Raw genomic sequence first — 144,179 nt, 5'->3', positions numbered from 1 at the left:
CGGGAGCGCCAACTTTCCGACGCAGCGTAAGTAGGGAGCTGTCGGACATCTGGAGGCGGCCCCACTCAATGAGGGGCAACGACAACAGCGAATCCCTCCCCGTGGGGGCGTCCTCTCCCGGGGTGTCAGTGGCGGCGAGCGCAACTCCCGGGGCGCCGGCGACCGGGGGTTTGCACCGCGCTGATCCCAACAAACATGTGCAGTCCGTGCACGGCGGCAACCGCGACAAGGCGTCCGCGTTTGAGTGCCGCAACCCTTTTCGGTAAATCGTCGTGAATTGGTAGTCTTGAAGGACCTCCAACCATCGGGACAATTGGCCCGATGGCTGCGCCACGCGCATAGCATATTGTAGAGCCGCATGGTCCGTCCGGACCGTAAAATGACGGCCGTAAAGATACGGCCTGAATTGCTGTGTAAAAAACACAATGGCTAACAATTCACGACGAGTTACGCAATAGCGTTGTTCTGCGGGGGAAAGAACCCTACTACCGTAGGCGACCACCCGTTCAACCCCCCCGACCAACTGTGAGAGCACCCCCCCGATACCCGTATTGCTGGCGTCCGTGTCAAGCAAAAACGGTTGTGTGAAATCGGGGTAACACAAGGGGGGAGCCTGCACCAAAGCGTCACGGAGGGAGCAGAACGCATCCTCCTCCTCTGCCCCCCAGTGAAACCTCACACCCTTAGCCGTCAAAGCGTGCAGGGGCTTGGCTATGGTGGCAAATTGCTTGACAAAACGACGGTAATAGGAGGCAAAACCAATGAAACTACGAACCTCCGTGACCGAGGTTGGCGTTGGCCATGAGCTGACGCAATGCGTCTTAGCAGGGTCCGTCGAGATCCCTGAACGACTCACGATATGGCCCAAATACCTGACAGATTCCCGAAGCAGAAAACATTTAGCCGGTTTAAATTTCAGCTTAGCGGAACGCATCCTGAGGAACACCGCTCTCAGTCGCTGGAGGTGCTCCTCGAAAGTCCGACTAAAGACGATAATATCGTCAAGATAAATCAAACAGGTATCCCATTGGAGGCCTGACAAAACCAATTCCATGAGTCTCTGGAACGTGGCGGGGGCGGAATGTAAGCCCATGGGCAAACGGTTGAATTCAAAAAGGCCCCCAGGTGTGCGGAAAGCAGTTTTAGGTTTAGACTCGTTATCGAGTGGCAATTGCCAAAATCCAGAAAGCAGATCGAGTGTGGAAAAAAACTGCGCTCCCGCCAAGGCATCCAGCGACTCATCCATCCTGGGGAGCGGATACGCATCCGCCATCGAGATTTTGTTTAAGCGGCGGAAATCGACACAAAACCGCAAGGACCCGTCCTGTTTCTTTACTAGGACAATAGGAGCACCCCACGGACTAGAAGAGGGCGAAATGATATCGGCCACCAACATATCATTAACCGCCGATTGCACATGTTCCTTCTCGGCCGGGCTGAGCCGGAAAGGATTCTGACGAATAGGGGCCGCGTCCCCTGTAGCTATGTGGTGGCGCAACAGGTCAGTGCAGCCGATATCGTACTTATGTTTGCTGAACACGTCAGCAAACTCGATGAGCAAACCCCTCAATGCTCCCAATTGCACCCCGGACAAGTTAGCAGAACCCGCACACAGCGAGTCCAACCACTCAGTCCCCTCATCACTTTGAGGATGCGACTCGACAGTAAAATCTGCTTGAGCCACGAGCCGTTCCTCAACGGGCAGCGGCGCGGCGTGAGCCAGCACCGTTCCCTGCGCAATTACGGCCGGCCGCGGCCCCGTATTCAGGACCATTACGAACGGCTCACTGTCCCCTCTCACCATGGTTTGAGCAACAGCTAAGTCGAAGCCCTTACTGGCTCTGTTTGACGGCCCCAACAGCACCCCCTGTGCCTCCGCACCCACCTCGAGTGGCTTCCTGAACCGAAGGGGTACTAACATTTGCGATCCCGGGGGTACCCGTACAGTGTGAGTCGCCAGCGCCTGCACCGTCGCACAAACCGTGCGCACTTTGATACGGCTCGACAAGAAGGCAACCCGCCGACCTGACGGAAGCTCTATGCAGGCCTGATCAATAAGAATTTTGATGGGCATTTTTGACAAAAAGTCCGTACCTAGCAAACAGGGAACGGCCAGCGATGATGATACAAAAATAGGGCCCGCTAATTTAATGTCCCCAATGCAAATAGTCGCCCGAATCTGGCCGATGATCCCCAGGGATCCCCCATTCGCCGCATAAAATGGCACGTCTACCGGCAGAAGGGGTCTACTTTGGACGGGAAGGATGTTATAAATAAGGTCCGAGATGATGGTGGCCGACGCACCCGTGTCAACAAGCACCCGGACCTCAACCCCGTCAATGAACCCCGTTACCACGGACGACCCGGCTGACGCAGCCACGATCCTGTGGGCCAATTCGGACCACTCGACTGCTTGCGGGCCGCGTACGGACCCCCCCCCGCCGAATTGAACCCCCGGCACCCAGCCGCGAACCCCCCACCGCGAAGCGGCGACCCGAATGTGCCGTGTTTGTGGACCGAACGTGTGAGGTGCCGCGACTTGCCGGGTTTTGTTGGAATGACTTGTGGCCCTGGTCGTCGTCCCGACGTGGTCCTGCGGTGCGCGGACGCGGGGCCCGGCACCCGGCTGCGACGTGACCCCGAAGGCCGCAGTTGTAGCAGACGACGGACGTCGTAGGTTTCGGTTGCTCCAGCTTGCGGGGCGAACGTGTGGGCAAACGACCTCCCGTTCTCCACTCCCCCGGACACGGTGCAGCGAAGGCCCGCTCCTGCACCGCAGCTGGCTGAGGTTCGGCGATCGTGGCGGCCAGTGCCGCATTCCCCGGCCATTTGCAGACGACCCCCGGCTTGCGTTTGAGGACCTCGTACGCGTGAATGCTCGTGGCGATCGCCAGGGAGCAGATCTCCATCTCGTCTGCCACGTTGATGGGGACCCCCAACTCGTGGGCCAACACCAGCAGCTGCTCCGTCACCATGGCGTCCTTCCCCTCCTTATCCATGCGGGGAAAAGCCGCGTCCGCCAAGGCGAGCAGTGCCGTGCGGTAGGCTAGCGTCGTTTCCCCAGCCACCTTCCGCCGATCGTAGAACTGGTGGCGGCACGTGGAGGGCGGCCCGAACACCTTCGCCATCAGGTGTAGTGCGGCCTGGAGCGTAGAGCGGGACGACCTTGCAGCAGATGTGAAGGCTGCAAGCGCGTCGTCGTCAAGCATCGCTGGCAACGCACGCAGGGCAGTGGTGTCGGACCACCCCGACATCTCCTGATGAGCGAGGAACCTTCGTTGGAAGGCTCCCCAGTCGCCCCCATCCGCCTTGAACGCCGACAGCGCGGGCAATCTTTGCTGGAGGACCCGATCGTCGTCGACGTCGGAGAGATTTTCCCGCGCTCCGCTGGAGTTGTGTAAAATGTCGGCTCGGTTGTCAGGCGCAAAATGGAGGGCTCCGGCGCGCGCCGATGACGTGGGCTGCGCTGCGCGGAGGTGTCCGGCCACGTGGCGTCCGTCTTTCCCGCCAATCGGTGGCGGCCCCCCAAAAACGGCGGCAACTTCCAGGCTTTTGGCGCGAAGCGCCCTTTGGCGGGAATCCTCCACCGTCGCTTCCTCCACGACCCCCGCAGCCGTTTTTCCGCTCGCCGGAACGGAGATGTCGGCCAAGACAGCGGCGGCGGCGAGTAGCAACTCCGCCAAGCGGGCGTGCGCGTCCTGGAGGCCGGTGTCGGAGGCAAGCGGAGCGTCGGCCATCACCGCGAAGTGCTGCATCGGCGGCAACTCCTCGTCCTCTACTCCCGAGGTCGGTGTCCCCGGTACGCCGTCGTCATCCCGACCTCGCTCGTGGGTACGGGTAGTCTTCCTTGTGTCCATACTTCTTGAAGACAGGTTTACTTCTGACGCCAGTTGTAATGTAGTAACTCCACGGGAGACGACTTCACGGGTAACACACTCTTTATTTTATCAAACTTGGTTACAGGTGACTAACACCTACTTTGTATCTCGGGTGACAAACACCCACTTAGCTACTTGGCGACTAACGCCCACTGAGCTACTCGGATGACCAACATCCACTTAGTACTCGGGTGACAAACACCCACTTAGCTACTTGGCGACTAACGCCCACTGAGTTACTCGGATGACCAACATCCACTTAGTACTCGGGTGACAAACACCCACTTAGCTACTTGGCGACTAACGCCCACTGAGCTACTCGGATGACCAACATCCTCTTAGCTACTTGGCGACTAACGCCACTGAGCTACTCGGATGACCAACATCCACTTAGTACTCGGGTGACAAACACCCACTTAGCTACTTGGCGACTAACGCCCACTGAGCTACTCGGATGACCAACATCCACTTAGCTACTCGGCGACTAACGCCACTGAGCTACTCGGCTTCACTAGGTCTTCAGCTCCGTCTTCGGGTCTTCAACTGGGTAACTCTCCCCGAGTGCTCTCGCGCGTCCCCCTTTATACCCCACCTGCGGACGTCGCTGCGAGCACCCACTTATTCGACCAATCGCCGGGTACTGGCTACGATCCTCTTTTCCCACATCTCATCGTGCCTCACCACTCACTCCGCGCCGCCTCGTCATCTGTCACTCCCGGCGCGCGCGTCCACACCACGCCCACAACGCGTGCCCAACCCCGCACCCCGCGCCGCCCCGTGATCCATCACTGTCACAGTCGGCGCACGTCAATACCACCACTACACAGACACCAAGCCAGCACGGCTCCTACCGGCTGCTGCTAGTACGAGGTATCAGCTTGCCCACTCCGAGTTCCCCCCATCTCAGTCGACGTACAGAGGCAGCGTGGAGATGAGGGCCTTCACTGTGGAGAGGCTTGTGTGGAGGGAAGGGCGGTGTGAGGTGTGGCTCAGGGGGCTGGAGTCTTCCCCTGGTGACGTCTCGTCTCTCACTACAGACGCGCTTAGGGGAGGAGACGCGAGCGGTGGAGGAGAAGAGGAAGAAGGCGGAGAAGTCAGTGAAGCGGATGGAGGCCGCTCGCAAGGAGGCGCAGGTACCGTGTCCTGGTCTGGCTCTTTGACCCCCGTGACACCACAGCGAGGTAGAGACGATGTAGAGAGTGCCACGGATTGTCGAGGTAGAGCTGTGGTGGAGCTGTGGTGCAGCTGTTGCGCTGCACGGGAGGTCACGCACCGGCACGGACGCAGAGGCACGAACACCGCACAGCTGCACCTCATGCCGTCCATAATCACGTCACCGGAGTTTATTTAAACTACAACCATTTTTATTTTACCAGGTAAGGCATCACTGAGCTGTGTAAATTGTTCCATAAGCGACCCTGGCTGTCACAAACAATAGCAGTTCAGCAAAGTGGCTGGCATCATCATCATCACGTGATGTATAGCAACAGACCCATAGAGATACATAGAGACCCATAGAGATACATAGGGACAAAGAGAGGTACATAGAGATCCAAATAATTACCTAGAGACCCAGAGATATATTGGGATACATAGAGATATATGGAGACCCATAGATATACATAGGGACAAATAGTGATATATAGGGACACGTAGAGATGCATAGAGACCCATATAGATATATAGAGACCCATAGAGATACTTTGGGACAAATAGTTATACATAGGGACACATAGAGATACATGGAGACCCATAGCCTAAACTATTTTCATTTTCTTGACATAAATCTTTTATGACTGCAGGAATTCTTATTCTTTGGGTCTTTCGGTAAAGTCATGTAGATAATATATATTTTAATAACAATAAAATAATGCAAATAAAAAGAAAACATGAAAATAAAGTGAGTAATAAACTCCTTTAAAACATTTTTGAAAAACAACGGTTTTATTTTACAGTGCAAAAAAAAGTGGCGCCTGCTTCTTGGGCGAGGCGATTCCAGAGTTTAGGGACCGCGGCGTTTTTGACCTACCCACGTAGATATTTAATTAATAAACCGTCAATACAAAATGTGAATTGCGTTAAAAGAGCCAAATATATGATTACCGTATTTTCCCGCATGTAACCCGCGGGGTAGACCACTTTTTACAAGCAAAACAAGACCCTGCGGGGTATATGGAGGTGCGGGCTAGCCCAAAAAATATTTTACACGTGTGACGTCATAACTCGTTTAAATTTTTTCATAGTAGGACTATCCACTATGCAACACTTAACTTTGACTAAAGCACTGCTGAATAAACAACTCACACTAAAATTGCACATGTTATCACGTTTTCAATGAATTGTTTATACAATTAAACGACAATGTTTGAAGTGCGTGCACTGGTTTACCGGTGACGGGAGAGCTGATGGAGGAGAGAGGTGGGGGTTGGGGTGGGGCAGCTGGGGGAGAGAGAGGTGGGGGTTGGAGGGTGGGGCAGCTGGGGAAGAGAGAGGTGGGGGTTAGGGGTGGTGCAGGTGGGGGGAGAGAGAGGTGGGGGTTAGGGGTGGTGCAGGTGGGGGGAGAGAGAGGTGGGGGTTAGGGGGTGGGGCAGCTGGGGGAGAGAGAGGTGGGGGTTGGGGGGTGGGGCAGCTGGGGGAGAGAGAGGTGGGGGTTAGGGGTGGTGCAGGTGGGGGGAGAGAGAGGTGGGGGGGGCGACGGAGTTACCTTAATGCTGTATTGTCTGCGCAGTGCGCAACCAGTGCTAAAACTGTATAGTACTTATCTACCAGTTATGTGTTACTTATTGTATATTTACTTTTCTTACTTATGTACTGTTTAAAGTTCACTCATTTCCGGTTAGTGTGTTTTCTTTGTGCACGTTATGATTTTAATGTTAACAATTGATAGTGGAATGTATCACAAATGTAAACTTCGTATTAATATGATGGAATTAAGCTGCGGTAACAACGTTAACTATATGAATGCATGCAGGGTATATGGAGGTGCGGGCAATCTGAGATATGTTTCACACAAAACGCTATTTTGCGGGGTATATGCGTCTGCGGGTTATATGCGGGAAAATACGGTAATTGATACCGATTTTGATACAGGCATGCATTGTCACCGGATCTGAGTACCGTGTGCAAAATTTTAAATTGATTGGACAACAGGAAGTAGGCAAAATTTTGATTACAATATTTGACCACGACAAACAAAGGAGTCAAGTTAAGTAAAACGGTTGAGAAAATATTTAAAATATCACGACGTTTCGATCGCAACACAAGCAATCATCATCAGCTAAGGCCCCACTGTGCCATGTAGCTCTTTTCCAAAAGGAACCTGAATATCATAAATGATAGCTCAATGAAATAGCTTATCAGGTGGAAATTAATAGCAGCCAAATACTCTAAATACGGTACTCTAAACGCTTGCTTGAACATGGAGATATTCTTGGGCTCTGCGAGTTGTTCACAACAGATAAGGAATGCCTTGGATTATAAACCCGAGTCGGACGTATGGGAAAACCTGAACTGGATTACTCTGATTTTAAATGTGGAGGGAAAAGCTGGAGGACTCGGAGAAAAATCCACGCAGGCATCAGGGTCATGGTCGAACCCAGGACACCCTGTACACCAGGCGAGGTAGTTAACATCTTGCCACATCTCGTCGGACCCACGAGGGGGTCCTCACTGGACTCCGAGTGCCCGAGTCTCAACATCCACGACCCCAGCGCCCTCTAGGGGAGAAACAAGAAGAGAGCGGCACCCCTCTTGCCCCCTTGGCATGGATCGACTCAGACCCATGGGTGCCTCGTCACTGGGGCATGATTCACCACTAGGGAATATTATTTTATTATTTTGCCAGACAAGGCCCACTGAGATGTGTAGCTCTTTTTCAGAAGCGACCTGGCAATCACAAATTACAGATCAACCAAATTGCTGATATCATCATCATCACGTGGAAATGTATAGCAGCAGCAAAATATACCTAGAGACCCATATCGATCCATAGACACTCATATAAATACTAGACCCATAGAAATACCTAGACACCATAGAGACACACAGATATACAGAGATATATAGAGACCCCGAGAGAGGCTTATATGTCCGTAGAGACCCATAGACTAAACTAATTTTAATTTTACCAGGAATGGCTCCACTGAGCTACGTAGTTCTTTTTTCAGAAGCGACCTGGCTATTACAAATTATAGCGCAACAACGTGGATAATTGAAACGTGGAATTTGATAGTAGCCAAATACTCTAAACGCGCGACGTTGACCCTAAATGTGGAGGCATAAACAGGGGGACCCGGAGAAAATCAAAAAAACTACAGAGAGAACAAGCTCCAAATATACAGGTGCCAGCGTCAGGATCGAACCCCGACCTGCTGTATACCAGGCGAGGGAGTCAACATCTCGTAGCCACCACGGCGCCAACACGCACACACGGAGTGACTCATGGCTCAAGGAGCCAACCGTGGTGCCCGCGTCTCCGCAGGAATCGGTGGCAGGGATCAGGGGTCGCATCACGGGCAAGTTCGCCCGCCTAAGGAAGGCTCTGGACGAGGACGAGAAGGAGACTCTCCAACGCGTGGCCGTGAAGGAGCGCGAGCTGCTGTCCCGGATAGACAAGGACATCGCTCGTCACAAGTGGGAGATCGGCGAGCTCCAGGCGGCGGCCGCTCGCCTGCGCGCTCTGCAGCACGAGAGGGACTCGCTCGCCTTCCTGCAGGTGGGGAGCGCCTCTGTGGAGACGCCGTTTGGGTGTCAAGAACAACAGAGCGGGCAGTGGCAGGGGGACTCGTGATGCAAGGTTAGATATGTCACTCATGATCTATCTCTGTCTTCTCTCTCTTCCACAGGGGCACCTGAAGGAGACGCGCAGGTACAGATCCTTAACGTCTCACGGTTAAACACTCACAACTCATGATGTGTTTGTTAGACACACGTGCTGTGTGTGCAAGACACAGGGTATGTTTGTTCCTGTATTAGACATACAGGCTGTCTTAGACACTGACTGTGTGTGAGACACGGGCTGTGTATGCTATGGGTGTTGAGTGTTCCAATGCTGTGGTTAAACAAGGCTGTGTGTGATGCTGTTGGTGCTTGTCCCAGGAGAGAGATCCCAAAGGAATCTGCACCTCCACCTCCCACTTCACTGGACGCCACCACGATCCTCTCTCTTGAAAGGGTCGTGAACAGATTCCTGCCTTTCGCTTGTGAGTTCCTCAGTCTTGCACCCACGTGTCCGCTGTGTTGCACTGCACTTCTGTGCTCCCCACCTTCATCAACTTTTCATTATATTTTACCAGGTAAGGAACCCTCTGAACCATGTCGCTCTTATGTGACAAGCGACCTGACTATCACAATGACAGCTCTACGAAGTGGCTCATCACGTAGATATTTACAGCAGCAGCCAAATCCTCAGAATGCAGATGGATTCTAAACGTGGAGGGAAATACGCGAGGAACCACAGAAAAATCCACGCCACCACCGGGAAAGAGACGCAGACTCTGGAAGAGAGCGACATGGATCAGTGGGCCCTACCTGGTGAAATAAAATTAGTTTAACAGTTTCAATATTCTACTGGACCCTGCTGCTGGGTAATGGGGCAAGTGCTGTTAGCGAGCAGCAGCACCTATGAAGGCCGGCACGGCACATGAGGGAGTGGGTGGCCAGCACCACGCCCGGCCGCTTTTGTCTCCCTCGTGTCAAATGTTTACACATCACACCAGCAGAGGGCAGTGCAGCATGAATCATTGTTTTGCTGCACCTCTACGCTTCCACCTATCGGAGAGAGAGTGTCTGAATTAACTGAATGTCTTTCCGACAGCCCTGTTTTTCACCTGCTTGCGTTGTGGCCGAAACGTCGTGAGAATTGTATTTTATTATGTTTTATTTTTATTATTTCCCTTCTACGTGATTTTACCGAAAGAACCAAGAAGATGAATCCCTGCAGTCACGAAAGCTTTAAATCGAAATGTTGTATTAGTATGTGTACACTAATACTCACTAATATTAGTATGTATACACTAATACTAACGAATATTAGTATGTGTACACTAATACTAACTAATATTAGTATGTGTACACTAATACTAACTAATATCAGTATGTGTACACTAATTCTAACTAATATTCGTGTGTGTACACTAATACTAACTAATATTAGTATGTGTACACTTACTAACTAATATAAGTATGTGTACTCTAATACTAATATTAGTATGTGTACCCTAATACTAACTAATATTAGTATGTGTACACTAATACTAACTAATATTAGTATGTGTACACTAATACTAATATTAGTGTGTGTACACTAATACTAATATTAGTATGTGTACACTAATACTAACTAATATTAGTATGTGTACACTGATACTAACTAATATTAGTATGTGTACACTATTACTAACTAATATTAGTATGTGTACTCTAATACTAATATTAGTATGTGTACACTAATACCACAGATGGACGCTCACTGACTCTGGACACAAACTCAGCCAGCAACGACCTCCAGATTTCCTCGGATCTCAGGACGATGACGCTGAGCCGTGTCCCCCAGGGTCGCCCCCATCACCCACACCGCTTTGAGTGCTGGGGCCAAGCGCTGTGCTCTGAGAGCTTCTCGTCGGGTCAGCACTACTGGGAGGTGGACGTGGGGAGCGCGGAGTGGTGTCGGGTTGGAGTCGCTTACGGGACGATCCCACGGAGAGGGCGTGGTGCTGAGGGCGCCCTGGGAGAGAGTCACTTCTCCTGGTGTCTAGAGAAATATGGCGACAGCTTCTCAGTGCTGCCTAACGGGAGAGCGACGTCACTGTCGGTTCCCCAGCCTCCGCGGAGAGTCGGGGTCCACCTGGACTGGGACGAGGGGCTGCTGTCGTTTTACAGCACCGACTCCATGGTGCTGTTACACTCGTTTACTAAAACTTTCACTCAGCCCCTACACCCTGGGCTGGGGGTGTGGAGTGGCTCAGTGAGGATTGTGGATCTGAGTGGTGCTTCCTGAGAGAGGTGAACGTGAACAGCACAGAGGGCAGACGCCACCACGACGCACGGCGCTCTCCACCCTCGTCACCGCCACGCGCAGCGCCACGCCCGTGACTGGCTGGTGGCTGTCGGTGGCTCGGGGCTGCGTGGCTCTCCATCATAACGGGGGGCTAAGCGTAAACAATCCTCACAATCTTCATGGGCGGGGGAGGGGGTGATAAAATAAGTACCGCTCTGTGTGTGTGTGAAGCCAACGTGGATGTATTCACCCTGCCAGAGGAGTGTGGCTGTGGTGTAGGGGTGCAGTGAGTAGCAATGGTGAACTGGGATGTGTTTATACTCTGGTGGTGTCATGGGTTGTGGTAGAGATACAACAATAATATTATATTATAAAAAGAAAGAAAAATATGAAAAATTGAATAATAAACATTAAATACTAATTTAAAATGAAAACCAAAAATTCATGGCGTTTTGATCGCAACACATGCGGTCGTCATCAGTCAAGAAAAGTTTTAAGTAAAAACAATATTATTATTGATTTAATAATAATATTGTTTTTACATTTAAAGTATAAATGTACGCGTACGACTGTGGCAATGTAACGCTTGTATCGTCGATTCTACAATAAAAATACAAACAACAACAATGTAGTTGTGTACAGCGTCATTCGTGCTCACTGCATCCCGCAACGCCGTTTATTAATTAAACACGAGGAGCAAATCCTCTACACAGCCACTGCCAAGCAAATTAAATCTACAAATGAATAAACAAATAAAGAGACGGCGCCAAACACAAAAGGCGCCAACAATGTCCGAACTGTTCAAGTTGTCTGCAGCTGCTGCGTCATGGACGTGGTGACGTCATTACGCACGCTCCCCCAGCGCGCTGACGTCACCAGGCACGCTTCCCCAACGCGGTGACGTCACCATGCACGCTCCCCCAACGCGGTGACGTCACCACGCACGCTCCCTCAACGCGCTGACGTCACCACGTCACCTCTCCCCCTACCCCCCACGCGCTCACCCCTCACCACTGCACCATCTGTGAACACAAAGAGCTTCACAGCTCATCGGATTCCTCCTGCACCACAAACACAGATTCTGACGTTCTGGATTCCCGCCACTGGGGGAGTCCCTCGCTGTGACGTCACCACGTCACCGCGATGGCGACAACAAAAACAAACAGAGGCCCTGAGGGGCACCCTGCAGCCTCGCTGCTGTGACCCAGCACTGTGGGGGGGGGGGGGGTTGGTGACGTCACCTCGCTGCTGTGACCCAGCACTGTGGGGGGGGGGGTTGGTGACGTCACCTCGCTGCTGTGACCCAGCACTGTGGGGGGGGGGGGTTGGTGACGTCACCACTGACGCTGCTGGGAACTCCCACACACACACAGGTGACTCTCTCCCCTGTAATCACTCGATACACAGTCTACTCCCTGCACACAGAGACAAACACATACTCGAAACGCAGAGAAACATCGACATTACTATACACAGACTAGAGAGACACACACACTACACCGATATACACACAAACTAGAGACACAGATACACATCCTACACAGAGATTCACAGACTAGAGACACGCAGAATTACGTACAGTACTACACACAAAGACACACAGACGACACAAGAGGCATGCACTGTACTACACACACCGACACAGACTGGAGACACACAGAATCATATACAGGGCTACACTCAGAGGCTGTACATACACAGAGAGACTTATATGCAAACAGATTACACACAAATATTCCCCCGTATAGCCTCAGTAGATGGTGTGGACAAGTCCCGCTAGCGAGTGGCAGCAGTGCCTAGGGAGGCCGTGACGACTCACGAGTTGGTGGCTGTCAGCACCACAGCCGCCTGGCTTCGCCTCTGCCAAGCAGCGATGTTCACCGCACAGCGCACCAGGCAGGATGCATTTAGTGCTGAGTCGACCTAGGGGAGGCCCAGGGCCGCTTCAGGTCATTGCCAACACTGCTGCTGCTGCTGGTGGTGGCCGTGTACAGTGGTCATGTACAGACAGGACACAGAGGGCTTTATACAGAGACACAGAATTATATATATAGTGTACAGTACTCAGTTGGTGGGCATGGAGCGGGGTGGTGGTGATAGTGGTGTTGGTGGTGTTAGTGGTGCTGGTCTGTGGCCGTTTGGGTCGATGCGGTGTCTCTTGGCCAGCGGGGACGGTGCGAGAAGTTCACTTTCAGCGTGGGCCCAGTTTGGGTGGGGAGGGGGGAGAGGAGGGGGCACGGGGGGACAACGCCCCCCCCTAAAAAAACTGGACACCTTTATTAATTTATTTTCATGATTCACAAATAAAAATAAATTAAATACTCCCGCGATTCCTAATGTGAGGGACAAATATGAAAGTCAAACTCCGCCAATGATTTAAAGTCTTCAACGTTGCCTCATTCGCCGCTTCATTTTTTGGCGCCAAAAGTGTAAATACAAAATGGCGTCGCAGACTCCATTTTGTTGCATTTACTTATTTATTTGCAATTAACGCGCTTTGATAACTTTGTTATGGAAATTCTGAGGTAAATTAATGCGCATATAGCTATCGGAATGCGGTTACAACGTTCTGAATGGTACGGAAATATAAATAGAGGCAGTTGTTTGTGTAGATTGTTCAATTTAACGTGTTTTTTTAAAGTGTTAATGGTTAAAACGTACAAAATGGCTGCCTTCGGGTTGAGCGTTTGTCGCGAGGCGAGTTGGTTCTGCGTCTTGGTCGAGATGACTGCAGTGGCTGATTCGGATAGGAGAAGCGTTTTTGTTTTAAATATTCACGATTAGCACGGTATGATGAGATATTAAGATGTATTTATTCATCCAAACCGCACCGGGATTGTCCACTCGACGCTGGGGGGAGGAGCCGTCTCGAGCACGCCCTGCCCACAGGACGTCCACAACGCACCCAGTGTCTCTCAACTCCGTGCTCTGTACAAGACGCAGCTACTCACACTCGCCTGCCCCGAGCAGTCACCATTTAACAAGGCGGAGGGGGGGACCAGTGTTTTATTATTCTTTTAAATTGCTTGTTGTTTATTGTATTATTCATGTATTATTCATGCATAATTTATTTAATTTAAATGATTACATATCTCATAAATATTATTTTCTAATATTATTTATCTAAATTATTACGTTCATTGAAATTATTCATTCCATTATTAATTTATTATTCATACATGATTAGCTTCATTAAAATTATGAAAACTAAAATGTCTTTTTTTGTTATTTTATTTAAATTTGATGCAGCTAATTCGGCTGTGACGTTCCCACCTGATGACGGAGACTTGTGTTGCCTCCGAAACGTCATGATTTTTGTTTTATTTTATTTTATTTTCATTAATTTTGATGTTTTACCTACGTGACTTTACCGAAAAAACCTAAGAATATGAATCCCCATCTCCCCCACCCCCTAGGGGTCCCTCCTCTCACGTGACAACCTCCAAGCCCCCCCACACCCAGACAATCCCCCCACCTCACGCCTCCTTCCCGAGCACCCCGCACCCCCTCCCCCTACCACCCCACCCCCTACCCCCTCCCCACCTCTCCCGCTCCCCCTACGCCTCCCCCTACCCCTCCCCCTAACCCAGGGCGCCTCCCCCCCTCCTCGCACCCCACTTAATGTGCTGGTCTCTGATTGGCGTGGGCTGGGCCAGGCCTCGTGCTCGTCACGTGGTAGATGACAGTCAGCTGCTCGCTCAGCGGATCCCTCCGTGCGCTCCATCACTGCCGCTCAGCCAGGCCGCTCGCTCGCTCAACGCAACGCGTCGTGTTAGAGGCATCCTGGACCACGGCAACGGTGTGAAGGAGTGACGTCAGCGGCGCGAGTTCACGTTGAGACGTCTCCACGTGGGTCTCCTCGTGATGGGAGCCCCACGGTGTCCGCGTCTCTGCCGCTCGCGGCTGCGCTGCCACCGGGCGTGGGGAGCGGTGGCGCAGCGGTTAGCGGCGCACTGCGCTACGAACCAGGGCCAACCGAGTTGGATTCCCGCTCACGGCTGCCAACACTGGTGAAGAATGATCTGAACAACCGGACCTGGGCCTCTCCGAGGTCGACTCGGCCTCAAATGTGTGTAGTGGTGATACGCGCTGGGATAGGGATCGTGTGCCAGCGCGTAGTGATTGGCTGTGTGCCGGTGACGCGCTTGAGAGGGAGTGATCGGGTGGCAGCGCGGCGTGATTGGTTGTGTGATGGAAACACGCGCTGGGGGAAAAGGGATCGTAGGAACAGCGCGTCGTGATTGGTTAACTAAGGAGCAAGGCTCACGTCGAAGTCCGCATCCGCTCCGTCTCCCGGGAGCCGGGACTATATAAGGGGATGCACACAGGCGAACGGGGAGAGATGTAACCAGCGAAGACTGAAGACGGAGAGGAAGAGATAGGGCCTGCGGTACCTAGTCCCGCTGTCCTATAGGGACCGGGACTCTGTGTAGCCCGAGGCGTAGTGCAGTGTGAGCATGCGGTGTGAGCATGCAGAGTGTGTAGCCAGGGACATAGGGTCTACACGAGCTAAGTGAAGAGTGTGTAGCCAGAGACATAGGGTCTACACGAGCTAAGTGAAGAGTGTGTAGCCAGAGGCATAGGGTCTACACGAGCTAAGTGAAGAGTGTGTAGCCAGAGGCATAGGGTCTACACGAGCTAAGTGAAGAGTGTGTAGCCAGAGGCATAGGGTCTACACGAGCTAAGTGAAGTGTGTGTAGCCAGAGGCATAGTGTCTACACGAGCTAAGCGAAGTGTGTGTGTAGCCAGAGGCATAGCGTCTACACGAGTTAAGAGAAGTGCGTAGTCAAAAGAATAGAGACCACACGTTGTGTCGAGACCGTAGTCGGAAGAAGAGAGACCACACGTTGTATCGTGACAAGTCAAGATTTAATAAGAAGTGTGTTACCCGTCAAGAAGTTTCCTGCCGTCATTTCCCATACTTCAACTGGCGTCAGAAGTGAAACAGTCTTCCAAGCATGGATACAAGGAGGACTCATCGGACCCACGGGATTGACCGCGGGGATAACCTTGACGACTCGGGCCAGCTGGCATTGGGGGGTGAGGACGAAGAATTGCCTACGCTGCAAGATCCGCCGACGGCGCTGGGCGAGCGACTGGGGACCGATGCCGTGCTCCGTGAGGCACACTCCCGTCTGGCGGAGCTGCTGCTCGCCGCCGCGTCCATCCTGGCGGAAATCAGCTCATCGGGAGGAGCGGGGACGGCGGCGGACATTCTACAGGGTCGCCCCGCAGATTCCCGCCAAAATGACTTGGCGATTCCCGCCATTTCATCTGCGCCGACTTTTGGCGGGAACGGTGACCACCACGTGGCGGAGGTTCTCCAAGCGCGCCCGCTTACGTCATCAACGCGCGCTGCGGACCGCCATCAGACACCCGCCACTGGGGCCGCCATTTTACACACTGACGGGGCGGCGGGAAGGAACCACGAGGCAGAAGACGACTTCATCTTTCAACAGCGCCTGCCTACATTGTCAACCTTCAAGGCGGAAGGCGGGGATTGGGGCCAATTTCAGCGCAGGTTTTTGGCGCATCAGGAGATGTCCGCCTGGTCCGACGCTACAGCGCTGCGGGCACTGCCTGCCATGTTGGACGACAACGCGCTCGCGGCCTTCACGTCCGCACGGAAGTCGGACCGCTCCACGCTTAAGGCTGCGCTGGGTCTCATGGCCAAGGTCTACGGACCTCCCTCGGCGTGTCGCCATCATTTTTATGCAAGGCGGAAGGCGGACATGGAGACCACGCTCGCCTATCGCACGGCGTTGCTGGCTCTCGCCGACGCCGCGTTCCCTCGTATGGACGAGGAGGGCCAAGATGCGATGGTTTTGGAGCAACTGCTCAAGTTGGCGCAGGACCTGGGGGTCTCTATCAACACGGCCGACGAGATCGATATTTCTTCCCTGCGGGTCGCTACAAGTATACAAGCGCACGAGGTTCTTCAACGTAAACAGGGGGTCGTCTGCAACGCTGCCGTGGCCCCAGCTCCGGGCCCGGTAGTCACCGAACCCAAAGTCGTCAGCCCACGAGAGGAGGCGTTCACCGCGGGACGACCAGGGGACTGGAGGTCGGGGGGTCGTTCGCCTCTGCGATCGGCCCGCAAGCTGGAGCAACCGAGATCTCCGACGACCCTCATCACGTGTTATAACTGCGGCCTCCGGGGCCACGTGGCGTCCGGTTGCCGCGCCCCACGTCAACGCGCCATGGGACCTCGGCTGGACGACGACCACGGCCCCAAGTCATCCCTACTTACCCCAGCAAGTCGCGGCACCTCACACGCTCGGCTCGCATGCTCGACACACAGGGGCCGTCGCGTTATGGCGGAGGAGAGCCGAGTAGGGTTCGGGGATTCAGTTCGGCGAGGGGGGTTCGGCCGGGACCGGGGAGACATTGAATGGTCGGAGTTGGGGCACAGAATAGTGGCTGCCTCAGCGGGTTCATCCGTTGTTACGGGATCTATTGATGGGGTCGAGGTCAGGGTGTTAGTGGACACGGGGGCGTCGGCGACTATTATATCGGACCTAATTTACAACATCCTACCAGTCCAATGTCGTCCGCTGCTTCCTGTGGATGTGCCATTTTACGCCGCTAATGGGGGATCGTTGGGCATTATCAGTCAGATTAGGGCGTCCATTTGCATTGGAGACATCAAATTGTCGGGACCCGTTTTCGTTTCGTCCTCTTTGGCGGTTCCTTGTCTATTGGGCACTGATTTTTTGGCAAAAATGCCCATTAAAATTCTCATTGACCAGCGCTGCATTGAACTACCATCGGGTCGCCGCATTTCATTTTTGACGAACCCTACTGAAATTCGGACGGCGTGCGCTACGATACAAGCGTTGGCGACACAGACCGTGCACGTACCCCCGGGTTCACAGATGTTAATTCCCCTCCGGTTGCGGAAACCGTGGGTAGGGGAGACCTCGGAACAAGGCATGCTGTTGGGTCCTTCTAATAGGGCTGTCGGAGGTCTCGATTTGTCGGTGGCGCACACTTTGGTTAGGGCTGACAAGGATCCGTTTGTGATGGTTTTAAACGCGGGGTCGCGGCCGGCCGTCATTCAGCAGGGCACCGTGCTAGCTCACGCGGCACGGGTCCCTGCGGAAGAGCGGCTGGTTGTGCAGGTTGATCCGAGCCCCACGCAGAACATCAAACCAAAGGAGGACCTTGAATGGGTCGATTCGCTGTGCGCCGAATCGGACGATTTGTCAGGGGTGCAGTTGGGTGCGCTGCACGAGTTGCTGATAGAATTTTCTGATGTATTCAGTAAACATAAGTATGACATTGGGTGCACGGACCTGTTGCGCCACCACATTGAAACGGGCGATGCGGCACTGGTCAGGCAAAACCCCTTCCGACTGAGTCCTGCTGAGAAGGAACATGTTCAGTCGGCCGTCAACGATATGCTAGAAGCTGACATTATTTCGCCTTCTTCCAGTCCTTGGGGAGCACCTATTGTGCTGGTTAAAAAGCAGGACGGGTCCCTGCGATTTTGCGTTGATTTCCGTCGCCTAAATTGTTGAAGCCATGGCGGGGACCCGTGGAGGTCGTGCGGGTTGCACGCCCCCAGTGCGTTCAGATAAAGTGGGGAAAGCGCCGTTGGTACGTCCACCCCTCCCGACTGAAACCGTTCTCGCCTCCATATGGCCTCCCCTTGTGTTATGAGGGCCGAGCATGTGACGTGTCCGACGACCTGGAGGGGGAAATGTCTCTGCCTGATCCTCACATGTCTCCGCCTGATCCGCTCCCAGGTGTCACGGAACTGACAGCTGCCGACCACCGGCGGCCGGATCTTCGCGGCGGGGCCGGTCCTTCCAGGCCCGATCCGCGCCGTCTAGAGCAGTCGGAGCCACCGGACGGTCGTCAGCGTCCCGTCCCATACGACGGACCGGCCAGACGGACTCGCGCTAGGTCGCGCTACTTTTTATGACCTACCACGTGAGGAGTCGAGGCAGCCGGAGCGCCTCGTCACTGCGTTTAGTCGCAGAGACACTTGGCGCGTTCGTTTTCTGGAATTCGCTTTGACCGTGTTGTTCGTCGGGCTGTACATAGCTTCTTATGTAGGTGGTGTGTGTTGTTGTTGATTTTTATTGTGTTAGTTGTCGATTGTACATAGGTTGTTGTTGTTGTTGTGTTATTGTTGCGTTACGGGGCACACTGGGGGGGGGGGGGGGGGGGTTTGCTGTGTTAATGTTGTGTTGTGTTGTTGTTTAGCAGCCGAGCCGGCTGCGAGCTATGTGGGAGGGGATGATGTAGTGGTGATACGCGCTGGGATAGGGATCGTGTGCCAGCGCGTAGTGATTGGCTGTGTGCCGGTGACGCGCTTGAGAGGGAGTGATCGGGTGGCAGCGCGGCGTGATTGGTTGTGTGATGGAAACACGCGCTGGGGGAAAAGGGATCGTAGGAACAGCGCGTCGTGATTGGTTAGCTAAGGAGCAAGGCTCACGTCGAAGTCCGCATCCGCTCCGTCTCCCGGGAGCCGGGACTATATAAGGGGATGCACACAGGCGAACGGGGAGAGATGTAACCAGCGAAGACTGAAGACGGAGAGGAAGAGATAGGGCCTGCGGTACCTAGTCCCGCTGTCCTATAGGGACCGGGACTCTGTGTAGCCCGAGGCGTAGTGCAGTGTGAGCATGCGGTGTGAGCATGCAGAGTGTGTAGCCAGGGACATAGGGTCTACACGAGCTAAGTGAAGAGTGTGTAGCCAGAGACATAGGGTCTACACGAGCTAAGTGAAGAGTGTGTAGCCAGAGGCATAGGGTCTACACGAGCTAAGTGAAGAGTGTGTAGCCAGAGGCATAGGGTCTACACGAGCTAAGTGAAGAGTGTGTAGCCAGAGGCATAGGGTCTACACGAGCTAAGTGAAGTGTGTGTAGCCAGAGGCATAGTGTCTACACGAGCTAAGCGAAGTGTGTGTAGCCAGAGGCATAGCGTCTACACGAGTTAAGAGAAGTGCGTAGTCAGAAGAATAGAGACCACACGTTGTGTCGAGACCGTAGTCGGAAGAAGAGAGACCACACGTTGTATCGTGACAAGTCAAGATTTAATAAAAAGTGTGTTACCCGTCAAGAAGTTTCCTGCCGTCATTTCCCATACTTCATGTGTACCTGGTGTGGTGTGTAGTAAACATCGCCACTGGGGAGACCAAGGCGGTCGGGCGTTGTGCTGGCCACCCACTCCCTCACAAGTGCTGCTACTCGCTAACAGCACTTGCCCCAAGAGTCTGCTAAGGCTACACGGGGGATATTTGTCCTTGTCTTCGCTCGTCAGGGCTGCCATCGAATGATACAAAAAGAACGATGTAAGATATTTTTATCACCTTAAATACAAACAGCTGATTAATACAGAGGCCGGTTGCTATGGAGACGCACGCCACAGTCACTATGCATGGGGACGTGCGTGGTGACGTCACCACGCACAACACGTGACAATCAGTGACGACTTCAGCACCAACCGGCTGTGTGCTGGAGAGTGAACCCGCTACAACGTTGACGATTTGAGTTCCGTGACGTCTCGCTGGTGACTACAACAACAAGCACCTTGATGTGGAATAATGCTCTGAGCATCGTGTCAGTGTCTCGTGAACCAAGATTCTTCTCATATACTATTATCACCTTTTAGTTGGATATCGATATCCTGAACAGAAAAAAAATCGCTTGTTAACTTATGAAGATCATAAAAAATGAAGGAGGAGGAGGGAGAAGGGGGAGGACGGGGAGGGGGGGAAGAGGAGTAGGGGGGAGGAGGGGGAGGGACGAGAAGGGGGTGAGACGCTCCGTAAGCATAGCGATGGCAGTCGATTGCAATCACTGAGCACGCATCACGACCATCTTGATGAACACCGCGCGATGGAACCCGCCTTGTGACGACGCCTTTTGAAGGCGAGGGTCACGCCAGGGGCTGCGAGGTGGCCAGATGGCGCCGCGTGGAGCAGGTTCGTGAAGCCCTCCTTGACGCGCCTCGCCTTCGTCTCCGTGACGCTCCCTGCGGTCGCGACGCTGAGACGACGTCGTGGGCAGCAGGGGGCAGTGCAGCGACATCCGTGGCTGTCCCTGCGCTGTGACTGGCTCCCGGCGTCTGTCCACGTGACCCGTCTTCACGACCCGCGCTTGGCAGCGTGTCGAAGTACGGTCAGAGAACTCCCATAACCCGCACGACATCGAGTGGCCTCTGTCTGTGTACGGAGGTAAGCGTGTTGAACTTCTTTCGCACCGTACGTAGCCAACTGTGCTAATTAGAGGTGCTGGAGTCCAGGGGTGGGTTGACAAGAAGAATAACAACAACAATAATATCAACTTGTAGCACGCCGCACGGTCAGTCGCTCGCTCTCGTGCAGAGAGGACGACCTCAGAGACGCCAGTAGCGAGGATCTTTATATTCTCAGGTTTTTTTTTTTTCGGTAAAGTCACGTAGGTAAAACATTAAAAGTAATGAAAGTAAAATAAAACAAAACAAAAATAAAATTCACGACGTTTCGGAGGCAACACAAGTCTCCGTCATCAGGTGGGACCGTCACAGCCAGATTAGCTGCATCAAGTGAAGCAATGATTCAAGATGTAATCCCTTATAAGCAAGTTGAAGGGGGGGAGGAGAGGGGGGGGGGGGAGTTCATCAGAATGTGGTAGCCAATGAGTGGAACGTATCGGGAGGGAGGGGGGTGGGAGGGGGAGGGAGCCAACAAAAAATTTGGCGACGGCTTGGACGCGGCTGCTGCGCACGCCAACACAATGGACAGGGAGGGGGAGGGGAGGTCTGATACACATGATAGAACAAAGGAACGAAAATGCCCATGTTTATACCAATGCAGGCTGAAAAAATGAAGAGAGTACTGTTAAAAATAACTGGGGATGTTAACACTCGGTGAAGTAAATTAAAATAGTGCCTGTCAGATAAGATGGTCCAAAAAGTGTAATTAAGTCTTTTTTGCGTGGTTAATAACATCTTTCCAGTGATTACTGAGTTTGTACCCATCATCACGGTTGAAATTATGTCTGTGTTTGTATATTTGTATGGCTTCGTGTACAAACCTTTGATGGTAGCCAGGAGGCTTGCAGAGAACCTTGGTCTCGGAAAAGACAATTTCATGAGAGCCCGCCGAGTTGTAGCAATGATCGGCAACGGCCGAAGAATCAGTTCTGCCGTGTTTCAGATCTGACTTGTGCTCGCGGACACGATCAGCAACATGACGTTTTGTTTCTCCAATGTAGCAATCACCACAAATGCAACTCAATTTGTAGACTCCAGGATACTGTAAGTCAGGAACGACATCCTTCACAGATGGAATCAGATCACGGATTTTATGCACTGTGCTGAATCGGACTTGGATCTTATGTTTGTTTAGAATTTTGGAGATCTTTTTGGTCACGCCTGCTATGTATGGTAACGTGATAGTTTTGGTCGGAGTTTCATGTGGTTGTTTCTGTGTGGTGGGAGAGACAGCTTGGCGGATAGTACGGTCAGAGTATCCGTTCATCCTGAGGGCCCGATGTACATGTCTTAATTCATCAGTCAGGTGGTGTTGGTCAGAAATGCCATGGGCTCTGTGGTATAGCGTTTTGATGAGAGAATTCTTTTGAGATGGGTGGTGGTGGGAATCCGGTTTCAAGTAGGAATCTGTGTGGGTGGCTTTCCTGTAGACAGAATGTCCCAAGGATCCGTCAAGCCTCCTCTTAAACAGAATATCCAAGAATGGTAGTTTACCGTCTTTCTCCACTTCCATGGTGAATCTGATAGATGGGTGTCTAGAATGGATGTGGTCCAAGAAGTGGTTCAATGCTGGGAGGCCATGTGGCCAGATGACGAAAGTGTCATCCACATATCTCTTCCACAGGGAAGGACGCAGGGTGGATGTCTGGATGGCGTCTGATTCAAACTTTTCCATGAAAATGTTGGCTATAACTGGTGACAAGGGGGAGCCCACAGGGGTACCCTCATTCTGTTTGTAGAAGGTGCCATTCCAGGTAAAATAGGTGTTGGTGAGGCAATGCCTAACCAGCGCAGGTACATCAGAATTCAATCCCTGTTGGACTAAGTCCTCAATTATTGTTAGGGTGTCCGGTACTGGGACTTTGGTAAACAAAGATACTACATCAAAGCTGACGAGAATGTCATCAGGAGATAGTACCATGTCCTTAACCATAGAGACTAATTGGGTTGAGTTGAGTACTGCCGAAGAGGTCTTGCCTGTGAAGGGGAGCAGAGTATCTGCTAGAAAACGGGCTAGTTTGTACGTCGGAGAGTTTATCGTCGACACGATGGGTCGTAGCGGGGTGCCTTCTTTATGGATTTTAGGAAGACCATAGAGTCTGGGAGGTCTTGCCGCCGATGGTTTTAGAGAGGGACGTTTGCTAGGTTCGATTAGGGAAGTCGAACTCGTGATGATACTGTTGGTTTTTGTCGTTAGGCTTTTAGTGGGATCGTTTTTAATTTTGGAGTAACTCCCATCATTAAGAAGGTCCAGGATTTTGTTGTTGTATGAATCTTTATCCATGATGACCGTGGCATTGCCCTTGTCTGCCGAGAGGATGACTATATCATCTCTCTTTTTTAAATTCGCGAGTTCAGAGCGTTCGTTTTTGCTGATGTTACTAGTGGGTTTCTTAGCATTCTTAAGAATAGTAGCTATTTCAGCTCTTGCTACATCAGCATGGATGTGTCCTATGCCTCTGAGGGCTACATCAATCTGAGAAATCATATCCTCTACTGGTATATATTTAGGGGTGACGGCGAAATTTAGTCCTTTGGCCAGTACCGTTTATAGATTGTCAGAGATTGGAATGTTACTCTGATTAATCACGGTCTTGTTAACATCCAGCTTTGCGATGTGTGGCTCTGGTTTCTTTTTAGATAGGAGGTTGAATTTAGAAATCAGGTTAGCTTTGCATTTGGCTGACATTGAGTCAGCAGAAGCTGACTCAAGACCGTGATTAATCAGAGTAACATTCCAATCTCTGACAATCTCTGACAATCTAAAAACGGTACTGGCCAAAGGACTAAATTTCGCCGTCACCCCTAAATATATACCAGTAGAGAGTATGATTTCTCAGATTGATGTAGCCCTCAGAGGCATAGGACACATCCATGCTGATGTAGCAAGAGCTGAAATAGCTACTATTCTTAAGAATGCTAAGAAACCCACTAGTAACATCAGCAAAAACGAACGCTCTGAACTCGCGAATGTAAAAAAGAGAGATGATATAGTCATCCTCTCGGCAGACAAGGGCAATGCCACGGTCATCATGGATAAAGATTCATACAACAACAAAATCCTGGACCTTCTTAATGATGGGAGTTACTCCAAAATTAAAAACGATCCCACTAAAAGCCTAACGACAAAAACCAACAGTATCATCACGAGTTCGACTTCCCTAATCGAACCTAGCAAACGTCCCTCTCTAAAACCATCGGCGGCAAGACCTCCCAGACTCTATGGTCTTCCTAAAATCCATAAAGAAGGCACCCCGCTACGACCCATCGTGTCGACGATAAACTCTCCGACGTACAAACTAGCCCGTTTTCTATCAGATACTCTGCTCCCCTTCACAGGCAAGACCTCTTCGGCAGTACTCAACTCAACCCAATTAGTCTCTATGGTTAAGGACATGGTACTATCTCCTGATGACATTCTCGTCAGCTTTGATGTAGTATCTTTGTTTACCAAAGTCCCAGTACCGGACACCCTAACAATAATTGAGGACTTAGTCCAACAGGGATTGAATTCTGATGTACCTGCGCTGGTTAGGCATTGCCTCACCAACACCTATTTTACCTGGAATGGCACCTTCTACAAACAGAATGAGGGTACCCCTGTGGGCTCCCCCTTGTCACCAGTTATAGCCAACATTTTCATGGAAAAGTTTGAATCAGACGCCATCCAGACATCCACCCTGCGTCCTTCCCTGTGGAAGAGATATGTGGATGACACTTTCGTCATCTGGCCACATGGCCTCCCAGCATTGAACCACTTCTTGGACCACATCAATTCTAGACACCCATCTATCAGATTCACCATGGAAGTGGAGAAAGACGGTAAACTACCATTCTTGGATATTCTGTTTAAGAGGAGGCTTGACGGATCCTTGGGACATTCTGTCTACAGGAAAGCCACCCACACAGATTCCTACCTGAAACCGGATTCCCACCACCACCCATCTCAAAAGAATTCTCTCATCAAAACGCTATACCACAGAGCCCATGGCATTTCTGACCAACACCACCTGACTGATGAATTAAGACATGTACATCGGGCCCTCAGGATGAACGGATACTCTGACCGTACTATCCGCCAAGCTGTCTCTCCCACCACACAGAAACAACCACATGAAACTCCGACCAAAACTATCACGTTACCATACATAGCAGGCGTGACCAAAAAGATCTCCAAAATTCTAAAGAAACATAAGATCCAAGTCCGATTCAGCACAGTGCATAAAATCCGTGATCTGATTCCATCTGTGAAGGATGTTGTTCCTGACTTACAGTATCCTGGAGTCTACAAATTGAGTTGCATTTGTGGTGATTGCTACATTGGAGAAACAAAACGTCATGTTGCTGATCGTGTCCGCGAGCACAAGTCAGATCTGAAACACGGCAGAACTGATTCTTCGGCCGTTGCCGATCATTGCTACAACTCGGCGGGCTCTCATGAAATTGTCTTTTCCGAGACCAAGGTTCTCTGCAAGCCTCCTGGCTACCATCAAAGGTTTGTACACGAAGCCATACAAATATACAAACACAGACATAATTTCAACCGTGATGGGTACAAACTCAGTAATCACTGGAAAGATGTTATTAACCACGCAAAAAAGACTTAATTACACTTTTTGGACCATCTTATCTGACAGGCACTATTTTAATTTACTTCACCGAGTGTTAACATCCCCAGTTATTTTTAACAGTACTCTCTTCATTTTTTCAGCCTGCATTGGTATAAACATGGGCATTTTCGTTCCTTTGTTCTATCATGTGTATCAGACCTCCCCTCCCCCCTCCCTGTCCATTGTGTTGGCGTGCGCAGCAGCCGCGTCCAAGCCGTCGCCAAATTTTTTGTTGGCTCCCTCCCCCTCCCACCCCCCTCCCTCCCGATACGTTCCATTCATTGGCTACCACATTCTGATGAACTCCCCCCCCTCTCCTCCCCCCCTTCAACTTGCTTATAAGGGATTACATTTTGAATCATTGCTTCACTTGATGCAGCTAATCTGGCTGTGACGGTCCCACCTGATGACGGAGACTTGTGTTGCCTCCGAAACGTCGTGAATTTTATTTTTGTTTTGTTTTATTTTACTTTTATTACTTTTAATGTTTTACCTACGTGACTTTACCGAAAAAAAAAAAAAACCTGAGAATATGAATCATTGCAGTCACGAAAGCTTCAAATCTAGAATTAGCGAGGATCTGTTTGTTTTTGTTGTCGCCAGCGCTCGGTGACGTGGTGACGTCACAGCGCGGTGACGTGGTGACGTCACAGCGCGGTGACGTGGTGACGTCACAGCGAGGGACTCCCCCAGTGGCGGGAATCCAGAACGCCAGAATCTGTGTTTGTGGTGCAGGAGGAATCCGATGAGCTGTGAAGCTCTATGTGTTCACAGATGGTGCAGTGGTGAGGGGCGGGCGTGGGGGGAGCGAGTGGAGCGGTGGGGGGAGAGGTGACCTGGTGACGTCACCGCGTTGGGGGAGCGTGCGTGGTGACGTCACCACGTTTGGGGAGCGTGCGTGGTGATGTCACCACGGGGGAGCGTGCATGGTGACGTCACCGCGTTTGGGGGGGAGCGTGCGTGGAAACGTCACCACGTTGGTGGGGAACGTGTGTGGTGACGTCACCGCGTTGGGGGAGCGTGCATGGTGACGTCACCACGTCCATGACTCAGCAGCAGCAGACAACTTGAACAGCTCGGACATTGTTGGCGCCTTTTGTGTTTGGCGCCGTCTCTTTATTTGCTTATTAATTTGTAGATTTAATTAGCTTGGCAGTGGCTGTGTAGAGGATTCGGTCCTCGTGTTTAATTAATGAACGGCGTTGCTGGATGCAGTGAGCACGAATGACGCTGTACACAACTACATTGTTGTTGTTGTTTGTGTTCTGTATTTTTATTGTAGAATCGATGATACAAGCGTTACATTGCCACAGTCGTACACGGACATTTATACTTTTAAAAATCAATAATATTATTGTTTTGACGTAAAACTTTTCTTGACTGATGACGACCGCTTGTGTCGCAATCAAAACGTCATTTAAAATCTTTATTTAATGTTTATTATTAAACATTTTCTTTTTTTATCTACGTGACTTTATCCGAAGGAACGTAAAGAATATAATATTTTTGTTGTTGTATCTCTCCCACAACCCATGACACCAGTGTATAAACACATCCCAGTTCACCATTGCTAATCACTGCACCCCTACACTACAGTCACACTCCTCTGGCAGGGTGAATACATCCACGTTGGCTTCACACACACACAGAGCGGTACTTATTTTATCACCCCCCCCCCCCCCATGAATGTTGTGAGGATTGTTTACGCTCAGCTCCCCCGTTGTGATGGAGAGCCAAGCAGCCCCTAGCCACCGACAGCCACCAGCCAGCCACGGGCGTGGCGCTGCGCGTGGCGGTGACGAGGGTGGCGAGCGCCGTGCGTCGTGGTGGCGTCTGCCCTCTGCACTGTTCACGTTCACCTCTCTCAGGACGCACCACTCAGATCCACAACCCTCACTGAGTCACCAACATCACCCAACACCCACAGCCCAGGGTGTAGGGGCTGAGTGAAAGTTTTATTAAACGAGTGTAACAGCGCCATGGAGTCGGCGCTGTAAAACGACAGCAGCCCCGCGTCCCAGTCCAGGTGGACCCCGACTCTCCGCGGAGGCTGCGGCACCGACAGTGACGTCTCTACCCCGCCATGCCACACTGAGAAGCTGTCGTCATGTTTCCGTAGACACCAGGAGACGTCACTCCCTCCCAGGACGCACTCATCACCACGCCCTCTCCGTGGGATCGTCCCGTACGCGACTCCAACCCGATACCACTTCGCGCTCCCCACGTCCACCTCCCAGTAGTGCTGACCCGACGAGAAGCTCTCAGAGCACAGGGCTTGGTACCAGACATCAAAGCGGTGTGGGTGATGGGGGCGACCCTGGGAGACACCGCTCCGAGTCGCCGTCCTGAGATCCGAGTAAATCTGGAGGTAGTCATGGGCTGAGTTTGTGTCCAGAGTCGGTGAGCGTCCATCTGTGGTGAGTATTAGTGTACACATACTAATATTAGTTAGTGTTAGTGTACACATACTACTATTAGTTAGTGTTAGTTTACACACACTAATATTAGTTAGTGTTAGTGTACACATACTAATATTAGTTATTAACAGTGTACACATACTAATATTAGTTAGTATTAGTGTACACATACTAATATTAGTATTAGTATACATATACTAATATTAGTTAGTATTAGTGTACACATACTAATATTAGTTAGTATTAGTGTACACACACTAATATTAGTTAGTATTAGTGTACACATACTAATATTAGTTAGTATTAGTGTACACATACTAATATTCGTTAGTATTAGTGTACACATGTAGGGGTTATTACGGGAGAAGCGGCGGACGAGAAACACAGGGGTGTCTGCACTCACACACACGGGTGGTCACACCGACGTCCGCATCCGTTATCCCCCACGCCCCCGGCCCTCTGAGGGGATCCCTATAAAAGGCGGGGAGCCAGAGAGCTCGAGGCCAGTTCGACACGAAGCTGACCAGTGAAGATCGAAGACTCGGAGATTAGGCCCTGGGACTCCCCTGTCTCGCTGCCCTTGTCAGGGCCGAGCTGGGTAAGCCAGCGGCGCGGACCAAGAGCTCCCGGACCTCTGCCCTTGTCAGGGCAAGGCCGGCTTAGCTGGTGCCGAGATCTGTGCTTGCCAGGGCCAGATCAGTAAGCCTCCCGTAGCCCACTAGAGGAGGACCAGGGAACAGGACAGAGGGCTTAGTACTAGTGTAATGCGGGCGAAAGCGACCTTCCGGATGTGACGTCACGAGGAGGCGGAGCCAGGTGACGTGGGTGAAAGGTAGGGGGTCCTTAAGCGGGTAAACCGGAAGGAGAAGGCAGTCGGGGTGTGAATGGAAAGGTGTGGGGCCACGCGGGCGTACGAGCCGAGGGGGCACCGTCAGAAGCGGGAGCCAACCCTGGGAACAGTAGGGAGCTACTGGGAGGTGTAAAGCTGCAGATAGAGATAGGCAGTAAGGCTGTGTGTGAGGGGCAGCGGGGTGGCTGCCAAGAGTCGCAGGAGCGACGAGAAGGCGAGACAGCACGAGGCTGTCAGAGCTGCAGCAGGAACAGCCAAGGGAGCTGTGTGAGAGTACAGCAGCGGAGCTGCTGTGGGGCTGCAAGAGCGACAAGAACAGCAGCGGGGCTGCTGATGTGGACTGGAGTGACATCGGAACCAGCACAGAGAGAATAAGAGAGACAGCCGTGTGGGAACGCAGTACGGACCGAATAAAGGACACTGAGCCAGAGATCGTGGTCAAGTCTTTTATTACACTGGGGTCAGAAGTGAAACGGCATGTCTAAGCAAGTAAGGAAGAAAATTCCCCCGGCGCCAGCATCGGCTTCTTCGTCCGACGACGACGAATTCCCTCCGACCACGGATTCTGCTGGGGTGGTGGAGGAGAGCCCTGCTGAGGCGAGCACGGGGACGGGCGTGGAAGATGTCGGCGCGATGGCGGGTCCGTCAACAACATCGGACGCTGACCAAAGATGGCAACAGGTGGCAGAACAACTGGAGACACTCAAGGACGTCCTGGCGCATCTATGTCACCTCGTTACGCCAAGGACGACGATGGAACGAGAAGGTGCTCCACGGGCCGCCACGTTGCCTGCCCTGCCGCCGCCATTGGCCACGCGGCAAGAAGACGCCATCTTGCGCGCTCCGCGGCGCCAAACCGCCATCTTGGCCACGCCGCGGGCCGACGCCATTTTGAATTTGCCTCCAGAACAACCATCATTGGAAGACGGCGTAAAGAGGAGTCGGAGTCGCCACCTTACTACAGTTAAGGAATTCTCTATCGGGGGCGATTGGAGCGCTTTCGCCTGCCGATTTTTGGCGGCGGTTCGTTCAGCAAGATGGACCGATGCGGAGGCCTTGGAAGTGTTGCCGACTCTACTGGACGACGAATCTGTTCGATTTTTCCGTTCCATAATGGCCGATAAGAAGAAGACTTTATGTGGAGTTTTTGAGGAAATGGCCGACGCCTATGAGCCACCTGACGACGCGCATCGGCGATTCGCTCAACGACAACGAGCACCCGAAGAATCGCCCGTGGCGTTCAGGGGTGCGGTGTTGGAGCTGGCCATGGCAGCATATCCTGACACGCCACAGGATCTGCTCGAGCCTCTCATATTGTCTCGGGATCTGGGGATCCCCATGCCTGTGTGTGGGCATGAGAAGCTCACGTCCCGGGCGGCAGCAAAGTGTCTGGATGCGCAGTTTAATCTCCGTCGCTGGAAGCAAGTGGCGGCATGGACGGGTGGGCCCGTCAAGGAAGGAGGCGCGATGGGGTGGGACCCCACAAGGGCGATCTATGTGCCGGATGAGCGGGGTCCACAGGAGCTGACGGCTGCCTCCTCTCCATGGTCGGGACGCGGAAGGCCGGGGCCGCGCGCTACGCCATCGGGACGGGGCCGCCGGGATGCAAGACCTGCGCTTCGGCGCAACGAGGCCGATTGCTTCCGCTGCGGCCGTAGGGGCCATTACGCCAAAGATTGCTGGGCCCGCTTCCCGGGTCCGCCGCAGCAGGAGCCCACAACACCGGACAAGCCGACCAAGGAACCTCCGAAACAGGCATGTCGGCACGCACCAGACACTCGGCAAGGCTTTACACCTCACCCACCACCTTTGTTGCGCGATCCTATTGTTGTTGTTAAAGAAAGGCCATCGACGGGGCCTTGTCATTCAGTTACGCAGTGGCGCAAATTGGCACGGAGAGTTGTCGCGGCCGCTACGGGTTCGTCCACTGTACCGGGGTCCATACAAGGTGTGGACGTGCGCATTTTGGTCGACTCGGGAGCGTCTGCGACTATTATATCGGATGTCATTTTCCATCTGTTGGGCATTCCGCCGGGGGCTGTGCGTCCGGTTTATGGGTCTTGCGTCGCTGCGAACGGGGGTAGTATGGGTATCGTGGGCCAGGTGGATGCTAAGATATCTATAGGGGATGTGTCGGCTTCGGGCGTTGTGTTAATATCGAGATCTTTGGCGGTTCCTTGCTTACTAGGCACGGATTTTTTGGCTAAGATGCCCATTTTGATTAAAATCAATGAGAATTGTATTGAATTGCCGGGGGGCCGTCGAATCTCGTTTCTGCCGTCGCCCTGGGGGCGACCTGCTTCGGCCGTACAGGTGCAGGCGCTGTCCGTCGCATCTGTGGACATCCCACCTGGTTCACAGATGCTTATACCCTTGCGGTATCGGAAGCCCCTGCCCAATCGGCTAGGAGCATTAGGGGTCTTGTTGTCACCATCCGCCACGATAACAACGGGATTGGCGTTAGTTGGGGCACAGACCATCGTCCGGCCGGATCAATTACCGGTTTTACAGGTGCTTAATGCGGGGGTGGAAAACATCCGTGTTCCGGCCGGTACGGTTGTGGCACATGCCACTACGGCGTTTGCGACGCACGATTGTCCGCATCGCCGGGGAGTGGTCGCTGGTGTTTCCGAGCCAAGGGGTTCGGATAATCGTTGGATCGCTACCTTATGTGACGAAAATTCTTCCCTGTCCGTGGGGCAACGTGATGCGCTGCGTAAATTGTTGCTGACGTATTCGGATGTGTTCAGCTCCGACGATTTGGATTTGGGACGCACATCGTTGCTTTCCCATCACATTGAGACGGGCGACGCTGCCCCTATTCGGTTAAATTCGCATCGGATGAGTCCAGCGGAGCGAGAACACGTTCGGGGGGCGGTGGAAGACATGTTGGCTGCGGACATTATATCGCCATCTAACAGCCCATGGGGCGCTCCTGTGGTCTTGGTTAAGAAAAAGGATGGCAACTTGCGATTTTGTGTCGATTTCCGGAAATTGAATAAGATATCGGTGGCAGATGCGTACCCCCTGCCGCGTATGGACGACTCCCTTGACGCATTGTCGGGGGCTAAGTTCTTTTCCACACTGGACCTCTCTTCGGGATTTTGGCAGCTTCCCCTTGACGAGTCCTCACGGGAGAAAACCGCATTCCGTACGCCGCAGGGGTTATTTCAATTCAACTGCCTCCCGATGGGATTGAATGCGGCCCCTGCTACATTTCAAAGATTGATGGAGCTCGTTTTGACGGGGTTGCAGTGGGAGACGTGTCTTATATATTTGGACGATATTATTGTGTTCAGCCGCACATTTGAGGAACATTTAACGCGGCTGGAGACAGTGTTCACGAGGATGCGCTCTGCCAATTTGAAATTCAAACCAAAGAAATGCCACCTACTGCAACGGTCCGTCCGTTATTTGGGGCACATTGTGAGTGCAGAGGGGGTGTCCACGGATCCGGAAAAGACGGCGTGTGTCCGGGATTGGCCGACTCCGGCCTCTGTGGGGGATGTTCGGCGGTTTTTGGGATTTGCCTCGTATTACCGAAGATTTGTGCCGGGGTTTGCGACGATTGCGAGGCCCTTGCATCTCCTTACGGGTAAAGGACGGAAATTTGTTTGGGGAGAGCCGGAAGAGGCGGCCTTTCGGAGTCTGCGTGATCTATTGGCTACGGCCCCGACATTGGATTATCCCGATTTTGATCGCCCTTTCATTCTTGATACGGACGCGAGTGACACAGGTATTGGGGCGGTATTATCACAGTCTAAAGGGGGCGTAGAGCGCGTCGTGGCGTATGGTAGCCGAGTCTTGTCGCCTGCGGAAACACGCTACTGTGTCACTCGTAGAGAACTTTTGGCGGTTGTTTTTTTCCTACGGCAATTTCGACCGTACCTTTACGGTCGTTCTTTTATTGTGCGTACGGATCATGCGGCCTTGCAATATGCACTTAAAATGGACCAGCCATCGGGACAGTGGGCACGTTGGTTGGACACGCTGCAGGAATTTTCCTTCCAAATTCAACATCGGAAGGGAGTGCGCCATGCGAACGCTGACGCACTTTCCAGATTACCAGGGCGCGCCCCTTGTAAATGTGCGTCGGGGACGCATAGGTGTTCGCCGATTCTGAACCCCCCTCAGCCGCTTACGTTGGCCGTCGGGAAGTCGGATACTCCGATGGAACCGGGACCGACTGATGGGGTTTTGAATCTGCCGCGGTCTGTCTGGATTCGGGAACAGATGATGGACGAGTCGTTGTTGTCCATGCGGAAGCGGTCTATGAGGGACAATGGGAGTCCGAGTTCGGCTGTGGGGCCGCGAACCGCTCTCCGAGATGGTCTGCTTATGTGGCAAGAAAGGTTCCAGGAAAGCTGGCGTGTGGTGGTACCAACGTCCTTGCGATTTGAGTTGATTAGAACTCTCCATTGTGACACACTATTGCATTTAGGGGTGCAGAAGACCTTGTTGACGTTACAACGTCATTATTTTTGGCACGGCATGGCGACAGATGTCGTAGGGCACGTGCGCGCGTGCCCTGAATGCGCCCGGCGTAAGCCGCCTAAACATCCTTACGTGCCGCCTCTCCAGTCGATTCAGGTGTCTCGAGTCAATGAATTGGTGGCACTGGACATATTGGGACCCTTCCCACCATCGGCGAGGGGAAATAAATATTTGCTGGTAGGGGTTGAGTATCTCTCCCGTTGGCCGATGGCCTGGCCGTTGCCCGATCAGTCGGCCGCGGCCATCACCGACGCCTTTTTGTTTGGGTACATTATGGACAAGGGGGCGCCGGAGAGACTCCTCACGGACCAGGGCCGAAATTTCTCTTCTAAATTATTGGCTGAAGTGTGCGCAGGCCTTGGGACTAAGAAGATACGGACATCTCCATACCATCCGCAGACGGATGGTATGGTTGAGCGGCTGAACAGGACATTGTCTGCCATGCTTTGCCATACTGTGAGTGAACAGCAATCGGATTGGGATCTGCACATCCCCGGAGTGCTTTCGGCGTACAGGATGACGCCCCATGCGGCTACAGGGTATTCGCCGTTTTACCTTATGTATGGTCGGGAAAACGTGCCTCCGGTGGATGTGCAATTGGGTACTGGGGTGAAGGGACCTCGTAAACCACTCCCTGAATACATTCAGGACACGGTTCGCCGGGTTACGGAGGCGCGGGAAAACGCCCGCGTGGCTACGGCCAAAGCCCAGGCCCGGAACGAGCGGTATGCTCGGCGGTCTGAGGGGGAGTGCCCCTGGAAGGTGGGAGACCTGGCCTGGCTCCATTGCCCGCAGGTGCGGCCGGGGACCTCTCCTAAATTGCACAAACCTTGGCATGGTCCTGTGCGCCTCATTGAGGTTCCCAATCCACAGTCGGCGCGCGTTCAGTTTGGTTCTCGCCGTTGGTTTGTTCATACGTCGCGGTTGAAACCATATGTTGCTCCCCTACGTGATGCGTCATCTCCCAATGTTGCCTTGCCGGGGTCTGTTGCTGCTGACTCTGACTCTTCCCCGCCTGCGTCCATTGATCTTGCTAGAGCGCCTGTCGTACCTGTTCCAGACAGGCCGACCGTGACACCGCGGGGGAGGAGTGGGCCTGTTCGGAGGGCGCCTGCCAGGGCTGCGGTACCTTCAAGCCCGGCGACCCTTCCGACCCCGCTGCAGGCGCATTCGCGGAATACGACCAAGACTGATTCGTCAGGGACACGAGATGTCGGTGGACTTCCAATCGCAGCAGGGGAATTACCCCCTGTCATTTCTCGTGTTCCATCGCGTCCCCGTTCTACAAGTGGGCCGCCGACCGTCCGGGACGGGCCGGCGACCCGCACTCGTTCCAAATCGCTTACGTTTCGTTGATTGTATGTTGTTATTGTTCTTGTTCTTGCCGTCGTATTTATCGCATGCTTTCGTACGTTCGTCGATGTTACTTGTGTGTTGTTCTTGTTGTTATATTGCATGCTTAGTGTCCTTTAAGGGGGAAGGTCGGTTCACCGCATTACGCTTTGGTGTTGTTCAGCCGAGGTCGGCTGGGTTTTTTCTATGGGGGAGGGTGGTGTAATGCGGGCGAAAGCGACCTTCCGGATGTGACGTCACGAGGAGGCGGAGCCAGGTGACGTGGGTGAAAGGTAGGGGGTCCTTAAGCGGGTAAACCGGAAGGAGAAGGCAGTCGGGGTGTGAATGGAAAGGTGTGGGGCCACGCGGGCGTACGAGCCGAGGGGGCACCGTCAGAAGCGGGAGCCAACCCTGGGAACAGTAGGGAGCTACTGGGAGGTGTAAAGCTGCAGATAGAGATAGGCAGTAAGGCTGTGTGTGAGGGGCAGCGGGGTGGCTGCCAAGAGTCGCAGGAGCGACGAGAAGGCGAGACAGCACGAGGCTGTCAGAGCTGCAGCAGGAACAGCCAAGGGAGCTGTGTGAGAGTACAGCAGCGGAGCTGCTGTGGGGCTGCAAGAGCGACAAGAACAGCAGCGGGGCTGCTGATGTGGACTGGAGTGACATCGGAACCAGCACAGAGAGAATAAGAGAGACAGCCGTGTGGGAACGCAGTACGGACCGAATAAAGGACACTGAGCCAGAGATCGTGGTCAAGTCTTTTATTACACTAGGGTGGGTTTCCCATAGTACGGGTGAAGGGGACGTTACCCCTTCAACAATTGTGCCTGTCACTGAGTTAATAAACAGTGTGCCTCAACTCCGACCTCGTCTCCTCGAACTTACTACACACATACTAATATTAGTTAGTGTTAGTGTACACATACTAATATTAGTTAGTATTAGTGTACACATACTATTATTAGTTCGTGTTAGTGTACACACACTAATTTTAGTTAGTATTCGTGTACACATACTAATATTAGTTAGTGTTAGTGTACACATACTAATATTAGTTAGTATTAGTGTACACATACTATTATTAGTTCGTGTTAGTGTACACACACTAATTTTAGTTAGTATTCGTGTACACATACTAATATTAGTTAGTGTTAGTGTACACATACTAATATTAGTTAGTATTAGTGTACACACACTAATATTAGTTAGCATTAGTGTGCACATACTAATATTAGTTAGTATTAGTGTACACACACTAATATTAGTTAGTATTAGTGTACACATACTAATGTTAGTTCGTGTTAGTGTACACACACTAATTTTAGTAAGTATTCGTGTACACATACTAATATTAGTTAGTGTTAGTGTACACATACTAATATTAGTTAGTATTAGTGTACACACACTAATATTAGTTAATATTAGTGTACACATACTAATATTAGTTAGTATTAGTGTACACATACTAATATTAGTTAGCATTAGTGTGCACATACTAATATTAGTTAGTGTTAGTGTACACATACTAATATTAGTTAGTGTTAGTGTACACATATTAATATTAGTGTACACACTAATATAGTTAGTATTAGTGTACACATACTAATATTAGTTAGTGTTAGTGTACACATAACAATGTTAGTTAGTATTAGTGTACACATACTAATTTTAGTTAGTATTAGTGTACACACACTAATATTCGTTAGTATTAGTGTACACACACTAATATTAGTTAGTTTTAGTGTACACATACTAATATTCGTTAGTATTAGTGTACACTTACTAATATTCGTTAGTATTCGTGTACATATTCTAATATTCGTTTGTATTAGAGTACACATACTAATATTAGTTAGTATTAGTGTACACATACTAATATTCGTTATTATAAATGTACACATACTAATATTAGAATAAATGTACCCACAGACATTGTGTGTCACAGCCTCGCACACTCTCACATCCACGCACAGACATTGTGTGTCACAGCCTCGCACACTCTCACACACGCACACACACATTGTGTGTCACAGCCTCGCACACTCTCTCATCCACACACAGACATTGTGTGTCAAAGCCTCGCACACTCCCACACCCACACACAGACATTGTGTGTCACAGCCTAGCACACTCTCACACCCACACACAGACATTGTGTGTCACAGTCTCGCACACTCTCACACCCATACACAGACATTGTGTGTCACAGCCTCGCACGCTGCGCTGCCCTCTGCTGGTATGATGTGTAAACATTCGCCACGAGGGAGACAAAGGCGGCCGGACGTGGTGCTGGCCACCCACTCCCTCGTGTGCCGTGCCGGCCTTCATAGGTGCTGCTGCTGCTCCATAACAGCACTTGCTTCAGTACCCAGCAGTAGGATTCAGTAGAATATTGAAACTGTTAAACTAATTTTATTTCACCAGGGAGAGCCCACTGATCCATGTCGCTCTCTTCCAGAGTCTGCGTCTCTCTCCCCGTGGTGGCGTGGATTTCTCCCTGGTTCCTCGCGTTTTTCCATTCAAGTTTAGAATCAATTTGCATTCAGAGGATTTGGCTGCTGCTATAAATATCCACGTGATGAGCCGCTTCGTCGAGCTGTCATTTGTGATAGTCAGGTCGCTTCCGAAAAAAGAGTGACATGGTTCAGTGCGTTCCTTACCTGGTAAAATAAATGAAATGTTGACGAAGGTGGGGAGCACAGAAGTGCAGTGCAACAGAGCGGGACACGCGGGTGCAAGACTGAGGAACTCACAGACGAGAGGCAGGAGTCTGCGCATTGCCCTTTCAAGGGAGAGGATCGTGATGGCGTCCAGTGAAGTGGGAGGTGGGGGTGCAGATTCCTTTGGGATCTCTCTCCTGGGACAACCACCAACAACATCACACACAGCCTCGTTTAACCACAGCATTGTAACACTCAGCATCCATAGCACACGCAGCACGTGTCTGACGCAGCCCATGTCTCACACACAGCCCGTGTCTCACAGCCCGTGTCTCACAGCCCGTGTCTCACACACAGCCAGTGTCTCACACACAGCCCGTGTCTCACATAACCCGTGTCTCACACACAGCCCGTGTCTCACACACAGTCAGTGTCTCACACACAGCCTGTGTCTCACACACAGCCCGTGTCTCACGCAACAGCCCATGTCTCACACAAAGTCAGTGTCTAACACACACACAAACATACCGTGTGTCTAACACACACATCATGAGTTGTGAGTGTTTAACCGTGAGATGTTAAGGATATGTACCTGCGCGTCTCCTCCAGGTGCCCCTGTGGAAGAGAGAAAGGAGACAGAGAGGGATCATGAGTGACGTCTCTAACCTTGCACCACGAGCCCCTCTGCCACTGCCCGCTCTGTTGTTCTGGACACCCAAACGGCGTCTCCACAGAGGCGCTCCCCACCTGCAGGAAGGCGAGTGAGTCCCTCTCGTGCTGCAGGGCGCTCAGGCGAGCGGCCGCTGCCTGGAGCTCGTCGATCTCCCGCTTGTGACGAGCGATGTCCTCGTCTATCCGGGACAGCAGCTCGCGCTCCTTCACGGCCACGCGTTGGAGAGCCTCACTCTCGTCCTCGTCCAGAGCTTTCTTTAGGCGGGCGAACTTGCCCGTGATGCGACCCCTGATCCCGGCCACCGATTCCTGCGGAGACGCGGGCACCACGGTTGGCTCCTTGAGCCATGAGTCACTCCGTGTGTGCGTGTGGGTGCCGTGGTGGCTAGGAGATGCTCACTCCCTCGCCTGGTATACAGCAGGTCGGGGTTCGATCCTGACCCTGACGCCTGTATATTTAGAGTTTGTTCTCTCTGTAGTCTTTTGGATTTTTCTCCGGGTCCCCCTGTTTATGCCTCCACATTTAGGGTCAACGTCGCGCGTTTAGAGTATTTGGCTGCTATCAAATTCCACGTTACAATTAGCCACTTTGTTGAGCTATAATTTGTAATAGCCAGGTCGCTTCTGAAAAAAGAACTACGTAGCTCAGTGGAGTCATTCCTGGTAAAATAAAAATTAGTTTAGTCTATGGGTCTCTACGGGTCTCTACGGGTCTCTAAGCCTCTCTCGGGGTCTCTATATATCTCTGTTTATCTGTGTGTCTCTAGGGTGTCTAGGTATCTCTATGGGTGTAGTATATATATGGGTATATATTTATCGATATGGGTCTCTATCTATATTTTGCTGCTACTATACATTTCTACGTGATAATGATGATATCAGCAATTTGGTTGATCTGTAATTTGTGATTGCCAGGTCGCTTCTGAAAAAGAGCCACACATCTCAGTGGGCCTTGCCTGGTAAAATAATAAATAATATTCCCTAGTGGTGAATCATGCCCCAGTGACGAGGCGCCCATGGGACTGAGTCGATCCATGCCAAGGGGGCAAGAGGGGTGCCGCTCTCTTCGTGTTTCTCCCCTAGAGGGCGCTGGGGTCCGGTGGGGGCCCCCTCGTGGGTCCGACGAGATGTGGCGAGATGTTAACTACCTCGCCTGGTGTACAGGGGGTCGTGGGTTCGACCACGACCCTGATGCCTGTGTGGATTTTTCTCCGAGTCCTCCGGCTTTTCCCACCACATTTAGAATCGGAGTATCCAGGTCAGGTTTTTCCACAAGTCCGACTCGGGTTAAGGATCCAAGGCATTCCTAATCTGCTGTGAACAACCCGCAGGGCCCAAGAGTGTCTTCGGGTTTCGTTTAGAGTGCAGTATTTAAAGTATGTTGCTGCTATCAATTTCCACCTGTTAAGCCATTTCATTGAGCTTTCATTTCTGATATTCAGGTTCCTTCTGGAAAAGAGCTACAAGGCTCAGTGGGGCCTTACCTGGTAAATAACAATTGTTTAGTCTATGGATCTCCATGCATGACTATTTGTCCCTATGTATCACAATTTGTCCATACGTATCTCTATGCGTCTCTATATATCTCTATGTATCCCTATGTATCTCTATGGGTTTCTAGGTATTTATTTGGGTCTCTTTATACCTCTCTTTGTCACTATGTATCTCTATGGGTGTCTATGCATCTCTATGGGTCTGCTCTATATATTTCTACGTGATGATGATGATGATCATGTCAGCCACTTTGTTGAGCTGCTATCATGTGTGACAGCCAGGGTAGCTTCTGAAAAAATCTACACAGCTCAGTGGGGCCTTACCTGATTAAATAAATAATTGTAGTTTAAATAGACTCAAGGATGGCGTGAGGTTCAGCTGTGCGATATTCAAGCCTCTACGTCCGTGCCGGTGCAGTGCACCAGCTGCACCACAGCTCCACCCCGACAATCCTGGTCACTTTATGTAATTTTTTTGTGCCACAGTAGTGGAAGACGCAATAATGAGTAACCCGACCTTTTGGCAGACTTGCCGATGCAGCTTCGTTTGAATGCATTTTGACATCCACGACTTCCACACTGGGTGGAGGTAACAGGGGTCAAAGAGCCTGGTCCGGTCACGGTACCTGCGCCTCCTTGCGAGCGGCCTCCATCCGCGTCACGGACTCCTCCGCCTTCTTCCTCTTCTCCTCCACCGCTCGCGTCTCCTCCCCTACGCGCGTCTGTAGTGAGAGACGAGACGTCACCTGGGGGAGATTCCAGCCCCCTGAGCCACCCCTCACACCGCCCTTCCTTCCACACCGACCCCTACACAGCGAAGTCCCTCATCTCCAGGCTGCCTCCCTACGGCGACTGAGATGGGAGAAACGGGGAGTGGGCAAGCTGATGCCTCGTTGCAGCAGCAGCCGGTGGGAGCCGTGCTGGCTTGGTGTCCCTATCGACTCATATCCAAGGGCCCATGTGCCCACAGCTGTCTAGTTTAGAAGATAATGTGGTGCCAGGACTGCGGAGCAACTCCGCAAGCACCGCGATTCCCTCCCGGCCCCTGCACTAAAAACACACCCGCACGCAGCACACCCACGTAGTGTCCTGGCAGGGGATTAGGGATCAATCACCCAGCGGTGCGCGCGTGGTTACGTATGTGGGAAATACACGCCTGCAAGGGCGCACGTGTGCATGCCACCGCGGTCGCTTTTGTGGTGGTTCACGTGGGCGTGTGCGAGATAACCCCGGGCGGTGGTTAGCCAGCAAATTAGCTATGTCCCTCCGAGAGGGCCCTGGCGCGGGGGGGGGGGGGTCGATCACCCTATCGGCGGGGGCCCGGCAAGAGGTGGCCGACGAGGAGGAGGGGGGTGTGGCTTGGGTGGACATCGCACCCCGCCCGCTCACAGGGATTGGTTAGGCAGGTGTCGGCCCCCACAATAACTCTAGTAGAATTGTCTATTAGGTGGCTGTGATATTGGTGTCAAATATTTATCCACTTAATTTCTTTATACGGCATTTAAGTTAAGTGAGAGCCTGGCATGCAATACATCCTAAGGCAGTTTCCTAAAACGCTAACCAGGAGATGAGGTATACAAGGCAGAGATTCAACAGGGAGAACATGAACACACAATTGTGTTTTTATCATCAGATGTTTGTTAGCCGAGTGACAGATTGGTCAGATTGTGTTGCGTTGTCTCACTCTGAGGGTCTCACCTTCCGTGTCTCGTGCTCCTTTTTCAGCGTCAGGACCTTGTGTCCTGTGTGGTCACCTGCGATGGTGCAATGGTGCAAGTCGAGCAGACCAGGCTGCTGTCTACTGAGCAGTAGAATTCCAGCTCCCTGCTGTGCTCCCGGCACCGCCGCTCCTCCAGGTTTGCGATGGGAGCCACCAGGACGTGGTCACTCAGCCTGGGATTCTCCAAGTGAGGCCTCGCGTGCATCGCACAGTAGGACATCTCACATCTCAGGCAGGTCCTCACTGCAGGGGTCGGGTCGTCAGTGCAGATGTCACACACGACAACCGCGGCCATCTCGTCTCCAACTCTGAGCTGCTCCGCCAGGTTGGCGAGGGCCACGTTCCTCCTCAGCTGGGGTCGCACAGGGAAGGTCGCTCGGCACTGCGGGCAGCTGAAGCTGCTCGCCGTCTCCCAGGCGGCCTCCAGGCACCGCAGGCAGAACGAGTGTCCGCAGCTCAGCGTGGAGGGGCAGACGAACGTGCCCAGGCAGATGGAGCAGCGCAGCTCACTATCCACACTCTCACTGGGAGTCGCGCTCGCCATAACCCATGGTTTCGCTGGGATCGCTCGCTGTGTGGCTCAGAGAGACGTTCGACCAGGACCTCTCTCTTATAACAACGGTGGAGAAGGAAGTAAAATACTTGAAATATTTTCATTGTTGTCACTGACATCACGAGACACTGCCTGGAATGTGAACCCGCGGACTGAGGTGCGCAAACAGCAGCCTCAAGGTGAACACGGCTACTGTACACACCTTGAAATTTAAAGAAATGAGAACTGTTGTTAATATAAATCGGTGAGGCTCAGCTGCGTTGGCTCATTCGTGAGATGAGTGTCGAGAGATAAACTCATCCTTCTACAGCAAGTTGGTGGAAATATGTTATCTCCCTCGCCCGGTATACAGGTGGTGGATTTGATCCCAATCCTGACGCCTGCTTTATATTTAAAGTTTGCGTCTCTCTCTTTTTGTGGTCGAGTGAATTTTTCTCCGGGTCCTCCGGGTTTTCCCTCTGCATTTACAATCAATATCACGCGTTTAGAGTAGTTGGCTGCAATACATTTCCACGTGATTAGCCACCATTTGTGGCCAGGTCGTTTCTGAAAAATAGCTACACAGCTCAGTGAGCCTTACCTGCTAAAATTAAAATAAATAGTTGTAGATATCTCATAATGTCCTGTAACTCCATCTCCGTGTCATCGTGGCATCAGAAAAATAAGTAATATTAATTTTTTTTTTTATTAAAAACACGCTTTTATGAAATGTACTAGTAATGGCAGAACTCCACAACTCCAGGAAGTGGCCCCGAAGCTTGCCATGACGTAAGGACCGTGGCCAATTAGAGCCAATGTCAGTTGACCGTGGACAATTAGACCCAAACCGAAACATAACATATAAAAAAGAATGTTTAAAAAAATATATATTTTTATTTTTCATGATAGAATATAGCATTGTCATCAGTGTGACATAAGTATACCAAGTTTGCAGTCGATACCACATTGGTAAGTGGGTTAAATTTGAGTTACAAGATTTGAGGATACAACAACGACAACGACAACAGAGTGAGTTAAAAGAAAGCGCGTATTAATAATAAAAAATTGCGTGTAGCCTCCCGTGACAGATCCTGGAATCTTGAGCCTCTTGCTAGCAGTGTGAATCTATCACCAACTCTACCTGCCTCCATCACCCACTGCTGGCGATGTCACCGTCTCTCACTCTCACCTTGTCCGAGACTGCAGATCCCCGTGCCGGCCATTCACAGCCGCACCCACCGCTTGCTTCACCTGCGTTGTTGTTTCACATTCACACGCACGGCTACTCAACACGCATGCACACGCAGCAACACAAATGGCCATCGGCGTTCACCATGATTGCAAATTTTTTTACCAATAAAACGAAACTATGTTTTTATTTTACCAGGTGTAATGCCCCACTGAGCTATTAGCTTATTTTTCAGAAGCGACCTGCCCATCACAAATGACAGCTCAACAAAGTGGCTCATCATGTTGTAAATGCATAGCAGCCAAATAATCTAAATGCTGCACTCTAAACGCGGCTTGAACCCGGAGACGCTCTCTTGGACTCTGCGGGTTGTTCACAGCAGATAACGAATGCCTTGGACTCAACACCCCAGTCGGACTCGTGGGAAAACGCGAACTGGATTTCACTGAACACACGGCCTGGACTCATCCGCTTAGCTTACTAACGGATAAAAACGCGCACTGTATTTGAAAGCTTCCTTCTACCAGGTCACCAATGCGAGCGAAAGGGGTTCCCACGATGTCCACGGCTCATTCCTCGGTGCAGCAGCAGCAGCGACGGCTCAGTGCTCAGTGAGGCGCAGTGGCTCCAGGCCAGGCAGGCAGCGCGATCCGCTGCGGGTTTTGCAGCCAAAAAAATCTTCGCAGCGTCCCGGGAGAGCCGGTTCGGTGACAGCTCAGCACCCCTCGGGTGCCGCGCAGCCCACACCCGGCTACGCATTCGGTTACACTCACTAACTCACTCACACACTCACTCACTTACACACTCACACACTCACTTACACACTCGCACACTCACTCACTCACACACTCACACACACTCACACACAATCACTCACTCGCACACTCACACACGGACCTACGGTCTGTCTCTCTCCTTCTCACTCACCGCTTGTATAAAGCCGTCTCTGTCCCGTCTGTATGCTCCCGTACATGAATCTGTGTCTCCCTCGAGCCCGCGCGTCTCCGTCGAGCCCGCGCGTCTCCCTCGAGCCTGCGCATATATCTATAAAAAGTCATCTGTTTCCCGTCCGTGTTGTATATTTGCCTTTTCCAAAAATGTATATTAAGAGTGATATTGCCTATTTTTAACGTATCAGATTTTTTTCTATGGATTTAGTACGTTCTTAAAAGACACATCATACGAATTATGTAAATTCTCCACGTCCAGAATAACATGTATCCCAAGGGTATATCCAGAGCCTGCCCAACCGCCTTTGTCTTCCCAGTGGCTGTCATTGCATGCTGCAGCAGGAATTCATATTAAGGATGAGTCGACATAAAGAGGGGGGAAGGCCGCTTCACAATAAACAAGACGACAGACACACACCACACCAGGGGCAATTAAGAACATCTGCGCTCACACAATCTTGGGATGACCTCCGGAGGCAGGGAGGGGAGTTTTTAGAGTTTTAGAGGGGTTATGACATCAGGTGTCAGCATGGCCAAAATATAACTTTTTTTGTTTATTTAAATTAGTACATTTATATATCTTAGTAATTTTATTTGCATGTATTTTATTAATTTTATTATTCATTCACATTATTAATTGTATTACTCATTTGCTTTACTTATTATTCACTTCATTTGCTACGTAATGCTCTTCTGCTATTCTTTGCGCTCATTTGCAAGTTCACTTTGCTCAGTAGATGGTTGCTGCTGAGGTCGTGACGGGTTTCTTTTGTTCCATTCCCGTTGCTCTGTGGCCCCGGTACCGTCCCCGTGCTGCCGCGATGTGCACCGATGCCCACTTTAGTGAGGGCGACGTTGGCACGCAGACTGAAGATCGATTGAAGAGGACAAAAGCGAGTCCTTAATGTCCAGTCAATGTCTCTTTACTTGAAGAAATATGCAAAACATTACCCCATTGTCTTCTTGGTTCTTTCGGTAAAGTCACGTAGAAGGAAAATAATAAAATTATAAAAATAAAACATAATAAAATAATTTTCACGACGTTTCGGCCACAACGCAAGCAGCCGTCTTCAGGTGGAGAACAGTTCTGTCGAGAAGGCAGGCTCTGCCTTCTAAACAGTCAGACTCTGCCTTCTCGACAGACCTGTTCTCCACCTGAAGACGGCTGCTTGCATTGTGGCCGAAACGTCGTGAGAATTATTTTATTATGTTTTATTTTTATTATTTTATTATTTTTCTTGACTTTACCGAAAGAACCAAGAAGATGAATCCCTGCAGTCACGAAAGCTTTAAATCGAAATTACCCCATTGCTCGAGGAGTATCCTGAAGTTCATTAAATAACTTAACAATTATGATTGGAATCTCAGCTCCACCGTAACGAAGAATGAAAGCTGTCAATGCTCCCCACGTTTCCGCTTTCAACTGAAGAATCTTCAAATCTTGACGATGCTCCCAGCACGTGGAGGGAACGTCACAGACATCGCGCTGATCAACAAGGGGCAGAACCTGAAAGCGCATCGGAGAGAGACACAACGCGCAATCTGCACACCGCACTCCGACGTGCACGCCGCTCACCAATCCCAGCGCCACAGTCCAGGCTCAACCTTGCGGAGCTTCCGAGATCTGGAAAAAAAGAAAATCGGTGACATTCCGGGTTGATTTGACCACAGCCTCTTGTGAAATCTCCCGTGCACTTTCATTGCTCAGCGCGCCCCGCGAATCCCTGCGGTGGAGTGGCAGCGCCCTCGCGTGGCGCGCACCAACACCGCTCCAGGATGCGCAGGGACCCAAACGGCGTCTGGGAATCGGTCGCGATTCGTGACTCGGTCCGCAACTCTGGAGCAGTGCCGGCAGTGAATCAATGAGCCCCACGTGACCCCCAACATCCCCATCTCCCCCACCCCCTCGGGGTTCCTCCTCTCACGTGACAACCCCCAAGCCCCCCCCCCCAGACAACCCCCCCCACCTCTACCCCTCCCCCTGGTGGCTGTTGTTGTGGTGGTGATTGTGGTGGTGGTTATTGTTGTACTGGTAATTGTTATGGTTGTTGTGGTGGTGGTTGTTGTGGTGGTTGTTGTTGTGGTGGTTGTCCTAGTGGTGGTTAATTCTAGATTTGAAGCTTTCGTGACTGCAATGATTCATATTCTCAGGTTTTTTCGGTAAAGTCACGTAGGTAAAACATTAAAAGTAATGAAAGTAAAATAAAACAAAACAAAAATAAAATTCACGACGTTTCGGAGGCAACACAAGTCTCCGTCATCAGGTGGGACCGTCACAGCCAGATTAGCTGCATCAAGTGAAGCAATGATTCAAGATGTAATCCCTTATAAGCAAGTTGAAGGGGGGGAGGAGAGGGGGGGGGGAGTTCATCAGAATGTGGTAGCCAATGAATGGAAACGTATCGGGAGGGAGGGGGGTGGGAGGGGGAGGGAGCCAACAAAAAAAAAATTTGGCGACGGCTTGGACGCGGCTGCTGCGCACGCCAACACAATGGACAGAGAGGGGGGAGGGGAGGTCTGATACACATGATAGAACAAAGGAACGAAAATGCCCATGTTTATACCAATGCAGGCTGAAAAATGAAGAGAGTACTGTTAAAAATAACTGGGGATGTTAACACTCGGTGAAGTAAATTAAAATAGTGCCTGTCAGATAAGATGGTCCAAAAAGTGTAATTAAGTCTTTTTTGCGTGGTTAATAACATCTTTCCAGTGATTACTGAGTTTGTACCCATCATCACGGTTGAAATTATGTCTGTGTTTGTATATTTGTATGGCTTCGTGTACAAACCTTTGATGGTAGCCAGGAGGCTTGCAGAGAACCTTGGTCTCGGAAAAGACAATTTCATGAGAGCCCGCCGAGTTGTAGCAATGATCGGCAACGGCCGAAGAATCAGTTCTGCCGTGTTTCAGATCTGACTTGTGCTCGCGGACACGATCAGCAACATGACGTTTTGTTTCTCCAATGTAGCAATCACCACAAATGCAACTCAATTTGTAGACTCCAGGATACTGTAAGTCAGGAACGACATCCTTCACAGATGGAATCAGATCACGGATTTTATGCACTGTGCTGAATCGGACTTGGATCTTATGTTTGTTTAGAATTTTGGAGATCTTTTTGGTCACGCCTGCTATGTATGGTAACGTGATAGTTTTGGTCGGAGTTTCATGTGGTTGTTTCTGTGTGGTGGGAGAGACAGCTTGGCGGATAGTACGGTCAGAGTATCCGTTCATCCTGAGGGCCCGATGTACATGTCTTAATTCATCAGTCAGGTGGTGTTGGTCAGAAATGCCATGGGCTCTGTGGTATAGCGTTTTGATGAGAGAATTCTTTTGAGATGGGTGGTGGTGGGAATCCGGTTTCAGGTAGGAATCTGTGTGGGTGGCTTTCCTGTAGACAGAATGTCCCAAGGATCCGTCAAGCCTCCTCTTAAACAGAATATCCAAGAATGGTAGTTTACCGTCTTTCTCCACTTCCATGGTGAATCTGATAGATGGGTGTCTAGAATTGATGTGGTCCAAGAAGTGGTTCAATGCTGGGAGGCCATGTGGCCAGATGACGAAAGTGTCATCCACATATCTCTTCCACAGGGAAGGACGCAGGGTGGATGTCTGGATGGCGTCTGATTCAAACTTTTCCATGAAAATGTTGGCTATAACTGGTGACAAGGGGGAGCCCATAGGGGTACCCTCATTCTGTTTGTAGAAGGTGCCATTCCAGGTAAAATAGGTGTTGGTGAGGCAATGCCTAACCAGCGCAGGTACATCAGAATTCAATCCCTGTTGGACTAAGTCCTCAATTATTGTTAGGGTGTCCGGTACTGGGACTTTGGTAAACAAAGATACTACATCAAAGCTGACGAGAATGTCATCAGGAGATAGTACCATGTCCTTAACCATAGAGACTAATTGGGTTGAGTTGAGTACTGCCGAAGAGGTCTTGCCTGTGAAGGGGAGCAGAGTATCTGATAGAAAACGGGCTAGTTTGTACGTCGGAGAGTTTATCGTCGACACGATGGGTCGTAGCGGGGTGCTTTCTTTATGGATTTTAGGAAGACCATAGAGTCTGGGAGGTCTTGCCGCCGATGGTTTTAGAGAGGGACGTTTGCTTGGTTCGATTAGGGAAGTCGAACTCGTGATGATACTGTTGGTTTTTGTCGTTAGGCTTTTAGTGGGATCGTTTTTAATTTTGGAGTAACTCCCATCATTAAGAAGGTCCAGGATTTTGTTGTTGTATGAATCTTTATCCATGATGACCGTGGCATTGCCCTTGTCTGCCGAGAGGATGACTATATCATCTCTCTTTTTTAAATTCGCGAGTTCAGAGCGTTCGTTTTTGCTGATGTTACTAGTGGGTTTCTTAGCATTCTTAAGAATAGTAGCTATTTCAGCTCTTGCTACATCAGCATGGATGTGTCCTATGCCTCTGAGGGCTACATCAATCTGAGAAATCATATCCTCTACTGGTATATATTTAGGGGTGACGGCGAAATTTAGTCCTTTGGCCAGTACCGTTTTTAGATTGTCAGAGATTGGAATGTTACTCTGATTAATCACGGTCTTGTTAACATCCAGCTTTGCGATGTGTGGCTCTGGTTTCTTTTTAGATAGGAGGTTGAATTTAGAAATCAGGTTAGCTTTGCATTTGGCTGACATTGAGTCAGCAGAAGCAGAAGTCATGTTATCAACGTGGTTCCAATCAGAAGGTGACATTTTTTGTGTTAACATTAGATGTGTTTGTAAGAGAGTCTTGTCTAAATTATCGAGTTCAGATCGGAGTAACCTTATTCTCTCCGAGATTAGTGATAGGCTAGCTTTAAATAAGATCTGTTTGGAGTTCGGTGAGGACACAGCAGCGGATGTGAGTGTGAAAGCGATGGGTATTACCTTGTTATCGCGGCATCTCTTGAGGAAGGTCAGCGTCTCGAGAAGCTGTGACTTCTTGTCTCGTTGTCTGTTAAAAACTCTAACAGATAGGTGGAATTCCTCCCCGTAGAGGGCATTAATTCTAGATTTGAAGCTTTCGTGACTGCAATGATTCATATTCTCAGGTTTTTTCGGTAAAGTCACGTAGGTAAAACATTAAAAGTAATGAAAGTAAAATAAAACAAAACAAAAATAAAATTCACGACGTTTCGGAGGCAACACAAGTCTCCGTCATCAGGTGGGACCGTCACAGCCAGATTAGCTGCATCAAGTGAAGCAATGATTCAAGATGTAATCCCTTATAAGCAAGTTGAAGGGGGGGAGGAGAGGGGGGGGGGGAGTTCATCAGAATGTGGTAGCCAATGAATGGAAACGTATTTTAATGTTTTACCTACGTGACTTTACCGAAAAAACCTGAGAATACTAGTGGTGGTTGTTGCTCTACCACTTTCTCTTGACGAGCACCAGGGTCACGTGGCGCCCTCGCGGGGAGTTCCCAGCAGCGTCAGCGGTGACGTCACCCCCCCACAGTGCTGGGTCACAGCAGCGAGGTGACGTCACCCCCCCCCCCCACAGTGCTGGGTCACAGCAGCGAGGTAACGTCACCCCCCCCCCCCCCACAGTGCTGGGTCACAGCAGCGAGGTGACGTCACCCCCCCCCCCACAGTGCTGGGTCACAGCAGCGAGGTGACGTCACCCCCCCCCCCCCACAGTGCTGGGTCACAGCAGCGAGGTGACGTCACCCCCCCCCCTACAGTGCTGGGTCACAGCAGCGAGGTGACGTCACCCCCCCCCCCCCACAGTGCTGGGTCACAGCAGCGAGGTGACGTCACCCCCCCCCCCCCCACAGCGCTGGGTCACAGCAGCGAGGTGACGTCACCCCCCCCCCCCCCCCCCACAGCGCTGGGTCACAGCAGCGAGGCTGCAGGGTGCCCCTCAGCGCCTCTGTTTGTTTTTGTTGTCGCCAACGCGGTGACGTGGTGACGTCACAGCGCGGGACTCCCCGAGTGGCGGGAATCCAGAACGTCAGAATCTGTGTTTGTGGTTCCGGGTGGAATCCGATGAGCTGTGAAGCTCTTTGTGTTGGAGGGGTTGGGGTCGGGGGTGACATGGTGACGTCACCGCGTTGGGGGAGCGTGCGTGGTGACATCACCACGTTGTGGGAGGCGTGCGTGGTGACGTCATCACGTTGGGGGAGCGTGCGTGGTGACGTCACCACGTCGGAGGCCCGTGCGTGGTGACGTCACCACGTCCATGATGCAGCAGCAGACAACTTGAACAGCTCGGACATTGTTGGCGCCTTTTGTGTTTGGCGCCGTCTCTTTATTTGTTTATTAATTTGTAGATTTAATTTGCTTGGCAGTGGCTGTGTGGAGGATTTGCTCCTCGTGTGTAATTAATGAACGGCGTTGCGGGATGCAGTGAGCACGAAAGACAACTAAATTGTTGTTGTTAGTGTTCTGTATTTTTATTGTAGAATCGACGATACAAGAGTTACAATGCCACAGTCGTACGCGTACTTTTATACTTTTTAAAATCAATAATATTGTTGTTTTGACGTAAAACTTTTCTTGACTGATGACGACCGCTTGTGATGCGATCAAAACGTCATGAGTTTTTGGTTTTTCATTTAAAATCTTTATTTAATGTTAATTATTTAAAAAAAATGTTCTACGTGACTTTACCGAAAGAACGTAAAGAATATAATATTTTTGTTGTATCTCTCCCACAACCCATGACACCACCAGTGTATAAACACATCCCAGTTCACAATTGCTAATCACTGCACCCCGACACTACAGTCACACTCCTCTGGCAGGGTGAATACATCCACGCTGGCTTCACACACACACAGAGCGGTACCTATTTTATCACCCCTCTCCCGCCTATAAAGATTGTGAGGATTGTTTATGCTCAGCCGCCCCGTTGTGATGGAGAGCCACGCAGCCCCTAGCCACCGACAGCCACCAGCCAGTCACGGGCGTGGCGCTGCGCGTGGCGGTGACGAGGGTGGCGAGCGCCGTGCGTCGTGGTGGCGTCTGCCCTCTGCGCTGTTCACGTTCACCTCTCTCAGGAGGCGCCACTCAGATCCACAATCCTCACTGAGCCAATCCACAACCCCAGCCCAGCGTGTAGGGGCTGAGTGAAAGTTTTATTAAACGAGTGCAACAGCGCCATGGAGTCGGCGCTGTAAAACGACAGCAGACCCGCGTCCCAGTCCAGGTGGACCCCGACTCTCTGCGGAGGCTGCGGCACCGACAGTGACGTCTCTACCCCGCCATGCCGCACTGAGAAGCTGTCGCCATCTTTCCGTAGACACCAGGAGACGTCGCTCTCTCCCAGGCCGCACTCAGCACCACGCCCTCTCCGTGGGATCGTCTCGTACTCGACTCCAACTCGACACCGCCTCGCGCTCCCCACGTCCACCTCCCAGTAGTGCTGACCCGACGAGAAGCTCTCAGAGCACAGCGCTTGTGGCCAGCGCTCAAAGCGGTGTGGGTGATGGGGGCGATCCTGGGGGACACGGCTCCACGTCACCGTCCTGAGATCCGAGGAAATCTGGAGGATGACGTGGGCTGAGTTTGTGTCCAGAGTCGGTGAGCGTCCATCTGTGGTGAGTATTAGTGTACACATACTAATATTAGTTAGTATTAGTGTACACATACTAATATTAGTTAGTGTTAGTGTACACATACTAATATTAGTTCGTGTTAGTGTACACATACTAATATTAGTTAGTATTAGTGTACACATACTACTATTAGTTAGTATTAGTGTACACATACTACTATTAGTTAGTGTTAGTGTACACATACTAATATTATTTAGTATTAGTGTACACATACTAATATTAGTTAGTATTAGTGTACACATACTTATATTAGTATTAGTGTACACACACTAATATTAGTCAGTATTAGTGTACACACACTAATATTAGTTAGTATTAGTGTTCACACACTAATATTAGTATTAGTGTACACATACTAATATTAGTTCGTATTAGTGTACACATACTAATATTAGTTAGTGTTAGTGTACACACACTAATATTAGTTAGTGTTAGTGTACCCATACTAATATTAGTTAGTGTTAGTGTACACATACTAATATTAGTATTAGTGTACACATACTAATATTAGTTAGTATTAGTGTACACACACTAATATTAGTTAGTATTAGTGTACATATACTAATATTAGTATTAGTGTACACATACTAATATTAGTTAGTATTAGTGTACACACACTAATATTAGTTAGTATTAGTGTACACATACTAATATTAGTTAGTTTAAATGTACACATACTGCTAATCACTTGTGAATAATAATTAGTGAATTATAATAAATAATAACAATAGTGCTACACTAACATGAGCATGTGTGTGTACAGTGGCAGTGAACAGTGGTGATGATGCTAGCAACACGATGTTGACGCCACTCTCACAGCGTCTCTCTAGAAACACGACGCTTGTACCACAGCCACCACAGCCTCGTACACTCTCACATCCACACACAGACATTGTGTGTCACAGCCTCGCACCCTCCCACATCCACAGACATTGTGTGTCACAGCCTCGCACACTCTCACATCCACACACAGACATTGTGTGTCACTCCGCTGCTGGATGAGCGCCTCCCCACGCCGTGTGCATCCTAGGGGGGGGGGGTTATTTGACCATACTTCACCGCTCTCGTCAGTGCTCGTTGGCGATGGTGGGGATCGTGAACGTGGAAGCGTAGAGGTGCAGTACAACAATGGTTCACGGTGCACTGCCCTCTGCTTGTGTGATGTATAAACATTTGACACGAGGGAGACAAAGGCGGCCGGGCGTGGTGCCTCTATTTCTCACTGGGCTGACTCTCAATCTGCCTGATGTCATCTCCCTCACCTGGTATGCAGGAGCTTGTAGGTTTGATCCCGACCCTTACCATGACTGCCGCTGCTGTATATTTGGAGTCTGTGTCTCTCATCATCATTACAGTGGTCAGTGAGATGTTAACAACCTCGCCAGGTATACAGTGCCTGCTGATACATATTTAGAGTCTGTGTATCTCTGTCATCATCAGCACAGTGGCTAGGAGATGTTTTCTCCCTCGCCTGCTATGCAGGAGGTCGTGGGTTCGTTCCCGACCTTGACGATGCCTGCTGTTGCTGCTGCATATTTGGAGTGTTTGTGTCTATCTCCCAGTGGTGGTCGCGTGGAATTTTCTCCGCATCCTCCAATTATTCGCTTCACATTTAGACTCAACGTCATGCGTTAATATCATTTAGCTGCTACTATAAATTTCCACGTGATAATCCACTTAGTTGAGTTGTCATTTGCGGCCAGTTACCTTGTGAAAAAGAGCCACATAGCTCAGTGGACTTTACCTGCTATTTTTTTTAAGATTCACGCCCCAAGGACACGTCACCTGTCTTGAACAAAGGGCAGCAGCCGACCGAGCGGTGCCGGTCTGCATCGTTGTGTTTCTAATGAACGATGTTGACAGATCAGTGCAGAGTGCAGAGAGAGACTCACACACGAGAGCCACGCGCTTCGTATTCACTCCTCCTAGCGAGATGACCTCTGTAAGCTCTTGGGGACTGAATGTGGGAGGAGGCGCATCCTGGATCCCCTGCGAGTCCGAGCTCCTGCACTCAGCACGGGACACGCAGAGTCTATGGAGGGTGCAGTCCCTCCACTCACACAGCACGGGACACGCAGAGTCTATGGAGGTGCAGTCCCTCCACTCACACAGCACGGGACACGCAGAGTCTATGGAGGGTGCAGTCCCTCCACTCACTCAGCACGGGACACGCAGAGTCTATGGAGGTCCATGTCTCTTGACACATGGACAATATGGGATACAACTCCATACAAATGGGTTTATTAGGAATCCCATCATGACCGTTCACTGATTTGTCCACCAGGTGGCAGACAGAGCTCGAGTTTGAGTCTGGGTTTGTACTGACCTGAGATTCTCATGCAGGGGATCCTGAAAAACACAAACCCGCATTACACATTAACATTGACATTCTAAACAGATGCCCCAACTCCACACAGTCACCTGCCGCTTACAGTGGAGCGCAACATCAAGGAATTAATAAATACCTGCAACCAGAGAATGATGAAAAACAGTTATCTATGGGACCTATTTGCCAATATTGATATGATGAAAAAAGTAGGAAGTTACTTTATAATGTATGGCAATTAAAAGAGGAGGTGTTAAGATGTTCTTGTTCTTAACACCTAACAGATTCCTATTGCAAGGTATCACTGCTCAACCAGAGCTATTAATACTTTTGAAGTATTGGAAAATGACGGCAGGAAACTCCTTGACGGGAACACACTTCTTTTATTAAATCTTGACTTGTAACGATACAACGCGTGGCCTCCCTTCTTCACAATGCGGTCACCATACAACGGTACAACTCGTGACCTCTTCTCTCCGCCCTACGCTTCTCTCGACTCTCGTAGATTCTGTGCTGCTGGCTCTCTGTGCCTCGTGTAGACTCCGCGCCTCGGCTACACTCTTCTCTCGTCTCGTGTAGACTCTGCGCCTCTGCTACACTCTTCACTCGTCTCGTGTAGACCTTACGCCTCTGCTACACTCTTCACTCGTCTCGTGTAGACTTTGCACCTCTGGCTACACACTCTTCGGTACCCGTCTCGTGTAGACCTTACATCTCCGGCTACACACTCTTCAGTACCTATCTCGTGTAGACCTTACACTCTCCCTCTGGCTACACCGTATGCATACTCGGCTCGTGTAGACCTTACACTCTCTCTCTGGCTACACCGTATGCATACTCGGCTCGTGTAGACCTTCCACTCTCTCTCTGGCTACACACTATACATTACTCAGCTCGTGTAGACCTTTCTCTCTCTCTGGCTACACACTATACATTACTCAGCTCGTGTAGACCTTTCTCTCTCTCTGGCTACACACTATACATTACTCAGCTCGTGTAGACCTTTCTCTCTCTCTGGCTACACCTTATCCGTTACTCTCCATACTCTCCTCTCCGGGCTCTATCTCTGCACCTTCGTCTTCATTCCTAGATGGTTCCACTTCCCCCCTCTACTCCTCTGTGCATCACCTTATATATCTCTTCCTCCCGGGAGACGGAGCGGATGCGGACCTCAACGTCGGCACCGCTCCTCAGTTACCCAATCACCACGCGCTATCTCTACGATCCGTTTCCGCCCAGCGCGTGTTTCCACTACCCGACCAATCACACCGCGCTGCCACCCGCTCACTCCCTCTCAGCGCGTCACCGGCACACAGCCAATCAGCAGCACTACCCCCACCCGCGCACTGACGCCTGCTCCTCCCCGTCAGCGCGCGTCACCACACACACACCCGTACATACGCGCTGGCACACGACGTATACACCCAGCGCGTATCACCACTACATCACCCCCTCCCACATAGCTCGCAGCCGGCCCGGCTGCTAACAACAACCAACCGCAACGATAAGACGACAACCAAACAAAAAAAACCCCGTAACCCCCCAGTGTGCCCCGTAACATAACAACAACAACAACTATGTACAGATTGACAATGAACACGAAAAGTCAACAATAACACAATACAAGCAAATTCCAAAAAACGAACGCGCCCCACGTCCCTGCGACTACACGCAGTGACGAGGCGCTCCAACTGCCCCGACTCCTCACGAGGCAGGTCACGCAAAGTAGCACGACCTGGCGCGAGTCCATCTGGCTGGTCCGTCGTATCGGACGGGACACTGACGACCGTCCGGCGGTTCCGGCTGCTCCAGACGGCGCGGAACGGGCCTGAAAGGGCCGGCCCCGCCGCGGAGATCCGGCCGCCGGTGATCGGCAGCTGTCAGTTCCGAGACACCTGGGAGCAGATCAGGCGAAAATACGTGTGGATCAGGCAGAGACATTTCCCCCTCTGGGTCGCCGGTCACGTCACACGCCCGGCCATCACGACACAAGGGGAGGCCATATGGAGGCGAGAACGGTTTCAGTCGGGAGGGGTGAACGTACCAACGGCGCTTTCCCCACTTTATCTGAACGCACTGGGGCCGTGCAACGCGCACGACCTCCACGGGTCCCCTCCACGGTTTCAACAATTTAGGCGACGTAGCCAAGGGTGCCTGAGGGCAATGCAGCCAGGCCCTGTCACCTGGTTTCCATTCGTGCATGGACACCTTCCGTGCCCGCAACCGTTCATTAGCAATTTGGCGAGCCCGCAAATTAAGCCGTGCGGCCTCCCTCGCCTCTGTCAGCTTGTGAATATTAAACTTAATATGTTCTGCCAATTTAGAATTAGTTCGTGGAGCGGACAGGCCAAGTTGCGTTTCCATTGGCGGGTCAGCTTCCCGACCGTACATCAAATAGAATGGGGAAAACCCCGTAGCTGCATGGGGGGCCATTCTATAAGCGGCAAAGACCCCCGGGACCTGCAGGTCCCAATCTACATGTGCCTCACACACCTGCTGGCACAGCATGGAAGTCAAAGTTTTGTGGAGTCTCTCCACCATCCCGTCTGTCTGCGGGTGGTACGGGGAGGTACGCACCTTCTTGGTACCCAACAGATCGCACACCTCTTGCAACAATTTACTCGAAAATTTTTTACCTTGGTCGGTCAGCAGGCGTTCGGGAGCCCCCTTGTCCAGGACATAGCCCTGGACGAAGGCGTCCGTCACAGCCGCTGCCGACTGGTTAGCGAGAGGCCACGCCATAGGCCATCGGGTAAAGTATTCGACCCCCACTAACAAATATTTATTCCCTCTCGGCGTGACTGGGAAGGGCCCCAAAATATCGAGTGCAACGACCTCGTTAGTACGCGAGACCTGAATAGATTGCAGCGGTGGATTAGCTGCCACGGGCGGTGGTTTACGCCTGGCGCACTCAACGCACCCCTTCAGAATATTTACCACATCACTTCCCATTCCCGGCCAGTAATAGTCACGCTGAAGCAGGGCAAGCGTCTTGTTAACTCCCAAATGCAAGAGGCGTTCGTGTGCCGCCAAGACAACCCTCCCCCTTACAGCGGAAGGCACCACGAGTGCGTTCCGCCGGGACAAACTGTCCCATCTCAATAACATGCCCTGCTTAAGTACATAGGAGCCGGTACGCTCCTGGTCCCCCTCGGGACCCCCAACCTTGCGGCGCAATGCTAGCAGCGAGCTGTCCGCCATCTGGAGACGGCCATCATTCGCTGAGCGACAACGAGAGCAGCGAGTCCCGACCCTGAGAGGCAGTGGAATCATCCACGATCGGTGCGCCCGCTGTCGCAGCCAGTGCCCCCATCTCCCCCGCAAGCGTCGGTTTACAGCGCGCCGATCCCGACAAACACGCGCATCCATCACAAGGCAACAACCGCGACAAGCAATCGGCATTTGTGTGTCGCAACCCCTTACGGTACGTAGTCGTAAACTGATAGTCCTGGAGGACTTCCAACCACCGCGACAACTGGCCCGAGGGTTGGGCGACCCTCAATGAATACTGTAGCGCCGCGTGGTCCGTTCGGACCGTAAAGTGACGACCATAGAGATATGGCCTAAACTGCTGCACAAAAAAGACAATGGCAAGCAGCTCGCGACGGGTGACGCAGTAGCGCTGCTCCGCCGGAGACAACACCCTACTACCGTAGGCGACAACTCTTTCGACACCCCCAACGACTTGGGATAGCACCCCCCCAATGCCCGTGTTACTAGCATCCGTGTCCAGCAAAAAGGGACTCGCAAAATCGGGATAACACAAGGGTGGGGCACCCACCAAGGCGTCCCGGAGGGAGCGAAACGCGGCCTCCTCCTCCGGTCCCCATTTGAACTTCACTCCCTTCGCTGTTAGAGCGTGCAAGGGTTTAGCAATAGTGGCGAAGTGCTCAACGAACCGCCGATAATAAGAAGCAAACCCGATGAAACTACGCACGTCGGAAACGGACGTAGGTGTCGGCCACGAACCGACACAATCCGTCTTCGCGGGATCGGTGGAGATCCCCGAAGAATCGACAATGTGACCCAAGTATCTAACCGACTTACGAAGGAGGTGACATTTGGCCGGTTTAAATTTCAGCTTAGCCGATCGCATTCGCAAGAACACCCCTCTCAATCGCTGGAGGTGTTCTTCAAACGTTTTACTGAAAACAATGACATCGTCCATATAAATCAAGCATGTATCCCACTGCAAGCCCGACAAAACCAACTCCATAAGTCGCTGAAACGTCGCTGGAGAGGAGTGAAGTCCCATGGGTAACCGGTTAAACTGGAACAGCCCCCCTGGAGTCCGAAATGCTGTCTTAGGTTTCGACTCTTCGTCGAGCGGCAACTGCCAAAACCCCGATAACAAATCAAGAGTCGAAAAATATCGCGCACCAGACAATGCATCGAGGGACTCATCCATCCTGGGGAGCGGATACGTGTCAGCCACAGAGATCTTATTCAGGCGACGGAAATTAACGCAGAATCGCAGGGACCCGTCCTGCTTCTTAACCAGCACAATAGGCGCTCCCCACGGGCTAGAGGAGGGCGAAATAATATCGGCTTCTAGCATTTCGTTAACAGCCGACTGAACGTGTTCCTTCTCCACGGGACTCAGTCGGAAGGGATTTAGCTTGACCGGCGCCGCATCGCCCGTTTCAATGTGGTGGTGCAACAAATCCGTGCACCCAATGTCATACTTATGTTTACTGAACACATCAGAGAATTCTATGAGCAACTCGCGCAGCGCACTCAACTGCGCCGCCGACAAATCGTCCGAGGCGGCGAATAGCGAATGGACCCACTCAAGGTCTTCCCTTGGCTCAACGTTCCGCGCGGGGCTCGAGCCCACCTGCGCAACCAACCCATCATCCACAGGGACCCGCGCCGCGTGAGCCAGCACGGTGCCCTGCGGAATGACAGCTGGCCGCGACCCCGCGTTCAAAACCATCACAAACGGATCCCTGTCAGCCCGCACCAAAGTGTGAGCCACCGATAAATCAAGACCCCCGACAGCCTTGTTAGAAGGACCCAAAAGCATACTTTGTTCCGAAGCCTCCCTCACCCATGGTTTCCGCAACCGGAGGGGAATCAACATCTGTGAACCCGGGGGCACTTGCACGGTCTGTGTCGCCACCGCTTGTATCGTAGCGCACGCCGTCCGAATGTCAGTACGGCTCGTCAAAAATGAAATCCGGCGACCCGATGGCAGTTCAATGCATCGTTGATCGATAAGAATTTTAATGGGCATTTTAGCCAAAAAATCAGTCGCCAAAAGACACGGAACTGCCAATGAAGACGAAACGAAAACGGGTCCCGACAATTTGATATCTCCAATGCAAATGGACGCCCTAACCTGACCGATAATGCCCAACGATCCCCCATTAGCGGCGTAAAATGGCACATCCACTGGAAGCAGCGGACGACATTGGACTGGAAGAATATTATAAATGAGGTCCGATATAATAGTTGCCGATGCCCCCGTGTCCACTAACACCCTAATCTCGACCCCATCAATAGATCCCGTAACAACGGACGAACCCGCCGAAGCAGCCACAATTCTATGTCCCAATTCCGCCCATTCAATGTCTCCCTGGTCCCGGCCGAACCCCCCTCGCCGAACCGAATTCCCGAACCTTAACCGGCCCTCCTCCGCCGCAACGCGGCGTCCCATGTGTGCCGAATAAACAGGCCGAGCGTGTGAGGTGCCGCGACTTGCCGGGGATTGTAGAGATGACTTGGGCTCTCGGTCGTCGTCCAGCCGAGCTCCCATGGCGCGCTGACGCGGAGCGCGGCACCCGGACGCCACGTGGCCCCGGAGGCCGCAGTTATAGCACGTGACGAGGGTCGGAGTAGATCTTGGTTGCTCCGACTTTCGGCCCGATCGCAGAGGCGACCGGGCCCCCGGCCTCCAGTCCCCTGGTCGTCCCGTGGCGAACGCCTCCTCTCGTGGGCTGACGACTTGGGGTTCGGTGACCACCGAACCCGGGGCTGCGACGACAGCAGCGTTGCAACCAACTCCTTGTTTCCGTTGTAGGGCCTCGTGCGCTTGAATACTCGTGGCGACTCTCAAAGAAGAAATATCAATCTCGTCAGCTGTGTTGATAGGGACCCCCAGGTCCTGCGCCAACTTAAGCAGCTGCTCCAAAACCATCGCGTCTTGGCCCTCCTCGTCCATCCGAGGGAACGCAGCATCGGCAAGAGCCAGCAACGCCGTGCGATAGGCCAGCGCGGTCTCCGTGGCCGCTTTCCGTCTTGCGTAGAAATGATGGCGGCACGCCGAGGGAGGTCCGTAGACCCTGGCCAACAGACCCAGCGCATCCTTCAGCGTGGAGCGGTCCGACTTCCGTGCGGACCTGAAGGCCGCGAGCGCGTCGTCGTCCAGCAAGGCAGGCAACGCCCGCAGCGCCGTAGCATCGGACCACGCTGACATCTCTTGATGCGCCAAAAACCTTCGCTGAAATTGGCCCCAGTCTCCGCCTTCCGCCTTGAAGGCTGACAACGTGGGCAGACGCTGCTGAAAAATTAAGTCATCCGCCTCGTGGTTCCTCTCCGCCTCTCCGTCGGTGTGTAAGATGGCGGCTCCAGCAGCAGACGTAAAATCGCGGACCCCATCGCGCGCTGATGACGTCGATGCGCGCGCTTGGGAACCCACCACCACGTGGCGCTCGCCGTTCCCGCCAAAAGTAGGCCCAGGCGCAATGGCGGGAATCCCCCATTCGTTTTGGCGGGAATCTGCGGGACGACCTTGCAAAATGTCCCCCACCGTCCCCGCTCCTCCCGACGAGCTGATCTCCGCCAAGATGGACGCGGCGGCGAGCAGCAGCTCCGCCAGTCGGGAGTGCGCCTCACGAAGCACGGCCTCGGTCCCCGGTCGTTCGCCCGGCGCCGTCGACGGATCCTGTAGCGTGGGCAAGTCTTCCTCCTCGCCCCCCGCCACCAGCGGCCCCGAGTCGTCCAGGTTTTCCTCGCGGTCAATCCCGTGGGTCCTACGGGTCTTCCTTGTCTCCATGCTTGGAAGCCCGTTTCACTTCTGACGCCAGATGAAGTATTGGAAAATGACGGCAGGAAACTCCTTGACGGGAACACACTTCTTTTATTAAATCTTGACTTGTAACGATACAACGCGTGGCCTCCCTTCTTCACAATGCGGTCACCATACAACGGTACAACTCGTGACCTCTTCTCTCCGCCCTACGCTTCTCTCGACTCTCGTAGATTCTGTGCTGCTGGCTCTCTGTGCCTCGTGTAGACTCCGCGCCTCGGCTACACTCTTCTCTCGTCTCGTGTAGACTCTGCGCCTCTGCTACACTCTTCACTCGTCTCGTGTAGACCTTACGCCTCTGCTACACTCTTCACTCGTCTCGTGTAGACTTTGCACCTCTGGCTACACACTCTTCGGTACCCGTCTCGTGTAGACCTTACATCTCCGGCTACACACTCTTCAGTACCTATCTCGTGTAGACCTTACACTCTCCCTCTGGCTACACCGTATGCATACTCGACTCGTGTAGGCCTTACACTCTCTCTCTGGCTACACCGTATGCATACTCGGCTCGTGTAGACCTTCCACTCTCTCTCTCTGGCTACACACTATACATTACTCAGCTCGTGTAGACCTTTTTCTCTCTCTGGCTACACACTATACATTACTCAGCTCGTGTAGACCTTTCTCTCTCTCTGGCTACACACTATACATTACTCAGCTCGTGTAGACCTTTCTCTCTCTCTGGCTACACCTTATCCGTTACTCTCCATACTCTCCTCTCCGGGCTCTATCTCTGCACCTTCGTCTTCATTCCTAGATGGTTCCACTTCCCCCCTCTACTCCTCTGTGCATCACCTTATATATCTCTTCCTCCCGGGAGACGGAGCGGATGCGGACCTCAACGTCGGCACCGCTCCTCAGTTACCCAATCACCACGCGCTATCTCTACGATCCGTTTCCGCCCAGCGCGTGTTTCCACTCCCCGACCAATCACACCGCGCTGCCACCCGCTCACTCCCTCTCAGCGCGTCACCGGCACACAGCCAATCAGCAGCACTACCCCCACCCGCGCACTGACGCCTGCTCCTTTCCGTCAGCGCGCGTCACCACACACACACCCGTACATACGCGCTGGCACACGACGTATACACCCAGCGCGTATCACCACTACACTTTGATACTTGCATTGCCTTTGTACTGTTAAGCCTCATCATGGCACCTCCTTTGCCAGTACCAAAATATGAGAATAGGATTTCTCCTTTTTTCTGGCAACAAAACAGGTGTTAAGATGTTAAAACACCAAACTGAAACCTTTACAAGGAATCATGTCTGCATTAACCACAATGCCTGTGGTCAGAATGCAAACAAAAAACACACTCTGATAATATATGTGGCATTGTCCTTGAAACTGATTGGTCCACACCAGAGAAAGCTTTCTTTTGGGCCTCGTCTCAAACATTGTTAGACCAGAGGACGCCAAAAGGCGTATGCCAAAAGAAAACTGGTGTGGACCAATCAGTTTCAAGGACAATGCATACAGTATATTATCAGAGAATGTTATTTTGTATGCATTCTAACCATACATATTGTGGTTAATGCAGACATGATTCCTTGTAAAGGTTTCAGTTTGGTCTTTAACATCTTAACACCTGTTTTGTTGCCAGAAAAAAGGGGAAAAACCTATGATCTAATCGAAGCAAATTTCCCTAAACACCTGATGTTGATTTTAAATGTGGAGGGAAAACCCAGAGGACCACGCATGCACGAGGAGAGAGAGAGGCACAAACTCCGAATATACAGCAGACGTCTGGGTTGTTATTGAATCCACAACCTCCTGCATACGAGGCGAGGTAGTTAACATCTCCTAGCCACCACAGCGAGTGAATGGAGGTGGTGCCACCTGCAGGAAGGAGAGCGGATCCTGCACGGCGAGGGCGGCGAGCAGCTGGTTGATCTCCTGCTCCAGGCCGCGTGCTCTGCTCTCGTAGCGAGCGATGTCCGCCTGGATGCGGGACAGCACGGAGCGGCCCTCCTCGTCCACGCGCTCCAGCGCCTCCCTCTCCTCCTCCCTCAGCTGCTCCCTCCGGCGCTCAAACTCTCGGCTGATCCGCGCCTTGATCCCACGCACAGACTCCTGCAGAGACAGTGCCGAGTTGTTGAGTCACTTGTTAGGAAACGATGCAATGTAGTGTTGTACAGGTAATGATTGTTACCATACCTCTTATGTACACGGAGGTGAGCGACGTGTGCATTGGGAGCTCGTGAACATATAAAGCACAGGGAGAATGAGAATGGGATAAGGGGAAAATATAGGCAAGGGTAGTATAGGAATATTTCCGTCTGTAGCTACACGTTGCTGAGTGTCAATCTGGGGGAAATTAAATACATCTCTATGGGTATCATTCGCTTCTGTCTGTCTGTCCGTCCAACTCTGGATTTACCAAACGATGCGTCGCAGGAAAACGCGAATTAAATCAAAACCAAGTCTCTTGCCGAGGACATTCCCAGGAAATTGTGGCAAAGGTCTGCGAATATACAGAACAAATATACGTGACATCGCTCGATGGTTTAAAATTAAAATGTGCTGAAATAGACAAACAATGCTGATTTCGAAGGTAATACTCACGTCCACTCTCTCTTGCACTCAGGCTAAGCTGGTGCTGTCCAGATGTTGGGGGTCAGAAGGGAGGAATCGCAAGCTTCCATGGCTAGCATCGTGGTTATGAGCAATAAAGGAATCGACAGGGCAAGTCGCCAATGCATCATCTAGCGCGGATCGATTTCTACCCCCCTAAACCAAAACTGCTGTCATGTTGCAAGTTGCGTCGTCAATTAAGTTTCTGTGTGATTCCGTGGTAGCCTTATAATCACGCCGTAAAAGTGTGTTGCAAATGGGGCCATCCTAAGCCAGTTGTAATGTTTCCACTTTTTTTTCCTAATGTGTAAACCTACACAAAAGCAATATGTTGCATTGAAGATTTAAGTTTCAGAAAGATGATATGCTCAAAAAGTGGGCTTTAAAAAAAAATTCGGACAGACAAACACAGTTACGAACTAACACTTTTCTTCGTTACAGTTTGATGTCGTTGATTTTGTATATTTAAAGTAGGCAGCCAACGAGTTGTCATTGGGAAACTATTCGCTTCAAATCCACACCGCTTGCAATTCACCGAAGTTATATCCCGTCCCGACGCGTGGGGGCAGTGCTCGTCAATAGTAAGAGTTACTTCAGCAGTTTCTTCTTGCTGTGGTTGTCCCACCTTATGACGATTGCTTGTGTTGCGATCGAAACGTCGTGATCTATCATTTTTTCTACTTACGTGACTTTACCGAAAGAACCAAAGAGTATAATAAGAGTTTGGTTTAATTAAATACGATTCTTAGGCAAACCAGAAGAGGGAATTGCGCGGCTGGCATCTCTCTCTGTACCTCCACGTGTCGGTAGTCGTCCCTGAGTGTCCGTGCCCGTGACGCCGCCGTGTTCCTCTTCTCCTCTCTCCCCTCCTTCTTGACTCTGAGATCCTCCTGCGTTGTGGTAAATAAATCAATAAATACGCGGTGCTCACCATTACCATTGGTGGATCACTGATTGATCATCCCGCATCTCTGATTAGCACGGTTGACTATGAAAGAAGTTCAACACACATACACACATCTATTGTCATTATATTCCTGCATACGTCTCCATTTATATTTTTACTTTTCCCACGATTGTATCCCGACTACACTGTCCGTGTCATCTATTGAGATGAAGAATCCAATCGTAACTACTGCAGAACAATGCAATATCCTGTTCGACAACATCATTGACAAATATCACGTACATTCTAAAATATGTTTTTAACCTCTACCAGCGATGGATGTAGTTGCTTATCACATGCCTTATTATACATCGCATCGTTTCTCACTTAGTCAAACTAAGATTTTGAATTCTCACGCAAAATATTGTTTAACATGCTGTCAAATGTTGACTCGGCTTAGACCATCAACTCACTAAACTTGAGAATCCGGTTTAAACCATGGGCGGCCGACAAGATTCCAACTCAGAATTACAGCGTTACCGTCTCAGCGTTCTGACGTCTGAGCCACCCTGCCACCTCTACCTGGGACTCTCTGTAGAGGGGCGTTTGGTCTCAACAGGAGCTCACCTGGTCGAGGTGAGGGGTCACGATCTACTGATGTGAATCTCTCAACCTCCTGTAACAATGTGGATTACAAAGGAACATGACACTTCACCTGTCTTGTCTGTTGCGCATTTTCCACTGTGATGACCCTGTGTCCGGAGTGGTCTCCAGCGATGGTGCAGCCTGTGCAAACCGGGCTCTCATCCTGTTCACAGAAGTACTTCAGCTCCTCTCTGTGCTCACGGCACCGTCGCTCATCCAAGCTCGCAGTGGGATCCACCACGGCGTGATCTCTCAACCTGCGATTCTCCAGGTGAGGCCTAAAGTGAGAAAAACAGTAGGACATCTCGCATCTCAGGCAGGTTTTCACTGCACGGGTCTGGCTATCACCGCAGATGTCACAAACGACGGCCGCGGCCATCCCGTCTCCAACTCTGAGCTGCTCCGCCAGGTTGGCGAGGGCCACGTTCCTCCTCAGCTGGGGTCGCACAGGGAAGGTCGCTCGGCACTGCGGGCAGCTGAAGCTGCTCGCCGTTTCCCAGGCGGCCTCCAGGCACCGCAGGCAGAACGAGTGTCCGCAGCTCAGCGTGGAGGGGCAGACGAACGTGCCCAGGCAGATTGAGCAGCGCAGCTCACTGTCCACACTCTCACTGGGAGTCGCGCTCGCCATGACCCATGGCTTCGCTGGGATCGCTCGCTGTGTGGCTCAGAGAGACGCTTGACCAGGACCTCTCTCTTATAGCGACGGTGAAGAAGGAAGTAAAATACTTGAAATGCTTTCATTGTCGTCACTGACATCACGAGACACCGCCTGGAATGTGAACCCACGCCCTGAGGTGCGCAAACAGCAGCCTCAAGGTGAACACGGCTACTGTACACACCTTGACATCTATAGAAATGAGTGCTGCTGTTGGTGAGCCACAGCTGCGGTGGCTCATTCATGAGATGAGTCTCGAGAGATAAACTCATCCTTCTACAGCAAGTTGGTGGCAAGATGTTATCTCCCTCGCCCGGTATACAGGAGGTCGTGGGTTTGATCCCGACCCTGACGCCTGCTTTATATTTCAAGTTACGTCTCTCTCTCTTCGTGGTCGCGTGAATTTTTCTCCGGGTCCTACGGTTTTTCCTCCACATTTACAATCAACATCACGCGTTTAGAGTAGTTGGCTGCAATACATTTCCACGTGATAAGCCATCATTTGTGGTCAGGTCGTTTCTGAAACATAGCTACACAGCTCAGTGAGCCTTACCTGCTAAAATTTAAATAATTAGTTGGCATAGTTGTAGATATCTAATAATGTCCTGTAACTCCATCTCCGTGTAATTACCCCAACGCGACAAGTTGCTTGAATATCATCGTGGCATCAGAAAAATAAGTAATAGTAAAACATCTTTTTTTAAACACGCTTTTATGAAATGTACTAGTAATGGCAGAACAACACGACTCCAGGAAGTGGCCCCGAAGCTTGCCATGACGTAAGGACCGTGGGCAATTACAGCCAATGTCAGTTGACCCTGGACAATTAGACCCAAACCGAAACATAAAATATAAAAAGAATGTTTCAAAATATATATTTTAAAATTTTTATGATAGAATATAGCATTGTCATCAGTGTGACATAAGTATACCAAGTTTACTGTCGATGCCACATTGGGAAGTGGGTTAAAATTGAGTCACAAGATTTGAGGATACAACGACGACAGACAGAGTGAGTTAAAAGAAAGCGCGTAATGATAATAAAAAATGTGCGTGTAGCCTCCAGTGACAGATCCTGGAATCTTGAGCCTTTTGCTAGCAGTGTGAATCTATCACCAACTCTACCTGCCTCCATCACCCACTGCTGGCGATGTCACCGTCTCTCACTCTCACCTTGTCCGAGACTGCAGATCCCCGTGCCGGCCATTCACAGCCGCACCCACCGCTTACTTCACCTGCGTTGTTGTTTCACATTCACACGCACGGCTACTCAACACGCATGCACACGCAGCAACACAGATGCCCATTGGCGTTCATCGTTATTGTAAAAAATGAATAAATAAAAATAAACTATTTTTACGCTAAAAGGTGTAATGCCCCACAAAGCTATTGGAATATTATCTTTCAGAAGCGACCTTCCCATCACAAATGACAGCTCAACAAAGTGGCTCATCATGTTGTAAATGCATAGCAGCCAAAAAATCTAAATCCTGCACTCTAAACGCTGCTTGAACCCGGAGACGCTCTCTTGGGCTCTGCGGGTTGTTCACAGCAGATAACGAATGCCTTGGACTCTACACCCCAGTCGGACTCGTGGGAAAACCCAACTTGCGAGAAAAGGGGGTTCCCACGATGTCCACGGCTCATTATTCGGTGCAGCAGCAGCGACGGCTCAGTGGTCAGTGAGGCGCAGTGGCTCCAGACCAGGCAGGCAGCGCGATCCGCCGCGGGTTTTGCAGCCAAAAAAATCCTCGCAGCTTCCTGGGAGAGCCGGTTACGTGACAGCTCAGCACCCCTCGGGTGCCGCGCAACCCACACCCGGCTACGCATTCGGTTACACTCACTAACTCACTCACACACACTCACTCACTTACACACTCACACACTCACTCACACACTCACTCACACACTCACTCACTTACACCCTCACTCACACACTCACTCATACGCTCACACACACTCACACACAACCACTCACTCGCACACACTTACACACTCACTCACATACGCACTCACTCACTTACACACTCACACACTCACTCACACACACTCACACACAATCACTCACTCGCACACACTTACACACTCACTCACTTACACCCTCACTCACACACTCACTCATACGCTCACACACACTTACTCACACACAATCACTCACTCACTCGCACACATTTACACACTCACTCACGTACACACTCACTCACTTACATACTCACACACTCACTCACTCACACACACTTACTCACACACAATCACTCACTCACTCGCACACTCACACACGGACCTACGGTCTGTCTCTCTCTTTCTCACTCACCGCTTGTATAAAGCCGTCTCTGTCCCGTCTGTATGCTCCCGTACATGAATCTGTGTCTCCCTCGAGCCCGCGCGTCTCCCTCGAGCCCGCGCGTCTCCCTCGAGCCCGCGCGTCTCCCTCGAGCCCCCGCGTCTCCCTCGAGCCCGCGCGTCTCCCTCGAGCCTGCGCATATATCTATAAAAAGTCATCTGTTTCCCGTCCGTGTTGTATATTTGCCTTTTCCAAAAATGTATATTAAGAGTGATATTGCCTATTTTTAACGTATCAGTTTTTTTTTCTCTGGATTTAGTACGTTCTAAAAAAAACATCATACGAATTATGTAAATTCTCCACGTCCAGAATAACATGTATCCCAAGGGTATATCCAGAGCCTGCCCAACCGCCTTTGTCTTCCCAGTGGCTGTCATTGCATGCTGCAGAATGAATTCATATTAAAGATGAGTCGACCTAAAGAGGGGGGAAGGCCGCTTCACAATCAACAAGACGACAGACACACACCACACCAGGGGCAATTAAGAACATCTGCGCTCACACAATCTTGGGGTGACCTCCGGAGGCAGGGAGGGGAGTTTTTAGAGTTTTAGAGGGGTTATGACATCAGGTGTCAGCATGGCCAGAATCTAACTTTTTTGTTTATTTAAATTAGTAAATTTATATATCTTAGTAATTTTATTTACATGTATTTTATTCATTTTTTTTATTAATTTACATTATTAATTGTATTATTCATTTGCTTTACTTATTATTCACTTTATTTGCTACGTAATGTTCTTCTGCTATTCTTTGCGCTCATTTGCAAGTTCACTTTGCTCAGTAGATGGTTGCTGCTGAGGTCGTGACGGGTTTCTTTAATTCCATTCCCGTTGCTCTGTGGCCCCGGCACCATTCCCGTGCTGCTGCGATGCGCACCGATTCCCACTTTAGTGAGGGCGACGTTGGCACGCAGACTGAAGATCGATTGAAGAGGACAAAAGCGAGTCCCTTCATGTCCAGTCAATGTCTCTTTACTTGAACAAATATGCACAACATTACCCCATTGCTCGAGGAGTATCCTGAAGCTCATTAAATAACTTAACAATTATTATTGGAATCTCAGCTCCACCGTAACGAAGAATGAAAGCTGTCAATGCTCCCCACGTTTCAGCTTTCAACTGAAGAAGCTTCAAATCTTGACGATGCTCCCAGCACGTGGAGGGAACGTCACAGACATCGCGCTGATCAACAAGTCGGAGAACCTGAAAGCGCATCGGAGAGAGGCACAACGCGTCATCTGCACACCGCACTCCGACATGCACGCCGCTCACCAATCCCAGCGCTACAGTCCAGTCTCCGAGATCTGGAAAAAATTAACCCGTAAAAACAAAGTTTTTCACTCTAAATCCTTTATATGCGTGGCGGCTAGAGTCCTCTCGTCCTCTGGCTTGAGATGGCTGCCGCCTATGGGTCAGATGATTGCATGGCAGCATTAAGCAATTGGTAATTAAATATAATATTTTTGTCCTAAAAAGTGTAAAATTTTGGAAAAAAAATTTCACGAACATTAATTGTCACGCACAACGAGTCTGTGTGCAAAATGTCAGCTCGATTGGATCAGGGGAAGTGGGTTAAAACACGACCGAAAGATTTGCACGGTCGTAAGCAAGCAAGCACGCAAGCAAGCAAGCACGCAAGCAAGTGAACTTAATAAAAATCGGCGACATTCCGGGTTGATTTGGCCACAGCCTCTTGTGAAATCTCCCGTGCACTTTCATTTCTCAGCGCGCCCCGCGAATCCCTGCGGTGGAGTGGCAGCGCCCTCGCGTGGCGCGCACCAACACCGCTCCAGGCAGCGCAGGGACCCAAACGGCGTCTGGGAATCGGTCGCGATTCGTGACTCGGTCCGCAACTCTGGAGCAGTGCCGGCAGTGAAACAATGAACCCCACGTGACCCCCAACATCCCCCCACCCCCTAGGGGTTCCTCCTATCACGTGACAACCCCCAAGCCCCCCCCAGAAACCCCCCCCACCTCTACCCCTCCCCCTGGTGGCTGTTGTTGCGGTGGTGATTTTGGTGGTGGTTGTTGTTGTACTGGTAATTGTTGTGGTTGTTGTGGTGGTGGTGGTTGTGGTGGTTGTTGTTGCTGCTCTACCACTTTCTCTTGACGAGCACCACGTGTCACGTGGCGCCCTCGCGGGGAGTTCCCAGCAGCGTCAGCGGTGACGTCACCAACCCCCCCCCCCCCCACAGTGCTGGGTCACAGCAGCGAGGTGACGTCACCAACCCCCCCCCCACAGTGCTGGGTCACAGCAGCGAGGCTGCAGGGTGCCCCTCAGGGCCTCTGTTTTTGTTGTCGCCAAAGCCGTGACGTGATGACGTCATAGCGAGGGACTCTCCCCGAGTGGCGGGAATCCAGAACGTCAGAATCTGTGTTTGTGGTGCAGGAGGAATCCGATGAGCTGTGAAGCTCTTTGTGTTCACAGATGGTGCAGTGGTGAGGGGCGGGCGTGAGGGGGGTGGGGGGAGAGGTAACGTGGTGACGTTAGCGCGTTGAGGGAGCGTGCGTGGAGACGTCACCACGTTGGGGGAGCGTGCGTGGTGACGTCACAGCATTGGGGAAGCGTGCCTGGTGACGTCACCGCGCCGGGGGAGCGTGCGTGGTGACGTCACCACGTCTATGACGCAGCAGACAACTTGAACAGCTCGGACATTGTTGGCGCCTTTTGTGTTTGGCGCCGTCTCTTTATTTGTTTATTAATTTGTAGATTTAATTTGCTTGGCAGTGGCTGTGTAGAGGATTTGGTCCTCGTGTTTAATTCATGAACAGCGTTGCGGGATGCAGTGAGCACGAATGACGCTTTACACAACTACATTGTTGTTGTTCTATATTTTTATTGTAGAATCGACGATACAAGCGTTACATTGCCACTGTCGTACGCGCACATTTATACTTTTAAAAATCAATATTATCGTTGTTTTGACGTAAAACTTTTCTTGACTGATGACGGCCGCGTGTGTCGCGATCAAAACGTCATGAATTTTTGGTTTCACATTTTACATTTTTATTTAATGTTTTTTTTCTTTTTTCTATCTACGTGACTTTACTGAAAGAACGTAAAGAATATAATATTATTGTTGTGTCTCTCCCACAACCCATGACACCACCAGTGTATAAACACATCCCAGTTCACCATTGCTAATCACTGCACCCTACACCACAGCCACACTCCTCTGGCAGGGTGAATACATCCACGCTGGCTTCACACACACAAAGAGCGGTACTTATTTTATCACCCCCCCCCCCCCCCATGAAGGTTGTGAGGATTGTTTACGCTCAGCCAACCCCGTTGTGATGGAGAGCCACGCAGCCCCTAGCCACCGACAGCCACCAGCCAGTCACGGGCGTGGCGCTGCGCGTGGCGGTGACGAGGGTGGCGAGCGCCGTGCGTCGCGGTGGCGTCTGCCCTCTGCGCTGTTCACGTTCACCTCTCTCAGGACGCGCCACTCAGATCCACAATCCTCACTGACTCACCAACATCACCCAACACCCATAGCCCAGGGTGTAGGGGCTGAGTGAAAGTTTTATTAAACGAGTGTAACAGCGCCATGGAGTCGGCGCTGTAAAACGACAGCAGCCCCGCGTCCCAGTCCAGGTGGACCCCGACTCTCCGCGGAGGCTGCGGCACCGACAGTGACGTCTCTACCCTGCCATGCAGCACTGAGAAGCTGTCGCCATGTTTCTGTAGACACCAGGAGATGTCGCACCCTCCCAGGCTGCACTCAACACCAACCCCTCTCCGTGGGATCGTCCCGTACGCGACTCCAACCCGACACCAATCAGCACTCCCCACGTCCACCTCCCAGTAGTGCTGACCAGACGAGAAGCTCTCAGAGCACAGCGCTTGGTCCCAGTATTCAAAGCGGTGTGGGTGATGGGGGCGACCCTGGGAGACATCACTCCACGTCACCGTCCTGAGGTCCGAGGAAATCTGGAGGTATTCGTGGGCTGAGTTTGTGTCCAGAGTCGGTGAGCGTCCATCTGTGGTGAATATTAGTGTACACACACTAATATTAGTTAGTGTTAGTGTACACATACTAATATTAGTTAGTATTACTGTACACACACTAATATTAGTTAGTGTTAGTGTACACATACTAATGTTAGCTAGTATTAGTGTACACATACTAATATTAGTTAGTAATAGTGTACACATACTAATATTAGTTAGTGTTAGTGTACACACACTAATATTAGTTAGTATTAGTGTACACACACTAATATTAGTTAGTATTAGTGTACACACACTAATATTAGTTAGTATTAGTGTACACAAACTAATATTCGTTAGTGTTAATGTACACAAACTAATATTCGTTAGTATTAGTGTACACAAACTAATATTCGTTAGTATTAGTGTACATATACTAATATTAGTTAATAAGTGTACATATACTAATATTAGTTAATAAGTGTACACATACTAATATTAGTTAGTATTAGTGTACACACTAATATTAGTTAGTATTAGTGTACATATACTAATATTAGTTAATATTAGTGTACACAAACTAATATTAGTTAGTAATAGTGTACACACACTAATATTCGTTAGTATTAGTGTACACATACTAATATTCGTTAGTATTAGTGTACACATACTAATATTCGTTAGTATTAGTGTACACATACTAATATTCGTTAGTATTAGTGTACACACACTAATATTCGTTAGGATTAGTGTACACAAATTAATATTCGATAGTATTAGTGTACACATACTACTATTCGTTAGTATTAGTGTACACAAACTAATATTAGTTAGTATTAGTGTACACTTACTAATATTCGTTAGTGTTAGTGTACACATACTAATATTCGTTAGTATTAGTGTACACATACTAATATTCGTTAGTGTTAGTGTACACATACTAATATTAGTCAGTATTAGTGTACACATACTAATATTCGTTAGTATTAGTGTACACATACTAATATTAGTTAGTATTAGTGTACACACTAATATTAGTTAGTATTAGTGTACATATACTAATATTAGTTAGTATTAGTGTACATATACTAATATTAGTTAGTATTAGTGTACACACACTAATATTAGTTAGTATTAGTGTACACAAACTAATATTCGTTAGAATTAGTGTACACATACTAATATTCGTTAGTATTAATGTTCATATACTAATATTCGTGTGTGCAGTGCTAGTGTAGTGGTGATACGCGCTGGGTGTGTACGTCATGTGCCAGCGCGTATGTACGTGTGTGTGTGTGGTGACGCGCGCTGACGGGGAGGAGCAGGCGTCAGTGCGCGGGTGGGGGTAGTGCTGCTGATTGGCTGTGTGCCAGTGACGCGCTGAGAGGGAGTGATCGGGTGGCAGCGCGGTGTGATTGGTCGAGGAGTGGAAACGCGCTGGGCGGAAACGGATCGTAGAGATAGCGCGTGGTGATTGGGTAACTGAGGAGCGGTGCCGACGTTGAGGTCCGCATCCGCTCCGTCTCCCGGGAGGAAGAGATATATAAGATGATGCACAGAGGAGTAGAGGGCAGAAGTGGAACCATCTAGGAATGAAGACGAATGTGCAGAGATAGAGCCCGGGGAGGAGAGGAATGGAGAGTAATGTATAAGTGTGTAGCCAGAGAGAGAGAAAGGTCTACACGAGCTGAGTAATGTATAGTGTGTAGCCAGAGAGAGAGAAAGGTCTACACGAGCTGAGTAATGTATAGTGTGTAGCCAGAGAGAGAGAAAGGTCTACACGAGCCGAGTATGCATACGGTGTAGCCAGAGAGAGAGAAAGGTCTACACGAGCCGAGTATGCATACGGTGTAGCCAGAGAGAGATGTAAAGTCTACACGAGACGAGTGAAGAGTGTAGCAGAGGCGTAAGGTCTACACGAGACGAGTGAAGAGTGTAGCAGAGGCGCAGAGTCTACACGGGACGAGAGAAGAGTGTAGCCGAGGCGCGGAGTCTACACGAGGCACAGAGAGCCAGCAGCACAGAATCTACGAGAGTCGAGAGAAGCGTAAGGCGGAGAGAAGAGGTCACGAGTTGTACCGTTGTATGGTGACCGCATTGTGAAGAAGAGAGGCCACGCGTTGTATCGTTACAAGTCAAGATTTAATAAAAGAAGTGTGTTCCCGTCAAGGAGTTTCCTGCCGTCATTTTCCAATACTTCACTAGTGAAGAGCGGTGATGATGCCAGCACCACGATGTAAACGCCACTCTCACACCCACACACAGACATTGTGTGTCACAGCCTCGCACACTCTCACACCCACTCACCCACATTGTGTGTCACAGCCTCGCACATTCTCACATCCACACACAGACATTGTGTGTCACAGCCTCGCACACTCTCACATCCACACACAGATATTGTGTGTCACAGCCTCGCACACTCTCACATCCACACACAGACATTGTGTGTCACAGCCTCGCACACTCCGACACCCACACACAGACATCGTGTGTCACAGCCTCGCACACTCTCACATCCACACACAGACATTGTGTGTCACAGCCTCGCACACTCTCACATCCACACACAGACATTGTGTGTCACAGCCTCGCACATTCTCACATCCACACACAGATATTGTGTCACAGCCTCGCACACTCCCACACCCACACACAGACATCGTGTGTCACAGCCTCGCACACTCTCACATCCACACACAGATATTGTGTGTCACAGCCTCGCACACTCTCACATCCACACACAGACATTGTGTGTCACAGCCTCGCAAACTCTCACATCCACACACAGATATTGTGTGTCACAGCCTCGCACACTCTCACATCCACACACAGACATTGTGTGTCACAGCCTCGCTCACTCTCACATCCACACACAGACATTGTGTGTCACAGCCTCGCACACTCTCACACCCACACACCGACATTGTGTGTCACAGCCTCGCACATTCTCACATCCACACACAGACATTGTGTGTCACAGCCTCGCACATTCTCACACCCACACACAGATATTGTGTGTCACAGCCTCGCACACTCTCACATCCACACACAGATATTATGTGTCACAGCCTCGCACACTCTGACACCCACACACAGACATCGTGTGTCACAGCCTCGCACACTCTCACATCCACACACAGACATTGTGTGTCACAGCCTCGCACACTCTCACATCCACACACAGACATTGTGTGTCAGAGCCTCGCACATTCTCACATCCACACACAGATATTGTGTGTCACAGCCTCGCACACTCCCACACCCACACACAGACATCGTGTGTCACAGCCTCGCACACTCTCACATCCACACACAGATATTGTGTGTCACAGCCTCGCACACTCTCACACTCACACACAGACATTGTGTGTCACAGCCTCGCACACTCTCACATCCACACACAGACATTGTGTGTCACAGCCTCGCACACTCCCACTCCCACACACATACATTGTGTGTCACAGCCTAGCACACTCTCACATCCACAGACAGACATTGTGTGTCACAGCCTCGCACATTCTCACACCCACGCACAGACATTGTGTGACACAGCCTCGCACACTCCCACACACAGACATTGTGTGTCACTGCCTATCACACTCTCACATCCACACACAGACATTGTGTGTCACAGCCTCGCACACTCTCACATCCACAGACAGACATTGTGTGTCACAGCCTAGCACACTCCCACACCCACACACAGACATTGTGTGTCACAGCCTAGCACACTCTCACATCCACACACAGACATTGTGTGTCACAGCCTCGCACACTCTCACATCCACAGACAGACATTGTGTGTCACAGCCTAGCACACTCCCACACCCACACACAAACATTGTGTGTCACAGCCTAGCACACTCTCACATCCACACACAGACATTGTGTGTCACAGCCTCGCACACTCTCACATCCACAGACAGACATTGTGTGTCACAGCCTCGCACACTCCCACACCCACACACAGACATTGTGTGTCACAGCCTAGCACACTCTCACATCCACACACAGACATTGTGTGTCACAGCCTCGCACACTCTCACATCCACAGACAGACATTGTGTGTCACAGCCTAGCACACTCCCACACCCACACACAGACATTGTGTGTCACAGCCTAGCACACTCTCACATCCACACACAGACATTGTGTGTCACAGCCTCGCACACTCTCACATCCACACACAGACATTGTGTGTCACAGCCTCGCACACTCTCACACCCACACACAGACATTGTGTATCACAGCCTCGCACACTCTCACATCCACACACAGACATTGTGTGTCACAGCCTCGCACACTCTCACATCCACACACAGACATTGTGTGTCACATCCTCGCACACTCTCACATCCACACAAAGACATTGTGTGTCACAGCCTCGCACACTCTCACACCCACACACAGACATTGTGTGTCACAGCCTCGCACACTCTCACATCCACAGACAGACATTGTCTGTGAGCGCCTCCCCTCGCCGTGCGCATCCAGGGGGGAGGTGGTTATTTGACCATACTTCACCGCTCTCGTCATTGCTCGTTGGCGATGGTGTGGATCGTGAAGGTGGAAGTGTAGAGGTTCAGTACAATAATGGTTCACGCTGCACTGCCCTCTGCTTGTGTGATGTGTAAACATTTGACACGAGCGAGACAAAGGTGGCCGGGCGTGGTGCCTCTTTCTCACTGGGCTGACTCTCGATCTGCCTGATGTCATCTCCCTCACCTGGTATGCAGGAGCTTGTAGGTTTGATCCCGACCCTGACCATGACTGCCGCTGCTGTATATTTGGAGTCTGTGTCTCTCATCATCATCACAGTGGCTAGGAGATGTTTTCTCCCTCGCCTGCTATGCAGGAGGTCGTGGGTTCGTTCCCGACCTTGACGATACCTGCTGTTGCTGCTGTATATTTGGAGTGTTTGTGTCTATCTCCCCGTGATGGTTGCGTGGATTTTTCTCCGCGTCCTCCAATTTTTCGCTTCACATTAAGACTAAACGTCATGCGTTAAGATCATTTGGCTGCTACTATACATTTCAATGTGATAATCCACTTTGTTGAGTTGTCATTTGCGGCCAGTTCCCTTGTGAAAAAGAGCCACATAGCTCAGTGGACTTTACCTGATAATTTTTTTTTAGATTCACGCCCCAAGGACACGCCACCTGTCTTGAACAAAGGGCAACAGCCTACCGAGCGGTGCCGGTCTGAATCTTTGTGTTTGTCATGAACGATGCTGACAAGAGATCAGTGCAGAGTGCAGAGAGAGACTCACACACGAGAGCCACGCGCATCGTATTCACTCCTCCTAGCGAGATGACCTCTGTGAGCTCTTGGGGACTGAATGTGGGAGGAGGCGCATCCTGGATTCCCTGCGAGTCCAAGATCCTGCACTCAGCACGGGACACGCAGAGTCTATGGAGGTGCAGTCCCTCCACTCACTCAGCACGGGACACGCAGAGTCTATGGAGGGTGCAGTCCCTCCACTCACTCAGCACGGGACACGCAGAGTCTATGGAGGGTGCAGTCCCTCAACTCACTCAGCACGGGACACGCAGAGTCTATGGAGGGTGCAGTCCCTCCACTCACTCAGCACGGGACACGCAGAGTCTATGGAGGGTACAGTCCCTCCACTCACTCAGCACGGGACACGCAGAGTCTATGGAGGGTGCAGTCCCTCCACTCACTCAGCACGGGACGCGCAGAGTCTATGGAGGGTGCAGTCCCTCCACTCACTCAGCACGGGACACGCAGAGTCTATGGAGGGTGCAGTCCCTCCACTCACACAGCACGGGACACGCAGAGTCTAATGCAGGTCCATGTCTCTTGACACATGGACAATATGGGATACAACTCCATACAAATGGGTTTATTAGGAATCCCATCATGACCGTTCACTGATTTATCCACCAGGTGGCAGACAGAGCTCGAGTTTGAGTCTGGGTTGGTACTGACCTGAGATTCTCATGCAGGGGATCCTGAAAAACACAAACCCGCATTACACATTAACATTGACATCTTAAACAGATGCCCCAACTCCACACAGTCACCTGCCGCTTACAGTGGAGCGCAATATCAAGGAATTAATAAATACCTTCAACCAGAGAATGATGAAAAACAGTTATCTATGGGACCTTTTTGCCAATATTGATATGATGAAAAAAGTAGGAAGTGACTTTATAATGTATGACAATTAAAAGAGGAGGTGTTAAGATGTTCTTGTTCTTAACACCTAACGGATTCCTATTGCAAGGTATCACTGCTCAACCAGAGCTATTAATACTTTGATACTTGCATTGCCGTTGTACTGTTAAGCCTCACCATGGCACCTCCTTTGCCAGTACCAAAATATGAGAATAGGATTTCCCCTTTTTTCTAGCAACAAAACAGGTGTCAAGATGTTAAAACACCAAACTGAAACCTTTACAAGGAATCATGTCTGCATTAACCACAATGCCTGTGGTCAGAATGCAAACAAAAAACACACTCTGATAATATATGTGGCATTGTCCTTGAAACTGATTGGTCCACACCATAGAAAGCTTTCTTTTGGGCCTCGTCTCAAACATTGTTAGACCAGAGGACGCCAAAAGGCGTATGCCAAAAGAAAACTGGTGTGGACCAATCAGTTTCAAGAACAATGCATACAGTATATTATCAGAGTATGTTTTTTGTATGCATTCTAACCATACATATTGTGGTTAATGCAGACATGACTCTTCGTAAAGGTTTCAGTTAGGTGTTTTAACATCTTAACACCTGTTTTGTTGCCAGAAAAAAGGGGAAAAACCTATTATCTATTCGAAGCAAATTTCCCTAAACATCTGATGTTGATTCTAAATGTGGAGGGAAAACCCAGAGGACCACACATCTACAAGGAGAGAGAAGCGCAAACTCCAAATTAACAGCAGATGTCAGGGTTGGTATCGAACCCAGGACCTCCTGCACACCAGGCGAGGTAGTTAACATCTCCTAGCCACCACGGCGAGTGAATGGAGGTGGTACCACCTGCAGGAAGGAGAGCGGGTCCTGCACGGCGAGCGCGGCGAGCAGCTGGTTGATCTCCTGCTCCAGGCCGCGTGCTCTGCTCTCGTAGCGAGCGATGTCCGCCTGGATGCGGGACAGCACGGAGCGGCCCTCCTCGTCCGCGCGCTCCAGCGCCTCCCTCTCCTCCTCCTTCAGCTGCTCCCTCCGGCGCTCAAACTCTCGACTGATCCGCGCCTTGATCCCGCGCACAGACTCCTACGCAGACAGTGCCGAGTTGTTGAGTCACTTGTTAGGTAACGACACAATGTAGTGTTGTACAGGTAATGATTGTTACCATACCTCTTATGTACACGGAGGTGAGCGACGTGTGCATTGGGAGCTCGTGAGCATATAAAGCACAGGGAGAATGAGAATGGGATAAGGGGAAAATATCATAGGCAAGGGTAGTATAGGAATTATTTCCGTCTGTAGCTACACGTTGCTGAGTGTCAATCTGGGGGAAATTAAATACATCTCTATGGGTATCATTCGCTTCTGTGTGTCTGTCCGTCCAACTCTGGATTTACCAAACGATGCGTCGGATGGAAACGGGAATTAAATCAAAACCAAGTCTCTTGCCGAGGACCTTCCCAGAAAAGTGTGTCAAAGTTTCTGCGAATATACAGAACAAATAAACGTCATATTGCTCTTGTTTTAAATTAAAATGTGCTGAAAGAGTCAAACAATGCTGATTTCGAAGACAATACTCACGTCCACTCTCCCGGGCCCTCAGGCTAAGTTGATGTGGTTCAGATTTGGGGAAGCCAGAAGGGAGGAATTGCAACATTCCATAGCAAGCATCGTGGTTGTGATCAATAAAGGAATCGACAGGACAAGTCGCCAATGCATCGTCCAGCGTGGATCGATTCTGCCCCCCCAAACCAAAACTGATGTCATGTTGAAAGTTACGTCATAAATGAAGTTTCTGTGTCATACCGTGGTGGCCTTCTATTCACATAGTAAACGTGTTTTGCAAATCTGGCCGTCCTAAACTGGTTGTAATGTTTCCCACATTTTTTCTTGATGTGTAAAAATACACAAAAGCAATACATTTAATTGAAGATTAAAGTTTCATTAAGCTTATGCTCTCAAAAAATGGGCTTTAAAAAAAAGTGCTGACAGACAAACACAGTTACGAACTCACACTTTGCTCCGTTACAGTTTGATGTCGTTGATTTTGTTGATTTAAAGTAGGCAGCAAGCGAGTTGTAATTGGGAAACGATTCGCTCGAAATCACCGAAGCTATATCCCATGCCAACGTGTGTGTCAGTGCTCGTCAATGATAAGAGCGAAGTTTAATGAAATACGATTCTTTGGCAAACCAGAAGAGGGATTTGTGCGGCTGCCATCTCTCTCTGTACCTCCACGCGCCGGTAGTCGTCCCTGAGTGTCCGTGTCCGTGACGCCGCCGTGTTCCTCTTCTCCTCTCTACCCTCCTTCATGACTCTGAGCTCCTCCTGCATGTGGTCGATACATAAATAAATACGCGGTGCTCGCCATTGCCATTGGTGGATCACTGATAGATCGTCATCCCGCATCTCTGATTAGCACGGTTGGCTATGAAATGAGTTCAACACACATACACACATCTGTTGTCATTATATTCCTGCATACGTCTCCATTCATATTTTTACTTTTCCCACGATTGTATCCCGACTGCACTGTCCGTGTCATGTATTGAGACGAAGAATCCAATCGTAACTACTGCAGAGCAATGCAATATCCTGTTAGACAACATCATTGACAAATATCACGTACATTCTAAAATATGTTTTTAACCTCTACCAGCGATGGGTGTAGCAGCTTCTCACACGCCCTGCTATACATAGCAACGTTTCTCACTTAGTCAAACTAAGATTTAGAATTCTCACGCAAAATATTGTTTAACGTGCTGTCAAATGTTGACTGGGCTTAGACCATCAACTCACTAAACTTGAGAATCCGGTTTAAACCATGGGCGGCCGACAAGATTCCAACTGAGCATTACAGCGTTACCATCTCAGCGTTCTGACGTCTGAGCCACCCTGCCACCTCTACCTGGGACTCTCTGTAGAGGGGCGTTTGGTCTTAACAGGAGCTCACCTGGTCGAGGTGAGGGGTCACGATCTACTGATGTGAATCTCTCAACCTCCTGTAACAATGTGGATTACAAAGGAACATGACACTTCACCTGTCTTGTCTGTTGCGCATTTTCCACTGTGATGACCCTGTGTCCAGAATGGTCTCCAGCGATGGTGCAGCCTGTGCAAACCGGGCTCTCATCCTGTTCACAGAAGTACTTCAGCTCCTCTCTGTGCTCACGGCACCGTCGCTCATCCAAGCTCGCAGTGGGATCCACCACGGCGTGATCTCTCAACCTGCGATTCTCCAGGTGAGGCCTAAAGTGAGAAAAACAGTAGGACATCTCGCATCTCAGGCAGGTTTTCACTGCACGGGTCTGGCTATCACCGCAGATGTCACAAACGACGGCCGCGGCCATCCCGTCTCCAACTCTGAGCTGCTCCGCCAGGTTGGCGAGGGCCACGTTCCTCCTCAGCTGGGGTCGCACAGGGAAGGTCGCTCGGCACTGCGGGCAGCTGAAGCTGCTCGCCGTCTCCCAGGCGGCCTCCAGGCACCGCAGGCAGAACGAGTGTCCGCAGCTCAGCGTGGAGGGGCAGACGAACGTGCCCAGGCAGATGGAGCAGAGGAGCTCACTATCCACACTCTCACTGGGAGTCGCGCTCGCCATGACCCATGGCTTCGCTGGGATCGCTCGCTGTGTGGCTCAGAGAGACGCTGGACCAGGACCTCTCTCTTATAGCGACGGTGAAGAAGGAAGTAAAATTTTTGAAATGCTTTCATTGTCGTCATTGACATCACGAGTCACTGCCTGGAATGTGAACCCACGCCCCGAGGTGCGCAAACAGCAGCCTCAAGGTGAACACGGCTACTGTACACACCTTGACATTTACAGAAATGAGTGCTGTTGTTGGTGAGGCTCAGCTGCGGTGGCTCATTCGTGCGATGAGAGATGAACTCATCCTTCTACAGCAAGTTGGTGGCAAGATGTTATCTCCCTCTCCCGGTATACAGGAGGTGGTGGGATTTGATCCCGACCCTGACGCCTGCTTTATATTAAAAGTTTGCGTCTCTCTCTCTCCCTTCGTGGTCGCGTGAATTTTTCTCCGGACCCTCCCGTTTTCCCTCCACATTTACAATCAACATCACGCGTTTAGAGTAGTTGGCTGCAATACATTTCCACGTGATAAGCCATCATCTGTGGCCAGGTCGTTTCTGAAAAATAGCTACACAGCTCAGTGAGCCTTACCTGCTAAAATTAAAATAAATAGTTGGTGTAGTTGTAGATATTTCATGATGTCTTGTAACTCCATCTCCGTGTAATTAACCCAACGTGACAAGTTGCTTGAATGTCATCGTGGCATCAGAAAAATAAGTGATATTTGAAAAAAACTTTTTTTAGAACGCTTTTACGAAATGTACTAGTAATGGCTGGCAGAACTGCACGACTCCAGGAAGTGGCCCCGAAGCTTGCCATGACGTAAGGACCGTGGCCAATTACAGCCAATGTCAGTTGACCGTGGACAATTAGACCCAAACCGAAACATAATATATGAAAAATAATGTTTAAAAATATAGATTTTTTTATTTTTTATAATAGAATATAGCATTGTCATCAGTGTGACATAAGTATACCAAGCTTGATGTCGATACCACATTGGTAAGTGGGTTAAAATTGAGTTACAAGATTTGAGGATACAACAACGACAACAGACAGAGTGAGATAAAAGAAAGCGCGTAATGATAATAAAAAATGTGCGTGTAGCCTCCAGTGACAGATCCTGGAATCTTGAGCCTTTTGCTAGCAGTGTGAATCTATCACCAACTCTACCTGCCTCCATCACCCACTGCTGGCGATGTCACCGTCTCTCACTCTCACCTTGTCCGAGACTGCAGATCCCCGTGCCGGCCATTCACAGCGGCACCCACCGCTTACTTCACCTGCGTTGTTGTTTCACATTCACACGCACGGCTACTCAACACGCATGCACACGCAGCAACACGAATGCCCATCGGCGTTCACCATGATTGTAAAAAATAAAATACAAATAAAACTAAACTATTTTCATTTTACCAGGTGTAATGCCCCACTGAGCTATTAGCTTATTTTTCAGAAGCGACCTGCCCATCCAAAATGACAGTTCAACAAAGTGGCTCATCATGTTGGAAATGCATAGCAGCCAAATAATCTAAATACTGCACTCTAAACGCTGCTTGAACCCGGAGACGCTCTCTTGGGCTCTGCGGGTTGTTCACAGCAGATAACGAATGCCTTGGACTCTACACCCCAGTCGGACTCGTGGGAAAATCCGACATGGATTCCACTGAACACGGCCTGGACTCATCTGCTTCAAGTTCAAGTTCAAGTTCATTTATTAGGTATAGCCCTGTGAGCTATTCAGCTCTTGAATCGGGTGCAACCGCAACAAACAAAAAACAAAAACATGAACAAAAAACATCTTAAAGTGAATATGTGACTAAGTGCAAACAGAAAATCCAAGAAAAGGCAGCAAAATATTGCAGAAAAAAACACCGCACACCAACGCTGTGTGCAAAAATCCCAGTGGGATGCAAGTCAAACAACAACAACAACAACCACAAGACAGCTTAGATTAAGGCCATCAGTCTAACTCTGTACTACAACAAACAAACATGGCTAAACCAATACACTTTTCGAAATCACCAAAATAAAGCCATGAAAGCAATGAAAAAGCAATCATAGGAACTGTGACAGAATTTTCACAATAAATGGCATAAACAACATGTACTACCAAAACCCTGCAGCCATAGCTGGCTGCATGAGTCACTCCACCTTTAAGATCAGCACACTAAATCAAAACACAGGTCATACTTTGTAGCGATCATCCGGAGCGAAACATTATATTTTAGGTCACTGAATAGCACTGGCAGCTAGGGGTGTACAACTCCTCTAGAGCAGTTTTGAGTGAAGATCTTAGCTTACTGACGGATCAAAACGCGGCACTGCATTTGAAAGCTTCCTTCCACAAGGTCACCAATGCGAGTGAAGGCGGTTCCCACGATGTCCACGGCTCATTATTCGATGCAGCAGCAGCAGCGACGGCTCAGTGCTCAGTGAGGCGCAGTGGCTCCAGGCCAGACAGGCAACGTGATCCGTCGCGGGTTTTGCAGCCAAAAAAATCCTCGCAGCGTCCCGGGAGAGCCGGTTAAGTGACAGCTCAGCACCCCTCGGGTGCCGCGCAGCCCACACCCGCCGACGCATTCGGTCACACTCACTAACTCACTCACTTACACACTCACTCACTTACACACTCACACACACTTACTCACACACAATCACTCACTCGCACACTCACACACGGACCTACGGTCTGTCTCTCCCTTTCTCACTCACCGCTTGTATAAAGCCGTCTCTGTACCGTCTGTATGCAGCTCCCGTACATGAATTTGCGCGTCTCCCTAGAGCCCGCGCGTCTCCCTCGAGCCTGCATATATCTATACAAAGTCATCTGTTTCCCGTCCGTGTTGTATATTTGCATTTTCCAAAAATGTATATTAAGAGTTATATTGCCTATTTTTAACGTATCAGTTTTTTTTTCTCTCTGGATTTAGTACGTTCTAAAAAAACACATCATACGAATTATGTAAATTCTCCACGTCCAGAATAACATGTATCCCAAGGGTATATACAGAGCCTGCCCAACCGCCTTTGTCTTCCCAGTGGCTGTCATTGCATGCCGCAGCAGGAATTCATATTAAGGATGAGTCGACCTAAAGAGGGGGGAAGGCCGCTTCACAATAAACAAGACGACAGACACACGCCAAACCAGGGACAATTAAGAAGATCTGCGCTCACACAATCTTGGGATGACCTCCGGAGGCAGGGAGGGGAGTTTTTAGAGTTTTAGAGGGGTTATGACATCAGGTGTCAGCATGGCCAGAATATAACTTCTTTTTGTTTAATTAAATTAGTAAATTTATATATCTTAGTAATTTTATTTGCGTGTATTTTATTCATTTTATTATTCATTCACATTATTAATTGTATTATTCATTTGCTTTACTTATTATTCACTTTATTTGCTACGTATTGTTCTTCTGCTATTCTTTGCGCTCATTTGCAAGTTCACTTTGCTCAGTAGATGGTTGCTGCTGAGGTCGTGACGGGTTTCTTTTGTTCAATTCCTGTTGCTCTGTGGCCCCGGTACCGTTCCCGTGCTGCTGCGATGCGCACCGATGCCCACTTTAGTGAGGGCGACGTTGGCACGCAGACTGAAGATCGATTGAAGAGGACAAAAGCGAGTCCCTTCATGTCCAGTCAATGTCTCGTTACTTTAACAAATATGCAAAACATTACCCCATTGCTCGAGGAGTATCCTGAAGCTCATTAAATAACTTAACAATTATGATTGGAATCTCAGCTCCACCGTAACGAAGAATGAAAGCTGTCAATGCTCCCCACGTTTCAGCTTTCAACTGAAGAAGCTTCAAATCTTGACGATGCTCCCAGCACGTGGAGGGAACGTCACAGACATCGCGCTGATCAGCAAGGGGCAGAACCTGAAAGCGCATCGGAGAGAGGCACAACGCGGAATCTGCACACCGCACTACGACGTGCACGCCGCTCACCAATCCCAGCGCCACAGTCCAGGCTCAACCTTGCGGAGCTTCCGAGATCTGGACAAGAAAATCGGCGACATTCCGGGTTGATTTGACCACAGCCTCTTGTGAAATCTCCCGTGCACTTTCATTGCTCAGCGCGCCCCGCGAATCCCTGAGGTGGAGTGGCAGCGCCCTCGCGTGGCGCGCACCAACACCGCTCCAGGCAGCGCAGGGACCCAAACGGCGTCTGGGAATCGGTCGCGATTCGTGACTCGGTCCGCAACTCTGGACCAGTGCCGGCAGTGAAACAATGAACCCCACGTGACCCCCAACATCCCTACCTCCCCCACCCCTTTGGGGTCCCTCCTCCCACGTGACAACCCCCAAGCCCCCTCCCCCCAGACAAGCCCCCCCACCTCTACCCCTCCCCCTGGTGGCTGTTGTTGTGGTGGTGATTTTGGTGGTGGTTGTTGTTGAACTGGTTATTGTTGTGGTTGTTGTGGTGGTGGTTGTGGTGGTTGTTGTTGTGGTGGTTGTCGTAGTGGTGGTTGTTGTAGTTGTGGTGGTGGTTGTTGTTGCTGCTCTACCACTTTCTCTTGACGAGCACCACGTGGTCACGTGGCGCCCTCGCGAGAAGTTCCCAGCAGCGTCAGTGGTGACGTCACCCCCCCCCACAGTGCTGGGTCACAGCATCGAGGTGACGTCACCAACCCCCCCCACAGTGCTGGGTCACAGCAGCGAGGTGACGTCACCCCCCCCCCCCTCACAGTGCTGGGTCACAGCAGCGAGGCTGCAGGGTGCCCCTCAGGGCCTCTGTTTGTTTTTGTTGTCGCCAACGCGGTGACGTGGTAACGTCACAGCGAGGTACTCCCCGAGTGGCGGGAATCCAGAACGTCAGAATCTGTGTTTGTGGTGCAGGAGGAATCCGATGAGCTGTGAAGCTCTTTGCGTTCACAGATGGTGAAGTGGTGAGGGGCGGGCGTGGGGGGTGGGGAGACGTGTTGACGTCAGCGCGTTGTGGGAGCGTTCGTGGTGACATCACGTTGTGGGAGCGTGCGTGGTGACGTCACCGCGTTCGGAGAGCGTGCGTGGTGACGTCACCGCGTTATGGGAGCTTGGGTGGTGACGTCACCACGCCCATGACGCAGCAGCAGACAACTTGAACAGCTCGGACATTGTTGGCGCCTTTTGTGTTTGGCGCCGTCTCTTTATTTGTTTATTAATTTGTAGATTTAATTTGCTTGGCAGTGGCTGTGTAGAGGATTTGCTCCTCGTGTTTAATTAATGAACGGCGTTGCGGGATGCAGTGAGCACGAATGACGCTGTACACAACTACATTGTTGTTGTTGTTCTGTATTTTTATTGTAGAATCGACGATACAAGCGTTCATTGCCACAGTCGTACGCGCACATTTATACTTTTTAAAATCAATAATATTATTGTTTTGACTTAAAACTTTTCTTGACTGATGACGACCGCTTGTGTTGCGATCAAAACGTCATGAATTTTTGGTTTTTCATTTTAAATTTGTATTTAATGTTTAATATTAAAATTTTCATCTTTTTCTTTCTTTTTCTTTTTTTATCTACGTGACTTTACCGAAATAACGTAAAGAATATAATATTATTGTTGTTGTATCTCTCCCACAACCCATGACACCACCAGTGTATAAACCCATCCCAGTTCACCATTGCTAATCACTGCACCCTACACCACAGTCACACTCCTCTGGCATGGTGAATACATCCACGTTGGCTTCACACACACAGAGCGGTACCTATTTTATCACCCCCCCCCCATGAATGTTGTGAGGATTGTTTACGCTCAGCCCCCCGGTTGTGATGGAGAGCCACGCAGCCCCGAGCCACCGACAGCCACCAGCCAGTCACGGGCGTGGCGCTGCGCGTGGCGGTAACGAGGGTGGCGAGCGCCGTGCGTCGTGGTGGCGTCTGCCCTCTGCGCTGTTCACGTTCACCTCTCTCAGGACGCGCCACTCAGATCCACAATCCTCACTGAGGCACCAACATCATCCCACCACGCGCCCACCCACAGTCCAGGGTGTAGGGGCTGAGTGAACGTTTTATTAAACGAGTGCAACAGCGCCATGGAGTCGGCGCTGTAAAACGACAGCAGCCCCGCGTCCCAGTCCAGGTGGACCCCGACTCTCCGCGGAGGCTGCGGCACCGACAGTGACGTCACTACCCCGCCATGCAGCACTGAGAAGCTGTCGCCACGTTTCTGTAGACACCAGGAGACGTCGCTCCCTCCCAGGCTGCACTCAGCACCACCCCCTCTCCGTGGGATCGTCCCGTACGCGACTCCAATCCGACACCACCTTGCACTCCCCACGTCCACCTCCCAGTAGTGCTGACCCGACGAGAAGCTCTCAGAGCACAGCGCTTGTGGCCAGAAATCAAAGCGATGTGGGTGATGGGGGCGACCCTGGGAGACACCGCTCAGTGTCATCGTCCTGAGATCCGAGGAAATCTGGAGGCGGTCGTGGGCTGAGTTTGTGTCCAGAGTCGGTGAGCGTCCATCTGTGGTGAGTATTAGTGTACACATACTAATATTAGTTAGTATTAGTGTACACATACTAATATTAGTTAGTGTTAGTGTACACAAACGAATATTGGTTAGTATTAGTGTACACACACTAATATTAGTTAGTGTTAGTGTACACACACTAATATTAGTTAGTAATAGTGTACACATACTAATATTAGTTAGTATTAGTGTACACACACTAATATTAGTTAGTATTAGTGTAAACACACTAATATTAGTTAGTATTAGTGTACACACACTAATATTAGTTAGTGTTAGTGTACACATACTAATATTAGTTAGTATTAGTGTACATATACTAATATTAGTTAGTATTAGTGTACACGTACTAATATTAGTTAGTATTAGTGTACACGTACTAATATTAGATAGAATTAGTGTACACGTACTAATATTAGTTAGTATTAGTGTACACATACTAATATTAGTTAGTATTAGTGTACACATACTTATATTAGTTAGTGTTAGTGTACACATACTAATATTAGTTAGTGTTAGTGTACACGTACTAATATTAGTTAGTATTAGTGTACACATACTAATATTAGTTAGTGTTAGTGTACACATACTAATATTAGTTAGTGTTAGTGTACACGTACTAATATTAGTTAGTATTAGTGTACACATACTAATATTAGTTAGTGTTAGTGTACACATACTAATATTAGTTAGTGTTAGTGTACACATACTAATATTAGTAGTATTAGTGTACACATACTAATATTAGTTAGTATTAGTGTACACACACTAATATTAGTTAGTATTAGTGTACACAAACTAATATTCGTTAGTATTAGTGTACACACACTAATATTATTTAGTGTTAGTGTACACATACTAATATTAGTTAGTATTAGTGTACACACACTAATATTAGTTAGTATTAGTGTACACACACTAATATTAGTTAGTGTTAGTGTACACATACTAATATTAGTTAGTATTAGTGTACACACACTAATATTAGTTAGTATAAGTGTACACACACTAATATTCGTTAGTATTGGTGTACACAAACTAATATTCGTTAGTATTAGTGTACACAAACCAATATTCGTTAGTATTAGTGTACACATACTAATATTCGTTAGTATTAGTGTACACATACTAATTTTAGTTAGTGTTTAGTGTACACAAACTAATATTCGTTAGTATTAGTGTACACACACTAATATTAGTTAGTATTAGTGTACACATACTAATATTAGTTAGTATTAGTGTACACATACTAATGAAGTATGGAAAATGACGGCAGGAAACTTCTTGACGGGTAACACACTTTTTATTAAATCTTAACTTGTTACGATACAACGTGTGGTCTCTCTTCTTCCGACTACGGTCTCGACACAACGTGTGGTCTCTCTTCTTCCGACTACGGTCTCGACACAACGTGTGGTCTCTCTTCTTCTGACTACGCACTTCTCTCAACTCGTGTAGACTCTATGCCTCTCGCTACACACACACTTCGCTTCGCTCGTGTAGACACTATGCCTCTCGCTACACACACACTTCGCTTCGCTCGTGTAGACCCTATGTCCCTGGCTACACACTCTTCACTTAGCTCGTGTAGACCCTATGTCCCTGGCTACACACTCTTCACTTAGCTCGTGTAGACCCTATGTCCCTGGCTACACACTCTTCACTTAGCTCGTGTAGACCCTATGTCCCTGGCTACACACTCTTCACTTAGCTCGTGTAGACCCTATGTCCCTGGCTACACACTCTTCACTTAGCTCGTGTAGACCCTATGTCCCTGGCTACACACTCTGCATGCTCACACCGCATGCTCACACTGCCTGCTCACACTGCACTACGTCTCGGGCTACACAGAGTCCCGGTCCCTATAGGACAGCGGGACTAGGTACCGCAGGCCCTCTCTCTTCCTCTCCGTCTTCAGCCTTCGCTGGTTACATCTCTCCCCGTCTTCCTGTGTGCATCCCCTTATATAGTCCCGTCTCCCGGGAGACGGAGCGGATGCGGACTTCGACGTGAGCATCGCTCCTTAGCTAACCAATCACGACGCGCTGTGTCCTACGATCCCTTTCCCCCAGCGCGTGTTTCCACCCCACAACCAATCACGCCGCGCTGCCACACGATCACTCCCTCTCCAGCGCGTCACCGGCACACAGCCAATCACCACGCGCTGGCACACGATCCCTATCCCAGCGCGTATCACCACTACACTAATGAAGTATTGGAAAATGACGGCAGGAAACTCCTTGACGGGAACACACTTCTTTTATTAAATCTTGACTTGTAACAATACAACGCGTGGCCTCTCTTCTTCACAATGCGCTTCTCTTGACTCTGGATTCTGTGCTGCTGGCTCTCTGTGCCTCGTGTAGACTCCGCGCCTCGGCTACACTCCTCTCTCGCTTCGTGTAGACTCTGCGCCTCTGCTACACTCTCCACTCGCCTCGTGTAGACTTTGCATCTCTCTCTCTGGCTACACCGTATGCATACTCGGCTCGTGTAGACCTTCCTCTCTCTCTGGCTACACCGTATGCATACTCGGCTCGTGTAGACCGTTCTCTCTCGCTGGCTACACACTATACATTACTCAGCTCGTGTAGACCGTTCTCTCTCGCTGGCTACACACTATACATTACTCAGCTCGTGTAGACCGTTCTCTCTCGCTGGCTACACACTATACATTACTCAGCTCGTGTAGACCGTTCTCTCTCGCTGGCTACACACTATACATTACTCAGCTCGTGTAGACCGTTCTCTCTCGCTGGCTACACACTTATACCTTACTCTCCTCTACTCTCCATTACTCTCCATTACTCTCCTCTCCGGGCTCTATCTCTGCACCTTCGTCTTCATTCTTAGATGGTTCCACTTCTGCTCCTGCTCCTCTGTGCATCACCTTATATACCCCTTCTTCCCGGGAGACGGAGCGGATGCGGACCTCAACGTCGGCACCGCTCCTCAGTTACCCAATCCCCACGCGCTATCCCTACGATCCGGTTCCGCTCAGCGCGTGTTTCCACTCCCCGACCAATCACACCGCGCTGCTACCCGATCACTCCCTCTGGGCGCGTCACCGGCACACAGCCAATCAGCAGCACTACCCCCACCCGCGCACTGACGCCTGCTCCTCCCCGTCAGCGCGCGTCACCACACACACACCCGTACATACGCGCTGGCACACGACATATACACCCAGCGCGTATCACCACTACATCACCCCCTCCCACATAGCTCGCAGCCGGCCCGGCTGCTAACAACAACCAACCGCGACGATAAAACGACAACCAACAAAAAAAAACCCCATAACCCCCCGAGTGTGCCCCGTAACATAACACAACAACAACAACAACAAGAATAACTATGTACAGATTGACAATGAACCCGAAAAGTCAACAATAACACGATACGAGCAAATTCGAAACGAACGCGCCCCACGTCCCTGCGACTACACGCAGTGACGAGGCGCTCCAACTGCCCCGACTCCTCACGAGGCAGGTCATGCAAAGTAGCACGACCTGGCGCGAGTCCGTCTGGCTGGTCCATCGTATGGGGCGGGACACTGACGACCGTCCGGCGGTTCCGGCTGCTCCAGACGGCGCGGAACGGGCCTGAAAGGGCCGGCCCCGCCGCGGAGATCCGGCCGCCGGTGATCGGCAGCTGTCAGTTCCGAGACACCTGGGAGCAGATCAGGCGAAAATACGTGTGGATCAGGCAGAGACATTTCCCCCTCTGGGTCGCCGGTCACGTCACACGCCCGGCCATCACGACACAAGGGGAGGCCATATGGAGGCGAGAACGGTTTCAGTCGGGAGGGGTGAACGTACCAACGGCGCTTTCCCCACTTTATCTGAACGCACTGGGGCCGTGCAACGCGCACGACCTCCACGGGTCACCTCCACGGTCTCAACAATTTAGGCGACGTAGCCAAGGGTGCCTGAGGGCAATGCAGCCAGGCCCTGTCACCTGGTTTCCATTCGTGCATGGACACCTTCCGTGCCCGCAACCGTTCATTAGCAATTTGGCGAGCCCGCGAATTAAGCCGTGTGGCCTCCCTCGCCTCTGTCAGCTTGTGAATATTAAACTTAATATGTTCTGCCAAATTAGAATTAGTTCGTGGAGCGGACAGGCCAAGTTGCGTTTCTATTGGCGGGTCAGCTTCCCGACCGTACATCAAATAGAATGGGGAAAACCCCGTAGCTGCATGGGGGGCCATTCTATACGCGGCAAGGACTCCCGGGACCTGCAGGTCCCAATCTACATGTGCCTCGCACACCTGCTGGCACAGCATGGAAGTCAAGGTTTTGTGGAGTCTCTCCACCATCCCGTCAGTCTGCGGGTGGTACGGGGAGGTACGCACCTTCTTGGTACCCAACAGATCGCACACCTCTTGCAACAATTTACTCGAAAAATTTTTACCTTGGTCGGTCAGCAGGCGTTCGGGAGCCCCCTTGTCCAGGACATAGCCCTGGACGAAGGCATCCATCACAGCCGCTGCCGACTGGTTAGCGAGAGGCCACGCCATAGGCCATCGGGTAAAGTATTCGACCCCCACTAACAAATATTTATTCCCTCTCGGCGTGACTGGGAAGGGCCCCAAAATATCGAGTGCAACGAGCTCGTTGGTACGCGAGACCTGAATAGATTGCAGCGGTGGATTAGCTGCCACGGCCGGTGGTTTACGCCTGGCGCACTCAACGCACCCCTTCAGAATATGCACCACATCACTTCCCATTCCCGGCCAGTAATAGTCACGCTGAAGCAGGGCAAGCGTCTTGTTAACTCCCAAGTGCAAGAGGCGTTCGTGTGCCGCCAAGACAACCCTCCCCCTCACAGCGGAAGGCACCACGAGTGCGTTCCGCCGGGACAAACTGTCCCATTTCAATAACACGCCCTGCTCAAGTACATAGGAGCCGGTACGCTCCTGGTCCCCCTCGGGACCCCCAACCTTGCGGCGCAATGCTAGCAGCGAGCTGTCCGCCATCTGGAGGCGGCCCCATTCGCTGAGCGACAGCGAGAGCAGCGAGTCCCGACCCTGAGAGGCAGTGGAATCATCCCCGATCGGTGCGCCCGCTGTCGCAGCCAGTGCCCCCATCTCCCCCGCAAGCGTCGGTTTACAGCGCGCCGATCCCGACAAACACGCGCATTCATCACAAGGCAACAACCGCGACAAGCAATCGGCATTCGTGTGTCGCAACCCCTTACGGTACGTAGTCGTAAACTGATAGTCCTGGAGGACTTCCAACCAACGCGACAACTGGCCCGAGGGCTGGGCGACCCTCAATGAATACTGTAGCGCCGCGTGGTCCGTTCGGACTGTAAAGTGACGACCATAAAGATATGGCCTAAACTGCTGCACAAAAAAAACAATGGCAAGCAGCTCGCGACGGGTGACACAGTAGCGCTGCTCCGCCGGAGACAACACCCTACTACCGTAGGCGACAACTCTTTCGACACCCCCAACGACTTGGGATAGCACCCCCCCAATGCCCGTGTTGCTAGCATCCGTGTCCAGCAAAAAGGGACTGGCAAAATCGGGATAACACAAGGGTGGGGCACCCACCAAGGCGTCCCGGAGGGAGCGAAACGCGGCCTCCTCCTCCGGTCCCCATTTGAACTTCACTCCCTTCGCCGTTAGAGCGTGCAAGGGTTTTGCAATAGTGGCGAAGTGCTCAACGAACCGCCGATAATAAGAAGCAAACCCAATGAAACTACGCACGTCGGAAACGGACGTAGGTGTCGGCCACGAACCGACACAATCCGTCTTCGCGGGATCGGTGGAGATCCCCGAAGAATCGACAATGTGACCCAAGTATCTAACGGACCTACGAAGGAGGTGACATTTGGCCGGTTTAAATTTCAACTTAGCCGATCGCATTCGCAAGAACACCCCTCTCAATCGCCGGAGGTGTTCCACAAACGTTTTACTGAAAACAATGACATCGTCCATATAAATCAAGCATGTATCCCACTGCAAGCCCGACAAAACCAGCTCCATAAGTCGCTGAAACGTCGCTGGAGAGGAGTGAAGTCCCATGGGTAACCGGTTAAACTGGAACAGCCCCCCTGGAGTCCGAAATGCTGTCTTAGGTTTCGACTCTTCGTCGAGCGGCAACTGCCAAAACCCCGATAACAAATCAAGAGTCGAAAAATATCGCGCACCAGACAATGCATCGAGGGACTCATCCATCCTGGGGAGCGGATACGCGTCAGCCACAGAGATCTTATTCAGGCGACGGAAATCAACGCAGAATCGCAGGGACCCGTCCTGCTTCTTAACCAGCACAATAGGCGCTCCCCACGGGCTAGAGGAGGGCGAAATAATATCGGCTTCTAGCATATCGTTAACAGCCGACTGAACATGTTCCTTCTCCACGGGACTCAGTCGGAAGGGATTTAGCCTGACCGGCGCCGCATCGCCCGTTTCAATGTGATGGTGCAACAAATCCGTGCACCCAATGTCATACTTATGTTTACTGAATACATCAGAGAATTCAATGAGCAACTCGCGCAGCGCACCCAACTGCGCCGCCGACAAATCGTCCGAGGCGGCACATAACGAATGGACCCACTCAAGGTCTTCCCTTGGCTCAACGTTCCGCGCGGGGCTCGAGCCCACCTGCGCAACCAACCCATCATCCCCAGGGACCTGCGCCGCGTGAGCCAGCACGGTGCCCTGCGGAATGACAGCTGGTCGCGACCCCGCGTTCAAAACCATCACAAACGGATCCCTGTCAGCCCGCACCAAAGTGTGAGCCACCGATAAATCAAGACCCCCGACAGCCTTGTTAGAAGGACCCAAAAGCATACTCTGTCCCGAAGCCTCCCTCACCCATGGTTTCCGCAACCGGAGGGGAATCAACATCTGTGAACCCGGGGGCACTTGCACTGTCTGCGTCGCCACCGCTTGTATCGTAGCGCACGCCGTCCGAATGTCAGTAGGGCCCGTCAAAAATGAAATCCGGCGACCCGATGGCAGTTCAATGCATCGTTGATCGATAAGAATTTTAATGGGCATTTTAGCCAAAAAGTCAGTGCCCAAAAGACACGGAACTGCCAAAGAAGACGAAACGAAAACGGGTCCCGACAATTTGATATCTCCAATGCAAATGGACGCCCTAACCTGACCGATAATGCCCAACGATCCCCCATTAGCGGCGTAAAATGGCACATCCACTGGAAGCAGCGGACGACATTGGACCGGAAGAATATTATAAATGAGGTCCGATATAATAGTTGCCGATGCCCCCGTGTCCACTAACACCCTAATCTCAACCCCATCAATAGATCCCGTAACAACGGACGAACCCGCCGAAGCAGCCACAATTCTATGCCCCAATTCCGCCCATTCAATGTCTCCCTGGTCCCGGCCGAACCCCCCTCGCCGAACCGAATCCCCGAACCTTAACCGGCCCTCCTCCGCCGCAACGCGGCGTCCCATGTGTGCCGAATAAACAGGCCGAGCGTGTGAGGTGCCGCGACTTGCCGGGGATTGTAGAGATGACTTGGGCTCTCGGTCGTCGTCCAGCCGAGCTCCCATGGCGCGCTGCCGCGGAGCGCGGCACCCGGACGCCACGTGGCCCCGGAGGCCGCAGTTATAGCACGTGACGAGGGTCGGAGTAGATCTTGGTTGCTCCGACTTTCGGCCCGATCGCAGAGGCGACCGGGCCCCCGGCCTCCAGTCCCCTGGTCGTCCCGTGGCGAACGCCTCCTCTCGTGGGCTGACGACTTGGGGTTCGGCGACCACCAAACCCGGGGCTGCGACGACAGCAGCGTTGCAACCAACGCCTTGCTTCCGTTGTAGGGCCTCGTGCGCTTGAATACTCGTGGCGACTCTCAAAGAAGAAATATCAATCTCGTCAGCTGTGTTGATAGGGACCCCCAGGTCCTGCGCCAACTTGAGCAGCTGCTCCAAAACCATCGCGTCTTGGCCCTCCTCGTCCATCCGAGGGAACGCAGCATCAGCAAGAGCCAGCAACGCCGTGCGATAGGCCAGCGCGGTCTCCGTGGCCGCTTTCCGTCTTGCGTAGAACTGATGGCGGCACGTAGAGGGAGGCCCGTAGACCCTGGCCAACAAACCCAGCGCATCCTTCAGCGTGGAGCGGTCCGACTTCCGTGCAGCCCTGAAGGCCGCGAGCGCATCGTCGTCCAGCATGGCGGGCAATGCCCGCAGCGCCGTAGCATCGGACCACGCTGACATCTCTTGATGCGCCAAAAACCTTCGCTGAAATTGGCCCCAGTCTCCGCCTTCCGCCTTGAAGGCTGACAACGTGGGCAGGCGCTGCTGAAAAATGAAGTCATCCGCCTCGTGGTTCCTCTCCGCCTGTCCGTCGGTGTCTAAGATGGCGGCTCCAGCAGCAGACGTAAGATGGCGGACCCCCTCGCGCGCTGATGACGTCGATGCGCGCGCTTGGGAACCCACCACCACGTGGCGCTCGCCGTTCCCGCCAAAAGTAGGCCCAGGCGCAATGGCGGGAATCCCCCATTCGTTTTGGCGGGAATCTGCGGGGCGACCTTGTAAAATGTCCCCCACCGTCCCCGCTCCTCCCGACGAGCTGATCTCCGCCAAGATGGACGCGGCGGCGAGCAGCAGCTCCGCCAGTCTGGAGTGCGCCTCACGAAGCCCGGCGTCTGTCCCCGGTCGCTCGGCCGGCGCCGTCGACGGACCCTGCAGCGTGGGCAAGTCCTCTTCCTCACCCCCCGCCACCAGCGGCCCCGAGTCGTCCAGGTCTTCCTCGCGGTCAATCCCGTGGGTCCTACGGGTCTTCCTCGTCTCCATACTTGGAAGCCCGTTTCACTTCTGACGCCAGATGAAGTATTGGAAAATGACGGCAGGAAACTCCTTGACGGGAACACACTTCTTTTATTAAATCTTGACTTGTAACAATACAACGCGTGGCCTCTCTTCTTCACAATGCGCTTCTCTTGACTCTGGATTCTGTGCTGCTGGCTCTCTGTGCCTCGTGTAGACTCCGCGCCTCGGCTACACTCCTCTCTCGCTTCGTGTAGACTCTGCGCCTCTGCTACACTCTCCACTCGCCTCGTGTAGACTTTGCATCTCTCTCTCTGGCTACACCGTATGCATACTCGGCTCGTGTAGACCTTCCTCTCTCTCTGGCTACACCGTATGCATACTCGGCTCGTGTAGACCGTTCTCTCTCGCTGGCTACACACTATACATTACTCAGCTCGTGTAGACCGTTCTCTCTCGCTGGCTACACACTATACATTACTCAGCTCGTGTAGACCGTTCTCTCTCGCTGGCTACACACTATACATTACTCAGCTCGTGTAGACCGTTCTCTCTCGCTGGCTACACACTATACATTACTCAGCTCGTGTAGACCGTTCTCTCTCGCTGGCTACACACTTATACCTTACTCTCCTCTACTCTCCATTACTCTCCATTACTCTCCTCTCCGGGCTCTATCTCTGCACCTTCGTCTTCATTCTTAGATGGTTCCACTTCTGCTCCTGCTCCTCTGTGCATCACCCTATATACCCCTTCTTCCCGGGAGACGGAGCGGATGCGGACCTCAACGTCGGCACCGCTCCTCAGTTACCCAATCCCCACGCGCTATCCCTACGATCCGGTTCCGCTCAGCGCGTGTTTCCACTCCCCGACCAATCACACCGCGCTGCTACCCGATCACTCCCTCTGGGCGCGTCACCGGCACACAGCCAATCAGCAGCACTACCCCCACCCGCGCACTGACGCCTGCTCCTCCCCGTCAGCGCGCGTCACCACACACACACCCATACATACGCGCTGGCACACGACATATACACCCAGCGCGTATCACCACTACACTAATATTCGTTAGTATTAGTGTACACATACTAATATTCATTAGTATTAGTGTACACAAATTAATATTCGTTAGTATTAGTGTACACACACTAATATTAGTTAGTATTAGTGTACACGTACTAATATTAGTTAGTATTAGTGTATACACACTAATATTAGTTAGTGTTAGTGTACACATAATACTATTAGTTAGTATTAGTGTATACATACTAATATTAGTTAGTGTTAGTGTACACATACTAATATTAGTTAGCAAGTGTAAACAAACTAATATTAGTTAGTATTAGTGTACATATACTAATATTCGTTAGTATTAGTGTACACAAACTAATATTCGTTAGTATTAGTGTACAAAAACTAATATTAGTTAGTATTAGTGTACATATACTAATATTAGTTAGTATTAGTGTACACAAACTAATATTCGTTAGTATTAGTGTACACATACTAATATTAGTTAGTATTAGTGTACATATACTAATATTTGTTAGTATTAGTGTACACATACTAATATTAGTTAGTATTAGTGTACACAAACTAATATTCGTTAGTATTAGTGTACACATACTAATATTCCTTAGTATTAGTGTACACAAACTAATATTCGTTAGTATTAGTGTACACAAACTAATATTCGTTAGTATTAGTGTACACAAACTAATATTAGTTAGTATTAGTGTACACATACTAATATTAGTTAGTGTTAGTGTACACATACTAATATTCGTTAGTATTAGTGTACACATACTAATATTAGTTAGTATTAGTGTGCACACACTAATATTCGTTAGTATTAGTGTACACATACTAATATTAGTTAGTATTAGTGTACACATACTAATATTAGTTAGTATTAGTGTACATATACTAATATTCGTTAGTATTAGTGTACACAAACTAATATTCGTTAGTATTAGTGTACACACACTAATATTCGTTAGTATTAGTGTACACACACTAATATTCGTTAGTATTAGTGTTCACACACTAATATTCGTTAGTATTAGTGTACACAAACTAATATTCGGCAGTATTAGTGTACACACACCAATATTCGTTAGTATTAGTGTACATATACTAATAATCGTTAGTATTATTGTACACAAACTAATATTCGTTAGTATTAGTGTACACACACTAATATTCGTTAGTATTAGTGTACATATACTAATATTCGTTAGTATTAGTGTACACAAACTAATTTTCGTCAGTATTAGTGTACACAAACTAATATTAGTTAGTTATAGTGTACACATACTAATATTAGTGAGTATTAGTGTACACAAACTAATATTCGTTATTATTAGTCTACACAAACTAATATTAGTTAGTTATAGTGTACACATGCTAATATTAGTTAGTATTAGTGTACATACTAATATTAGTTAGTATTAGTGTACACACACTAATATTCGTTAATATTAGTGTACACATATTAATATTCGTTAGTATTAGTGTACACATATTAATATTCGTTAGTATTAGTGTACATATACCAACATTCGTTAGTATTAGTGTACACATACTAATATTCGATAGTATTAGTGTACACACACTAATATTCGTTAGTATTAGTGTACACATACTAATATTCATTAGTATTAGTGTGCACATACTAATATTCGTTAGTATTAGTGTACACATACTAATATTCGTTAGTATTAGTGTACACATACTAATATTCGTTAGTATTAGTGTACACATACTAATATTAGTTAGTATTAGTGTACACAAACTAATATTAGTTAGTATTAGTGTACACTTACTAATATTCGTTAGTATTAGTGTACACATACCAATATTAGTTAGAATTAGTGTACACATACTAATATTCGTTAGTATTAGTGTACACATACTAATATTCGTTAGTATTAGTGTACATATACTAATATTCGTTAGTATTGGTGTACATATACTAATATTAGTTAGTATTAGTGTGCACATACTAATATTCTTTAGTATTAGTGTACACATACTAATATTCGTTAGTATTAGTGTATATATACTAATATTAGTTAGTATTAGTGTACACAAACTAATATTAGCTAGTATTAGTGTAGAAATACTAATATTCTTCAGTATCTGTGTACACATACTAACATTCGTTATTAGTGGTGTACACATATTAGCATTCATTCGTATTTGTGTACACATACATTACTAGTACACGTACACAATTACTAACTCTAAACACATTTTTCTAAATGTAGACAGAAAACCTCGTGGACCAGGAGAAATATCCACTCAACCACGGAGAGAACATGCAGACTTCAAATAGACAGCAGGCGTTAGGGTCGGGATTGAGCCGACGACATTCTGTGTACCAGGCAAGGTAGTTAACATCTACATCGCCACCGTGGTGTAAACAACAGTGCTTGTACTGGAGCGTGCACTTCACCATCTTGGTGTGTGACTACACTGTGTCTAGTCACTCCTACAGCTCATTACAGCTCTGCTGCAGTGTGGGTCTCTGAGCATCCTTTTATAAATTAATAAAAAAAAACTTTTAAATATTTTTTATTTTACCAGGTAAGGCCCACTGAGCTATTTAGTTGTTCATTTTTTCTCAGTGTCCTGGCCACAAATGACAGCTCAACGAAATGGCTTATTTTTTGGTTCTTTTCGGTTAAGTCACGTCTAAAAATAAAATAATAAATTAAAATAAAATAACATATTACGACGTTTCGATTGCAACACAAGCAATCATCATCAGGCATAAAAGAAATAGCAACAAAAATCTAACTAGAAAAAAACTATAGACAGACATACAAGCAGACAGACATCACAACGGCACACAGAGAGAGGAGCAAGCTGACAACGCGGCACGGGCACGCAAGCCTGAAAATTAGGAGGCAGGCACACGAAAATTAAATAACCTAGTAAAATATCGAAATGTGATGTAATACAACACAGAGAGTCGGTTAACACACAATTAACGCATAGCCTGGTTGATTACGTGTTTCAAAATTTGCTAAGTTAGAATTTTAAGTGTGAGCAACAAAAATCTAACTAGTAAACTATAGACAGACATACAAGCAGACAGACATCACAACGGCACACAGAGAGAGGACACAAATCGGCACAAAGAGAGGGGTCGTTTCTGTGACGGTCCCTTAAATATAGAGAGGAGGGGGTGGGGACGGGGAGAGGGAGAGGGCGGAGAGAATCAAGCATATCAAAGACTGCATGCCAACGTACTCCTATTGTAAGTAAACTGACAACGCGGCACGATGATGATTTTTTTTCGATTTAAAGCTTTCGTGACTGCAGGGATTCATCTTCTTGGTTCTTTCGGTAAAGTCACGTAGAAGGGAAGTAATAAAATAATAAAAATAAAACATAATAAAACAATTCTCACGACGTTTCGGAGGCAACACAAGTCTCCGTCATCAGGTGGGACCGTCACAGCCAGATTAGCTGCATCAAGTGAGGCAATGATTCAAGATGTAATCCCTTAAAAGCGAGTTGAGGGGGGAGGAGAGGGAGGGGGGAGCTCATCAGACTATGGTAGCCAATGAATGGAACGTATCGGGAGGGAGGGGGGGCGAGGCCAAAAGGGTGGGCGACGGCGTGCAAGCGATTGTGCGCAAGCGGCTAATTACTGCACACGCCAACGCAATGGAGCGATTATGCGCAAGCGGCCAACTGGAGCGATTATGCGCAAGCGGCCAACTGCCGCACACGCCAACACAATGTCCATTGTGTTGGCGTGTGCGGCAATGTCCATTGTGTTGGCGTGTGCGGCAGTTGGCCGCTTGCGCATAATCGCTCCAGTTGGCCGCTTGCGCATAATCGCCAACACAATGGACATTGTGTTGGCGTGTGCGGCAGTTGGCCGCTTGCGCATAATCGCTCCATTGCGTTGGCGTGTGCAGTAATTAGCCGCTTGCGCACAATCGCTTGCACGCCGTCGCCCACCCTTTTGGCCTCGCCCCCCCTCCCTCCCGATACGTTCCATTCATTGGCTACCATAGTCTGATGAGCTCCCCCCTCCCTCTCCTCCCCCCCTCAACTCGCTTTTAAGGAATTACATCTTGAATCATTGCCTCACTTGATGCAGCTAATCTGGCTGTGACGGTCCCACCTGATGACGGAGACTTGTGTTGCCTCCGAAACGTCGTGAGAATTGTTTTATTATGTTTTATTTTTATTATTTTATTACTTCCCTTCTACGTGACTTTACCGAAAGAACCAAGAAGACGATGATGATTGCTTGTGTTGCAATCGAAACGTCGTAATATGTTATTTTATTTTAATTTATTATTTTATTTTTTGACGTGACTTAACCGAAAAGAACCAAAGAATAATTCCTGCAGTCACGAAAGCTCCTAAATTAAGATTGAAATGGCTTATCATGCTCTAAACGTGTGATGTTGATTCTAAATGTAGAGGGAAAAACCGGAGGACCCAGAGAAAAACTCACGCCACCACCACGAGGAGAGAGAGAGAGAGATGCAGACTCCGAACATACAGCAGGGACTGGTAGGGTTGGAATCGAACCCACGACCTCCTGTATGTCAGGCGAGGTAGTGAACATCTCGTCACCGTGGCGCCCACCTCTCTAAGCTCTGGGCATCATTTTAAGAATTGTGGTCCAGCATCTAGCAATAAATAGCCCAATTAATGCACGTCTTGAAGTCGGCAATGTGATAATAATTACAGACTGTGAAGGCTGCCTGGGTGATGATTTTTCTATTGCATTCAGTCTCCACCCCGCCCTTCTTTGTATCTCAGTTGTTTAATCCCAGTCCTCTCTGACTCCCACACACTCTGCTCTGTGAGAGTTGTACCCCGACAATAATCGCTCTACCTTCATGGGACCTCCCTTGCCAGTATCAAAATATAAGAATAGGTTTCACCCTTTCTGGCAATAAAACAGTTGAGTTAAGATGTTAAAACACCAAACTGAAACCTTTTTCAAGGAATCATGTCTGCATTTACTACATTTGTGGTGAACATGCAAACCAAAAAATGCTCTGGTAGTATATGATGCATTGTCTTTGAAACTGATTGGTCCACACCAGAGACAGCTTTCTTGAGAGCCTCGTCTCAAACAGCGTTAGACCAGAGGACAACGCCCAAAAGGCGAACAGCACAAGGGCAATGCCACTATCAGGACATTGAGAGCTTGGGGTGAGCAGCTACATCATGGGACCTCCCTTTCCAGTATCAAAATATAATAGGTTTTTTGTTTGCATGTTCCCCACACATATGTGGTTAATGCAGACATGATTCCTTGCAAAAGGTTTCAGTTTGGTGTTTCAACATCTTAACACAGCTGTTTTATTGCCAGAAAGGGTAAAATATATTATTTCTACTGTACCTTGTTATGAACACCTGCAGCACGCAACGTGTTCGGCTTACATCAGCCCTGAGTCCAACTCAGCAGCCAGCACCGTCACCCTCCTCCGCTCCCCCCCCCCCGCGTGACAGAACGGGTGCCCGCCTGAGGGTGCCCTACGGTCACCAGTGTTGACATTCAATGCAGAGACTCTGCACGACGATTGATCTCCCTAGACCAGAGGTCTGTAACCTGCGGCTCTCCTTCAGGGACCGCTTCGTGATGTTATTTCTCAAGGTCACCACCGTCTCGTGTTCACCTCATGCATTGTGGTGGCTTTTGAAATATAGAGTTGTCTTTTTACATACTGGATTCAAACAAAATTATCTTATTGTTATTTTGGCTATCGACCCCTGGCTTAGACGGCCACCGTGCTGCTCTCAATGAACACTTTGCCCGCTGCGTGATGCACCTCATGATACACTGAGGCTCTCTTTGTTATCACCTCGGTAACCGTGTTTATCGCTGAATCCACCTCACGTCTCTCCCTCCCAAGTTGGCAAGTGCCTGTGCACTCTCGCCTGGCTTAAACGCACGACACAGGCCCGCCGCCTCGTGGTGCTGATATTGTGTTTGTAGCGAATGGGGCTGCAGCTGTGAGTGAAGCAGAGAGACTTACACACATCAGCCAGGAGATTCGTTCTGACGCCTCCCCCTGAGATTACTTTTGCGAGGTTCAGGCCGCTGGAGACAGGGGCTGGGTCATCCTGAGTCTCCTGAGAGACGGAGCTCCTTCTGCACTCATAGCACGGGGCACATACAGAGTCTAATGAGGGTCCATGTCTTTCTACACACAGCACGAGACACACAGAGTCTAATGATGGTTCATGTCTCTCTACAAATGGACAAAATAGGCAGCACTCAACTTGTGAACGCCCGTACTTACAAACCAGCTCCCATGAAATAAAAAATAACTTTGACTTAAAATGCAAACTCGCAGTTGCAAACTGAACCGCAGAACTTTTTTGTTCAATGAAGCGATCCTATGCCAGGTGTAATGAGTCGGCCTCGTGCTGGGAGTGTTTGCGTGTGTACGGACATTGTGTGTGTGTGTGTGTAAAAGTGTGGGGGGTACAGCTGGTGCATCTACCAGTCATCTCAGTCAAAGCCAACCCATGTGCTGGGTCTGTCCCGAGACCTCCTGTCAGCGAGCCCTTCGACATTTCACGTGGCCTCAAAGTGCACTTGGCCTGGCATAGGCGCCGTGGTAACGTGACCGTCACTTAGTGGCGAATGACGGGTATTGGTATTGGTGTGGGGAGCGGTAGGGGAGCAGTAGTGTAGCGGTGAGTGCACTGCACTACGAAAGCATTGACCAGAGGTCGATTCTTGCTCACGCCAAAACCAGTACCTGGTGTGGTGCGTAAACATCACCACCAGGGAGACAAAAGCAGCAGGCCGTGACGCTGGCCACCCACCCCTCGTGTGCCACAGTAGCGGCCATCTTAGGCGCTGCTCGCTGAGAGAACTTGCCCCAAACAGCCTGTTAAGGCTACACGGGGGATTGTTGTCGTCGGGGTGTCTTTGTCTTTGTGTGTGCATGCGTGCCACGTTTGTTGTGGTGACTCATTGCCACCCTTCCGACTACAGGCCAGCATCAATGTAAGTGAACATACATTTTCTTTTCTATGTTATTTTATGTTTAATTTACTATACAGTAAAAAAAAAAATTTACATTGTTAGATGCAAATGTATAACATTTCTTCTTTATTATGAGTTTAACAATGCTTCCCTCTTTGTTGAACCGTAACACATTTTATAACCGTGTCAGAATTTTAATACGGTGCATTATTATTTTCCGACTTACAAACCGTTCGACTTACGAACGAGTCTCACGAACAAACTACGTGCGTAACCCGAGGTCTGCCCGTACGGGATACAATAGACTATATGGGTTCCAACTGCATAAAGGGGTTAATTTGGAATCACATCACGACCGTTCAATTATTTGTCCACAAGGTGGCAGCCAGAGCTCGAGTTTGAGTCTGGGTAGGTACTGACCTGAGACTCTCATGCAGGGGATCCTGAAAAACACAAATCCGCATTTCACATTAACATTGACATCATAAACAGATGCCCCACCTCCACACAGTCACCTGCTGTTTACAGCGGAGTGCGACATCAGGGAATTATCAAATACCTGCACACTGATAATGGTGAAAAACAGGGTTAGTTTAACTGAACACGGACTGACGTCTAAATATGACAAAACCACTCTAAACAGGCCTAGTCCAGCACCTACACGAATGGTTTCATAATGCGCAACAACTCATGTATTGAACTCTCAATAAACTTAACTTTTTAACATTTTATCAGGTAAGGCCCATTGAACTATGTCGCTCTTTTTCATACGCAACCTGGCTATCACAAATGACAGCTCAACGAAGTGGCTTATCACGTGGGAATTTATAGTGGCTGCCTAATACTCTGAAAGTGTGATGTTCATTATAAATGTGGAAGAAAAATCAGAGGAGCCGGAGAAAAATCTATGGGACCATGGGGAGAGAGAGAGTGAGAAAAATGCAAAGTTTAAATTTGCAGCAGGTATCGTCAGGGTCGGGGTCAAACACACGACCTTCTGCATAGCAGGCGAGGTAAATGGCGATGTACTGGACAAGTCCAGGGCTGAATGTCACACGGAAGCAAACGCGCGTCTATTTCTGGACACCGCCGCTTGCGCCCAGGTCGAAAAACACTGAAATAAGATTGCCAACAATGTCAACGTCTCACAGGGCGGTGCGCCTCTGCTGGTTGGAGATAACCCCTCAGATAAAGCAAGGATGTGAGTTTAAACTATACATATAGTTTTTATACCTTATCAGGTAAGGCCCATTGAGCTATAAAGCTTTGCTTCAGAAGTAACCTTGCCACAAATGATAACTCAAGAAAGTGGCTCATCACGTGTAAATTTATAGCAGCAAAATACTCTAAACGCGTGGTGTTGATTCGAAATGTGGAGGGAAAACCCGGAGAACCGTAAAAAAATCCACGCATGCACGAGGAGAGAGAGAGATGCAAACTCCGAATATACAGCAGACGTCAGGGTTGTTATCGAACCCACAACCTCCTGCACACCAGGCGAGGTAGTTAACATCTCCTAGCCACCACGGCGAGTGAATGGAGGTGGTGCCACCTGCAGGAAGGAGAGCGGGTCCTGCACGGCGACGGCGGCGAGCAGCTGGTTGATCTCCTGCTCCAGGCCGCGTGCTCTGCTCTCGTAGCGAGCGATGTCCGCCTGGATGCGGGACAGCGCGGAGCGGCCCTCCTCGTCCACGCGCTCCAGCGCCTCCCTCTCCTCCTCCTTCAGCTGCTCCCTCCGGCGCTCAAACTCTCGGCTGATCCGCGCCTTGGTCCCGCGCAGAGACTCCTACGCAGAGATACGATGACGCGCTCTTGAAACGCAACACGACAGAGTGCGATGTGACTTCATGAAGGACTTCGATACGGCCACGTCTCATAACTACATACAAAGAGGCGGGTGACTTAATTTTTGAGAACGTCGAGTAATGAAATGCATGAAAGGAGGAGATTTAGTGAAGATATTCATGGGCACTCTTATGCCAAAGTCTGAGTATCCTTATTGTTTGCGTGTTTGTCTATATCTGCACGTGTCTGTGTGTCTGTTTAACACGTAGGCTTTCACGACCAATATTATTCATAATCAACGTGTTTGGGTTAGATCGCGTTATTTATAAATGTGTCGTAACCCTCCACCACGCGACACGGCCAATCAGCAAAAAAGTGTCACGTCTCTCTCTGTATCTGCACGTGTCTGTGTGTCTCTCTGTACCTGCACGCGCTTGTATTCACCCTTGAGCTGCTGTGTCCATGATTCTGCAGAAGTCTTCTTCTTCTCTCTCCCCGTCTTCTCGAGTCTGAACGCCTCCTATACACGCGGTAGACAAATACGCGATGTTTGGTACTCCCATCATTATCACCATCAACTGGCCCATGTCTTTAACCCGGAGCCTTGCAAGCCAGTTTTCTGGATCGCCCAGCGATAATCATCGCCCTTTGAATCTTCCAACCTCCCACATTGTGCTGTAGTCTTCAGGAAGCAGCACAACATCCGTGTCAGAGGTAGGTGGCTGGATCACAGCGTGGTGTATTGAGGAGTCCCCACTTATACGCTCGTGTTTTCTCCAGTTTTTTCTAACAATGTAATCTCGCGGAACCGACAACCATAACCCCCCGAGATATCTACAGAACACACTTTGCGTGACAGTGCGGTAAACACCCAAACTTAAATCCGAAACATTACAGGGAACCAAGCTGAGTGCCAGAGCTGTGTTAGGGTGCAGACGGTTCTGGTGCTGATGGGGCTGCTGCTCGCGTGTGTTGGGACAAGTTGGACAGGACTCAGGGGAGGGGAGAGCCATGTGACCAGGTTCGCAGCATGCTAACCACTACACCACCGTTCCCCAAAGCAGGAACAACCGCACACTCTTCCACAGTTTAAACATATTCCTAAAAATGCAGTGTATGTGATACTAGTAATTTTAAGAATATTTCTACAATTAAATTCATGTAGGTTAAGATTAACACGTAGGCTATCGTTACCAATATCCAGAAGAGGTTTTTTGGCTAATAGTGCGTAAATATAAATGCATCATTAAACCCGCTGCCACGCGAGACAGCCATGAGTAAAGTTTGCCATGTAACCAAAACATGCCAATTAGTTAAGAGTTTAGAACACCGGTGTGTTGGAGAGGAAACCCACTACAACATTTACAATTCAAGTACCATGACGTTTCGCTGGTAATTACAACAACCAGCATCATCAAGTGACAGCCAGAGTTGAATATGCAGAATAATATTATCAGTAGCTAGAAAAGCAACATTGTCAACATTAACACTATAATACTGATAGAACGATACAAGGAATATTTCCTGCAGCAACAACGACAACAATCACATCCATAGTCATGATGAAAATGATTGACTTAAATATCCTTCATTGTGATGTTTGACTTAAGCTGTCCCAAATTTAATTGCCTCTCGCAGGGTCTGACACTGGCAGGACTAAGTGTTGTGAACGTGAAACTCTGCCCACACCAAGTCCCACCCAGGTCTGGGTGTGGTGTGCCCTTAGACCCGCACTCTGTTGCCCCATTTCACCAGCCAATAAAAGCGTGGCAGGCTAAACGCTCTCGGGGTTGCAAGCTTCACCGTGGCAGCGCTCAATCACAATCCACTGTTCTGTCATGGAATGCAAATACACGGCGTCTATGTTAGAGGCAGGGTGGCATTTTAGACACCAAACATGGCAACATAATCAAATCTAAATCTGCCCTACGGACAATCAAACCCTGCCTGATGGCCTGTCACTCCCACTGGAATGGCTTCTGATTTGCCTCTTTTAAGTTCACGGTCAGTGCAATTTTGAACCGTCTAACGTTTGAAGTATCTTGTGTTAGTCAAAATTACTTTCTACCCATCATTGCTACTCACAAGTACGAATCTTATAATGCCAAGTGTATTTTGCAACTTTGCCAGCCATGTCACAAAGTGCCTTGTTTTCTAACGAAACCATGGAACATACTGCTTTGCTGTCCATTCAAATCAACATTACCCTCTTCAGTGTGATTTGATTGACCGTCACAATGCTGACACAATAGGAGGTACCTAATAATACGCAGATCTAAATGATAAAATACACACTGTCTATCTGAACAGTACACACACACAGGATGATGCAGTCACACGGCGGGATATTTAGTTACAGCAGCGATTTATATCTCACCTGCTTCGTCTGTTGTGCATTCTTTATTGTCATAACCTCATGCCCTCGATGTTCCCCAGCGATGGTGCACACTGTGCAGACCGGGCTCTCATCCTGTTCACAGTAAAGAACGAGCTCCTGTCTGTGCTCCTGGCACCGTCGCTCCTCCAGGTTCGCGATGGGAGCCACCAGGACGTGGTCTCTCAGCCTGGGATTCTCCAAGTGAGGCTTCAAGTGCTTCGCACAGTAGGACATCTCACATCTCACGCAGGTCCTCACTGCAGGGGTTTGGCAGTGGTCACAAACGACGGCCGCGGCCATCCCGTCTCCAACTCTGAGCTGCTCCGCCAGGTTGGCGAGGGCCACGTTCCTCCTCAGCTGGGGTCGCACAGGGAAGGTCGCTCGGCACTGCGGGCAGCGGAAGCTGCTCGCCGTCTCCCAGGCGGCCTCCAGGCACCGCAGGCAGAACGAGTGTCCGCAGCTCAGCGTGGAGGGGCAGACGAACGTGCCCAGGCAGATGGAGCAGCGCAGCTCACTATCCACACTCTCACTGGGAGTCGCGCTCGCCATGACCCATGGGTGTCGCTGAGATCAATTGCTGTGTGGCTCAGAGAGACGCTGTATCAGGGCCTCTCTCTTATAGCGACGGTGAAGAAGGAAGTAAAATACTTAAAATATTTGCATTGTCGTCACTGACATCACGAGACACTGCTAGGAATGTGAACCCATGTCCTTGGTGTGCAAACAGCAGCTTCAAGGTTAACATTGTTAAAGTACACACCTGGACACGAACAAAATGTATCAAATGAATCTATTATTTTAACAAATATATTCATTTAAATAAATTAGTGTTGTTGTTAATATAAATCAGTGTCAGCTGTGGTGGCTAATTCATGAGATTAGTATCGAGAGATAAACTCATCCATCCAGAGCTCAGCGCACACGTTGGTGTCTATGGTAAGACAAAGCAATGGATTGGGTGCCACCATGGCTATGAGATGTTATCTCGCCCGCCTTACGGCTGCTTTATATTTAATGTTTGCGTCTTTCTCTCCCCTTGTTCGCGGGAATTTATATCTGGATCCTCCGGTTTATCATCCACATTTAGAATCAACATCAAGCATTTAGAGTATTTGGCTGCAATAAATTTCGACATAATCCGCTTCATTGCGCTCTCCTATGTAATAGGCAGGTCGCTTCTGACAAAGAGCCACATAGCACAGTGAGCCTTACCTGGTAAAATAAAAAAAAATCTGTTTGTATAGTTGTAGATATCTCATGATGTCCTGTAATTCAATCTCTGGGTAATTACCCCAACGTGACAAACTGCTTGAATGTCTTTGTGGCATCCGAGACGGAATTTGTCTGTAGACTCCCGTGACCCATTCTGGAATCTTGAGCCTTTTGCCAGCAGTGTGACTATCACCAACTCTACCTGCCTCTATCACCCACTGCTGGCGATATCACCGTCTCTCACTCTCACCTTTCCAGAGACTGCAGATTCCCATTCCGACCATTCACAGCCACACCACCACTTATTTCACATGCGTTGTTTTATATTCGCATGTACGGCTACTCTGCACGTGTCCTCTATCCGTCTTTCTACATCCCCCTCCCCTCCCCAATTGGTCCGGGCTTTGCTCATCACACCACGATGCCCCTCTAGCGTGTTGAGGCACAGCGTGGTGCGATGCACAGGCATCTTGGCAACTAAACATAGCCTGATGGCTGATCATCAAGGAGTCGAGCCCATTGAGCTAAAACGTTATTTTTCAGGGGGGGTTTAAATGGCAGACATCAAAGCATTTCACAAGTACACAAAGACAAAGATTTCCTGTATAACTTTAACAGACTGTTGGGGCAAGTGCTGTTAGTGAGCTCCTATGAAGGCCGGCACTGCACACAAGGGGGTGGGTGGCCAGCTCCTCGCCCGGCCGCCTTTGTCTCTCTAGTGGCGATATTTTTACTCCCCACACCAGGTAAGCATTTGAGGCTGAGTTGACCTAGGGGAGGCCCAGCACCAGTTCAGATAATCGCCACTGGTGTTGGCCGTGAGCGAAAATCGAACCCGGGTGTTTTCAGGTCCAGAGCGCAGCGCGCTAACCACACCCACTCACACACATTCACTCTCCTATGCACTCACTAAAACACCCACTCACTCATATACCCTCCCACTTACCTCATCTCATACACACTTCAGAATCAGAAGAATCAGAAGTTTATTCCCTGACGAGAGCCCACTAAGCTACTACCCGGCCGGCAGATGTGGCCAAGTTTTGTCGTTGGTGGCTTGGCCCTCCCCAACTCTCTGCCCACCACAAGAGACCCAGGCAATAAAATAACAAGAAGAGCCATTTTGTCGAATTCGGTAAACAAAAAATTACATTTCAAGAGCTGCCACAATGAACGTAAATATGAGACGTGTATATATATGTAAGTGTTGAACTTCTTTCACGTGGTACGAAGCCAAACATGCTAATCGTAGGTGTATAAAAATCCAAACTAAACACACAAGAAGCAATTCTAGATTTGAAGCTTTCGTGACTGCAATGATTCATATTCTTAGGTTTTTTCGGTAAAGTCACGTAGGTAAAAACATTAAAAAATAAAATAAAAATCACGACGTTTTGCCTCCGAAACGTCGTGATTTTTATTTTATTTTACTTTTTAATGTTTTTACCTACGTGACTTTACCGAAAACCCCTAAGAATACACAAGAAGCAGTTCTACAAAAATTATTTTTTCAATATAGATGATTCAAAAGTGCAAAGCTCTGGTGGCTTACTAACTGAACCGGATGAGTCTTGCACTCAGGTGACAGCGAATGGGATGCGTTGTGCATGGCTTGTACGAGTGCCAGAACTGGCGAGACCTTGTATTTCTGTATAGGGGTGTTTTTTGCAATCAGGTTGATGGGTTGTATTTTGAAGGCATTTTTTTTCAATCTCTATGATGCTCATTCTTTTTTTTCCATGCGTCAATCGGCACCCTGGGCACCCTCTGCTGCTAATGAGGGACATTTCCCAGGTGAAATATTTGAATATTTTTACCACACTCACTGCTTTGAAAACGGTGGTCATACATAGGGGCCAAAAACAAGTCGGCTCAGCTTGTGGCAAATCAAATTACATCCGTTAAGGAGCAGTCAAACAACGAGAATTCGTCCACCACTGGCATCCCAATTTTATTGTTTTTCAACGGTTTAACTATTTATTATTCATCATTATATTTATTATTATTCATTTGATTTACGAAGTATATATTTTTCACGCTAAATATTAATTGCGTATGGTTGCACTTTACATTGCCCATTTCGATTTAGCTGCTGAGGTCGTGATGGGATTTTCTTTTCATTCTTGTTGTTATATGCCCTCGCTAGTCTCCATCCTGCTGTAACGTGCACTGATGCCTACTTCAGTGAGGGCGATATTGCCAAGTAGGATAAAGATCGATTGACACACGTTTTGGGGCAGCGAGGTGGTCTTGCGGCAGTGCTTGCCACTTCGTTTCAGAGGCTCCACGTCTGCGGGTTAGTCACTGCTCTGTCTACTACACAGTCGACATTCACCATCCTCGTGTGTGTCATTTTTCCAAATTCCAAAAATGACACCGCAAATTTTTACTATTTTCAATTTAATCGGTCATGTCGACAGATAAATTCCATCTCGGATGCCACGATGAAATTTAAGCAAGTTGGTGCATTGGAGGAAGTACCCGAAAATTGAATTACAGGGCATCATGAGGTATCATTTAAATACACCAACTATTTTTATTTTATTTTACAAGATAAGGCTCATTGAACTTTGTGTCTGTGTTTCAGAAGCAACCTGGCTATCACATACGGTAGCTCAACGAAGTGGCTTATTATAATATGGAAATGTACAGCAGCCAAATACTCTGAGCATGTGTTGATTCTAAATATAGAGCGAAAAACCGGAGGAATCCAGAGAGAAATCCACAAGATCAAAGGGAGAGAGAGAACATGCAAACACCAAATATACAGGCGTCACAGTCGGGATCGAACCCACGACCTCGTGAATATAAGGCAAGGGAGGTAACATCTCACCACCACGGCGAGATGTTATCTCAATTGTGATTGCACACAGCAGCTGCAATCATCGCCTGTTACTGCCAGACTCCTGCACCAGTTTAAGTTTGCAGATGAGACTCATTCTAGTTTCTTCAGTTCTCGGCAGGTTAAACTTTGAATACCTATTCACGTTCCCACCTAGTGACAATCCCCCATCTCTGCCCGCCACGAGAGACCTGAGCAACCAAAATAACAAGAAGGGCAATTTTGTCGAATTCGGTAAAAAATCTCAACATTTAAAGAGCTGCCACAATAAATGTAAATATGAGACGTGTATATATATGTATGTGTTGAACTTATTTCACGTGGTACGTAGCCAACCATGCTAATCGGAGGTGTATAAAAAAAAACTAAACACAACAAGAAGCAGATCTACAGAAATGTATTTGTCAATTTCGATTATTTAAAAGTGCAAAGCTCTGGTGGCTTACTGACTGAACCGGATGAATCTTGTGCTCGGTTGACAGCGAGTGGGATGCGTTGTGCATGCCTTGTACGAGTGCCAGAACTGGCGAGACTTGTATTTCTGTATGGGGGTGTTTTTTTGCAATCAGGTTGATGGGTTGTATTTTGAAGGCATTTTTTCAATCTCCATGATGCTCATTCTTTTCTTTTGCCATGCGTCAATCGGCATCCTGGGCACCCTCTGCTGCTAATCAGGGATATTTCCCAGGTGAAATATTGGAATATTTTTTACCACACTCAATGCTTTGAAAAGGGTGGTTAACTTACATCGGGGCCAAAAACAAGTCGGCTCAGCTTTTGGCAAATCAAATTACATCCGTTAAGGATCACAGAAATACTTGATGCGAGCAAATATAGTTCAAACAACGAGAACTCGTCCACCACTGGCATCCCAATTTTATTGGTTTTCAACGGTTTAACTATTTATTATTCATTTGATTTACGACTTATATATTTTTCACGTCATATATTAATTGCGTATGGTTGCACTATATTTTTGCCATTCCGAGTTTGCCGCTGAGGTCGTGACGGGATTTTCTTTTCATTCTTGTTGTTAGTTTAACACGTAGGCTATTTGTTGTTGTTGTTGTTCTATATCGTCTCCGTCCTGCTGTAACATGCACTGATGCCTATTTCAGTGAGGGCGATATTTCCAAGTAGGATAAAGATCGATTGACCCACGTGTTGGGGCAGTGAGTTGGTCTTGCGGCAGTGCTTGGCACTTCGTTTCAGAGGCTCCACGACTGCGGGTGCTGTCACCGTCACTGCTCTGTCTACTGCAGTCGACATTCACCATCCTTGTGCGTGACACCGCAAATAATTTTCTATTTCTATTTTATCAGGTAAGAGTCACGGAGAAAAATAGCTATTTTTATGAAGCAACGTGGCTATCACGTATGATAGCACAACGAAGGCTTATAATGTGGAAATTTACAGCAGCCAATTACTCTGAGCATTTGTTGATTCTAAATATGGAGCGACAAACCGGAGGAATCCAGAAAGAAATCCACATGACAAAACACCAAATATACAGGCGTGAGAGTCGCGATCGAACCTCGTGCGTACCAGGCAAGGGAGTTAACATCTCACCACCACGGGGAGATTTTATCTAAATTGTGATTGCACACAGCAGCTGCAATCATCGCCTGCTACTGGCAGACTCCTGCACCAGTTTAAGCTTGCAGATGAGACTCATTCTGGTCTCTCCAGTTCTCGGCAGGTTAAACTTTGAATACCTACTAGCTTTACTACCCGGCTTAGCCCGGGTACTTGGATTCACCACGCCCGGCCGCCTTTGTCTCCCCAGTGACGATGTTCACACACGACACCAGTTACTCGTGTGAGGCTGAGTCGACCTAGGGGAGGCCCAGGTCGGGTTGAAATTATCGTCACCGGTGGTGGCCGTGAGTGGGAATCGGCGTACGTGTTACAAATTGACTAACTTTACTTCATAACCAGGCTACAGTGTACATGATAGACTGGCAGTACACCCAGCCAGCTGAATAAGCAGGCTACAGTCTACATGATAGACGGGCAGTACGCTCAACCAGTTTAATGACTATTTGTACAAAGAACATTTAAAGAATCGATTATAATAACCAGGCTATAGTCTACATTATAGACTGCCAGTACACCCACTCAGCTTCATAAGCAGGCTAGAGTCTACATGATAGAGTGGCAGTACGCTCACCGAGCTTAATAAGCAGGCTACAGTCTACATAATAGACTGCCAGTACACTCAGGCAATTTAATAAGCAGGCTACAGTCTACATTATAGACTGTCAGTACGCTCACCCAGCTTAATGACTATTTGTACAGTCACCATTTAAAGAATAGATTCTTGGCGCGTTGGGTTTAAAAGTAATATTAATTGCACACATTGTGGTGGGGGGGGGGGGGAGTGAGAAGTACGTGAAACTTTGATGAATTTACCTCAGAGTCGCGTGGTGGGTGTCGAGGCCTAGTAGCGTGCAGAGCCTCCGGCCTCGCCTAAATTGCCCACCTGGCAGAGGCAGGGTACGGGTGGCGTCCCCCCCCCCGCCCCGCGCTACAATAATAGTGTTTAATCGCTATTATTTTATTATCTACGGAGCCTATAATAGTAATTGAACACATTGGGGTGGGAGGGGAGTGAAGAGGACGTGAAACTGTGATGAATTTACGTCAGAGTCGCGTGTTAATGCGTGCGCCTATTTTTAACAAGAATAAAAAATGGCGTCCACCCCTTGGCGAAGGCGTCGCTACCCGTTGCCAAGGGCAACCGCCGTCCAATGAAAGTGCGTATGGTCCGGCGACACACAGACACACAGACAGACAGATTCACGATTTTATATATATAGATTCACGTACCCACCTATTGACGATCAGATATAAATCAAGACAGGGTTACCGAGGAAGAGTTGATGAGGAGGGTTATAACAACATAATTAGAGGACAGGTGAAGTTGCCTGAATAGTTCCAGATATTGTGGGTATAGAGGCTACGAGAGTAGCCACTAACCTAGACTGATGTAGACACCCACACGTGCACAGACCCATAGAACAGAAAGAGTCTCCAAGATCCACTCAGAGGAATGCGTAGACTTGTAGAGACCCATTGACGGACACTGCAGTGGAGCAGCAGCGCATGCTGGGAGAAAGGAGTTATTGGAGTGGAATGAGCAGGCTGGAGGCAAGGGTGGTTGGCTTCGCTGGGATCGCTCGCTGTGTGGCTCAGAGAGACGCTGGACCAGGACCTCTGTCTTATAGTGACGGTGAAGAAGGAAGTAAAATACTTGACATGTTTTCATTGTCGTTATTGACATTGAGACACTGCCTGGAATGTGAACTTGCATCCTATGTGCACAAACACAATGCACACGGCTACTCTACACACCTGTTGGCATTTAACTTTAACGAACAGAATGTATCAAAGGAATCTACTCTTTCAAAAAAACACATGAAATGAACAAGAAAACTTAAAGAAATAAGTTGTTATTGTTGATATTAACATCATTTAAAGAGGCTAAGCTGTGAAAGCTTATTCGTGAGAAGAGTATCAAGAGATAGACTCATCCTTTCACAGCTCAGTGCACAAGTCGATGTCTATGGAAAGAGACAGAGCAACGGATTGTGTGCCACAGTGGGGAGATGTTATCTCCCTTGCCTGGTGTCAAGCAGGACCTGGGTTTTAGTTGACGCTTGCTGTGTATTTGGAGTTTGCATCTCTCTCGGCATGGTTGCGTGGATTTTTCTTCGGATCCTCCGGTTTTTCCCTTCACATTTATAATCAACTTCACGTGTTTAGAGTACTTCGCTGCAATACATTTCCACGTGATAAGCCACTTCATTGTGCTATCATTTGTGCCAGGTCGTTTCTGAAAAAGAGCTACATAGCTGAGTTGGTTTTACCTGGTAAAATACAAAGTAGTTAGTATCTTCTTCTTTAGTGCTGCCTAACGGCGTGTGCGACTTCACGGTGATATTGGTCCCGGTCTAGCACGGCGTGTAGAGTTTGTGCTGCTGTTGTTAATTGTAGCCATGTTTTGATGTTACTGAGCCATGTCGTTTTTGGCCGTCCTGGTCGTTTTTTCCCTTCGATTTTTCCTTCCAGGATTTGCTTTAATAGCTGGTATTTGTGGTCGTTTCGGGCAATGTGGCCTAGGTAGTAACACTTCCTGCTAATGATGCTCTTCAGCAGTTGCCTGTCAGTGCCCATATCTTGCAGAACTTGTGTATTGGTGGTTTTGGCTGTCCATGGGATTTTCAGCATTCTTCGATACAGCCACATCTCGAAAGCTTCGAGCCTTTTTGTTGCTGTTATTGTCAGTGTCCACGTCTCAACTCCGTACAGCAAAATTAACCAGATGTAGCATTTCAGTGTGCGCAGTTTCAGTGATGTACTCAAGTTGCGGTCTGCAAGGAGTGTTTTCCATTTAATAAATGCTTGCCTTGCTTGTTCAATTCTGCTCTTGATTTCGACTTCATGGTTCAACTGATCGTCAATGATTACACCAAGGTATTTAAATCGGTGTACTTGTTCCAATTTTTCGCTACCAAGCTTGATTGTTATTTCGCTTGTAGTTCGGCTGACCTTCATAACCTTTGTTTTCTTTTTATTAATTCGTAAGCCCCATATTTGACTCTCTGTGGCAACCTCGTCCAAGATTTGTTGTAGGTCTTGTTCCGAATCGGCCAGCAGTGCAGTGTCGTCGGCATACCTGATGTTGTTGATGTATTGTCCATTGACTTTAATACCAATGTTTTTATCTGCTAGTGTTCGATCAAAAATCTGCTCCGAGTAGATGTTGAAAAGACTGGGTGAAAGTGGGCAGCCTTGTCGTACACCTTTTTGTATTGGTGTTGGGTCTGTCAATTCGTTGTCATATCGGAGTTGGGCTGTTTGCTTCCAATAAAGAGCAATGATGAAGTTGATGTCGTTTTTATCTAGTCCCAGTTGTTTTAATAGAGCTGCTAGTCGGTCGTGGTCGACTGAGTCAAAGGCTTTCTCGTAATCTATGAAGCAGATGTACACTTCTTTCTGATGTTCGTAGCATCGCTGTAGTAGTATCTGTAGACAGAAGATTGCTTCTCTTGTGCCTAGTCCTTTGCAGAAGCCAAACTGTGTGTTCTTCAATGCATTTTCGCATGTGGAGCGTATGCGCTGTTGGATCACCTTCAGGAAGACTTTCAGCACGTGGCTCATCAAGCTTATCAGTCTGTAGTCCTCGCATTTCCGGCTTGTTGCTTTCTTTGGTATGGCCACAAAGATGGATTGTAGCCAGTCGGATGGAATTTTATTGCCATTGTATATTTGATTGTACCAATTAGTCAGTTGTCGTATGTTGTTACTGTCTAATAGTTTGAGCAATTCTACATGGATTGTGTCGGGCCCGCACGCTTTGCCTGACTTAGCTGTTTTGATTGCATGTTCTACTTCTGATGTTAAAATGTGTAGAGCGTCTTTCGATATCTGTTGGTCTTTTTCTGCAGGTGTTCTAATGGCGCCATAGAGCTTGTGTATATAGTTTGTCCAGGTGTCCATTTTTTCTTGTTTATTTAGGATTGGTTGGTTGTTGTCCGCATACAAGGTAGCTGTTGGGGCTGGTCTGTAGATGTTACCAGCTTCTTTGAGCTTCTTGTGCAGAGTAAAATTGTCATGTTTTTTAATTAGTTCTTCAATCTCGGCGCATTGTTCTTCCATCCACTTTTCTTTTGCCTGTCGGATTGCTTCTCTGATCTTCTGTTGCATTTGTTTGTACTTCTCCAAGTTGTTGTTTTTGTACATTCTTCGTTGGCTCATTAGATCGAGAATACAATGTGTCATCCATCGTTGTTTCTTTTTCGGTGGCTGATGTCCCAGCATGACTTCTGTTGTTTCTGTGATGCATTGTTTGAACGAGCGCCAGTACTCTTGAACATCTGCTGTTTCTGTTGTTATTGAGCGGATGCTATCGTTGAGAGTTAGTATAGTTGTAGATATCTCATGATGTCCTGTAATTCCATCTCTGTGTTATTAGCTCAATGCGATGAGTTGCTTGAGTGTCAGTGTGGCATCCGAGATGGAATTTGTCTGTAGACTCCCATGACCCATCCTAAAGCTTGAGCCTTTTCTTTGCAATGTGAATCTATCACCAACTCTACCTGCCTCCATTACCCACTGCTGGCGATGTCACCGTCTCTCACTCTCACCTTGACCGAGACTGGAGATCCCCGTGCCACTCAATCACAGCCCCACCCACTGCTTATTTCACCTGCGTTGTTGTTTCACATTAACACGCACGCACAGTTATTGAACACGCAAGCACATGCAGCAACACAAACGGCAATCGACGCTCGCCGTGAAGTGGCAGCGACGTCGCCGCGCCGCTTGGCGACGTCACCGCGCCGCTTGGCGCGACGTCACCGCGCCGCTTGGCGATGTCACCATAGCTATCCATTTCCCCCACACACATTAACCCATTTGTGCTATCATTCTCACGTCATGAAATGAGTGAATCGAGTCTTGATCTCTTCGTATAGCATTGCGGTGCGCTGTGTTAGATAACGGACCACGGAAGTGGACATCACAGAGTCACCTTTGAGAAACCTTCAAAGTGGAGACCTCTGGTCCACGGGCACAGTCGATGGCAGCAGTTTTCCCACCCGCTCTGCTTCGGACAGAAATAATTTAGTCAAGTTAAGTACCGAAATTCATTGTGATGGGTTTTTTTGTGCAGTCATTGGTGACTGTAGATGGTTGTCTAGATTCAGCTTTAGAGTTACAAACTAATGGTATATTAGAGTATGAAATGGCATCGCAAACACTAACATCATAGAGATGGTAAATATTCACAAATAAAAAACTAATTTAGTTTAATAACATCCAATAAGTATTATGTACTGTACCCACGAGTGCATTCTCCTGGTCTGCTCCTACAAGGCGGCAGCGGTGGGAGACGCGGCTGGAGGCGCTGAGCGCTGCTGCGCTCCCAGTCCCGGGTCCTAGCGAGGCCCTCAGTCGACATTTCTGTGGCGAGGATTCTTTTAGCTGGAGCCCGAGACTCTGCCCTGGGCTCGTGACTACTCACCTGGGTACACGCACCGTGATCACATTGGGGAGAAAACGTATAAATAATCGATTTTTTTTTTATAAATCGTTTCCGCGAAGCGTGATAATCGAATCGTGCGGGGGTTGGGGGTGGCGTCTGATTGGTTCAGGCTCTCATTGGTCGAGCGAATGATGGGGGCGGGTACATTTTCTCGTCCAGCTCTGCTGTGTATTCTCACTTGTGGAGACTTTGTAGATTTGTTGATTTCATTTATTTTTGTTGTTGTTAAATGTTCTCCGGTACAAAGAGTGCAACAACGAATCGGCGTGCTACGGGGGTCCTGCTAATCTGGTTCTGCCGGTATCTTTTCTGTCTCTAAACCAGCTGAAGCCTCCCATGCATCACGCAAATTCTATATGGCCACCCCGACCCTCAACCCCTCCCCTCTCATCTGAAGATCTCTATCTCTCTACCTCAGTGGTTCTTAACCTTTAATGCAGCCTTACACCCCTTTGGTTTTAAATCGTTAAAACTACGTATAATATTAATAAATACATAGGGTTTGATCAAAAAAGTAGTTTACGTGCCCGTGCTTAATTTGTCTTTCGTAGAATTACCTTCAAAAAAAGTATGCCCATGTCTCGCACCCCCAGAAAGGGCATCTCGTATCCCCAGAACGTTCGTGCACCCCAGGTTAAGAGCCACTGTATTAAGGGGTCGTAGTGACTATTTCTATATTGTTACTTTTATTCTTCAGTGTAATCAACTGAGGCGAGGAGTCTGATGACCTCTGCGTAGCGATGGTGTTTGATGCCAAAGCTCTTAATGAGGCGGCCAATAGGAGATGCGTAGGTCGTGAACATCACGAGGCCGAGGTCAGAATCGTGAGAGACTCTCCATGGGAGCTCGGATTCCGCAGACAAAGACTTCCCGCTTTGACCCAGAAACCCCGGCAGCCTGGGCAGTCAGACGTCATCCACCGTAGGGCTGGACCGCTGATAATGAAGTGACATTCCAGGCCAATGAAGGGAAGAGAGTGACTAACAGTATCCATGGTGAAGAGATGTCAAGGCTAATCTGGTGATGTGAGTTAAATATCTGGTCACGCCTAGCATCATTGACGAGTCGATCATTGAATGGGATTCGACCCCACTTCACCAACCCGCATTGTATTTTATGCTCCTATTGTATTTATCGCGAGAAAGCTATTTTCGTTTATTTAAACGTTCAATTGTTCACATCCCCTCATAATCCAAGTGCATTGTCTTCATTTAGGCCGCGCGTTGAAGAATGTGCTGCTGACATCTTAAGGAGTCACAGTAGAAGTAACTTTTGTATTTCGTATTGAACGCCTGTAAATGGCCACTTTAGCACCTGGAGCATGCTTGAGAGACATGACGGTCAACACGCAGCCCAACCCAGACAATCACACGTGCGGTATTTGCATTTGATGGGGCTTTGTGCACCTCATTCGTCCAGTAGACGATAACCAATAAACATCTGGAACTTCAGGGACATCTGAAAAATGTCATGCAGACTTCAAGAAATAGCAGGCAAGATGCATGGATACTATGTACGTATGTTGCATTTACAATATCCGTGGTTTTTTAGGCAGTCTCGATTACTTCTGAGACGATAGACTATACCCTCATTTTGTCCCCAAATAGCCTGAAATATGTCATGTGATGTGTTTGCTTTTGCTTAAAGTGCAAAATGGAATGACAACTCATGCTTAAACTATTCGCATTGTAATTATTTGTTTCTTTCGGTTAAGTCACGTCTAAAGATAAAATAATAAATTAAATTAAATAATAGAATACGACGTTTCGATTGCAACACAAGCAATCATCATCAGGTATAATGAAATAGCGACATAAAATCTAACCAGAAAACTATAGACAGACATATTAGCAGACAGATATCACCAAGATACATAGCGAGAGCAACACAGGTAACAGAGAGGGGTGATCGTCTCTGTGTGGTGGCCTTAAATAGACAGAGGGGGGGCGGAGGCAGAGAGAGGGAGGAGGGTTAGAGAAAAAATTAGCATATCAATGAGTGGTCAACAGACGTGGTGCTGCGAATGCGATGGCACGGCAAGCAAGCCTGAAAATCAGGAGAAGGACACACTAAAATTAAATAACCTAGTAAAATATCGAAATGTAATGTAATACAACACAGAGGGTCGGTCTTGTATTACATTACATTTCGATATTTTACTAGGTTATTTAATTTTACAGTACTACACAGAGACGCAGAAGTGTATATATAGTATACAATACTACACAGAGACGCACAAGTGTATATATAGTGTACAGTACTACACAGAGACACACAGAAGTGTATATATAGTGTACAGTACTACACACAGACACACAGAAGTGTATATATAGTGTACAGTACTACACAGAGACACACAGAAGTATATATATGCGTATAGTGTACAGTACTACACAGAGACACAGAAGTGTATATATAGTGTTCAGTACTACACAGAGACACACAGAAGTATATATATAGTGTACAGTACTACACAGAGACACAGAAGTGTATATATAGTGTACAGTACTATACAGAGACACACAGAAGTGTATATAGTGTACAGTACTCCACAGACACACAGAATCGTGCACAGTGGTATACAGACAGGACACACAGAGGGCTTCACAAAAGCGGTGAGTAAGAGAGAGAGACGCAGGCCCCCGTGTGTGCTGTGTGTAGCGATCAGCTCGCTGTGCCACCCGGGTTCGATCCTTGCTCACGGCCAACACCGCTGACGATTATCTGAACCGGGCCTCCCCTAGGTCGACTCAGCCTCAAATGATTCCCTGGTGCGGCGTGTAAACATCGCCAGCACCGGGGAGACAAAGGCGGTCGGGCGTGGAGCTGTTCACACACAGCCCTCCCGTGTAAACCTCTTCGGCCTTAATAGGTGCTCGCCAACAGCACTTGCCCCCGCCGCCTGTGGAGGCTACGCGGGGGATCTTTGTCTGGGCGCTGCCGTTTAATGGCCACTGTCACATCCACACACGCGCCACTCGCTCGTATGGTTACTTGTACAAGGGCAACGAATACATCAACATTTATTATTCAGTTGTATGTTTAGCCCCGCCCACGTTCCATTCATTGGCTACCACATTCAGATAAGCCCCTCACCCTTAACTTGTATTTAAGAGCTGGTCTCTTGGAATTTTGGCACGGGGGGAGGAGGGGGGGCACGGGGAGACAACGCCACCCCTAAAAAAACTGGACACCTTTATTAATTTATTTTCATGATTTACAAATAAGAATTAATTAAATGAGGGACAAATATAGAAGTCAAACTCCGCCAATGATTTAAAGTCTTCAACGTTGCCTCATTCGCCGCTTCATTTTTTGGCGCCAAAAGTGTAAATACAAAATGGCGTCAGAGACTCCATTTTGTTTCATTTCTTTATTTTCAATTAACGAGCGTTGACAACATCATTATGGAAATTTTGAGGTAAATTAATGCGCATATAGCGATCCGAATGCGGATACAACGTTCTGGATGGTATGAAAATATAAATGGAGGCAGTTATTTGTGTAGATTGTTGTTTTTTTAAGTGTTAATGGTTAAAACGTACAAAATGGCTGCCTTCAGGTTGAGCGTTTGTCGCGAGCCGAGTTGGTTCTGCGTCTTGGTCGAGATGACTGCAGTGGCTGATTCAGAAAGGAGAAGCGTTTTTGTTTTATTAGTTCACCATAAGTACGGTATTATTTGCCTAATGAATATGATGAGATATGAAGATGTGTTTATTATTACACCTAAATATTGTTTCATTTCCGTATTATAGCGGTTTTGAATAGCAAATGTCGGCTAACATATATATTTCAGGAGTGTTGGATTGTGGCATGTGGGATGATGTGAACTAAAAACATTTTTTTATTTAACTAGGCAAGGCTCACAGAGAAGTCGCTCTTTTTCACATGTGACGTGGTTATCACAAATTACAGCTCAACGGAGTGGCTTGTCACGTGGATATTTATAGCGACAGCCAAATCCTCTGAATGCAAATTTATTCTAAATGTGGAGGAGAAAAACGGAGGACCCAGAAAGAAATCTACGCGACAACGGGGAGAGAGACGTGATGACTCAACATATACAGCGGGCGTTAGGATCAGGATCGAACCCACGACCTCCTGTATATCAGGCGAGGTAGTGAACATCTTGCCACCAATGCAGTGACGCTTGGCCACTGTTGCAGAGATACGAGGGTTACCCAGAAGTGATTTGTTTGCTTTTGTCTAGAGTGCACAATTAAATTATAACTTCTATTTAAACTATTTTCACTGGAGATGTTCAGGAGATAAAATGCTCCACTTTGCTGAACCTTGTGCCAGTGTTTGCTGAATCATTCCACTTCGAGTTGGCCTCCAAAGATCGCAGGTACATTAAGCTTTAAGCTGGCTGTCAGTCCTCAACGTGAAAAAACCTCCTGTATAACTTGTAGATGTATTATTATTTGATGATACTACGTTGACAGTTGTGCACAAGAAAACACACTCTAAAAACATTGCTCAAAAACAGCCAGATAATAGAAAACGCACAACTGCCGACGTTTCAGGCAATTGCTTGAAAGCATATTCCAAATGGATATAAGAAAAATAGCAATTACTATAAACGTCGCGTTTTATGTGTATGAATGCATTTTCTTTAATGGTGGTGTTATTTATGAATGTGTTGAGTTGTTTTGAAAAACTATGAAGATTATAACAATTCGTAAAGCGGAGCGCTTCGTCAGTATAACACACGCACAGCCTTAAGAGGCTTCACCACCATCTTGATCAGCATCATTCGGTGGTGCCCACCTGAGTGGAAGCCTTTTGATGGAGTTGGGGGCTTGGTGGATAAAAAAATATTTGTGAAACTCAAAAATAGCTGAGACTGTAAATTAGCCAGATATTTTGATTTAAGCTTTCGTAACTGCAGGGATTCATCTTCTTGGTTCTTTCGGTAAAGTCACGTAGAAGGGAAATAATAAAATAATAAAAATACTACTTAATAAAATTTGTATTAATAAAGTAACAAAAAATCTACAATATTTAAATACTTTTTTTATGCTTTATTATTTTATTATTTCCTTCTACGTGACTTTACCGAAAGAACCAAGAAGATGCACCGGGATTGTCCACCCGACGCTGGGGGGACGATTTTTGCGTACCTACGAAATGGAATGCCCCTTACTCAGCGGCCCCGCGAATCCCTGCGGTGGAGTGGCAGCGCCCTCGCGTGGCGCGCACCAACACCGCTCCAGGCACCGCCGTGACCCAAACGGCGTCTGGGAATCGGTCGCGATTCGTGACTCGGTCCGCAACTCTGGACCAGTGCCGGCAGTGCAACAATGAACCCCACGTGACCCCCAACATCCCCATCTCCCCCACCCCCTAGGGGTCCCTCCTCTCGCGTGACAACCCCCAAGCCCCCCCCTCACCCAGACACCCCCCCCCCCCCGCCACCTCGCGCACCCTTCCCTAGCACCCCGCACCCCCTACCCCTCCCACTACCCTGTGGTGGTTTGGGGCAGGGGGCTGAGTGGTGTTGGTGGTTGTGGTGTTGGTGGTAGTGGTGTTGTTGGTGGTGGTAGTGGTGTTGGTGGTGGTAGTGGTGTTGGTGGTGGTAGTGGTGTTGTTGGTAGTGTTAGTGGTGGCGGTGGTAGTGGTGGTGTTAGTGGTGGTGCAAGCTATTATTTCGCTGGAGACATCCAACATCAACCCAAATGGATGATGAATGAATGCATTTCATTATCCAGGGTTCAACGAGACGCTTCGATCAGACTTTCCACAAGTGGAAAATCGATTCTGAAAGTGCCATGGTTGCGTTAACACCTGTATGCGCAAACACTTAGGGCTTTCGTAACTTTCAGTGCCTCAATGAGGAAATGTCTTCCTGCACCACACGCATCGACCAGGAAATAACTGAGAGACTTGGAAAAGCAAACGGTTCAATGTAGGCCTTTTTTATTGGTGAATTTTATACAGCCAAAGAAGCACTTTCCTTTAGAACACTTCATCAACATCACCAAATAAAAAAAAGGGGTGCTGCGAAACGCCGCTCTAGCTCTCGGTAGCAACGGCGGTCATCTTGGTGTAGGTGAGCCCCTTGTAGATGCCGCTCAGGGGAGCATCAAGGGATGCGCCGTTCACGCAGGTGATGCGCAGCAGGGCCGTGTACGGAAGGTCGATGTCGGCGCGCCCGATGTTGGCGACCACGGTGACGGTCTTGTGCGTCGGGACAGTGACGGGGAACGTGAGCGTTTCCGTCTTCTCCTCGGACTCCTCCACCGCGTGCGTGCTCTCACTGCCCACGGTGAAGCTGAATCCGGTCTCCACCTCCATGACCTCGGGGATGCCGGCCTTCACCGACAGGCTGAAGGTGGACTCTATCTTGTTGGTGGTGGACCACGATGACTTTTTAATGATCTTCTTGGAGCTCTCGAAGGTGTACGATTGCACGATGCTGGTGTCGTTCTTATACTCCATTTCTTTGATCTCCTCCATCTGCACGTTGGGCAGAATTTGGTGCATGGTCGGGTACTTCATATCCTGGATCACCGACGATTTTATGGCATTGATGAAGATGAAGCCCATGGAGTCAATGTCGGACCCCCCTCGGCCCTGAACACCCAAGCAGATGCCAGAGCCCACGTCGATCTTGTACTCGGTCTTGAGCCCCCAGTCCGTCATCTTGGCAAAGAACTCGCGGCTGCGGCTCGTTATGAACTTGATGGCGCCCAGGCGAGTGCCGGCTCCGTTGCCCCACAGCGAGAGGCTCTTGATGAACTCGCCCGACTCGAATTCGAACTCCTTAGCGGAGGAGTCCATGGCGCCGAATGTCTCCCTGCGCCCGTCCGTCAGCCACACCTGCACGCCCCTCACCTGCCATCCCCCAACGCTCACAGAGAGCTTCTGCAGCGTCGCCGCATTCTCCTGCCCATTGAACGAGAACGCGTTTCCACCTTGGCCACCAATGATGTGAAGTGTGGTCGGGTACACCATGATATCGACCTGAGAGCGAGACAGAAGCAATGGGGAGAGCACGCCACGCGTGTATTAAAGCCTCGTCTCTTGCGGCTGCCATCTTATCATTTGAACGCATCGCTGCCGTTAACCGTCGACTGTAGTTGTAGCGTGACATTCTTACTCTTTGGTTCTTTCGGTAAAGTCACGTAGGTGAAATATAGTTTTTTTTATATCACGACGTTTCGATTGCAACACAAGCAATCATTAGGTGTGAAAACCACAGCAAGAAAATGTTTACTGAAGTGGGACATTCTTGTCTTTATTTTGAACCTCGAAGTAGTTCAAAAGTGCCCAGAGTTTGTGTTTATCTGAAGGTCCAGCCAAACGTGATATCAATTCATCCAGACATCATTTGAGAGCGCCAAATTGAATACGACAGCTGTCTATTGGGAAATGCATCGCTCATCGTGGACGGCTGCGGTTTTCATAACTTTATTGCCAAGCATGGGCAAATAGCCAAACCTCGTGCCAACATTCTTAAGCTAAATATAGTAATAGGTTTTTACCCTTTCAACTGGTACATTTTCGATTACTTACCTTCTAAAAAAAAACCTGTCCATGTCTCCTCGCCACTCCTCCCCACCCCAAGACAGGGCACCTCCATCACCCCAGGATAAGAAGAAGAACCACTGACCCAGTCCCTGCAACCCACCCCCGTGACCCACACAGCTACAGGAGGCCATCATCCAGCAGTTGCAATACAAGGAGAGCTGATGCACGTTCTCGCGTTGCATAGCAACCGACCGCATCGTGAACGCAATCACAAAAAAAGTTGTATTCTCGACAACGACAGTAAATTATCACTGGTCAACACACTTTTTCTGGCATAAGGTATTCCAACGATGTTAAGGTAGTTTTGGGGTGCTGATTCCATATCTGGCATCAGTTTTTGTCAATAAAAACTGCAGAAGAAAAATATTAAATAAATGTGGATATCTACATAAAATTATATTATAAACACACTATCCTAAAAATACAGCACCATATTTTAACACTAAAGCAGTCACTGACTCGCAACAACTTGCAATCATAAGTGACAGAGTTAATTTCGGGTAAAATCAATGAAAATGGGGTATGCCGATAGCATAAAAATGAGATGTGATAGAGCAAATCTGAGATCAGATTTGGAATCAGAACCCTGAAATTAGTCTAAAACGGCTGCAAAAGTCCAGGCCAGAAAAAAATGTATTTTTTTGTTTTGACCAGTGAAATCACTGAAACCCTGTCACCGAGCCAGAGGCGACGACAGGGGATAAATCACGAGGATTGATCGGAGCGGCGAGCTCTGGGGCAAAATCTATCGTGGGCTAAAGAAGCTCACCCTCTCCCCCCTGCATCTACCCCCCCCCCCCCCCCCCATTAATGTCAAAAAATATTCGCGAATGCGTAGGGTATGGTCTCAATGGGGGGGGGGGGGGGTGGGCAAAAATCTGAAATCCTCCAGAAATCTCCTTCCAGCGTAAGGATCCCACCCGCCATCCCACCTCCGCCCAACTCACCGCTCACGTGACAGCAGTCGACTCCGCGAAAAGCAGATGTCCCTGTGCCAGTCGCTCCCTCCTTTATATGGCAGAGCCAGCTCCTCCCGCCGCGTGACGTAACAATGAGAGCCGCGTTGTTGGCGTTGCGCGCCTACTCCTCATCCTGCCAACTTCGCCTCACCCAGGAGGCCAATCGTCATGAGTCACCGCAAGACGCTGCCAGAGGTTCGCTTCGCTGCTGTGGGACGAACGAGAGCGCGCCCCCCCCCCCTCGTGATTGCGTGGGGTGGGTGATTAGTGGGAGGTGGTCCGCGAGAGTTCACTGGGGTTTGTCGATGCAAATGGAAGAAAAAAATGTCCTGGCTAAGTTTTGTTGCTCAATCTTGAGCAACCGTTTAACGAAAAAAGATAATAAAAAAAATTACGGGCTTTCGCAACCAAAATTTTCCATCACGGCGGTTTTTTTTGCTTTATGGGTTAGATCGCGTGAATATTAATGTGCCATCATTAGACCCGCCACCATTGCTAACCACCTGACGCAGTCAATTAGTAAATGGGTTGTCACTTAGCACAAAATGCGTACAATTAGTGACTACGTCAGCCTGCTCAACTTGTTTGTTTGTCGTGCAGCAGAGTAAAATACAAACAAATTCCCGGCAAAGTTGCACGAAGAAGCTGGTTGCTGTTATCCATTGTGGAGTTTTTTTTGCGGATAGATCGCATAAATATGAATGTGGTGCCGTTAAACCCGCCACCACCAGACGACACGGCTAATCATTAAGGTGTTTGTCACGTGAACAAAACGTGCCAATTCGTAACTTGTATGACGCTAGTCAAAATTACCGGCGAAACGTCACGGCACTCGAATTGTCAATGTTGTATTGGGTTTACTCTTTGAAACAAACCAGTGAGTGCTGATGTTGTAACGAATTGGCACCACATTTTTTGCGTTGCTCAAGAACACCGCTTTACGGGAACATAAAATTGCGTTATGAATAAATGAAATATAATATTGGGTGTTGTGGTTAAAGCGCAGTCACCCATTACAACATCATATGCCCACCGGGGCAGGCAAAGAGCCAGGCGTCTGGTACGCAGGAGATCGTGGGTTCGATCCCGTGACTCTGACGATGCCTGCTGCTTCTGTTTATTTGGAGTTTGCATCCCTCTCTCTCATCATCATCACTGTGGCTAAGAGATATTAACTACCTCGCCTTGTACGCAGGAGGTCGTGGGTTCGATACCGGCCCTGACGATGCCTGCTGCTGCTGTTTATTTGGAGTCTGTGTGTGTCTCTTTCTCTCATCATCATCATCACGGTGGCTAAGAGATGTTAACTACCTCGCCTTGTACGCAGGAGATCGTGGGTTCGATCCCGACCGTGACGATGCCTGCTGCTGTTGCATATGTAATGACAGGGTGACACCTGCTGGCCTGGAAGGGTAATCACGGGTATGGGCAAGGTTATGTAACAACTAATCAAAAAGGGGGCGTATCTGGGTTAAAGGTCAAAGGTGGGGTTAGTCGGGAAGCTCCAGGAACCTTCTCGAAGGTTCTGGAAGGGGGCGTGGCCAGAGGCAGAGCCCAGCCCCTCCTGGATGGATATAAGGGGGAGCGGACCCAAGGTTCGTGGTTGTTACGGTGGGGTCCCGGGTCCTGACTGCGTCGCTGCTCACCGTCATCTCTCTCCGTCGTCCGACCGCATGGAAGATCTTCTGCACGGCTCCCAGCGCCGTCATCGTCACACCAGTCAGCCAACTTTGTGGTTGGATGTAGGCGATGGGACTGCGTATGAGGTCGGCTATGTGTAGCTAAGTAAAGACATATATATATTACTCAGTGTTGTGCCCAGTTGAGGAGACGTGTATATACGGCCTGTGTTGTGCCCAGTGTGAGAAATAAATAAGAAGAAGCACTCTACACGACGTGTCTCGGAAGTCGCTCGTTACATTTGGAGTCAGAAGTTTGTTGGAAAGAAAAGTATAACTTTTTTTTATTAATCTACGAAAAAGGAAGGATGTCTAAGTACTAGAAGAAGCGGAACCCACATGTGGCGTCGTCTGATGACGATGAACACGAGACCCAGGACCTCCTGACAGCTGCGGGAACCGAGGAAGAGGGGTGGCGCATGGTGGCCGAGCAACTTGAGCTCCTTGCGGGCGACGGTCCCGCAGTTGGCGGCGCTCCTAATGGCAGATATTCTTGGGCCATTTCCCGCTACACCCAGGGGAAATAGGTATTTATTGACAGGGGTCGAATACTTCACGAGATGGCCTATGGCCTGGCCCCTGGCCAACCAGTCGGCACCTGGCCAACCAGTCGGCAGCAGCCATCGCGGAGGCCTTTGTCCAGGGCTATGTCCTCGACAAGGGTGCTCCGGAACGGCTGCTTACTGACCAGGGTAAGAATTTTTCGGGGAAACTCCTCCGCGAGGTGTGCGACCTCTTGGGTACGGAGAAAATTCGGACCTCCCCGTATCACCCACAAACTGATGGGATGGTGGAACGGCTGCATCGGACCATCACGTCCATGCTGTCCCAGCAGGTATCGGAATCCCAGACAGATTGGGACCTTCGCATTGCCGGTGTGTTGCAAGCCTACAGGATGGCTCCCCATGCGGCCACCGGATTTTCACCTTTCTTTTTAATGTATGGCCGCGAGGCTTACCCCCCTGTGACGACCCAGCTGAAGCTCTCGGCGCCTCAGGCGAAGTCTACATTGTCCGAACATGTTAAATTTAACATCGGCAAATTATCTGAGGCGCGGGAAGCGGCCGTGCAAAATTCTGAACTCCGCCAGAAGGCGAACGAGAGGCTTCGGCTGGGGCGGGTACATGTGTTCAAATGGAAACCAGGGGACAGGGCATGGTTGCACTGTCCCCAGGTGCCGCTGGCGACCTCGTCAAAGTTGGTACGGCCGTGGCGGGGACCCGTGGAGGTCGTACAGGTCTTGCGGCCGCAATGTGTACGCGTCAAATGGGGGAGGCGTCGGTGGTACGTGCACCCCTCAAGGTTGAAACCGTTCATTGCGCCGCCCCGTGGTTCGCACACACACACGCATGGCCAAACGTGTGAGGGGTCCGCCGACTCCCCGACGTCGCTGCTCTCGCCTAACCTGACATCAACTGTTCCATCTCCAGGTGCAACACGACCACCAACCCCCCCCCCCGGGGGGGTCGGGGGTCACTCGGCAGCGAAACCAGACTCTATCGCACCCGGACCGTCAACAACCGCCACTGAGCATGCCGGGACGGACCCTTGTGACGGGCCCGCCGCGAGAACGCGCGCCAGAACGCGCAGACTATTGTGAGGTCGGCCGTTGGGGGGCCTTTGCGGACGAGGGGGGGAGGCGCCCGGAGCGCATGTATATATGTTGGTTTTGCGGAATGGGGTATTTATTCGGGGGGGTGCGCCGGGTTATTTTTTTTCTCCTTCTTCTACCGGGTTCCTGTTGTTGTTGTTGTTATGGTTGTCATTGTTCTTGTTAAAATTACGCGAGGCACACACGGTTTTGGGGAGGGATGCACCTTTATTCTGATTTTGTTGCAGCCGGGGACGGCTGCGAGCTGTACAGGGGGGGGTGATGCAGAGGTGTAATTGTGTATGGGCGCGGATGGTTAACAAACACAAGGGGCGTGGTTAGGGCCGTACACAGAGGAGGTGCTCGCACCGACGTCCGCACCTGCATCCCCCACGGGCCCCTCCCGGGGGCCGAGTACTATAAAAGGTGGTGAGCCGGAGGGCTCGAGGTCGAGTATCAGCTTAAACCAGCGAAGACGGAAGACCAGCTAGAATAGGCCCCGGAGCTCCCCTGGCTCGCTGTCCTTGTCAGGGCCGACCAGGGCAAGCCGGTGGCGTGGCCCCGAGAGCCCAGACTGACGAGCCAGTCTGGAGACTCAGGGTGCCGGGATCCCAGCTTGACCAGGGCTGGGATAGGTAGCCTCCCCTAGCTCCGTAGTGGAGGACTTGGGCTTAGGTTAGCGGGGTTAGATGTTGTGTCTCCCTGTTAGCCGGGTAAGGGAACGATAACCCCTTAAGTACTGTGTGTACCCGTTAATGTGCACAAGTTGGTGTTAATAAATAAGTGTGCCTCCGACCCCGTCGTCAAGCCTCCCAAGGATTCATATTCTTAGGTTTTTTTCGGTAAAGTCACGTAGGTAAAACATTAAAATTAATAAAAGTAAAATAAAATAAAAATCACGACGTTTAGGAGGCGACACAAGCTTCCGTCTTCAGGTGGAACCGTCACAGCCACGACAGCTGTATCAAGTAAACGACAGCTGTATCAAGTAAACTTGATACAGCTGTCGTGGCTGTGACGGTGATGTTTCAAGTAAACTTGATACAGCTGTCGTGGCTGTGACGGTGATGTATCAAGTAAACTTGATACAGCTGTCGTGGCTGTGACGGTGATGTTTCAAGTAAACTTGATACAGCTGTCGTGGCTGTGACGGTGATGTATCAAGTAAACTTGATACAGCTGTCGTGGCTGTGACGGTTCCACCTGAAGACGGAAGCTTGTGTTGCCTCCGAAACGTCGTGATTTTTATTTTATTTTACTTTTTTAAATTTTAATGTTTTACCTACGTGACTTTACCGAAAAATGTATTTTACTTGCTACCCTCACGTAGAACCAACACTGAATACAATACTTACTTTAACTAAAAATACTCAAATATTTGTTAGTCTACATTTCCTTTTCAAAACCGCTATGATAATACGGAAATAGGTATAATATTAAATACATCATCATAGCTCATCATATTGATGAGGAAAATAATACCGTAATAATCACGCAAAATTAGAACAAAAACGCTTGTTTTTTCTGAATCAACCACTGCAGTCATCACGACCTTGACGCAAAACCAACTCGGCTCGCTCCAAACGCTCAACCCAAAGCAGCCGGGCGTCCCATTTTGTATGTTTTAATCATTAACACTTTAAAAATGTACATTAAAATGAACAAGCTACGCAAATAAAGGCCTCTATTTATATGTTTCTACCATTCAGAACGTTGTTACCGCCTTCCGAATGCTTTATGCATATTAATTTACCTCAGAATTGAAACGACAAAGTCATCAACGCTCGTTAATTGTAAATAAATAAACGCGACAAAATGGAGTGTCCGACGCCATTTTGTATTTACACTTTTGGCGCCAAAATAAAGCGGCGAATGAAGCAACGTTGAAGACTTAAAGTCATTGACTGAGTATCCTTGTTGGCACGCGTGTCCTTGTTGGCACGCGTGTCAACACGGACACTTAATTGATTTTGATAATATTGAAGTTTTGTGCAAAACTAGCGACTACTGGCCAAGACTAATTAGATAATCTATCGAAATTGAAATAAATCAAAATAACTTTAAGCGTTCTGATAGCTACCGCCTTAGTGCTGTGTGGAAGCGAATCATCAAATAATACATTATTTTAATGCATGCCTACAAAGGGCAGCGTACTTCAATAGGGATTACCGTTGGTAGGGCTATTTGAATAAACACAATAGAAAGGAAGGACAAGTTCAAAGGGCTCGCATAATGCACATTTATAATGTACGTTCCCTCAGTAATTCCCCCCTCCCCCCCCCCCCACATTGTGCAAGAGCGCAGAAGCGTGGTCAACACATCTAAGCCTCTATATAAGGAATTAAACAGTACGACTTCTCCACAAATCTGCCTGTCGCCTGATGAAGCTAGTTGTAATCACTGGCGAAACGTCGTACTGGGATTGTAAATGTAGTGGCTAGGCTCTCCAACACAACCAGTGTGTTGTACTAGTATACTACACTATACACGACACTATACACTGCACTATGCACTACACTATACACTACATTACTATACACTACACTATACACTACACTACACACTAGTGCTGTACTAGTGACGAATTGGCACGTTCTGTTTACGTGAAAATCCTTACTAGTTGGCTGTGTCGGGTGGTGGCGGGTTTTAACGACACATCTTTATATTTTCGCGATCTAGTCTGTGTCTCTGTGTATCGTGTGTATACAGTGTAGAGAGTAGGCTGTGTGTTTGTATAGACCGAGTGTTCAAGTGTAATATGCAGTGGATTGTGCACTGCACTACAACCCCAATGAAATTGTTAAAATCCCTTCGGTGGCTGACATTCAAAGAAAGTAACGTCTTAGTTTTTAAATATTTTACAAATATCTAAACTGTTCCTGAACATCGCCTAGGTAGACTTTACTTTAAAACGACACCTGCTGTCGTGTGTAAGCATGAGTACTGGCAAGACTCAACGCCTTGCAGTGTCCCTCACCGCCCTTCATAGCTCCTCTGCTCGCTTACAGCACTTGCCCCAGCGCCTCGATGGCTTGGAGATGTTAACTTTCTCGCCTGGTATACAGGAGATCTTGGGTTTCATCTCGACCCTGACTTCTATTGTATATTTGGAGTCTGTGTGTTGCTTCCCCGTGGTCACGTTGATTTTTCTCCGGGTCCTCCGGTTTTTCCCCACATTTAGAATCAACATCACGTGTTTAGAGTATTTGGCTGATACTGTATATATTTCCACGTGGTAAACCACTTAGTTGTGATGGCCAGGTCACTTTTGAACAATACGCTAACAGCTCAGTGGGCTTTACCTGGTAAGATACAAAATACAGTTTAATTTTATTTGTATATTTTTTAAAATTGATTTGTTTTCTTTTCCTATACTTTGCACTCCTGTCCTGTTTGTGTTTTCTGTCTGTTGTGTAATGTTCTGACCCCCGTGCCGCTACTGGACCATCTGTGACAAAAGAGCTTCATAGCTCATCAGATTCCTCTTACAGTATATATAGTTTTTGATTTTGATGTACGGTTCAACTTGTTTAGCACCGTACAGAGCCAACAGTGCTAATCGGAGGTGTGGGGGAAGGAACGTCCCCGTGACCCTACAGACCTGAAGGTGACGGTATTTGTTTAGTGTGATGCATCCTAGACTACGGCAACGATCTTCTTGGTTCTTTCGGTAAAGTCACGTAGAAGGGAAGTAATAAAATAATACTATTATATTATTTTATTTTTATTATTTTATTACTTCCCTTCTACGTGACTTTACCGAAAGAACCAAGAAGATGAATCCCTGCAGTCACGAAAGCTTTAAATCGAAATACGGCAACGATGTGAAGGAGTTCACGTTGAGACGTCTCCACGTGGGATCTCCTCTGCCGCTCAGGGTTGCGCTGCCACCCGTCGTAGGGAGCGGTGGCGCAGCGGTTAGCGACGCGCTGCGCTACGAACCCGGGCCGACCGAGTTGGATTCCCACTCACGGCCGCCAACGCCGGTGACGAATGATCTGAACAACCGGTCCTGGGCTTCCCCTAGGTCGACTCGTCCTCAAATGTGTCCCTGGTGCGGTGTGTAGTAAACATCGCCACTGGGGAGACAAAGGTGGCCGGGCGTGGTGCTGGCCATCCACCCCCTCGTGTGCCACTGAGCCGGCCTTCACAGGTGCTGCTACTTGCGAACAGCACTTGCCTCGACAGTCTGTTAAGGCTACACGGGGGATCTTTCTCGCTGGCACTGCTAGTCAGGGCTGTGCTGCCATCTAGTGATACACAAATGATTAATGTACTAATTTTTTTAACCGCTTTAAATGCAAATAGCTGATTAATACAGGGTCTGGTTGCTATGATGATGCAGCGCCATCCTTTATATTAAGTTCGCTTGCTTGCTTAGGACCGTGCAAATCTTTCGGTCGTTTTTTAACCCACTTCCCGTGATCCAATCGAGCTGCCATTTTCCACACAGACTCGTTGTGTGTGACAATTAATGTTCGTGAAATTTTTTTTCCAAAATTTTACACTTTTTAGGACAAAAATATTATATTTAATTACCAATTGCTTAATAGTGCAATGCAATCATCTGACCCATAGGTGGCAGCCATCTCAAGCCAGAGGACGAGAGGACTCTAGCCGCCACGCATATAAAGGATTTATAGTGAAAAACTTTGTTTTTACGGGTTATCTTATTATTACATTGGTTTCAGTTCAGTTTCATTTACAGGTAGTCCCCGAGTTAAGATGGGGTCCGACTTACGATATTTCGATCTTACGATGGCGATAACAACCTAACATCGATTTAAATTTCGATTTAAAGCTTTCGTGACAGCAGGGATTCATCTTCTTGGTTCTTTCGGTAAAGTGATCACGTAGAATGGAAATAATAAAATAATAAAAATAAAACATAATAAAATAATAAAAATAAAACATAATAAAATAATAAAAATGAAACATAATAAAGTAATAAAAATAAAACATAATCAAATAAATCTCACAACGTTTCGGCCACAACGCAAGCAGCCGTCCTCAGGTGGAGAACAGGTCTCCACGCATATAAAGGATTTATAGTGAAAAACTTTGTTTTTTTACTGGTTATACTTATTTGTTTGTTGCGGTTGCACCCGATTCAAGAGCCGAATGGCTCACAGGGCTTGTACCAAATAAATGAAACTTGAAATCTTAACCACTTGTTTGAGCTGCTGGCGTACGTGATGGCCAGGTCGCTTCCCCAACAAAATAAGTAATATTTTAAAAAACTTTTTTTTAAAAACACGCTTTAATTAAATGTACCGTACGAGCAGGGGCGGTTTCTTCATTAGGGCGATTGGGCGACGCACCACCAATCTCAGCCGTTACTGCGCCTCTGGATATAGTCCAATCAGCGTCATGTCACGTTTTGTGGAGTATCGCCTCTTTTTGGGCGATTTCACTCTGGCTGAGAATCGCCCCGAGTGGTCCCATAGACTTACATTCAAAGATGTTTTTTTTTCGAACGAGGGCGCTGCAATGCATTCTCTATGGCTTCCGGGAGTGCTCGCACTAACGTGCTTACGTCATCATACGTAAGCACGTTTCATCCAACAATATTATTTGTCGCCACCTAGTGGAATCTTTAATAATAAAAGAAACTGAGTGGATTGTATTAATAGTGAGTATAGAAACAAACAAGATGTATTGTAAGAGTCACTTTATTTTTCATTAATATTAAAGAAGTGAAGTTGCCTTTACATGCTTAAGCTGTTAATTTATCCATTGCATGGGTGGACCTTATCCTTATCAATCATCCAGACATTTGCCCTCCCTGAGAGATTTTGCAGGAGCCGCCACTGCGTACGAGTAATGGCAGAACTCCACGACTCCAGGAAGTGGCCCCGAAGTTTGCCACAACGTAAGGGGCCGTGGTGATTTACAGCCAACGTCAGTTGAGCGTGGACAATTAGAGCCAAGCCGAAACATAACATATAAATAATATGGTTTTAAATTGTGTTTTTAATTTTTATGATAGAATATAGTATTGTCATTAGTATGACATAAGTATTCCAAGTTTGCAGTCGATACCACATTGGGAAGTGGGTTAAAATTGAGTTACAAGATTTGAGGATACGACAACAACAGACAGTGAGTTAATAGAAAGCGTGTAAAAATATTTTTTTACATATTTTTTATGACAGAATATAGTATTGTCATCAGAATGACAAAAGTATACCAAGTTTGCGGTCGATACCACATTGGGAAGTGTGTAAAAATCGAGTTACAAGATTTGAGGATACACCAACGACAACAACAACAGACAGAGTGAGTTAAATAAAAGCGTGTTAAAAAAGATAGCTATACACAGTAGCTCAGCAGTGGGGCACGGGGGTGGGTGCTTACGCCCTGATACAAATAAACACAAAGATTTCGTTCACCTTGGAGACCGCAACTTGAGTACATCACTGAAACTGCGCGCACTGAAATGCTACATCTGGTCAATTTTGCTGTACGGAGTAGAGACGTGGACACTGACGACAACAGCAACAAAAAGGCTCGAAGCTTTCGAAATGTGGCTGTATCGAAGAATGCTGAAAATCCCATGGACAGCCAAAACCACCAATACACAAGTTCTGCAAGATATGGGCACTGACAGGCAACTGCTGAAGACCATCATTAGCAGGAAGTGTTACTACCTAGGCCACATTGCCCGAAACGACCACAAATACCAGCTGTTAAAGCAAATCCTGGAAGGAAAAATCGAAGGGAAAAAACTACCAGGACGGCCAAAAACGACATGGCTCACTCAGTAACATCAAAACATGGCTACAATAAACAACAGCACAAACTCTACACGCCGTGCTAGACCGGGACCAATATCATCGTGAAGTCGCACACGCCGTTAGGCAGCACTAAAGAAGAAGAAAGGTGAGTTTATATGTCACTGTGAGGACTCCCACACTCGGCGGCAGGGCGAGGGGGGGGGGTGGCTTTGTTACTATTTGCGAAACGGCTTCGGGCGACAAGTGCGAGAGATGCAATGGGTGAGGTGTGAGGAGGCTAGACGTCACTTGGCGTCGTTTGCCGTGGCGGTGAGGCTGTGTTCTTAGCGCCACTGCTGCTACTGCTGCTACTACGGACTCACTACTGCTGCTACTACGGACTCACTACTGCTGCTACTACGGACTGACTACTGCTGCTACTACGGACTGACTACTGCTGCTACTACTGACTCACTACTGCTGATATTGGTAATGACTACTTCTGCTGTAGGTACTGACTATTGCTACTGTCGGTGCCACTTTTAACTACTGATACTGCTCGTACTGCTACTGACTACGACTGACTACTACAGACTACTGACTACTACTAACTCCTACTAACTACTACTGGCTAATACTAACCACCACTAACTACTAACGACTACTAACTGCTACTGACTACTACAGACTACTGACTACTACTAACTACTACTGACTCCTACTAACTACTACTGACTCCTACTAACTACTACTGACTACTACTAACTACTACAGACTACTACTAACTACTACTGACTCCTACTAACTACTACTGACTACTACTAACTACTACTGACTCCTACTAACTACTACTGACTCCTACTAACTACTACTGACTCCTACTAACTACTACTGACTACTACTAACTACTACTGACTCCTACTAACTACTACTGACTACTACTAACTACTACTGACTCCTACTAACTACTACTGACTCCTACTAACTACTACTGACTCCTACTAACTACTACTGACTACTACTAACTACTACTGACTACTACTAACTACTACTGACTCCTACTAACTACTACTGACTCCTACTAACTACTACTGACTACTACTAACTACTACAGACTACTGACTACTACTAACTCCTACTAATTACTACTAACTACCACTAACTCCTACTAACTACCACTAACTACTACAGACTACTGACTACTACTAACTACTACTGACTACTACTAACTCCTACTAACTACTACTGACTACTACTAACTACTACAGACTACTGACTACTACTAACTCCTACTAATTACTACTAACTACCACTAACTCCTACTGACTACTACTAACTCCTACTAATTACTACTAACTACCACTAACTACCACTGACTACTACTAACTCCTACTAATTACTACTAACTACCACTAACTCCTACTAATTACTACTAACTACTACTAACTCCTACTAACTACCACTGACTACTACTAACTCCTACTAATTACTACTAACTACTACTAACTACTACAGACTACTGACTACTACTAACTCCTACTAATTACTACTAACTACCACTAACTCCTACTGACTACTACTAACTCCTACTAATTACTACTAACTACCACTAACTACCACTGACTACTACTAACTCCTACTAATTACTACTAACTACCACTAACTCCTACTGACTACTACTAACTCCTACTAACTCCTACTAACTACTACTGACTACTACAGACTACTGACTACTACTAACTACCACTAACTACTACTATCCACCACTAACTACCACTGACTACTACTAACTCCCTCTAGCTACCACTAACGCATAACTTCGACTGACTACTGCGACTGGGGCTGACGAGGGAGCCGTCGCCACATGAAGCCCGCGCGCTCCACCCCCATCGCATCCACAGCCGCGTTCATCATCTTAGTCCAGGCGAGTTGAACGACGCGCGCGAGCAAGGACGACGTGTGAACGACGACGCATGAACGACGACAACGACGCGTGAACTACGACAACGCGTTTGAAGGGTGCGTGATTGACGACGCGCGTGAACGATGCATGAACAATGCCGCGCGCGTGAACGATGCGTGAACGACGCGCGCGTGAACGATGCGTGAACAATGCCGCGCGTGAACGATGCATGAACGACGCGCGCGTGAACGATGCATGAACGACGCGCGCGTGAACGATGCGTGAACGACGCGCGCGTGAACGATGCGTGCGTGAACGATGCGTGAACAATGCCGCGCGTGTGAACGATGCGTGAACAATGCCGCGCGCGTGAACGATGCATGAACGACGCGCGCGTGAACGATGCATGAACAATGCCGCGCGCGTGAACGTTGCATGAACGACGCGCGCGTGTGAACGATGCGTGAACAATGCAGCGTGTGTGAACGATGCGTGAACAATGCCGCGTGTGTGAACGATGCGTGAACAATGCTGCGCGCGTGAACGATGCGTGGACAATGCCGCGTGTATGAACGATGCGTGAACAACGATGCCTGTTAATAACGCCGCGTGAACGCCGCGTGAACAGTGCGTTTGCACGACGTGTGAACGACGTGCGAACGACGTGTGTGAACAACACGTCAGCAGCGCTTGTGAACGGCGCGTTGTTTTTGGTGAGTGGAGTTTGTGTGATCTCCCCCTTGTTCTACAGAGTGAGTGGAGTTTGCGTGGTCTCCCCCTGTTCTATAGAGTGAGTGGAGTCTGTGTGATCTCCCCCTGTTCTAGAGAGTGAGTGGAGTTTGTGTGATCTCGCCCTGTTCTACAGAGTGAGTGGAGTTTGTGTGATCTCCCCCTGGGCTATAGAGTGAATGAGTAGAGTTTGTGTGATCTCTCCCTGTTCTAGAGAGTGAATGAGTGGAGTTTGTGTGATCTCTCCCTGTTCTAGAGAGTGAGTGAGTGGAGTTTGTGTGATCTCCCCTTGTTCTAGAGAGTGAATGAGTGGAATTTGTGATCTCTCCCTGTTCTAGAGAGTGAGTGGAGTTTGTGTGATCTCCCCCTGTTCTACAGAGTGAGTCAGTGGAATTTGTGTGATCTCCCCCTGTTCTGCAGAGTGCAGGAGTGGAGTTTGTGTGATCTCCCCCTGTTCTACAGAGTGAGTGAGTGGAGTCTGTGTGATCTCCCCCTGTTCTACATAGTGAGTGAGTGGAGTTTGTATGATCTCGCCCTGTTCTAGAGAGTGTTGAGTGGGTAGAGTTTGTATGATCTCGCCCTGTTCTACAGAGTGAGTGGAGTTTTTATGATCTCCCCCTGTTCTAGAGAGTGTTGAGTGGGTGGAGTTTGTATGATCTCGCCCTGTTATTACAACTCACCCACCCACTCACCAGGTCCCACACATTTTCATATCAGGGCTCTACTGAATTATGAACTATTCTTTTTATTTATCAGGTAAAGTCCCACTGAGCTATGTAGGTCTGTTTTCATAAGTGAGCTGGCAGATACATAGAGAAAATCCACGCAGTTACCACCACGGGGAGAGAGACGCAGACTCCAAATATACAGCAGCAGCAGGCATCGTCAGGGTCAGGGATAGAACCCAGACCTCCTGTGTACCGAGCGAGGTAGTTAACATCTCCCTACCCACCGTAGCGCCCCTTCTATAGCCTCTTGGAGGCACATTTGCCTTTGTGAATATAACATCCAATGAACAAATCACATCAATGTCACATAATTCCTTTGCGTGCGTCAGCGGTTTTAACGTGTTTCTGTCTCTCTCTCTCTCTCACTTTGCTGTGCATGAAATGTCAAACCCCCCCCAACGCCCTCCTCCCCAGCGTTTCAAATGTCAAAGGCGTCGTCGCGCTAAAATATCGTGGGGCCGTATTATCCAAGAGACCACAGTAGGCACTGTGCCTCGGGCCTGCTCACCCACCCACCCACTCTCATTCACCCACTCATTCACCCACCCACTCACTCATTCACTCACTCATTCACCCACTCACTCACTCATTCACCCACCAACTCACCCACTCTCATTCCCCCACTCATTCACCCACTCACCCATTCACTCACTCATTCACCCACTCATTCACCCACTCACTCATTCACCCACTCACTCATTCACCCACTCATTCAACCACTCATTCACCCACTCATTCACCCACTCACTCATTCACCCACTCATTCACCCACTCATTTACTCACCCACTCATTCACCCACTCATTCACCCACTCACTCATTCATTCACCCACTCACTCATTCACCCACTCATTCACCCACTCATTCACCCACTCACTCATTCACCGACTCATTCACCAACTCACTCACCCATCCATCCACCCACCCACCCACCCACTCACTCATTCACCCACTAACTCGCCCACTCTCATTCCCCCACTCATTCACCAACTCACTCACCCATCCATCCACTCACCCACCCACTCACTCATTCACCCACTAACTCGCCCACTCTCATTCAAATAAAGTTCATTTATTTATTATTTATTAGGTATAGCCCTGTGAGCCATTCGGCTCTTGAATCGGGTGCAACCGCAACAAACAAAAACATGAACAAAAAAACATCTTAAAGTGAATACATGACTGAGTGCTAACAGAAAATCCAATCCCCCACTCATTCACCCACTCACTCACCCATCCACTCACTCATTCACCCACTCATTCACCCACCAACTCACCCACCCACTCACCAAGGCCCTATTATCCAATCGACCACAGCAGGCACTGTGCCTAGGGCATACGACAACTGAAATGGGCCTCAGGAAAACAAACACAATGTTTGGCCATGTTTTTTTTGTTTGTATGATTTAAAAAATGTAAGCTCGATGTTTTGTTGAATTAATAATAATTATACGGGCTGCTCGTTGCAATTTCTTTTCAGAGCGGTAACAAAGTCATGGACTCTTTGTGAATGAGGCATCATATTACACATTTCTACGGCTTCGATGAGAGTGAGCGGCATTTCTTTTGAAGCTGCGTCACCCCCGATATGACAATAACGGCGTAAAAAAAAGTACTTGAAGAAATGTTCCCTTCTCATGTTTTTAGGCTCGCCTCGAGTTTGTTTTGGTCAATCATTTCGAATGAAATCCCGTCGAATTAGGGGCACAGACTAAATCATGGACGTATCATCAGCGGCGGTGACGAAGTAACGCATGAAACAAGCGGAGAGACAGCGGCGGAAGTAGTAACATGGGCAGCAACGCCAACTGTTGGAAAGTTATCACACGCACACACACACCACAACCAATCCACCGAATCTCCTGAACACCGCAGAGATCATGGCGGTACTGATCCAGCTCCCGACAGAGGAGTGGCAGCCCCTTACTCTATACACACGGACCAGAATCAGTCCGCCGGACCTCCTGAATTCCACAGATATCCAGGCAGAAGAAGGGCTTAGGGCCTACAAGAAACTTAATCCGGCCCCGAAAATATCATTCACCAACTCACTCACCCACCCATCCACTCACCCACCCACTCACTCATTCACCCACTCATTCACCCACCAACTCACCCACTCACTCACCAGGGCCCTATTATTCAATCGACCACAGCAGGTATTGTGCCTAGGGCATACGACAACTGAA

General features: G+C 49.1%; 4 protein-coding genes and 2 pseudogenes across 6 annotated transcripts in view; 1 reads left to right on the top strand and 5 right to left on the bottom strand.

The window, feature by feature from the left end:
- LOC144733134 (E3 ubiquitin/ISG15 ligase TRIM25-like) overlaps positions 1 to 10,884 on the top strand; it is a 14,547-nt pseudogene extending 3,663 nt beyond the window's left edge. Inside the window, exons 2-6 of the transcript XR_013588315.1 lie at positions 4,914 to 5,011; positions 8,359 to 8,592; positions 8,723 to 8,745; positions 8,976 to 9,079; positions 10,337 to 10,884. The product of XR_013588315.1 is annotated as an E3 ubiquitin/ISG15 ligase TRIM25-like (transcript). The remainder of the gene's footprint in view (positions 1 to 4,913; positions 5,012 to 8,358; positions 8,593 to 8,722; positions 8,746 to 8,975; positions 9,080 to 10,336) is intronic.
- Positions 10,885 to 27,546: 16,662 nt separating this feature from the next.
- Positions 27,547 to 41,911, bottom strand: LOC144733129 (E3 ubiquitin/ISG15 ligase TRIM25-like; annotated as a pseudogene). The gene is made up of 6 exons (XR_013588314.1): positions 41,305 to 41,911; positions 40,233 to 40,328; positions 38,189 to 38,422; positions 38,034 to 38,056; positions 37,535 to 37,638; positions 27,547 to 28,103 (listed from the first exon to the last, which is right to left on the bottom strand). The product of XR_013588314.1 is annotated as an E3 ubiquitin/ISG15 ligase TRIM25-like (transcript).
- An 8,685-nt stretch (positions 41,912 to 50,596) lies between these two features.
- LOC144733133 (E3 ubiquitin-protein ligase TRIM58-like) lies at positions 50,597 to 66,682 on the bottom strand. The gene is made up of 6 exons (XM_078614896.1): positions 65,094 to 66,682; positions 64,287 to 64,382; positions 62,758 to 62,991; positions 53,885 to 53,907; positions 53,451 to 53,563; positions 50,597 to 51,535 (listed from the first exon to the last, which is right to left on the bottom strand). The coding sequence occupies exons 1-6, from the start codon at positions 65,649 to 65,651 to the stop codon at positions 50,997 to 50,999; spliced, it is 1,563 nt and encodes a 520-aa protein (XP_078471022.1). The 5' UTR covers positions 65,652 to 66,682; the 3' UTR covers positions 50,597 to 50,996.
- Positions 66,683 to 71,270: 4,588 nt separating this feature from the next.
- On the bottom strand, positions 71,271 to 82,615 carry LOC144733119 (E3 ubiquitin/ISG15 ligase TRIM25-like). Its single transcript, XM_078614882.1, has 6 exons — positions 81,153 to 82,615; positions 80,344 to 80,439; positions 78,964 to 79,197; positions 77,911 to 77,933; positions 77,231 to 77,343; positions 71,271 to 72,008 (listed from the first exon to the last, which is right to left on the bottom strand). Exons 1-6 carry the CDS (start codon positions 81,708 to 81,710, stop codon positions 71,461 to 71,463), a joined length of 1,572 nt encoding a protein of 523 aa, XP_078471008.1. The 5' UTR covers positions 81,711 to 82,615; the 3' UTR covers positions 71,271 to 71,460.
- Positions 82,616 to 86,958: 4,343 nt separating this feature from the next.
- Positions 86,959 to 109,640, bottom strand: LOC144733130 (E3 ubiquitin-protein ligase TRIM58-like). Its single transcript, XM_078614892.1, has 6 exons — positions 109,052 to 109,640; positions 107,099 to 107,194; positions 106,442 to 106,675; positions 105,310 to 105,332; positions 103,928 to 104,043; positions 86,959 to 88,158 (listed from the first exon to the last, which is right to left on the bottom strand). The coding sequence occupies exons 1-6, from the start codon at positions 109,598 to 109,600 to the stop codon at positions 87,602 to 87,604; spliced, it is 1,575 nt and encodes a 524-aa protein (XP_078471018.1). The 5' UTR covers positions 109,601 to 109,640; the 3' UTR covers positions 86,959 to 87,601.
- Positions 109,641 to 126,055: 16,415 nt separating this feature from the next.
- On the bottom strand, positions 126,056 to 128,719 carry LOC144733105 (aerolysin-like protein). The gene is made up of 2 exons (XM_078614865.1): positions 128,634 to 128,719; positions 126,056 to 127,119 (listed from the first exon to the last, which is right to left on the bottom strand). The coding sequence occupies exon 2, from the start codon at positions 127,108 to 127,110 to the stop codon at positions 126,169 to 126,171; it is 942 nt and encodes a 313-aa protein (XP_078470991.1). The 5' UTR covers positions 127,111 to 127,119; positions 128,634 to 128,719; the 3' UTR covers positions 126,056 to 126,168.
- Between the last annotated feature and the right edge of the window lie 15,460 nt (positions 128,720 to 144,179).

Source organism: Lampetra planeri, chromosome 45 (assembly GCF_965212315.1).
Source record: "Lampetra planeri chromosome 45, kcLamPlan1.2.h2, whole genome shotgun sequence".
NCBI lineage: Eukaryota > Metazoa > Chordata > Hyperoartia > Petromyzontiformes > Petromyzontidae > Lampetra > Lampetra planeri.
The sequence above is the reverse complement of the archived record's forward strand: the minus strand, read 5'-3'. Positions and strand labels throughout refer to the sequence as shown.

Bases quoted from the DNA above. Each gene is read 5' to 3' on its own strand.
- LOC144733119 (XM_078614882.1), bottom strand. From the start codon at position 81,710: ATGGCGAGCGCGACTCCCAGTGAGAGTGTGGATAGTGAGCTCCTCTGC. The intron at 77,934-78,963 runs GTGGTACCACCT...TGTGTTTTTCAG, and splicing joins ACCCGCTCTCCTTCCTGCAG to GATCCCCTGCATGAGAATCT. The intron at 77,344-77,910 runs GTCAGTACCAAC...TGCTGAGTGCAG, and splicing joins CCCCTGCATGAGAATCTCAG to GATCTTGGACTCGCAGGGAA.
- LOC144733130 (XM_078614892.1), bottom strand. From the start codon at position 109,600: ATGGCGAGCGCGACTCCCAGTGAGAGTGTGGATAGTGAGCTGCGCTGC. The intron at 106,676-107,098 runs GTACAGAGAGAC...ATCTCTGCGTAG, and splicing joins GTGAATACAAGCGCGTGCAG to GAGTCTCTGCGCGGGACCAA. The intron at 88,159-103,927 runs GTAAGTCTCTCT...TACTCACCACAG, and splicing joins GAATCTCCTGGCTGATGTGT to ATGGACGCTCACCGACTCTG.
- LOC144733105 (XM_078614865.1), bottom strand. From the start codon at position 127,110: ATGGTGTACCCGACCACACTTCACATCATTGGTGGCCAAGGTGGAAAC.
- LOC144733133 (XM_078614896.1), bottom strand. From the start codon at position 65,651: ATGGCGAGCGCGACTCCCAGTGAGAGTGTGGACAGTGAGCTGCGCTGC. The intron at 53,564-53,884 runs GTCAGTACAAAC...TGCTGAGTGCAG, and splicing joins CCCCTGCATGAGAATCTCAG to GAGCTCGGACTCGCAGGGGA. The intron at 51,536-53,450 runs GTGAGTCTCTCT...TACTCACCACAG, and splicing joins GAAGCGCGTGGCTCTCGTGT to ATGGACGCTCACCGACTCTG.